Source organism: Lactuca sativa, chromosome 3, assembly GCF_002870075.4.
Source record: "Lactuca sativa cultivar Salinas chromosome 3, Lsat_Salinas_v11, whole genome shotgun sequence".
In the NCBI taxonomy this organism is placed as follows: domain Eukaryota; kingdom Viridiplantae; phylum Streptophyta; class Magnoliopsida; order Asterales; family Asteraceae; genus Lactuca; species Lactuca sativa.
In genome coordinates, this window is record NC_056625.2 from 87,805,953 (window position 1) to 87,950,131 (window position 144,179).

Sequence of the window (144,179 nt, forward strand, 5' to 3'; positions counted from 1 at the left end):
CATTAGTGCTCCACAGAAATTTGTCTATTAACTCATGTTTTATTAGAAAATTATGTGGTTGTTAGAGAAGTTCAAGAGATGACAACTCATATGGACTAGCAGAGAAAGTTGAGGTATGGTACCCACACTCTTAAATTACCAGTTTCTAACTCCAAACTTTTTCCTTCTATATTGCAAGCTCCCATCTTGGAGCTGAAGACACTTCCAGAACACCTGAAATATGCATATCTTGGAGAAAAAGAAACATTACCAGTTATCATATCCAACAAGTTGTCAAAAAAAGAAGAGTTAGAGCTTATCAGAATTTTGAAGGAGTATAAAAGTGCAATTGGGTAGACTATTGCAGACATCAAAGGGCTCAGCCCATCTCTTTGCATGCATAAAATTTTTATGGAAGAAGATTACAAGCCATCACGGGAAGCCCAACGCAGATTAAGCCCACCAATGATGGAGGTGGTTAAAAAAGAAGTTATGAAGTTATTGGATGCTGGGATGATATACCCAATATCTGACAGCAAATGGGTCGGCCCAGCTCAAGTTGTACCCAATAAGGTTGGGGTGAAAGTGGTAAAGAACAAAGAAGGAGAGTTGGTTCCAACTCGGGTTCAGAATGGATGGTGCGTTTGTATCGATTACAGAAATTTAACGCAGCCACCCGGAAAGATCATTTTCCTCTCCCATTTATAGATCAGATGCTAGAGAGGCTTGCTGGAACACAAAAGGCAAAACCGTTGCTGCTAATGCCAATGAAGTCGATCCTAACTTCTCCATGAACAACACTGCTGGAAGTAATGACTCTTCTCAAATAAATTTGATCAATAATCAGTATCAACAACTAAGTGGTCAGTTTCAACAATTAATGTCTATGATGAATGCTGTAAAGAATGGAGGTAATTCTGTTGACATGAATGGAGTTACAGATTCTAAAGACATTGGAAATTCTTCTAGCACCAATTTTGCTGGTAATACTCATTCTACATATAAAACTCCTGTTAATTGTCATTTCTTAACCACTTCAACTTCCACTTGCATCACTGATTCTAGTGCTAGTAATCATATGTGCCATGATAAGTGTTTTTTGTTTCATATCAGAAAACTTGATCGTCCTCATTCTATAACTCTTCCAAATGGACATAAAACATATGCTTTTGAAGATGGAAATACATTCATCACTGATAATGTAGTTCTAACGAATGTGTTATATGTGCCTATATTTCAATATAATCTTCTTTCTATTGGAAGGTTATGCAAAATGTTCAAATCTTCTGTTGTGTTTTCTGAACAATATTGCTTCTTATTGCAGGGCCCTTCTATGAAGAGGCCTCTGGTTCTTGGTAGATATCAATCTGGTCTTTACCTCTTCAAGTCAACATCTCAAGGAAATAATAGCATTGCTTTGTCTGTTGCTTCTGATTCAAAACATTCTAATTCCTATATGTTCTTTGTTCAGTCTCTTTGTAATGTTGTATATGTTGGGTTATGAGCATTCTAACACTCCTATGGTGTACATGCAACCATATAAACCTTGGATCTATGTTTTCATTATTATACATGCAAATATTAAATATTCCAAGGTTTCATCCTAACTAGCATATTATGAAGCACATTGTCACACCCCGAAAACCGAAGGCGGAAACATTTCCGGGCTTGACTCCACGTTGAGTATCAAATCCAATGTACATAGTAAGTAAAGTGAAACAAACATTACATTACATATTGAAAGTTTTACAATTTGTTTCAAAAGACACAGTTTATACAGTTGTGATACATAATATAGGTATAAACAAAACGAACGAGCCTTGCGCGCACACGATCCTGAACCAAGTAAGTCTTCGGGTACCTGTACTATTGTTGACCTGAGAACACAAGCAGTTTGAAAATCAGCATAACGCTGGTGAGTTCATAAGTAGTTTTGTTTTGTGAAAATGTTTATGTTTCCTTTTTGTTTCTGAAAATGTAACACACGCCAAGAAAATCCCATATTTTCTTAAAAGTTGGCTGTTGTTTCACAAAAGTAAAGTATAGTTTGATTATCCAATTCATTGTTCTATTTCCTTTATGTATCAGTGTATTCCCAGGAAAGTCCCATACTTTCCTGAATGTTAGTTTTTCAATGTGAAAGATGTATTCAATTAAACCTGGTTATGTACAAAGTTTTCCCCAGGAAGGTCCCATACCTTCTTGAATGTTGATTATCTTATGTAAAAGATGTAAAAGATGTGAAAGATGTAAACTGAATCCTGGTTATCTGTAAAATGTAGTAAGTGGTTCATTATTACTATAAGTAAATCTCTGTTATCCTAATTGTGAGTTCCATAACCATACTAAAGACTGAACTTGTGGCAATAAGTAGTCCACAACCTTGTGGCAATAAGTAGTCCACAATCTTATGACTTTCTTCACCCTTGAACCATTTCGGTTCGGCTGTAGCTAGCAGCCAGGTGTGGGGTATTCAGCCCCGTATAGATCTATACACTCAAGTCACGCTCTCTAAATCCCAGAGATTCTGGTTACGGGTGTAGTCCTCCACTCGTGTATCTCTGTGGAGTGTTCACCGAGGACGTGTCTCCAATCATACGGAATAACAAATTTACTAGTAATAATAGGATAATCCTCCATTCGCGTATCTCTGTGGAATGTTACCGAGGACAAGACAATGTACGAATTATATTGTTCATGTGTTATAATGTCATGCTTTTAACTGATAAAATGTGGAAACCATTTGTGAAATATATAAAACATAACCGTTTATAAAATCTATTTCACAAATAAATGTTTAAGTGATCTGTATGTTCTACTGGTTATCAGTTATGTATATCAGTATTAAAAGCATATGGAATGTGAAACACACACACACGAAAATAAGTTTTGAGTACAAGAAACCCCTTGTACTTTGCTTGTGTTTCCCCCTGAAAACAGTGAAAAACAGTGAAAAAGGTAGGGGTATGAACTCACCGGACTCAGAAATGTGTCGGTTTTGGATGCTAGACGTTGGTTCGGGGATTGTTTACTCGCGATGTCCCTATGTAAAATGAAATAATGTCCATATATATTTAATTAGGGGTACATTCACTAATTAAATGGAATATTACACTCCGACGAGGTTTAACACCTCAAAACGAGCGTTTGGAGTGATCCGGGTGACATCTACGGACGTATATTGGCACTAGGGACTTGGGACTTGAGTTTACTCTCCAAAAGTAAACATTTAAATGAGTTTACAACCACAAAACACACCCACACATGAGTTTACGGCCGTAAACTCATGTTGGTGTGAATTTGGGTATTTAATGGCTTGAATGGACATGGGGATTGTTGGAATGACTTACTAAAATGCCTTGGAACACTTTGAATGAATTATCATCATTTAAAAGGGAGTTTACGACCTTAAACTTGGAGTTTACGGCCGTAAACTCTACTAGGTCATAGAAAATTGATTTGAGGCACAAGGGGTAATCACATGTGATTCTAACTAATTTTCTAAGGCTTGGTATCAATTTTAGGCTTCATTTAACACATCAACATGAGTTTACGGCCCAGATGCACCCTCACTGGCCGTAAACTCCAATATAGTTAAGAAAATTTGACTTTTGATGCTTAAAACACTCATAAGTAATTCTAGGAATTTTTTCCCAAGCCTTGGTATGAATTTAGGTTACCATAAAACACATTTTTAGGAGTTTACGGCCTAGAAGCATGTTCTATGGCCATAAACTCTCTCAAACTCATGAAAAGTTAGTTTTTGATACTTAAAACAATCACATGTGATTTTAGAAATTTAAACAAGCCTTTGGAATGAATTAGGTGCTTCATTTGACAAAGATTCATGAGTTTACGGCCAAGGGTATGTTCCTAGGCCGTAAACTCCTATATATGGCATTTTTGATGTGTTTCAAACCCCAAAACTATTTTTAGATGGATCAAGAATTTACCACAAAGCTATTGGTTAAGTTACAAGGCATTTGGACATGATTTAAGGTACTAAATCCCCATTTTAGAGGAGTTTACGGCCCAAGAACCAACCTTGGCCGTAAACTCTCTTTTGTCCCTTATAATTCATGTTTAATGTGTTCCAAGCCTAGGTTTGAAAACCTTAAGGTCATATCTAAGTCTCAACTATGATTTGGAAGGGTAAATTTGGCTTAAAAACCCCATTTAATGGAGTTTACGGCCCAAGCTTGCTCCTTGGCCGTAAACTCATGTTCTTGGTCCCAAAACTCAAATAAATCATCAAATTGAAGGCTAAAGATGATGAATAACATGCTAGGGAGGTTACCTCAAGGATTTGAAGCCTTAAACTTGAGATTTGGACCTTAATTCTAGCTTGAGGAGAGAGGTTGTGAGAGTTTAATGAGAAATTGGCCAAAGGCTTCAAATGAAGTCTTAAAACACTTTATATAGTGTTCGGGAATTGGACACGACGGAATTCTACCCGATACCGACGTTAAGTGGGGCTTTTGGTCATACCCGACCACATTGTCGTGACTCGATATGGTCGATTCTATAATTATTCCGATTACTAAAGTGGGGTGTTAAAATGGTTTCTAAATGTATTAAGACTCCCGTTAAGTCATTTTAGGTTGATATAAGCTAATGACTTAAAAAAATGGCAAAATCGGAAACGAATTTGAAAACGACGTTTGGTTGATCAAATTGGATTACAAGTTGAGTTACAAGAAGTGATATAAAATTTCGGGTTGTTACACACATATACTACAAAGTTCTTGTTAGATGACATACCTTTTGATGGAACTTGATGTCTTCATGCTTTAAGAGCTTAGCCCCAATAGTGTAGAAGCCTCAAGTGGAATCACAAATCACCAAAACACCTTGGAAGAACTTAAGAGAATATGTATACTTGGATCACACTTATGAAATCGGTTATTGCCCTCTTTACTATATCCACACTAGCCACTAGCACAATTTCATGAACCATAGGACCCTTTATATAGTGTGGAGGATTAGGGTTAAACCCTAATACCCATGACCTTTCATTTCCTAGGATCCATGGGTTAAAGCTCCATGGACTATCCATGATAGCTTAGCCCAACCTAAATGAACTTGGCCCACTACATATATATCTAAGAGTCCATATTTAATTAGTTCCTTTTGATCACTTAATTAATTATAAATTAATTCTTGATCAATACTAATTAAATAATACGATTCCATATTAAATATATTAGAGCTTAAAATATATTAATATAAATCATAAATATACTATTCTCAAAAGACTAACCATATAAATTGTGTCGGTGAAGTGCAACCCAAATGGACCATGCCGAGTCGGGTCAAGTACATACCAAATATAGTTATTGACTTAGAAATTAATCCAACAGTCTTCCACTTGGATAAGTCGAAAACTATTATTGAGTATGACTTCAAAACCTAACTGGCAATCGTAGCTCTTAAAGCCACTGTCGAACTTTGACCTTGTCAACGAACTCTGACCTTTGTCAATGACTTGTCCATTAGATAAGGGATCATCTATTCCTCCATTCTAGATATCATATGGACTGAGACATGGATTATAAATCATTCTCTCTGTCTATTTTTTGTTTCCCGATTTCCGATTCATGACGACCGACTAATTGAACATATCAAATCAGTCCTGGCTTGGCCAAGCACTCATATGTGTCATCATTAAATCATCGAGGGGCCCACAGATATCGCTTTTATCCCGAAGGTAAAAAGAATGGATAAACTTCGACTCATATGGCTTGTTCTACTACTTGTTGAATCATACACAAAGGCATGTTTTATAACATCGAGTTACCAATGCGTTTTCATGCGATCAATGTATAACCAACTCATAGTAACAACTCATATCTCTAGGTTTGAAGAATATAAGATATTATCGTCTCATGATCACTCGTGATAAAGTCCATGAAGTGATTCCAATAGGAGCGGGTTGAATCCAATACTCAAAACTTATGAGCACTCCTGAGTGTTGTAGCACAACTTTGTCCACCAACTTGGACCTCTACAAGCCAACCCATGACAGTCTTGATTCATATCTACTTCCAACATATGACCGACTGTGGATGGTTTGAATAACTTAGTCATTCCGGAAGAATAACCTAGTTATTCTGGAAGTCAAAACATGCAAAATGAAACACAAGAATAAATGAATCTAATACGGTATCAAAACCTTTGAATATAAATAAAACACTTTCTATTTATCATGATACTGATTACTCATTATTCATTGTTTCGGTTTTATCAACTTTATACTTGAATTAAAACACTAGGTGTCCCATGCTCCAAGCATGTACACTATGTTTTTCTAAACAATAGCTTTGCCATACACCAAGTATGAACTCTATGTTTGTCTATGATCATTTTCTTTGTGAACTTAGATCAATTGAACATAATTTCAATGATTCTCATTTCACACTCCCAATTCCTTACTGCAAATGCAAGAATTCGAAACTCATGCCATTTACTGAAATCTGTTAGATTCTAAACTTATACGCATTGTTCCTCTTGTAATGATTGTGCACAAAGTCACAAAGACATGACAAAAAACATTACAGAGCATTCCAAAGGAGATCAACTCTTTGGAAACATCCTTCCTGCATTAAGTTTCCTAATCTTACACAGATTTATTGAACAACTTCCACCTTCCCATATTCCCATTTTGACTATCACTTCTGAACAAGAGTTGTCTCTTTTCAGAATATGTCAATATGGTCCTTCCAAAAATTAACATTATACTTCCAACAGTCCCTGAGCAACCAATCTTTGGTAAACCTTAGATTGTCATCGACAATTGCTTAATCATTTTAGTCATATCCAATTCTAGACCTTTTCCCTTCTTAATGCCCCAGTCATTTGGAAAATTTTAGAAAGGATGAATATTGTAGCACATGCAATCGATCCTATATCCAAAGCATATGGGACACGATTCATGATGTCTCACATAAAGACATGATACTAGACTAGTCCTTTTGCTACAATATTTCTATTTGCTAAGTTTTCATAATTCAAATGATGAAAAAGGATGTCGTAATCATAATCGAATTTTAGAATGCAAATAATAGACCCATATATAGAATTTCCTTATGTTGAGCGATTCCAACACAAAATTCATATATATCCTTGACTAAAGATGATTAAAACCTCAATCTAAGCATATAGATTTGAGATGAAGTATAATTTCCTCTCCCTTAATTATAGAAAAACAACTTTTCAACCCCTGCAACTCCACGAATTGAAATTTTTGTTTTCTATAATTAAAATTGCTAACTTGCAACCTTTATCATAATTATCATGGTCCAACGAACATGATGATTATTAGAAATAACACTTATGCTCCCACTAGCTTTGACATGTACTCAGAAATCAATTGGACTTCTAGAAATCAATACTTTATTGACTTTCTTACCAAAGTTCAGATTTCTGAGTCAAGATTGCCTTGATAAGACTTTATCAAAATCATACACCTTATCTTAGATAGCTCATAGGTGTGTCTAAACAATTTCAGAACTATGAAAAGGGATGCCGTAATCATAGTCTCAATTGTTTAGACCTTTTGCCATCTACTTCAAATCTACTTGGTGGAAGTGTTTCCTCACCATCATTTTCATGAATCTAAGAGAAACCTTATGACCCTTAGATTTTATGGTGTATGTGTTCTTATCCATGTGAATTGTCAAAACCATAGTCACAAGAAAAGGATAATGACATATCCAAACTCATATGGACGGAACTCAATCTTATTTTCTTGCCACTTGGCAGCTCAAGGGCCTGCCATTGTATCGAAGTTGTTATGCAACCAATTGAGAACTCTAAGAACTCATATGCAAAGCCAACTTTAACTGGAATGGGCATAGAAATAGAAATATGTCAACACGATAGGTTATAAACCTCACGTCGTGTGCTAATGTTAAACTATAGGTTTTTATTCTTGATTAGATCTTGAAATTCTTCCAGGATCTTTAAGACTCCCACTATCCTCTTGACACATAAGACTCACTTGCCAAATATTCAACAGATAGTTTGGATTCTTTATCAAGACAAACACTTCACACAATTGGTCTTAGTTGGTCTTTGTTTTATCCAAAACATCACAACTTACCAATTTCAAATGTACAAGAGTAGGATACTTTTCCTCTTACATTTGACAAGTGTTATAAACCTATCTTTAAGATATGTCACTCAAGTTACAATCTTGGAGTATGACTCTAAGAATTGTTTTGGAACGAAGTATGACTCTGTAACGACCCAAATTTCAAGTCCAAAAATTTCATTTTAATTAACTGACTCATAAAAACATTCATAAGAAAATACTGTGAAATCACATCATATCATAAAATAATGTATCATGTCTGGAAACCCAAGTCATAAAAATAGTAACATGTCAAAGTACAATCCCATAATATCCATGGTGCGGAAAACAATGAGTGTGTGTATGATGTTCCGCTAACGCGCCAACTCATTCCCCTTCGCTAAAGAGGTACCTGAAACCAAAACTGTAAATTGTAAGCACAAAGCTTAGTGAGTTCCCCCATCGTACCACATACCATACAATCACATAGCATACATATTGTCGGGCTTTTCTGGGGTGCCCGACCTACCCGATACGACCATTATGGGGTGCCGACCTACCCGTACGGCCATTCTGGGGGTGCCGAACCACCCTTGCGGCCATTCTGGGGTGCCGTCCTACCCGTGTCAAGCCATTCTGGGGTGCTGACCTACCCCTGTCAAGCCATTATGGGGTGCTGACCTACCCGTCGGTCCTAACAACCGACCCTCAGAGACTATTCCACCCCCTACTGCTACTATCACATATATCATAACACAAACATACTATCAGACATATCTGGGGTGTCTGAACTACCCTTCGGTCCTAACAACCGAACTTGGGGACTATTCCCCTCCTACTACCACTATCACATATAACATATTATGTTAGCATATAAACATATCATCACATACTGTCAGACATATATGGGATGTCTGACCTACCCTTTGGTCCTAACAACCGAACTCTACTACTATCACATATAACATATCATGCCAACATATAACATATCAGGTAGTAGTAAACCTAGATGATATCACAAAGACAATCATCTAACATACAACTCCTACTGGTGGGCCGACATTGTGGCCGTAGACCCACCGCTACTGGAAGGTAACTCACCTCGTACGAGTAGCTGCTGATAATCTGCGCGGGAAACCTTTGTCGGTTGCTGCTCCGGAAATCCTCCGGCTATAATCCCCACAAAACACTCAGTCAGAATCTGATATCTACTCTTAGGTTAAAATGACTATTTTACCCCCAACCAAGTCCAAGTCAAAGTCAACTTCCAGTTGACCCGACTCGCCGAGTTGGACCGTCAACTCGTCGAGTCCCTAGCCCTTTACCCGTTGTTGTCTACGACTCGACTCGTCGAGTTTGGCAACGACTCGACGAGTTCCTCCTCTATATGAACATTGAATGAACCTTCATCTGACTCGCCGAGTTGTATGAATAACTCGTCAAGTTCACCTTCATCTGATGAACACGTTTTGACCTTGACTCGCCGAGTCTGTTCTAGCACTCGTCGAGTCCCATGAATTCTAGGTCTATGGCTAAGTACAATACATTGGGTCACTCCTTCGGACCTTATACAACCCTTCTGACACCCAATTGAGTTCTTTTGACCCTCAACATACATGAGACTTTATGCCTTGGACTCATCGAGTCCCAAGAACGGACTCGCTGAGTCGATAACGTCCACACCCTAAATCCTCGATTTCTGATGTACAACCTTTGACCAAAAGATAGATCCAAGCCCCTAAGCTCGATCTAGCACGTAAAGTTTCGAACTTTACATGCATGCATGGGACTTTTGAGCCTAAAAGGCTCTAAAATGGCTCTTATGTTGCATGGGACCTTCCTTGGGTGCAAAAGCAACCCAAATCTGCCTTGTGACTCCTCCCAAGACTTACATCTGAAGTCTTGACCCCCAACCATGTTTGCAATCATGGTTGGCTACCTTATATGGCTTAAAAAGCCCTAAATCTTCCCCAAAAAGGGATCTAACAAACAAGCAAGCAAGGTATAGACTTTATACCTTTCAAAGACTGCAAATGATGAACCAAATTCGAATCCTTCAGTTTCCTCTTGATCCTTCTATGCTCTTCCTTTTTCCTTAAGGTCAAAACCCACAAAAATCACTCAAAAGCCTTAGATCTTGCACCAAAACACTTAAGGTTTGCTATGGAGGGTTTTTGGGAGCAATAAGGACGAGTGGTGTCTGAAAGAGATGATTAAATAGGGTGCAAACCCTCATATTAGAGTTTTGTCCAGTCAGAGCCTACTCGTCGAGTCTGGGACCCGACTCGACGAGTCCATCACTTAAATCCCACGTCCCATCCAACTTCTACTCGGCGAGTTGGTCCTTCAACTTGCCGAGTCCCAGACCAAAAATGCAAAACTCTTAAATGAAAATACATACCAAGAACCAGGTGCTACAAACTCATCTTCTTGATTTAACCATTTCAGCAATTCATGATTCCTTTTCTTAGTCATAAAAATGCACTAAGATTTCCTTAGAGGACTAATTGTGATATGATTTCTAAATCATTAAGATGATCACAAAATTTGATACTAAAGTACTCTCCCATCTTTTCAAATTTGAGAAACTTTTATCCTTCTTCCTAATTTGATTCTTCTCATTCGTTCTACCATACATCGAAATTATTCCAATGTATCATAATTACACTTAAACTTGTAAGTGTAACCATATTTACTAAACTTTAGTAAATCATGACGAATAGTCTTATAGATCTTTTGTGGTGGACTTGATCCGTGCACAAGAATGTGTACTCGATCCCTTAGTCCTTCACTTGGCTCACATATAAATGTGAACAAGGAACTAGCCTTAATTTTCCAAAGCTGAAAGTTCTCATTCATCATACTGTACAACTTGTATGATTCCAAGTTTCTATCCAACTGAAACTTGGGTGATGAGAATCTTTCTTTGTTTGGTAAATTTAGACACTACCACAAATGAAAGAATCAAATCCACTTTCCAATATTGCTATCAATGGAATCATATAAACAACAGTTTTTCACAAATGCCATTGTAAGGATACTTAGAATAAATAAAACCAAAAATTTTATTTTAAAACTTTGCGGAAAACTTATCCTTACAATGCAAAAGCATATGAAAAACTTGTTGTTATCTATTCCTAAGAAATATTACATAACTCCTAAGTAACAACTCAAAATTCTGATCACCGAACCATGCGATCGAAATCCATCTTCGCGATCAGAATCAGCATATACTTCCTTCTTCACTTTTTCTTTGATTCTTAAAACATCAATATGTGACCCAGTCACATCATGTAATAAGAATCACTGAATAGAAACTTAACAGAGTTTGATAGTGGACTTTACCTGAAGATCTTTCAGGTAAATTTGGCAGCTTCGTAACCAATGCCCCTTACCATGTACCATTGTCAATGTCCATGGAAGTTTGGGAAGTTGATCTTCTAATCAAATTTGCTTTACTAGTCCTCCTAATCATTGCTGATTTAGAAGCACCAAGCAAATAGATAAAATCATTAAGGGTCATGTCATAGTCTATTCCATAGTAGTCCCAAAGGAGCTCACTATGTGACATAGAAACTTAACAGAGTTTGATAGTGGACTTTACCTGAAGATCTTTCAGGTAAATTTGGCAGCTTCGTAACCAATGCCCCTTACCATGTACCATTGTCAATGTCCATGGAAGTTTGGGAAGTTGATCTTCTAATCAAATTTGCTTTACTAGTCCTCCTAATCATTTCTGATTTAGAAGCACCGAGCAAATAGATAAAATCATTAAGGGTCATGTCATAGTCTGTTCCATAGTAGTCCCAAAGGAGCTCACTATGTGACATAGAAAGTGATTGAACATCCAACTTTCTCAAGACTTTGACACCCAACTCTCCCGGCTTGTCAATATGTGACTTTATCTCCAAGATGTGAGCACACATACACTTTGCTTGCCAATAGGGATTGAGTGACCTTGAACTTGTGGGTTAGGGAGAATAATCGGAGGAGATGGAGGAAGTGAAGTTCCAAGAGATTTGGGAAGATCATAGATGGCTAGATGTCTGATTTAGACGTCTTTGGGGAGATATTCAAGATAGTTGATTTAAAGTCCTTAATATAACACCCAATATGAACTATTAAGGCTAGGACCCAACAAAATATTTTATAACTTGGAAGAGGGATGCCGTAATCCAATACCCTTATTCATTATTATATGGCATAGATCCCACTTATTCAAATTTGAAAGTTTTTGGTTGTTTATGTTTTGTCAATACCCTCAAGGAAAACAAGGAAAAATTTCAACCAAGAGCAATGCCAAGTGTGTTCATAGGATACCCTTTTGGGAAGAAAGTATAATCAGCCCATTTCAAACAAAAAACTTCCATGAAAATATTTTTCCATACCACTCAAGAATCATGAATAATCAGCCCATTTCCATTTTTACCCCTCAAAATCATTTTGATCTTAATGATTCTGATTTTACCCTTCAAGGTCATTTTCACTCACCTTCAACAAATTCATCATTATAAAATCAATCATCTCCTTTAATTTTATCACATTCACCATCATCTTCTTCAAACTCTTCAACTCCCTCTCCTCCTATTCTTAGAAGATCTGAAAGAGTTCCACATGCTCCTACAAAATTTCAAGATTACATATGTGGAAGTGCAATTGAAAATTATCCACATACTATCACAAATGTATTGTCTTCAAGTTCAGTTTGTTTTTCTACTCTCAATTCTGAAAGTAAAGATCTTATCAAACATATGGATGTTTTGTTTGAATTGTCTGGTTATGAAGAAGCAGTTCAACATGAAGAATGGAGAGAAGCCATGAATAAGGAGTTTGAAGCTTTGGAAGCTAACAAAACTTGGATTATTATAGATCTTCCCAGCGGGAAGAAACCAATTAATTGCAGATGGGTATATAAAATAAAATACAAAGCTAATGGAGAGGTTGAAAGATTTAAAGGACGACTAGTTGTCAAAGGTTATACGCAAAAGGTTGGTGTTGATTATACTGAAACCTTTTCACCTGTTGTCAAAATGACAACTATTCATGCTTTAATTGCTACTGTTGTTAAATATGGATGGAAAATGCATAAGTTGGATGTGAATAATGCATATTTGCATGGAGAATTATATGAAGAAATCTATATGCAATTGCCACCTGGTCTAGAAGTTTCAAATCCAAATCAAGTATGTAAATTGCAGAAATGATTATATGGATTGAAGCAGGCATCCAGACAATGGTATGCCAAATTGTCATCTTCCTTGAAAGACAAAGGATATCAACATTCCAAGAATGATTATTTTTTGTTCTACAAATCTATGGGGACTTTTATTACATATGTGGTTGTATATGTTGTTGACATCATGGTTACTGGGAATAATAATGAAGAAGTCTCTCAATTGAAATCTTTTCTTGATGAAAGATTTAAAATTAAGGATTTAGGACTCCTTAATTTCCTTTTGGCAATTGAAGTTCTTTATGTACCTTCTGGAGTAGTGTTAACACAAAGAAAGTTTGCTCAAGATCTGTTGAAAGAATTTAATTGTTCTGGAAAATCAATATGTCCCCTTCCTTTAACTGGAAAGCTTACAATTAATGAAGGTGCTTCTCTTTCATATCAAGAGAGTTACAGAAGGCTTGTTGGAAAGTTGAATTTTCTAACAAATACAAGACCAAACCTTGCATTTACAGTTCAAATTTTGAGCCAATTTATGGCTGATCCTAGAGTTCCACATATGCAGGCTGCTTTGCATACTCTACGTTATATCAATAATGATCCAGCTCAAGGATTGTTTTTTTAATAAAAACGATGATTTTACCCTGCAAGCATATTGTGATTCTGATTGGGTTGCATTCCCACATTCAAAAAGAAGTGTCATTGGTTTTTTTGTGATGCTTGGAGGAAGTCCTATCTCGTGGAAGTCAAAGAAACAAGTATTTGCTTCTTTAAGTTTAGCTGAAGCAGAATATAGAAGTATGAGACGAGTTGCAGCTGAATTAGCTTGGTTATCCAGACTCCTTCATGAACTTTCTGTTCCAAATGTTCTTCCAATACCAGTCAAATGTGATAATCAAGCTGCAATTTATATTGCTCGAAATCCAGTGTTCCAGGAGAGGACAAAATATGTAGAATTGGATTATCATTTTGTAAGGAAAAGTTGCAAGAAGGATTAATATCTTTACATCATGTTCCTACTGAACAACTTGTCGATATGTTTACAAAGAGTTTACCAAGTAAAAGTCATTACAATATTATTAGCAAGTTGGGAGTTAATCACTCTCCAACTTGAGGGAGATATTGGAATAATTACTATTTGAGGATTGTTTTTTTTTATTATTCCTAGATAGCATGAGGGTGAAAATTGTAAATAATGGAGTTAGTTAGCTGATAGTAAGTGGTAATTAGCAGCTATTATATTGTAATGTTCTAGCTTCATATTTCAATTAATGGAACATCTTTACAATTTTCTCTGATTCAAGAAAACTGGACTAAAATTGGAAGCAGTTTCAGGATTGATCGAAGAACTGTCTTTGTGATCGATTTTGGATTTTGTTAGATCCTTTGGGTATGATTTGTCATGATAATTAGGTAGATGATTATTAGGATTCACATGAGTAGTGGAAGCAGTGATAGTTGTACCACGAACATAGTACAATCCATTTGATTTTCGCAAATCGACTTTAATAACAACTAAAGAACCTTTTGAGATCTTTAGCATACTATCTCCACCTGTAAATTTGAAACCTTTGTTGTTGAAGACAATAAGTGATATAAGGTTATTTTGATATTCGGGATGTAACGAACATCCGTCAATATACGAGTAGTACCATCAAACATCTTGATACGAACGGAGCCGATTCCTTCAATTTTGCATTGTGAATTGTCAAAACCAAGAACGGACTCAGCATTGAGAATTGGTTCAAAAGTGGAAAACCAATCTCTATGTGGGCACATATGGTATGTGCAATCTGAGTCAAGGATCCATTCTTTATGAATATTGGCAACCCCGGTGATAACCGCAAGTACTTGACCGTCATAATTGTTATTGTCACGAGCATAATTAGCCGATTTGTCTTGATCTTTCTCTTTTATTTATTTTTCAACTTGTAACACTCTGAAATATCATGACCATATTTGTGACAATACCTGCAATTTTCGTCTTTGCCTTTGCCTCGAGATTTGGAATGCCCTTTCTTTCCACGAATGCCCCTGTCTTTGGAATGACCCTGAACCGATAACCCTTCAGTTTGTGAACTACTTGCCCCGTTTGAAGATACGATCTCTTTCATCTTTTGTTTTGAATACAAAGCTTCATAAACTTCATGTAAAGTAAGGGTGTCGTGACTATAAAGAATTGTATCTCTTATGTTTGAGTAAGAGCTCGGAAGAGAGCATAAGAGAATCAAACCAAGGTCTTCTTCATCATACTTAATTTCCAAAGTCGCTAAATCGGATACGATCTCTTTAAAATCAGAGATGTGGCTAAGTAAATTACCTCCCTCTTGAAGCCTATGTATAAAAAGTTTTTGCTTTAAATGCATCTTACTCGTGAGATCTTTTGACATGCATATTGACTCCAAACAACAGCCGCAGTTTTTTCATTGAGTACTTCTTGAAGAATGTTGTTGTGAAGATGTAACCGGATTTGTGTTAGGGCTTTACGATCCTTCTTTATCTCATAGGAGTCCAAGTAACTTGAGGTTTATTTCCAAAGAAATCTAATGCATCGTAGTAATCTACTTGGACCAAAAAATCTCGCATCTTCACTTGCCAAAGTGAAAAACGAGTGCCACGATCTAAAAGTGGAAGATTGTGTTTTACGGTAGCCATAAAATATAAATCTAAAAGAAAAAACGTATATGTGGCCGGTAATATGCCTTTGGGGAGGAGCAAAAGGACCGAACCGTCCCGAACTGGACCCGACCCAAAAACTGGCTTCGGCCAAAATCAAGAACCGAACCGGCCCAGCGGTTCTACCGGTTCCCGGTTCTAGTCGTGTCTTCAAATGTTGGAACCGATCCTCAAAAAATAGCATCATACGGTTCCGGTTTTTGCCGATTCTACCAGTTCCGGTTCCCGGTTTCAAAAATCCACAAAAATAACGTCCCGGTCCCGGCCCGACCGGTTCCATCGGGTTCCGGTTCCAACCGGTTCCCAGGTCCATATGCTAATCCCTATATGCCTTAATAAAAGATATGTGGGCTAATTAGTAATTATATTATTTGTGGGCCAAAGAAGAAAAAACAAATAAGATATTGATATTGGGCTCAAAAAAACATGAATGGTTCTTGAGTATTGACGATGGCTTGCCGGCTAATTCCAAGGGTTTAAGAAGAACATATTAATACGGCTTTAAAAAAATGTATACGCGGGCATGGAAAGGAACGATCTGGGCAGGAGTTGCTGAACCAAGAACGATCGAATAAGATTGTTGGTGAATCGATTATAACAGACAAAGAAGACGACGCAGGAAGAGCCACCGAGAAAAAATCGGAGCCAAGAATGAATCGTCAAAGTGGAAAAAACAACGATGAAGAAACACCATCACAAAACCCAGCAAAAGTACGATCCGGAAATCTAGATGCAGAGAACATGGTTGCAACAGCAAGGATGAACAACGATCTGCAGAAGAACTAGGTGAAGAACACGGTCCTTAACACAAGTATGTATTGATCTTCAAATGCTCTGATACCACTTGTTATAATAACGGAATTGAACACCGGATTTATAGTGGAAAACCCAAAAAACGGGAAAAACCACTTTGGAAGAACACTATATTATTCTCAAATGTTTTAAGGGATTACAATGGCTTGTGCTTTGTGTAAAACGGAAATGAAAAGGATGATTAGAACAATACAACCTAATATCCTATATATAAGAAATAATAAGAGTCCTAATAGAACTCTACTTGGAGAGAAGGAAAACGGCAACCTTATTGAACAAGGAAGCTATGACAGCTTGGCAAACTCTCTAATGACAGTTTCCGGAATGTGACACCAAACAGAACATATCTCATGCATGCTTTGATTCGGATCATATTCAACGTTAACTGTTTGATGAAATGCCTTAACGATTTTTTTTATTTTAATTTAATGCCACGTCAGCTGTATGGTATTGGTTTGTTCATAGTGGAGTGTAGTGATATTATAAAGTACTTGAAAACAAAGAAAATTTACAGAAAATAAATGGTCTCCAAAGTTTTGTTAGTTACACACCCAATTCAGAATGAGAGAAGAATGGGCGTTCACAGGCAATGGTATTGATATATTAGCTAACCTTACACTTTAAAATGTGAATCGGATTTACTTATTTTTGTACCTAGTTAATGTTCTTATGGTGGTGTCTTTGGCAGAACTTGCTTAACATTAAGTATCATGTCTTTGAAAATTTTTGATTCCCATCATTCCATCAATATATATGTGGAGGGAGAGCCCTTGTTTTAGTTTGAGGTGGCATTTTCTCATTATCTAGTGATTTAATTTACCAAAAGAGGGCTACAACCTGGGGAAAAAAATCAGTTCATGCTGAGCTCGTATGAAGAAATTATGGCGTTCAAAGTTCAAAAACCGAAGAAACTCGAGAATCGAAAACCGGACCGATTGACCAATTTTTTCAGTTTGGTTTTTTCGGTTTGATATCTTCAAATACAAGATGGATGTCACATTTTAACATTTTTGAGGTATTTAGGTGGTCAAAGTTTGACATATTTTGTGATACATAAAATCATTTCACATTACATCCATCTCATGCCATATCATGTTGAAATCAAATGAAGGGGAGATGAGCCATAAACCAGTAAGAAGTTAAATCCACATGAAGTCCTTTTCTAGTCATATTTCAAAGAGAAGTGAAATGCATACCAATAACTAAAATCGTGTATGTTTTAGTTGAACTATTTACTTGGTTATCTTGTGTAAATGTTTTAGGCTATCAAATTTGGAATTCAATAGCTAAAAAGCATGCTAAGAATGGAGTGTGAGTCAAAAATGCTCCAGAATGTTTAAAATGCATTGATATATGATCTTTTTTCTTAATATTCAAAATTTCCCATCTTTGTAAAGACACATCTCATCTATAATACCATGTGTTTGATCAAATTCTCCAATGACATATCTCACCATTAGTTTTGATTGCTCATCATAAAATCTAGAATAGAAATATATTTTGTATATTTGAATGACTTAGGTGGGGTAAGGGTTGTATAACATGATGTACGACCCAAATTATGGCCCATGTATCATATTAACCACATGTTTACCCACATGTTGTGCGAGGATAGAAATCTTATATACTGACAGTTTGACATATATTTTTTTTTAAAGTATGACATCTTTATAATAATATTTAATTTTAAAACATGCAACTTACTAAACTAATAAAAATTGAAACCAATATAAAAAGCATACCAACAAAATTTTACATAATTTCTTGTTTGGTGGATGTGTGTTTGGCATTGTCCTTGGTTTTCAGTGTTGTGTTTTTAGATGTATAGCAATCTTCATCGACTTATTTCTTTTCTACCACAAACATATGTGAAGTTTCTTAACAAAAATCCATTCAAATGAATACATATTGGCATAGGGAACATAAGAAAAGTAAAGAACACTGAAAGTACACTATATTGATCAGGGAAGAGTGTGATGATTAATAGAGCCAGAGAGAAAAATAACAAGTCTGAAGAAGACATTATTTGCTTTGACATGTTTCTTTCAATAAAAAAGGAATGGTTTGCATGTCTTAATTTATACTTGAGCTACCTTGTTCTATTGTTTTCTTTTTCACGTGCTCGAAAAGGAAATTTGGACAATGTCATATTTTTCCACCAAAATTTTCCACAAAGGTGTGTACTACACTTTGAATTGTATCTATCTCACATGACATTGATCGCTTTTTTAGAACAATAAAATTCCTTGTAACCCGAAATTTAGCAAGGCGCTAGGATTACGAAAAGACAACATGCGGTATTATATGTTATTGTTGGATTTAACAATGTGATAATATAACTTAACTTGATTATTTAGACATATTTATTTTTGTTTTCTGATAAATGCTAATAGAAATTTCACTTCGACTGTGTTTTACTTCATAATTAGTTCTGTAACTAAGACTATTATATAGATGATCCATGTGAAAACTGTGTGAATGGGTCAATGGAGATAGGACATAACATAATGGTCCTTTAAAACGCTCTAAAAAAAGAAATGCACATGGTGTGTTCATTGAAGGTGTGAATGATGGAAAACCGTAAATTAGAGAGTATAAATAGGAAGATAATTAAATAAAAACTGATGGTTTTTATTGTTCCCTGCAATCTATTTCATTTGTTAATTCCTTTTAACTCCTGAAGCGTCTAAAGCGTCATACTTACATAGACTTAAAAGATAATTAAATAAAAAAATGAAATACAACTGTATTATTATTTGTTTCTCATATTTCCGCAACTGATTAGTTTACACAAATCAATAGAATTCATCTACACATCCCATTTTGTGATCAATTCTTTCTCTTAGGGTCCTTATCTTCACATATTAGTGACAGAATTCTCGACAGATTTTTTTTGTTGGGATAAAAAGTGCAATGTAACTCAGAATACATTTATGTTTGTTTTCCAAGTAATTCTAATAAAACTTTCTTTCCAAAAGCAAACATACCTATCAAATTGATCAATGCTCCCAATTCAACAGTTCTCCATTGCAAGTTTGAATCTACTTCCTCTGTTATTTACCCAGTTGAAGGATGATAGCAATTGAATCTCATCAAACACTTTATATTTAATGATTATGACAATGATTAAAAACTCTGGAATTGCGTGTTTTCGAGACAGATCAAACACTGTATAACACAAGGCACCCAACATTTCTATACCTTCAGACCCTGTTTGGAGAAGTTCACAACATCCTCGCCATCTCAGACATTGAAGATGAGGGTTTCGAGACTAGCTTACACCATTGACAAAACCAATTCGAGATTCCAAAGAGACCATAGCACAAGGCACCCTACAGTTCTATTTTCCGACCCCTGCACCATGGACGAAGTCAATTTATCCATCCAAATTATTTGAATCCAAATGCAGAAACCACAAGCAAATCATTTGAATCCATCCAAATTGCACAAAATTTATCAACTTAAAGTCAGATTGGTGATTACACAAAAGTGTGAATCCATTTCCGTAGTATACGCAGAGTGGTTTGAAGTGGTGGTCAGGATCGTTGAAGTGGATATCAATTAAAAGCTCGGTATTGGTGTCTTTCCTCATTTTTATGTTCTATCTTCTTCCAACACTCTGTTTAGGATCGCTTGTACATGCTCCTTGCAAAAATGTTAGTCTAATGAATATTAACTGTTTGATGAAATGCCTCAATGATTTTTTTTTTTTTTCTGAATTTAATGCCACATCAGCTATATGGTATTGGTTTGTTCATAGTGTAGTGTATTGATATTATAGAGTACTTGAAAACAAAGAATATTTACAGAAAATAAATGATCTCCAAGACACCCAATACACCGATACAGAATGAGAGAAGTATGGTTTCCAGGCAAATTTTACACTTAAAATATGAACCAGACTTACCTACTTTTGTAGCTGTTTAATGTTCTTATGGTGTCTTTGGAAAAACTTGGTTAACATTAAATAGCATGTCTTTGGAAAAAGCTGATGCCCATCAATATATGTGGAGGGAGAGACCTTGTTTTATTTCTTTCCTGATTTGCAGTAACAATATTCTCAAATGACAATCACTTTGCAATTTCTTCCATGATCCATTGAGTATCCATGAAACTACTGGTGTCATTTTGGTGCTAGCTACCAATAGACATGGAAGGGAGATTCAGATGAAGAAGCTTTTTATACTTGCATTAATAAGATTACATCCAATACTCAGGTAGTCAAAGCTTGAATTTTTTGTGATTTTCATTTACTTATTTGTTCACAAACATATGTGAAGTTTCTTAACAAAAAGGCATTCATATGAATACATATTGACATGATGCATATAGGGAACATAAGAAAAGTAAAAAGAACACTGAAAGTACACTATTTCAATCAGCCCAAGAGATGTCAATTCAAAGCTGATCCTTCATTAACAGATTTGAAACTTGTTGCATTGTTGGTCTTTCATGTGGATTGGAGTTCAAACATGCTCTTGAGAGACTCAAAACCAACCTAACTTGTTTCTCAACTTGTGATGAGGGAGGAGGTATCCGACTATCTCCCACGTTTGCTGGCACCATATAATCAGCAGACAATGTTGGAAAAGATGTTATGTGATCTCCGGGATGCTTTCCCATTATCACTTCTATTGCAACAACTCCAAAGCTATACACATCACATTTCTCATTTGCCACCATCGTATAAGCAAGCTCTACATCCAAAGAAACATGAGATAAAAACAAAAAAAAAGCTATATCAACCCCACAACATTCTAACATTGAGACATATATGTGCATGTACTTATTTATATATATATATATATATATATATATATATATATATATATATATATATATATAATATATATATATATATATATATATATATATATATATATATATATATCATGAAACTTAAGAATATGTAGAGGCACAATCAAAAGAATGTGTTACCTGGTGCAATATAACCATAGGTGCCTGCAATTGCAGTCCAGTTGGATGAATCGACCTTCAAAAGCTTGGATGTGCCAAAATCAGAAATATGTGCCTCACAATTAGAATCAAGAAGGATGTTGGCTATGGATATGTCTCTATGAATTATAGGAGGTGAGCAGTCGTGATGCATATAAGCCAAACCATTAGCTACACCCTTTACAATATTTACCCTTTTCAACCAATCCAATTCTTTTGCTAAGACATCGCTTCTTAAGATTGATCCAAGGCTTCCCTTTTCAAGGTATTCATAAATCAAAAATGAGTGGCGGACATGGGAGCAATATCCATAGAGTTTCACTATGTTTCGATGCCTTATGTTTGTTAACGCTCGTATCTCATTAAGGAATCCATTATGATCAACATTCTCAGATGATGGGTGAAGTTTCTTGACAGCTACCACATTGTTAGGTTGTAGCTCGGCTTTGTACACAGTCCCATATCCTCCGGTCCCAATGCAGTATGCTTCATCGAAATCATTTGTTGCCTTCAAGATTTCAGCATACACCACTTTTCCATCAAAATTTGTAATAGAGAAGTAATCACCACTTTCTTCATCCGATGTTTTTTGTGGAGACTCTTTCTTTTGTTGTTGATAAGCAATGAGGCCATACGCGAATACACCAAGTAAAACAGCCCCAATAAGAGGGAGTGTAATTACAAGGATGAGCTTGTGATGAAAGGGATCATTTTTCTTCTTCATAATCTGACTTGGACAAAGTTTCAATCCGGTAATATTCCCACACAAATTTGGATTGCTTTCAATGGACGCATTCACAAAGTTAGCGGAAAGGGGGACTGGACCTGAGAGCTTATTGAAAGAAAGGTTGATATCAATACCACGAGGTAAATTTACAATAGTATCAGGAATAGAACCTGATAATCTATTGTGAGAAAAATCCAATTTTTGCAAACTCTGCAAACTTTGAACTTCAGCTGGTATCTCTTTTGTGAGAAAATTCTGAGATAAATCAAGGTCTGTAAGATGAACTAATTTACCAATCTCGGATGGAATTTTCTCACTGAGCTTGTTATTACTAAGATTCAAGTAGTGGGTGTGTTCCCATTGACCGATACTTGTTGGAATCGAACCATTCAATCTGTTTTTGGATAGATCGAGTACTTCAAGGAGTTCACAAAATCCAAGTTCTAGAGGTATAACACCTGAAAGATGGTTGCCTGCCAAGTACACTTCCAACATATTTTTCATCTTCCCAAACTCCTTTGGGATCTCATCAACCAAATGATTCCAAGACAAATCAAGTCTTTGTAGTTGAGTTAAATTTCCAAACTCTGGAGGAATAGAACCACTAATTTTATTGTTGTTCACCTTAAAATCAGTGAGAGATTTCAACTTCCCAAGTTCAATTGGAATGGGACCAACAAGCTCATTGTGACGTATATAAAGAAAATTTAAAGATGTCAAATCACCTAATGATGATGGAATAAAACCATTAAGCTGATTTCTGCTCACGTAAAGATGAGTGAGAGACTTCAACTTCCCAAGTTCACTAGGAATGGGACCAGATAATTTATTACCACCAAGGTTCAGCCACTGTATGTTGTTGGGGTTTGCTAGTGATGAAGGAATAGAACCACTAAGTTGATTGTCGCTCACATCAAGCTCAACAAGAGACTTCAAATTCTCAAGTTCAATAGGAATGGGACCAGTGAGTTGATTTAGGAACAAATAAAGTACATTCAAAGATGTCAAATTACCCAATGATGAAGGAATGGAACCACTAAGTTGATTGTCGCTCACATCAAGCTTATTGAGGGACTTCAAATTCCCAAGTTCAACAGGAATGGGACCAGAGAGCTGATTGGTGTGCATATAAAGGAGATTCAAAGAAGTCAAATTACCCAATGATGAAGGAATAGAGCCATTAAGTTGATTCTCATACACAGCAAGATCAGTGAGAGACTTCAAATTCCCAAGTTCAACAGGAATGGGACCAGAGAGCTGATTGGTGTGCATATAAAGGAGATTCAAAGAAGTCAAATTACCCAATGATGAAGGAATAGAGCCATTAAGTTGATTCTCATACACAGCAAGATCAGTGAGAGACTTCAAATTCCCAAGTTCAACAGGAATGGGACCAGAGAGCTGATTGGTGTGCATATAAAGGAGATTCAAAGAAGTCAAATTACCCAATGATGAAGGAATAGAGCCATTAAGTTGATTCTCATACACAGCAAGATCAGTGAGAGACTTCAAATTCCCAAGTTCAACAGGAATGGGACCAGAGAGCTGATTTTCATACAAATAAAGGACATTCAAAGATGTCAAATTACCCAATGATGAAGGAATAGAGCCACTAAGCTGATTAGTGTTCACCTCAAGATCAGTGAGAGACTTTAAATTCCCAAGTTCATCAGGAATTGGACCAGAGAGTTGATTGGTGTGCAAATAAAGGACATTCAAAGATGTCAAATTACCTAATGATGAAGGAATAGAGCCATTAATTAGTTGATTCTCACTCACATCAAGATCAGTTAGAGACTTCAAATTCCCAAGTTCAATAGGAATGGGACCAGAGATCTTGTTTGAGTATAAGTATAAGATGGTTAGCTGGTGCAGGTTTCCTATTTCAGGTGGGATTACTCCAGAAAACTTGTTCAATGAAAAATCAAGATATGCAAGCTTGGACAAAAGTTGGATTTCTGGTGGGATGGGGCCAAAGAACTTGTTCATATAGAGATCAAAATGTGTAAGATTGTGTAGCAAAGAAAATGGAAATCGATGAAGCGTACCCTTTAGTCCAGATGATGTGAGGTTCAAATTCTGAATGCTCCCATCAGCATTGCAAACTACTCCAAACCAAGAAGTGCATGGAACTAATGCACTAGAATTCAAAGGGAGAGGAATCCATGAAGAGAGTAAGGATTTTTTTGGGATTTCAAGGCTTGCTTTCCATTTAAGAAGAGCATTGGCTTCTTCCAAAGAAGCAGAAGTGAAATTTGGTATGGAGAAGAGTGTGATGATTAGTAGAGCCAGAGACAAAAATAATAAGTTTGAAGAAGACATTATTTTCTTTGACATGTTGCTTTTAATAAAAAAGAATAGTTTGCATGTCCTAATTTATACTTGAGCTACCTTTTTCTCTTGTTTTCTTTTTCACATACTTGAGAAGGCAATGTCATATTTTTCCACAAGGAGTGTGTTTTACGTTTGAAGTCGGTGTCAAAATTTTCCACAAAGCCGTGTATTAGTATTAACCAGAAAACAAAAAGACAATGTAATAATAAAACTTAACTTGATTACTTTGACACTTTGAATTGTATCTATCTGTTATGACATTAACTCATTGTAACCCAAAATTTAGCTAGGCGCTAGGATTACAAAAAAGACAACATGCGGTATTATATGTTATTGTTGGATTTAACAATGTAATAATAAAACTTAACTTGATTATTTAGACATATTTGTTTTTGTTTTCGGGTTAATACTAATAGAAGTTTCACTCAAACTGTGTTTTACTGCATAATTATTTCTGTAACTAAGACTGTTATATAGATGATCCATGTGAAAACTGTGTGAATAGCACAATGGTGATAGGGACATAAAATAACGGTCCTTTAAAAGACTAAAAAAACAAATGCACATGGTGTGTTCATTGAAGGTGTGAATGAGGGAAAACCGTAATTTAAAGAAAATAAATATGAAGATATTTATATAAAAACTGATGGTTCTTATTGTTCCCTGCAATCTATTTCATATATTAATTCCTTTTAACTCCTGAAGCGTCTAAAATTTCTCATACTCACATAGACTTAAAAATAAAAATAATTAAATTAAAAGTGAAATACAAATGTATTATTGTTTGTTTCTCATATTTCCACAACTGATTAGTTTACACAAATCATTAGAATTCATCTACACATCCCATTTCGAGGTCAATTCTTTCTCTTAGTGTCCTTAATTATCTTCACATATTAGTGACAGAATTCTCGACAGATTTTTTGTTGGGATAAAAAGTGCAATGTAACTCGATCAGAATACATCTATGTTTGTTCTCCATGTAATTCTAATAAAACTTTCTTTCCAAAAGAAAACATACCTATCAAATTGATCAATGCTCCCAATTCATCACCCAGAAGAAAGGAGGAATTAATAAGTCTTGAAAAGATAGCAACACCAAGAAAACTATAAACTTTGATATTCTACATCGTATTGTGCACATGAAGGCTCGAGATGAAAGCAAAGGAAGCACCAAAAAAACGGTTGAATTTTGCCAAAGCAACACCAGGGGCAAAATGGTCAAAAATTAAATCGAAAAGGAGAAAGCCATCTCACAGCATGTATGTACAACACCATAAAGCTACTGCCTCTGTTATTTACCCAATTCATGAACATCACCATTTCAACACCAGACCATGAAAAACAAACAGTTGCCGATTCAATCTGCAATGGCTGTGAATACCTCAACAACACCAAGACACCAAGTGCAGAAAATGTTATCCGTTGCAAGTTTGAATCTACTGCGTCTGATATTTACCCAGTTGAAGGATAGCAATTGAATCTCATCGAGCATGCAAATTCATATTGAAACCGCTGCCAAATCATTTGAATCCATCCAAATCGCAGGTAATTTATCAACTTGAAACAGATTAGTGCTTATTCTCAAAAGTGTGAATCCATTTCTATAGTAGTCGCAAAAGTGGTTGAAATGGATATCAATTAAAAGGTATGTATCGGTGTCTTTCCTCATTTTTCTATGTTATCTTCTTCCAACACTCCATTTAGTGACTGTTAATTGTTTGATGAAATGCTTAAATGATTTTTTTATTTTTGAATTTAATGCCACATCAGCTGTATGGTTTGTTGGTAGTGCTGCATTTCTATAGTAGTTGCAAAGTGCCATGTCAGCTGTATTATTATAAAAAGATGACCTATCTTTAACCCTTGACATAAATCAAGATACAGGTAAGGAAGTTGAAGGAAACTCCTTTGCAGAAAGGCCATGAACATAGGACAGTAGGATGCATATCGAACACCATGAAAATCTCACACTGAGTATGAGAGATTCCAAACAAATAGCAGTAGGATGCATCATGAATTCACTTTCCAGATGCCTATAATGCCACGTCAGCTGTATGAGACCAGATGCATACCAATAACTAAAATCATGTATGTTTTAGTTGAACTATTTAGTTAATTAGTTATCTTGTGTAAATGTTTTAGGCTGTCAAATTTGGAATTCAGTAGCTCAAAAGCATACTAGGAATGGAGTGTGATTCCAAAATGTTCCAGAATATTTAAAATGCATTGATATATGATTTTTTTTTCTTAATATTTAAAATTTTCCATCTTTGTAAAGACACATCTCATCTGTAATACCATGTGTTTGATCAAATTCTCCAATGACATATCTCACCATTAGTTTTGATTGCTCATCATAAAATCTAGAATAGAAATATATTTTGTATATTTGAATGACTTAGGTGGGCTACAGGTTGTATAATTAACATGATGTACGACCCAAATTATGGCCCATATATCATATTAATTAACCACGTGCTTACCCACATGTTGTGTGAGGATAAAATCGTATTGTAATACTGACAGATTTTTTTTTTAAAAGCATGACATCGTTATAATAATTATTCATTTTAAAACATGCAACTTACTAGATAAATAAAAATTGAAACCAATATAAAAAGCATACCAACAAAATTTTACAAAATTTCTTGTTTGGGGGATGTATGTATGGTGTTGTCCTTGGTTATCAGTGCTGTGTTTTTAGAAGTGTAGTAATCTTCATTGACTTATTTCTTTACTACCACAAACATATGTGAAGTTTCTTAACAAAAAGCCATTCAAATGAATACATATTGGCAGGGTGCATATAGGGAACTTAAGAAAAGTAAAGAACACTGAAAGTACACTATATTGATCAGGCAACAGATGTCAATTCAAAGCAGATCCTTCATTAATCGATTTGAAACTTGTTGCATTGTTGGTCTTTCAAGTGAATTGGAGTTCAAACATGCTCTTGCGAGACTCAGAACCAGCCAAACTTGTTTCTCAACTTGGGATGAGGGAGGAGGTATCCGACTGTCTTCCACATTTCCTGGCTCCAGATAATCAGAAGACAATGTTGGTAAAGATGTTATGAGATCTCCAGGATGCTTTCCCATTATAACTTCTAGTGCAACAACTCCAAAGCTATAAACATCGCATTTCTCATTTGCCACCATCGTAAAAGCAAGCTCTACATCCAAAGGAACATGAGATAAAAACAAAAAAAGCTATATCAACCCACAAGATTCTAACATAGATACATATATGTGCATATACGTATTTATATATATCATAAAAGTTAAGAAGATGTAGAACTACAATCACGAGATAGTGTTACCTGGTGCGATATAACCATAGGTGCCTGCAATTGCGGTCCAGTTGGATGAATCGAGCTTTAAAAGCTTGGATGTGCCAAAATCAGAAATATGTGCCTCACAATCAAAATCAAGAAGGATGTTGGCTATGGATATGTCTCTATGAATTATTGGAGGTGAGCAGTCGTGATGCATATAAGCCAAACCATTAGCTACACCCTTTACAATATTTACCCTTTTCAACCAATCCAATTCTTTTGCTAAGACATCGCTTCTTAAGATTGATCCAAGGCTTCCCTTTTCAAGGTATTCATAAATCAAAAATGAGTGGCGGACATGGGAGCAATATCCATAGAGTTTCACTATGTTTCGATGTCTTATGTTCGTTAATGCTCGTACCTCGTTAAGGAATCCATTATGATCAGCATTCTCAAATGATGAGTGAAGTTTCTTGACAGCTACCACATTGTTAGGTTGTAGCTCGGCTTTGTACACAGTCCCATATCCTCCGGTCCCAATGGAATATGCTTCATCAAAATTGTTCGTCGCTTTCAAGATGTCATCATACACTATTTTTCCATCAAAACTTGTGATGGAGAAATAATCACCAGTTTCTTCGTCCGATAGTTTTTGTGGAGACTTTTTCTTTTGTTGTTGATAAGCAGTTAGGCCATATGTGCATACACCAAGTAAAACAGCCCCGATAAGGGGGAGCATAATCACAAGGATAAGTTTATGAAGAAAGGGATCATTTTTCTTTTTCATAATTTGACTTGGACAAAGTTTCAATCCGGTAATATTCCCACACAAATCTGGATTGCTTTTTATGGACGCATTCACAAAGTTGGCGCAAGGAGGGACTGGACCTGAGAGCTCATTGTAAGAAAGGTTGATATCAATACCGTTAGGCAAACTTGTAAAAGCATCAGGAATGGAACCAGATAGTCTATTGTGAGAAAGATCCAATTTTTGCAAACTCTGCAAACTTTGAACTTCAGATGGTATCTCTTTCATGAGAAAATTATGAGATAAATCAAGTTCTGTAAGATGAACTAACCTACCAATCTCGGATGGAATTTTCTCGCCGAGCTTGTTATTACTAAGATTCAAGTAGTGGATTTGTGCCCATTGACCAATACTTGTTGGAATCGACCCGTTCAATCTATTTTTGGATAGATCAAGTACTTCAAGAAGTTCACAAAATCCAAGCTCTAGAGGTATAACACCCGAAAGTCGGTTGCCAGCCAAGGACAAATCCAACATACTTTTCATCTTCCCAAACTCCTTTGGGATCTCACCAGCCAAATTATTCGAAGACAGATTAAGTCTTTCTAGTTGAGTTAAATTTCCAAACTCTGGAGGAATAGAACCACTAATTTGATTGTTGTTCATCTTAAAATCAGTGAGAGACTTCAATTTCCCAAGTTCACTAGGAATGGAACCAGCAAGCTCATTGTGATGCATATAAAGGAGATTTAAAGATGTCAAATCACCAAATGATGAAGGAATAAAACCACTAAGCTGATTTCTGCTCACCGAAAGATGAGTGAGAGACTTCAACTTCCCAAGTTTACTAGGAATGGAACCAAATAATTTATTACTACCGAGGGTCAGCCATTGTATGTTGTTGAGGTTTGTTAGTGAGGAAGGAATAGAACCACTAAGTTGATTGCCGCTCACATCAAGATGAGTGAGGGATTTCAAATTCCCAAGTTCAATAGGAATGGGACCAGAGAGTTGATTTTGGTACAAATAAAGGACATTCAAAGATGTCAAATTACCCATTGATGAAGGAATAGAACCACTAAGCTGATTGTTGTAAACCACAACATGAGTGAGAGACTTCAACTTCCCAAGTTTAATAGGAATGGGACCTAAGAGTTGATTCTGGTGTAAAAAAAGGATATTCAAAGATGTCAAATCACCCATTGATGAAGGAATAGAACCACTAAACTGATTATTGCTCAAACTAAGATTTGTGAGAGACTTCAAATTCCCTAATTCAGTAGGAATGGGACCAGATAGTTGATTTTGGGACAAATAAAGGACTTTCAAAGATATCAGATCACCCAATGATGAAGGAATAGAACCACTAAGTTCATTATTGCTCACTTCAAGATTAGTTAGAGACTTCATATTCCCAAGTTCAATAGGAATGGGACCAGAGATTTTATTTTGGTTCAAATAAAGGACCTTTAATGATGTCAAATTACCGAATGATGAAGGAATTGAACCACTAAGTTGATTGTTGTACACCACAAGATCAGTAAGAGCCTTCAAATTCCCAAGTTCAATAGGAATGGGACCAGAGAGTTGATTCTGGTGCAAATAAAGGATATCCAAAGATGTCAAATTACCCATTGATGAAGGAATAGAACCACTAAGCTTATTGCTGCTCACCTCAAGATCGGTGAGAGACTTCAAATTCCCAAGTTCAATAGGAATGGGGCCTGATAGTTGATTTTCGTACAAATAAAGTAGATTTAAAGATGTCAAATCCCCAAATGATGAAGGAATAGAACCAGAAAGTTGATTGCCGCTCACCGTAAGATGAGTGAGAGACTTCAAATTTCCAAGTTCCACTGGAATGGGACCAGAGAGTTGATTTTGGTACAAATAAAGTAAATTCAAAGATGTCAAATTACCCAATGATGAAGGAATAGAACCAATAAGCTGATTGATGGCCACCTCAAGATCAGTGAGAGACTTCAAATTCCCAAGTTCAATAGGAATGGGACCAGAGAGTTGGTTTTTGTACAAATAAAGGACATTCAAAGATGTCAAATTACCCAATGATGAAGGAATAGAACCACTAAGTTGATTGGTGCTCACATCAAGATTAGTGAGAGACTTCAAATTCCCAAGTTCAATAGGAATGGGACCAGAGATATTGTTTGAGTATAAGTACAAGATGGTTAGCTGGTATAGATTTCCTATTTCAGGTGGGATTACTCCAGAAAACTTATTCAATGAAAAATCAAGATATACAAGTTTGGACAAAAGTTGGATTTCTGGAGGGATGGTGCCAAAGAGGTTGTTTAGACTGAGATCAAAATGCGTAAAATTGTGTAGCAAAGAGAATGGAAATCGTTGAAGCATACCCTTTAATCTCGATGATGTGAGGCTCAACTTCTGAATGCTCCCATCAGCATTGCAAACCACTCCAAACCAAGAAGTGCATGGAACTGATGCACTGGAATTCAAAGAGAGGGGAATCCATGAAGAGAGCAATGAGTTTTTTGGGATTTCAAGGCTTGCTTTCCATTTAAGAAGAGCATTGGTTTCCTCCAAAGAAGCAGAAGTAATTTTTGGTATGGGGAAGAGGGTGATGATTAGTAGAGCCAGAGAGAAAAATAAGAAGGTTGAAGAAGACATTATTTTTTGCCAAGTTGCTTTCAATAAGAAAAGGAATGGTTTGCATGTCATAATTTATACTTGAGCTTCCTTCCTCTAGTGTTTTCTTTTTCACATGCTCGAAAAGGAAATTTGGACAATGTCATATTTTTCCACAAGGCTTGTCTTTTAACGTGTCAAAATTTTCCACAAAGGTCTGTATTACACTTTGAATTGTATTTATCTTTCATGACATTAATCCTTTTTTTAAGAACAATAAAATTCGTTGTAACCCGAAATTTAGAAAGGTGTGCTTGGATTACAAAAAGAATCCATGCGCTATTATATGTTATTAATTGTTGGGTTTAACAATGTAATAATATAACTTAACTTGATTTAGACATTTATTTTTGTTTTCTGATAAATGCTAATTGAAATTTCACTCCAACTGTGTTTTACTGCATAATTAGTTCTGTACAGATGATCCATGTGAATACTGTATGAATGGGGTCAATGGGGATAGGGACATAACATAATGGTCCTTAAAAAGAATCTAAAAAACAAATGGACATGGTGTGTTGATTGAAGATGTGAATAAGGGAAACCGTAAATTAAAGAATATAAATATGAAGATAGTTTAATAAAAACCTAATGGTTCTTAGTTATTGCTCCCTGCATCTGTTATTTCCTTTTATTTCCATAAGTGTGTAAAACGCCTCATACATACTTGCATAGACTTAATTATGAAGATAATTAAATAAAAAGTGAAATACAAGTATGTTATGGTTTGTTTGACATTTTGTGATCGATTCTTTCTCTTAGGGTCCTTATTTTCACATATTAGTGACAGAATTCTTGACAGATTTTTTGTTGGAATAAAAAGTGCAATATAACTTAGATTACATTTGTGTTTGTTTTCCATGTAATTCTAATAAAACATTCTTTCTAAACGCAAACATACCTATCAAATTGATCAATGCTCCCAAAGGAGGAATTATGTCTTGAAAAGAAGCAACACCAAGAAAACTATAAACTTTGATGTCTCTGAACGTAAGAAAGGATTGTGCACATGAAGCTTAGAGATGAAAGCAAAGGAAGCACCAAAAAAACTGTTGAATTTTGCCAAAGCACCGCCAGGGGTAAAATGGTCAAAAGTTGAACCAAAAAGGAGAAAGTCATCTCACAGCATGTATGTAGTATGTAAAACACCATAAAGCTTCATGAAGGACATCCAAACAGCAGCAATTACACAAGTATAGAAGGGAAGCCAGCAAATTTTTATGAGCACCAAGAATTAATCTCAACATGAAATTCTCATGGATAGCAACTACAGCAGCAGAAATGAAATATTGGTGGGAATAAACAGCAAGACTTTACTCATCAGCATCACCAATTCAACACCACATCATGGAAAACAGCTACCGATTCAATCTGCAAAGGCTGTGAAAACGCAAACACCAAGATGATTTTTCATTGCATGTTTGAATCTACTGCCTCTGTTATTTACCCAGTTGAAGGATAGCAATTGAATCTCATCAAACACTTTATCTTTAATGATTATAACAATGATTAATGAATATTGACTGTTTAGGATCATTTGTACATTCTTGTTGCAAAAATATGAGTTTAATGAATATTGACTGTTTGTGAAATGCCTGAATGGTTTTTTTTTTTTAAATTTAATGCCATGTCAACTGTAAGGTTCGCTCATAGTGCTGTGTTGTGATTTCACAGAGTACTTGAAAGCAAAGAATATTTACAGAAAATAAATGGTCTTCAAACATTCTGTTAATCTGCCCCAAATAATTGTACACATCCAATACAGAATGAGAGAAGAATGGTTTCCAGGCAATGCTATTGATTATATATTAGCTAACATTACACTTTAAAATGTGAACCAGATTTACTTATTTTTGTATATTTTAATGACTTAGGTAGGATACGGGTTATAAAATGGAAATATATTTTGTATATTTTAATGACGTATCTTTTCTTAATATATTTTGTTTCCAGATTGCAGTAACAATACTCAGATGACATGATGGGTTATATAACATGTTATGGCTCATATATTATATTATCCGGGCTTGTACCCACATGTTGTACGAGAATAAAATTGTATGGTAATATTGATAGATATATATTTTTTTTGAAAGTATGCAGTCATTATAATTAATTATTCATTTTAAAATACGTAACTTACTAAATATATAAAATTTGAAAGAAATATAAAAAGTATGCCAACAAAATTTCTTCTTTGGGGGATGCGTGTATGGCGTTGTCCTTGCTTTCCAGTAGTCTGTTTTTAGAAGTATAGCAATGTTCATTGACTTATTTCTTTACTACTACAAACATATGTGAAGTTTCTTAAAAAAAAGCCATTCAAATGAATACATATTGGCAGGGTGCATATAGGGAACTTAAGAAAAGTAAAGAGCACTGAAAGTACACTATATTGATCAGGCAAGAGATGTCAATTCAAAACAGATCCTTCACTAACCGATTGGAAACTTGCTGCATTGTTGGTCTTTCAAGTGGATTGGAGTTCAAACATGCTCTCGAGAGACTCAGAACCAACCAAACTTGTTTCTCAACTTGGGATGAGGGAGGAGGTATCCGACTATCTTCCACATTTTCTGGCACCAGATAATCAGAAGACAATGTTGGTAAAGATGTTATGAGATCTCCAGGATGCTTTCCCATTATAACTTCTAGTGCAACAACTCCAAAGCTATAAACATCGCATTTCTCATTTGCCACCATCGTAAAAGCAAGCTCTACATCCAAAGGAACATGAGATAAAAACAAAAAAAGCTATATCAACCCACAAGATTCTAAAAGCAAGTTCTCCATTGCAAGTTTGAATCTACTGGCTCTGTTATTTACCCAGTTGAAGGATGATAGCAATTGAATCTCATCAAACACTTTATCTTTAATGATTATAACAATGATTAAAAACTCTGGAATTGCGTGTTTTCCAAACAGATCAAACACTGTATAACACAAGGCACCCAACATTTCTATACCTTCAGACCCCTGTTTGGAGAAGTTCACAACATCCTCGCCATCTTAGACATTGAAGATGAGGGTTTCAAGACTAGCTTACACCATTGACAAAACCAATCCGAGATTCCAAAGAGACCATATATAGCACAAGGCACCCTACAATTCTACTTTCTGACCCCTGCTTACACCATGGACGAAGTCAATTTATCCATCCAAATCATTTGAATCCAAGTGCAGAAACCACAAGCAAATCATTTGAATCCATCCAAATCGCACAAAATTTATCAACTTAAAGTCAGATTGGTGATTACACAAAAGTGTGAATCCATTTCCATAGTAGACGCAGAGTGGTTTGAAGTGGTGGTCAGGATCGTTGAAGTGGATATCAATTTAATTAAAAGGTATGTATTGGTGTCTTTCCTCATTTTTATGTTCTATCTTCTTCCAACACTCCATTTAGGATCACTTGTACATGCTCCTTGCAAAAATGTTAGTCTAATGAATATTAACTGTTTGATGAAATGCCTCAATGATTTATTTTTTAATTTTTTTTTTTCTGAATTTAATGCCACATCAGCTGTATGGTATTGGTTTGTTCATAGTGTAGTGTATTGATATTATAGAGTACTTGAAAACAAAGAATATTTACAGAAAATAAATGGTCTCCAAGACACCCAATACACCAATACAGAATGAAAGAAGAATGATTTCCAGGCAATGCTATTGAGTATTGACATATTAGCTGATTTTACACTTAAAATGTGAACCAGACTTACCTATTTTTGTAGCTGTTTAATGTTCTTATGGTGTCTTTGGAAAAACTTGGTTAACATTAAATAGCATGTCTTTGGAAAAATTTGATGCCCATCAATATATGTGGAGGGAGAGACCTTGTTTTATTTCTTTCCTGATTTGCAGTAACAATATTCTCAAATGACAATCACTTTGCAATTTCTTCCATGATCCATTGAGTATCCATGAAACTACTGGTGTCATTTTGGTGCTAGCTACCAATAGACATGGAAGGGAGATTCACATGAAGAAGCTTTTTATACTTGCATTAATAAGATTACATCCAACACTCAGGTAGTCAAAGCTTGAATTTTTTGTGATTTTCATTTACTTATTTGTTCACAAACATATGTGAAGTTTCTTAACAAAAAGCCATTCATACGAATACATATTGACATGATGCATATAGGGAACATAAGAAAAGTAAAAAGAACACTGAAAGTACACTATTTCAATCAGCCCAAAAGATGTCAATTTAAGGCTGATCCTTCATTAACAAATTTGAAACTTGTTGCATTGTTGGTCTTTCATGTGGATTGGAGTTCAAACATGCTCTTGAGAGATTCAAAACCAACCTAACTTGTTTCTCAACTTGTGATGAGGGAGGAGGTATCCGACTATCTCCCACGTTTGCTGGCACCATATAATCAGCAGACAATGTTGGAAAAGATGTTATGAGATCTCCTGGATGCTTTCCCATTATCACTTCTATTGCAACAACTCCAAAGCTATACACATCGCATTTCTCAGTAGCCACCATTGTATAAGCAAGCTCTACATTCAAACAAACATGAGACAAAAACAAAGAGCTATATCAACCCCACAAGATTCTGACATAGATACATATATGTGCATATACTTATTTATATATATCATGAAACTTAAGAATATGTAGAGGCACAATCAAAAGAATGTGTTACCTGGTGCAATATAACCATAGGTGCCTGCAATTGCAGTCCAGTTGGATGAATCGAGCTTCAAAAGCTTGGATGTGCCAAAATCAGAAATATGTGCCTCACAATCAGAATCAAGAAGGATGTTGGCTATGGATATGTCTCTATGAATTATTGGAGGCGAGCAGTCGTGATGCATATAAGCCAAACCATTAGCTACACCCTTTACAATATTTACTCTTTTCAACCAATCCAATTCTTTTGCTAAGACATCGCTTCTTAAGATTGATCCAAGGCTTCCCTTTTCAAGGTATTCATAAATCAAAAATGAGTGGCGGACATGGGAGCAATATCCATAGAGTTTCACTATGTTTCGATGCCTTATGTTCGTTAACGCTCGTACCTCATTTAGGAATCCATTATGATCAACATTCTCAGATGATGAGTGAAGTTTCTTGACAGCTACCACATTGTCAGGTTGTAGCTCGGCTTTGTACACAGTCCCATATCCTCCGGTCCCAATGCAGTATGCTTCATCGAAATCATTTGTTGCCTTCAAGATATCAACATACACTACTTTTCCATCAAAACTTGTAATGGAGAAATAATCACCACTTTGTTCATCCGATGGTTTTTGTGGAGACTTTTTCTTATGTTGTTGATAAGCAATTAGGCCATACGTGAATACACCAAGTAAAATAGCCCCGATAAGAGGGAGCATAATTACAAGGATAAGTTTATGATGAAAAGGATCATTTTTCTTTTTCATAATTTGACTTGGACAAAGTTTCACCCCTGTAATATTCCCACACAAATCTGTATTGCTTTCTATGGACGCATTCACAAAGTTGGCGCAAGGGGGGACCGGACCTGAGAGCTTATTGAACGAAAGGTTAATATCAATCCCGTTGGGCAAACTTGTAAAAGCATCAGGAATGGAACCAGATAGTCTGTTGTGAGAAAGATCCAATTTTTGCAAACTCTGCAAACTTTGAACTTCAGATGGTATCTCTTTCGTGAGAAAATTATGAGATAAATCAAGTTCCGTAAGATGAACTAATTTACCAATCTCGGATGGAATTGTCTCACTGAGCTTGTTATTACTAAGATTCAAGTAGTGGATGTGTGTCCATTGACCAATACTTCTTGGGAGTGACCCATTAAATCTATTTTTGGATAGATCGAGTACTTCAAGGAGTTCACAAAATCCAAGCTCTAGAGGTATAACACCCGAAAGTTGGTTGCCAGTCAAGTACAAATCCAACATACTTTTCATCTTCCCAAACTCCTTTGGGATCTCACCAACCAAATGATTCGAAGACAGATTAAGTCTATGTAGTCGAGTTAAATTTCCGAATTCTGGAGGAATAGAACCATTAATTTGATTGTTGTTCACTTGAAAATCAGTGAGATACTTCAACTTCCCAAGTTCACTAGGAATGGCACCAGCAAGCTCATTCTGGTACATATAAAGCCCATTTAAAGATGTCAAATCACCAAATGATGAAGGAATAAAACCACTAAGCTGATTTCTGCTCACTGAAAGATGAGTGAGAGACTTCATCTTCCCAAGTTCACTAGGAATGGGGCCAGATAATTTATTACAACTGAGGGTCAGCCATTTTACGTTGCTGAGGTTTACTAGTGATGAAGGAATAGAGCCACTAAGTTGATTGTGGCTCATATCAAGCTTATTGAGAGACTTCAAATTCCCAAGCTCAACAGGAATGAGACCAGAGAATTGATTTTCGTACAAAAAAAGGAAATTCAAAAATGTCAAATCACCAACTGATGAAGGAATAGAACCACTAAGCTGATTTTTGTACATCGCAAGATGAGTGAGAGACTTCAATTTCCCAATTTCAAGAGGAATGGTACCAGAGAGTTGATTTTCGTGCAAATAAAGGATTTTCAAAGATCTCAAATTACCCAATGATGAAGGAATAAAACCACTAAGTTGATTGATGTTTACCTCAAGATCAGTGAGGGACTTCAAATTCCCAAGCTCAATAGGAATGGGACCAGAGAGTTGATTTTGGTACAAATAAAGTACATTCAAAGATGTTAAATTACCCAATGATGAAGGAATAAAACCACTAAGCTGATTGTTGTACACCGCAAGATGAACGAGAGACTTCAATTTCCCAAGTTCAACAGGAATAGGACCAGATAGTTGATTTTCGTTCAAATAAAGGATATTCAAAGATGTCAAATTACCCAATGACGAAGGAATAGAACCACTAAGCTGATTTTCGCTCACCTCAATATTAGTGAGAGACTTCAAATTCCCAAGTTCAACAGGAATGGGACCGTAGAGTAGATTTTTGTACAAAATAAGGTCATTCAAAGATGTTAAATCACCCAATGATGAAGGAATAGAACCACTAAGCTGATTTTTGTACACCGCAAGATGAATGAGAGACTTCAAATTCCCTAGTTCATTAGGAATGGGACCAGATAGTTTATTTTGGAACAAATAAAGGAAATTCAAAGATGTTAAATTACCTAATGATGAAGGAATAGCACCACTAAGTTGATTGATGTTCACCTCAAGATCAGTGAGAGACTTCAAATTGCCAAGTTCAACAGGAATGGGGCCACATAGTTGATTTTGGAACAAATAAAGGAAATTCAAAGATGTTAAATTACCAAATGATGAAGGAATAGAACCACTAAGTTGATTGTTGTACACCGCAAGATGAGTGAGAGACTTCAAATTCCCTAGTTCATTAGGAAGAGGACCAGATAGTTGATTTTGGAACAAATAAAGGACATTCAAAGATGTCAAATTGCCCAATGATGAAGGAATCAAACCACTAAGCTGATTGGTGCTCAGCTCAAGATCAGTGAGAGACTTCAAATTCCCAAGTTCAACAGGAATGGAACCAGATAGTTGATTTTGGTACAAATTAAGTACATTCAAAGATGTCAAATTACCCAATGATGAAGGAATCGAACCACTAAGCTGATTTATGTTCACCTTAAGATCAGTGAGAGACTTCAAATTTCCAAGTTCAATAGGAATAGGACCAGAGATATTGTTTGAGTATAAGTACAAGATAGTTAGCTGGTGCAGGATTCCTATTTCAGGTGGGATTACTCCAGAAAACTTATTCAATGAAAAATCAAGATATACAAGTTTGGACAAAAGTTGGATTTCTGGTGGGATAGGGCCAAAGAAGTTGTTTAGTCTGAGATCAAAATGTGTAAGATTGTGTAGCAAAGAGAATGAAAATGGATGAAGCGTACCCTTTAATGCAGATGATGTGAGGTTCAACTTCTGAATGCTCCCATCAGCATTGCAAACTACTCCAAACCAAGAAGTGCATGGAACCGATGCACTGGAATTCAAAGGGAGGGGAATCCATGAAGAGAGCAAGGAGTTTTTTGGGATTTGAAGGCTTGCTTTCCATTTAAGTAGAGCATTGGTTTCCTCCAAAGAAGCAGAAGTGAAATTTGGTATGGGGAAGAGTGTGATGATTAGTAAAGCCAGAGAGAAAAATAAGAAGTTTGAAGAAGAAATTATTTGCTTTGCCATGTTGCTTTCAATAAAAAATAAATGGTTCTGATATCCTAATTTATACTTGAGCTACGTTGTTCACTTGTTTTCTTTTTCACTTGCTTGAAAAGGACATTTGTTCAGTGTCATATCTTTCCAGGAGGCGTGTGTTTTAACGTGTCAACATTTTCCACAAAGGTGTGTATTACATTTTGAATTGTATCTTTCTCACATGACATTGATCCTTTTGTAGAACAATAAAATTCATTGTAACCCGAAATTTAGCAAGGCGCTAGGATTACAAAAGACAACATGCGGTATTATATGTTATTGTTTGATTCAACTATGTGATAATATAACTTAGCTTGATTATTTAGACATATTTACTTTTGTTTTCTGATAAATGCCAATAGAAATTTCACTTCAACTGTGTTTTACTTCATAATTAGTTCTGTAGCCAAGACTATTACATAGATGATCCATGTGAAAACTGTGTGAACAGGACAATGGAAATAGGGACATAACATAGCGGTCCTTTGAAAGACTCTAAAAAAACAAATGCACATGGTGTGGTCATTGAAGATATGAATGAGGGAAAACCATAAATTAAAGAACATAAATATAAAGATAATTAAATAAAAACTGATGGTTCTTATTGTACCCAGCATTCATTTCATCTGTTAATTTCTCTTATATCCTGCAGAAACAACAAAAAGTTTTCATACTTGCATAGACATAAAAATGAAGATAGTTAAATAAAAAGTGAAAATACAAGTAAGTTATTGTTTGTCGCACCCCCAATCGCCACGACCAATCCTGATGACAGTGATTTTATTTTTCATTTACACCAGAAATCATCACTCACATTCCTGTAAACAATCTTTCTAACATGTCTTCCATAGATTTGTATATCAATTTTGTGCGCGTCTTCACTATTATCATCATGCCCTCCATGAACTAATGAATCATTTTTCCATATTTTTCTATATTTTTATGTAGTTCTGAACTTTCTTCATTCAGCAAATCAGAAGCAATTCTTAAAAACATAGCCAGCAGAAATTACCTGTCAAGAATCGCCAATTGAAAACCATTCACTTGCAGGCCTTTTAGAAGAGAAATTACCTGATTGTTGTATCTGTGTTCAAGCTTAAGAATCGGAGAGGTGGCTAATGGAACGTATATCAAGGAAGCAATTATATTGATTATTTTTGTAAAGTCAATATTGTAATTTTGTCCATTATCATGTCCATGATTATAGGAGAAGACTGCGTACATATTTTTAGCTTTCCCTCTGTATATATATTTTGATATCGATATCCCTGTAATGTTGAGTTCTTGATTTTCGAATCCTATCATGGTATCAGCCTAATATATCGATCCTTCCTCCCTAAAAACATCCAGTTCTTCTTCGTCCTCCATGGCTGGTCCTTCTTCCTTAAACAAAATCCTATCAGTGGCGCACTGATGTTGCCACGGTGGTCGATTAGGCGTTAGGAATGGGCTGCCGGGCGTAGCAGACTAGCAGTGGTAGGTGGAAGTAGAGGGCTGGAGAAGAGATTGGGATTTGAAGAGACGCATTCTCAGATGTAATGTACAGCTAGCGTCTGATCTTTTTTATTTTTCTCTCTTTTTTTATTTTTTAATTAGCTCTTTAAGGGTAATTTAGGGAAATCAAATACAATAACAAGGAATAACAAGGGATCGTAGAATAATGACAAGTGGCATAAGTTCATGGATATGAATATTTGTAGGAAGAAAAAGAAGGAACCAATTTAATTTCTCAAAAAAAAAAAAAAAAAATGAACGTCTGTGTTCATTGAAGGAGATATTTCCTTTATCTCCTGAAGCGTCTAAAACGTCTCTAACTTGCATAGACTTAAAAATGAAGATAATTATATAAAAAGTGAAATACAACTGAATTATTGTTTGTTTCTCATATTTCCACAACTGATTAGTTTACACAAATCTTTGGAATTTATCTGCACATCCCATTTCATGATCAATTCTTTCTCTTAGCGTCCTTTTCTTCACATATATTGGTGACAGAATTCTCGACCGATTTTTTGTTAGAATAAAAGTGTAATATAACTATGAGTAAATTTTTAGACACATTTATTTTTATTTTCCAAGTAATTTTAATAAAACTTTTCTTTTCAAAAACAAAGATATCTATCAAATTGATCAATGCTCCCAATTTGACAGCCATAAGAAAGGAGGAATTATGTCTTAAAAAAACGAAGCAACAAAAAGAAAACTATAAACTTTGATGTCTCCGTAAGAAAGAATTGTGCACATGAAGCTTTGAGATGAAAGCATGGGCAACACAAAAAACGGTTGAAATTTATTATCTAATTTCCTATTATAACTCTCCTTACACGATGAGGTGTAAGAGGTGGGTTCTTGCACAACAAAGAAACCTAAGGAGTTGCTTAGGATTCAAGTAAATAGTGGTCGCTTAGGCATTAAGCAATAAGGTTTTATATGGCAATTTGTAATCAAGTGGGATTTTAATTGTTCGCCATATATAGAATCATAGATGCATATGATCAAGTAGGATCAAATCAGAAAAGAGCAATGTTTTAAAAACCGGTTTGAACCGGCAGGTCGAACCGGTTGGACGGGGAATCGGAGAAGGGAGCGGTTCAACTATCACCGGTTTTATGTCTATTTCTGAACCGGATCGAACCGGCCGATTTTTACAAAAAACTAGTTGAACCGGTTCAATTAAACCGGTTGAACCGGTTAAATTGAATAAAAACACATGGAATCGAAACCTTTTGCATAATAAACTTTGGTAGTTTTTTCACATTTATTAAATTTTATCTGAATAAAAGCACATGATAAATGTTATAAAGTTTTTTTGTGCATTTATATTCATCTACGACTTTATTTTCTTTTTCGTGCACGTGGATTGATGTAAAACTTATGGTTATGAGTTATTTTAATTTATTTAGAATAATCTACAACTTGTTTTCATGTGTATTTTAATGTTTGAATTTGTGGACATCATATTCTTGATTTGTGTATGTAGGTATGTGTAGAAAAATACGAAAAAAGATGAAAACTATAGAAACCGGTTTACTTAGCGGTTGAACCGGAAACCGGTCACCATACTGGTTCAATTAAAAAACCGGTTTTTAAAACATCGGAAAAGAGAGTTACAGAGAGTTGATTGTTGTAAAGTTTTGAGATAGTTTCTTTGTTATGAATTATGATAATAATAATTTCTCGTTTCTTGGTGTTCTTATTTTTCTGTGTTTTACCAATTATTTACAACAATTGGTATCAGAACATATATAACATCAGAGTGATCTGCAAATCATGACGGAACCAGTGGATCCGGAATGTCCGGAACAAAGGAAAGTTTGTCCTTGTCACTCCATATGCCGATGTTGTCTGCAACGAATTACACCATATGGGTAATTCGCATGAAGGTGATCTTAAACGTACATCAAGTTTGGGATGTCGTCGATCCAGGAGCGAATGACACAAAGAAGAATAATAGCGCTATTGCAGTTCTCTTCCAAGCGATTCCCGAAGACGTTATTTTGCAAGTTGGAGCGATGAGTACAAATAAAGATATTTGGGATGCCATTAAAACTCATCACCTTGGCAAAGAAAGGGTAAGAAAAGCACGACTACAAACTCTAATCACCGAGTTTGATAACTTGAAGATGAAGTAATCCATCATTATAGATGAGTTTGCAACCCAAATGTCAGACATCTCATCAAAATCTGCATCACTCGGTGCAACCCTAAGAGAAAGCAAATTCGTCAAGAAATTCCTTACCAGTTTGCCAAGAAGGTTCATTCATATCGTTGCTTTGATTTAACAAGTTCTCGATCTCAAAACAGATCTCAAAACAGTTGGATTCGAAGACGTAGTCGGTCGTTTAAAAGCTTATGAAGAACGTATTCGTGAAGTTGAATCGGCGAGTGATCAAAGCAAATTGATATTTCACAAAACCGAAACATCATATCGAGGCTCATCAGACTCGAATCGAGGAGGAAGGGGTGGCCGAGGAGCAGGACGTTGTGGTCGCCACAATAATTCATACCAACAGCAAAATCGTTCCACAACACCTATCAACAGAGACTCCGACAAACCAAAAGGTAAGACTAAATACCGATCTACAATACAATGCTATAGATGTGATGAATTTGGTCACTTTGCGTCACAATATCGCGAACGAAAAGCAAAACAAAATGAGGCTCATATGGTCGAAGGGGAAGAACAAGACCCACATTTTGTTTATGCACAAGACTCTTTATGAAACTGTACTCCTAAATGAAGATCACGTCATACCAAGTAGATACAAATCAAAGGATAGCGACAAAGACATATGGTATCTACATAATGGAGCTAGTAAACTTATGACGAGAAACCTATCATTTTTCACGGAAAACAACAAACAAATAGGAGGAAGAGTCAAGTTCGTTGATGATTCGTTTGTCGAGATTCAAGGCAAAGGGTCTATACTTTTTGAAGGAAAAAGTGGAAAACAAAAACTACTTACGGACGTTTATTATATTCCAAAACATAAAGCGAATATACTAAGTTTGGGCCAAGCAACGGATAGTCGAAATTCACTCATATTCAAAGTGAAGAGATCACCATTTAGAATAGCGTATATTAGTAAAAAGTTATGTATTGGCGTCTATAATATTAGTAAAAAGTTATGTATTGGCGTCTATCCTCATTTGTCTACGCTATCTTCTTCCAATACCCCATTTAGGATCATTTGTACATGCTCGTTGCATAACTGTGAGTCTAATGAGTACTAACTGTTTGATGAAACGCGTGAATAATTTTTTATTTTAAATTTAATGCCACATCAGCTTTATGGTATTGGTTTGTTCATAGTGTAGTGTTGTGATTTCATAGAGTACTTGGAAAAAAAGAATATTACAGAAAATAAATGGTCTCCAAACATTTGTTACTTCTGCCCCAAAAAATTGTACACAGTCAATAGAGAATGGGAGAAGAATTGTTCCCAGACAATGCTATTGATATATTAGCTAACATTACACTTTAAAATGTGAACCAAATTTACTTATATTTGTAGCTGGTTAATGTTTTTTTGGTAATTAAAAATTTAAAACTTGCTTAACATTAAATATCATGTCTTTGGAAAAATCTATGCGGACAATATATGTGGTGGGAGAGCCCTTGTTTTATATCTTTCCAAGATTGTAGTATTTAACAATTAATATTCACAAATGACAATCAGTTTGCAATTTCTTCCATGATCTATTGAGTATCCATGAAACACTTATACTTCACAGTTTTCAAGGATTTCTTGGAGCACATACATCGTCTGTAGCAAAATAAGATTACATCTAACACTTATACTTCACAATTTTTAAGTAATTGTGTAACATAAAAAATATACACTCTGCATGAACATTAGGTTAATGGCAGGGCGAATGGCTGTCACAAGTTACCCGCTAAACCTCTTTAAACTTAGACTTTCATACAAATATTGGTAGTTGTATAATGGCCATGATAATTTGTATTATATTGGCAACTATTGATGGCGATTCTTCTAAATTTTGAAATCTATAGAGTAAGCAGTATCTCAACCTCCTTCGTTCGTTACAACAGTCTCATACAATTATATACATTGAATAAGTAAACTTCATTTCAAAGAGAATAAGCAAAGCCGGTTGCCTGTAAAAGACTATATATAAGCTAAGCTGTAGGAATGAAAAGGGACACGAAGGATCTTCATTATTTCCTAAAAAAATGTGACTACCATTTCAAATATCGAAAACTCTTTTTATGCATAATCCATATTTGTGAACTGAGAAACAATATCATGCAAACATGAGATTGCATTTATATGTGTGCTTCCAGTTGCTACGATTTACACACAACTTTTTCTTCCCTTCATATTCTGCATATCTTCAAATAGAAGATGGATGTCACAATTTTTAGGTACTTAGCTCGTCAAAGCTTGACTTATTTTTTGATACATAAAATTATTTAGCATTACATCTATGTCATGCCATATCATGTTGAAATGAAACCACTAACATTGTAACAACAGCTGCAACACAAACTTTTAAGGCCCATTCCATTTAAGTTTAGCTTAGAAATAATCTAATTAAAAAATATCTATGGCTAGCTTATATAATCCATCCATCTCAATATTTTTGTTACCTATAGTAGTTAAACTCTGTTAAAGATCATATTGATAAATTTTAATTATTTTTTCATGGCCTCGAAGATAAAAATCAAGAAATCATTCATCTTAACTTTCAGATACAATAGTGGCTAGAGGAGAATTTTAAATCCCAACCTCTGATATGTTTGCCCGTAAAATTTATATTGGCCAGATTTACCCTTATAACCTCTTATTTGTTTTGCCACATACAAAAGCTACATAACCATAGTTTTCACTATCCTTAACATAATTAACAGCCTTAAAAGTAAAAAACTTCACTCTAGGTAATTGAATATGGAGGTTCCCTTGAGAAAATGGCGACAAACTTTAAAGACCCACTCTAAAATAGAAATGTACTTCTGACTCAGGAACACAATCTTATTCTAAAGCGGGTACTGAAAGTTTGTTGCCATTATGGATTGTGGTTCTCATTATAGTAAAAGAAAATAGACAGATTTCTTATAGGAAACTAATTTTGCTTTGGTCAATAGCTTGACCTGGTTTGTAGGTGAATAATGTGGCTAAGTGGCCACATAAATAGGAGCACATGACTATCTTGTTTTTAGCTTTATTTTGTTATTCCTTTGAGCTTTAAATATCTTTGGATGTAAACGGTTTTTTTTAATGAAAGTAAAATAAGAGAAAACATTCTCCATCTCTGTAGCCTAACTGCTTTTCATGGCATGTTCTTGATCTGATCTGCAGCAGGTTGTTCCAACATTTGGTATCAGAGCTTTCTCTAGTTCATGCCAAAGTACATCCGATACGAAGACATGTCAGGTTCTAGCCAGCAAATCACGAAAGAAAATGGTGGAGTTTCATTCCAGTGTCCGATGTTGACTTCAACAAACTACACTACATGGGCTATAAAGATGGATGCTATTATGGATGCTCATGGGGTATGAGAATCCATTGAAACACCGGTCGGAGTGACTATAGATGAAAATAAGAACAAGATGGCGCGTGCATACATCCTCCAGGTGATACCAGAAGATGTTCTCTTACAAGTTGCACTAAATACAGTAGCAAAAGATGTTTGGGAGTCACTCAAAACACGATATCTTGGTGATGATCTAGTGTAGAAAGCCAGACTACATTCACTCAAATGTGAATTTGATGCCCTACGGATGAAAGATTGAGACTCCATAGATGAATTTGCAGAAAAACTAAGTGAGATGCACTCGAAGTACAGCAACCTTGGTGCCACACTTGAAGATAGTAGACTTGTGAGAAAGTTACTTGATTCAGTCCCTGAAAAGTATCTTCAACTGGTGGCATCAATCGAACAGTATTCAGACTTGGATACAATGTCATTTGAAGAGGCGATTGGAAGACTAACAGCTTACGAGGACCGACTAAGACTTAGAAGTGAGAACTCAAGCGGTGATGCAAGTCTACTACTCACTCGATCTGAAGGGCAAAACAGTCAAAAGTCAGTTGGGGCAAACTCCACTGTGGCTGGAAGAGGACGGGGATCATCTCACCATCAGAGAAGAGGCAGAAGTGGAGGTTGCGGAAGAGCAAGCACTCGAGGAAGAGGTGGTCGTGGAAGCAATCAACCACCACGTGATAACAACAACAAATAGAAGAGTAGAGATAAAAAGCACATAAAGTGCTTTAACTGTGAAACATTTGGGCACTATGTGTCACACCCCCGAACCAGACGGCGGAAACGTCCGGGGGCTGTCGTGACTCAATTGAATACCATAACATTGAATATATATGAAACAAAACAACATTCGTCACCATTCATCAACATGATACAACCAGTAGTGTTTACATGTCATACATTGTTTGAGATATTACATTTCCAAAAATTAATATTGTTTGGTTCATTCAAAAATAAACTGCAACCGTCACTGAGCATGATTTCCCTTGACTCACTGGTTTCCTGAGAATACAAGTATTTTGAAAAACGTCAACATATGAAATGTTGGTGAGTTCATAAGTAGTGTTTGAAATCGAATGTTTATATTGTTTGAAAAACACCAGAAAATCCGATATTTTCTGAAAAGAAAAGCTTTCAAAACGTTTGTGAAGATCCATAGGTATGCTTGTTTGTTTCTATACTTGCAAAAATTATTCATTTAAGATGTATGCGTTTAAAATCTGTATGTGATAAAAACCCTAGGGAAACCCGATGTTCCCCTAGTTCTTTTGAAATCCATTGAGTTGCGTTGAAACCATTACAAAAATAGTAGTATCGGTCCCAAGCGACGTTGGAAGGTTCTCGAGCATTGATTATTTACTACAAACCCGCATTACACAAATGCCCGGTTTATAGATATACCAACGATTCCCGAAGGCGTCGTCAGTACTAATCACGTTATCCAATCGCCCGGACTATGAGTAGTCCCACATCCGAAGAGAAAGAGGTCACGAAGACCCCGGTAACTCTATTAACCGGCTGGGGAAACATGTGTGCGAGGGGTCCCCGACCCGCCTCGTAAAATGTGTAGACTTTTCTAGCAACACCATGGCCCTTGGGGTCCAATGGTACAAGCCATTGAAAGTCACCCTACGTTGTGCCAAGTCGGTAAAACTCAACACTTCGTAGTAAAAAAAATGTCTTCGGGCCTTAAGATCAGGTCATTGGGCTAGCTAGGCCCAACAAACAAGATTTTACACTTTTGGGGCCCGAAGATGGTGCGTAGACGTCTGTGCACACTCGTATGTATGTGTATTACCAATCGTTATTTGTATGTATCAAAGAGTTAGTAGTTGTAGATTTCCATTGGCTCGAGACCGAGCCAATTCGTTTAGCAACGACTTGTGGTATTGTAATGAGTTGTATTTCGTTGGTAGTCGAGGTATCGTTATTTGATCAAATTGTACATAATGTATCAGCCTTGAAATATTTTTGTTTTCAGCCCCTCATTATTTGTAAAATTTACATTTTCAACCCTTTTATTTAAGTATTTCCCGGTTTGGTCCTTAAACTATTTTTCTTGACATTTTAACACCAAAAATTATTGAAATTAATATTTTCCAGCATATTTTTCAAAGAAAACAGTTTAAGTCCCTGAAAATGCAGTTTTTCTCGGTTTTAGCCCATCTTTTCGCAATTTTGACAATTTTGGCCCAAAATGGAAAATTTTTGCAACTTTGGTCCTTTTTAAATTTAAAAAGCATTTTAAACCTTTGAAAAGGGTTTGGGACACTTATAGTCCACTGTTTTACAGAAAGTTACAGTTTTGGCCCTCCAAAACAGAAAAATTCGCATAATGGGCCTTATTGGGCCGAAATTTGCATATTTAGCCCAATAGGCTTGAAATTTATGTTTTTAATCCACCAATTGAATAGAATTCCAGAAATAGCTTTATTGAAACTGTTTTGACACATTTCAACCATCAGAATCTGTAAAATGTCATTTTGGGCCCTTAATTTTGTATTTTTCACATTTTTGGCCCAAAATATGTGTTTTTAGCTTAAAGAAAATTGTTGCTAACCACTTGGCTATTTATCTAGTACCACTTATTATGTAGGAACATATTTGAAGCTAATATCATAAAACATGAGTTATATCTCGGTTTTGAGGGGTTTAATGGCTAGATCCAACATTAAAACACATATAAGCATACATATAAGCATGGAAATCATACAAGGCATACAAACACATATAGATCTACACTTTCACTTGTATTCCCCCCCCACAAAAACTCTTAAAAACAGAAAATAGGGGTATGAATCTCACCTTGAGTGGGTAGTTTCGGTTCTTGAAGAAAATTGGAAGAAATGAAGTGATTTTTGGCCCTTGCACTCCTTGATGAACTTTTCGAGATTAGGAGGGTTTCTAGGGTGCAAGATCACGGATTTTACATGGATTAGGAAGAGATTTTGATAACAAAAGAATTTAAACCATAGATCTATGAATAATCTTACCTTAGATGATGATTTACTTGCAAAATCCTCTTGGAAAGTCCCTAAATTTCGAGATCTTTGGAGAGGGGAGGGAAGGAGAGTTCTTTGAGTGTTCTAGAGAGAATTTGTGAGAGATGTTTGGTGTGTGGGTGTGTATGGCCGAGAGTGAGAGAGAGGAGAGAAGTGAGGTGATTGTGAAGTGATGCTTGCATGGGAAAAAGGAAGCATCTTGCATGGAAGTCCTTTGGTTAATAGTGAGGTGGCACACTTAAGTCAAATATCTTCCAATCCTCTTGGGCTTGGGTATTGGGCCGAAACATGGAGGAAAAAAAAAGATTTTTGGGCTTTTTGCTCCTAAGCCCAATATTAGAGTTAGCCTTAGGTATGTTTTTAGTCTAAAAGAATGTAGTAGGATTTTTATATTTTTATTGGACTAGTTTAGGTTATTCATGTATCAAGGCTTTTAATTTATTTAATTCTAGGCCCAACATGACCTATAATGTTAAAATAAATAAGTGTGGGTCCAATTAGAGCCCAATTAGGGTTCTAAGCCCATGATAGTCTAATTGGAAGCTTATTGGCCCATTTGGATCCAATAAGGAAGTTCTAGCCTAAATTAGACTTAATAAGAACTTCTAGGGTCTCCAATTGTTTGATGACTATTTGTAGTTCTTGTGTCTTGTATTGGATTAAAGTTTTTGATTCACATTAACTTGAATGTGTAGATTACATAGCTTAAAATTCACAGTTGTGACATCATCCCCCCGTTAGAGGGAATTTCGTCCCGAAATTCTGTTTGAAAGCTAGATTTGAGAATTGCTAGAATAGGTGAGGGTACTTCTGCTTCATTTGATCTTCGCGTTCCCATGTGAATTCTGGCCCACGCTTTGCGTTCCATCGAACCTTCACGATCGGGATGCGACTTTGTTTAGTACGCTTCACCTCCCTGTCCATGATTTCGATTGGTTCTTCGACGAACAGGAGATTCTCGTTGATTTCGATTTCGTCCAGAGGAATGACAAGGGTTTCATCTGATAGGCACTTTTTCAGGTTAGAAACATGAAACACGGGGTGCACACCGTTTAGCTCCGGGGGTAGTTGTAGTCTGTAGGCTACCGGACCTATTCGGGCGACGATTTCGAAAGGTCCAATGTACCGCGGGTTTAGCTTTCCTCGTTTTCCGAAACGTATAACTCCTTTCCAGGGTGAGACCTTCAACAATACTCGATCACCGACCTGGAACTCTAAGGGCTTTCGCCGTTTATCAGCGTAGCTCTTTTGCCGGTCACGTGATGCCTGTAATCGAGCTTTGATCTGGACAATCTTTTCTGTGGTCTCGCGAATGATTTCCGGTCCTGTCATTGCTCTATCCGACGTATGTGTTCCAGCTAGCTGGGTGTCACCTACTTCAGCCCAACATAACGGTGATCTACATTTACGCCCGTACAGTGCTTCGAAAGGGGCCACCTTAATGCTCGAATGATAACTATTGTTATATGAAAACTCGATCAACGGTAGGTGGGTATCCCAAGACTTTCCGAAGTCGATCACACATGCACGAAGCATATCTTCAAGCGTCTGAATGGTTCGCTCGCTTTGACCGTCTGTTTGTGGGTGATACGCGGTGCTCATATCAAGATGAGTTCCCATTGCCTTGTGGAGCGACTGCCAAAAGCGTGACGTGAACCTACTGTCCCTATCCGAGATGATGGATTTTGGCACTCCATGAAGTCTTACAATCTCTCGTAGGTACAAACGCGTCAGCCTCTCCATCTTATAGGACTCTTTGATGGGCAGGAAATGGGCAGATTTCGTCAGTCGGTCGATTATTACCCATATGGTGTCCAATCCGTCCGATGTCTTGGGCAGCTTGGTCACGAAGTCCATAGAAATCCCCTCCCGTTTCCACTCAGGGATTGCCGGTTGCTGTAACAATCCGGAAGGTTTCTGGTATTCCACTTTTACTTTGGCACACGTAAGGCACTTACTAACATAAGTTGCGATTTCCGCCTTCATGTTAGGCCACCAATAGTGCTGCTTAATGTCCAAATACATCTTGTCCGAACCAGGATGAATGGAGTATCGTGTCTTGTGGGCTTCCTTCATAACGATCTCTCTGAATCCTCCGATTTTTGGAACCCAAATGCGGTTCATGAAGTAGTATACCCCATTCTCTTTGACTTCCAGGTTCTTCTCCATTCCGCGCAATGCCTCGCTAGTTCTATTTTCCGCTTTCATAGCCTCTGCCTGGACTGATGCAATTTGAGTGGTCAGATGAGACTGAATGGTTATCGAGTGCGTTCTCGTACGTCGATTTGTGTATTCCTTTCGACTTAATGCGTCAGCTACCACATTGGCCTTGCCTGGATGGTACTTGATCTCGCATTCGTAGTCGTTTAACAATTCCACCCATCTTCGTTGTCTCATGTTCAGCTCCTTCTGATTCAAGATGTGCTGGAGGCTCTTGTGGTCCGTAAAGATGGTGCACTTTGTACCGTACAGGTAGTGCCTCCAAATTTTTAGAGCGAAGACCACAGCTCCCAGTTCTAGGTCATGGGTTGTGTAATTTACTTCGTGCGCCTTTAGTTGCCGGGACGCATACGCTATCACTTTTCCACGTTGCATGAGAACGCAACCTAAGCCTTGATTTGACGCGTCACAGTAAACTACAAAATCTTCCGTTCCTTCAGGTAGAGATAGTACAGGGGCGCTGCAAAGAGCTTGCTTCAAGGTTCGAAACGCAATCTCTTGTCGGTCTGTCCACTTGAATGGCACACTCTTTTGCGTAAGCAAGGTAAGTGGTTTTGCGATTTTCGAGAAGTTTTGGATGAATCTTCTATAGTAGCCTGCTAGGCCTAAGAACTGACGAATTTCCGTGGGAGTAGTCGGAGTTGCCCATCCTTCCACAGCTTTGACCTTAGAGGGATCCACATGAATCCCGTCTTGGCTAACTACGTGGCCTAAGAAATTCACATTCCGAAGCCAGAACTCGCACTTGGAGAGTTTGGCGTAAAGCTTTTCCGATCGCAGCGTTTCTAGGACTTGTCGAAGATGTTGGCCATGCTCCTCTTTGCTTCGAGAATAGACGAGGATGTCATCGATAAACACAATGACGAAGTTGTCCAAGAACGGTCGGCAGATTCGGTTCATCAGGTCCATAAATGCGGCGGGTGCATTTGTTAGACCGAAGGGCATTACGACGAATTCGTAATGTCCATAGCGGGTTCGGAAAGCGGTTTTAGGAATATCTTCTTCTCGGACCTTGAGTTGATGGTATCCGGACCGTAGATCTATTTTAGAAAAATAGCTAGCTCCTTGGAGCTGGTCGAATAGATCATCGATTCGTGGGAGTGGGTAGCGGTTTTTAACAGTGAGTTTATTCAACTCTCTGTAATCGATGCACATTCTGAAAGATCCGTCCTTCTTTTTGACAAAGAGCACCGGAGCTCCCCATGGCGAGTAGCTAGGTCGGATAAATCCCTTGTCCAGAAGCTCACTGAGTTGGCTGGATAATTCCTGCATTTCAGCAGGAGCCAGTCGATATGGTGATTTAGCGAGGGGAGTCGCTCCTGGAACGAGGTCGATTCGGAATTCAACCTGTCTCTCTGGGGGTATTCCTGGAAGATCTTCGGGAAACACGTCCGGATATTCACACGCTACCGGAATGTCTTGGATGCTAGTTTCTTCTTTGGTCTTGTCCACTATGTGGGCCAAGAACGCTAAATTGTTCTTTCGCAGATGTTTTTGCGCTTTGATGCACGAGATGAGGCGGAGATTCGTACTGGGTTTGTCTCCGTAAATTACTAGGGTTTCGTGATTTGGGAGACGAAGGCGAACGGCCTTCTCGTGGCACATAATCTCAGCATGGTGGGGGCTTAACCAATCCATGCCGATAATCACATCGAAACTCCTAATTGACACTGGCATCAGATCTATTCGAAAGACGTGCTGGTTAAGGGTTAGGGTACATCCAGTGTAGATTTCCCTAGTGGATTCGGTCTTCCCATTGGCCATTTCCACCGTATAGGTTTCATTTAGCTTTTGGGGTTGTTGTTTTAGTAAATGTTTAAACTTCTCGCTTACGAAACTTCGCTCCGCTCCGGTATCAAATAAGATGCATGCATAAGTGTGGTTTAGGAGAAACGTACCGGTCACAACTGCGGGATCTTGAACTGCATCACTCTGACCCATAGTCAGCATTCTTCCTGCTCCTCTGTTTCCGGAGTTGTTGTTGTTAGGGCAATCTCGACGGAAATGTCCCGTTCTTCCACACCCGAAACAGGTGTGGCTAGGCCCTGCGTTGTTGCCGCTGGCATTGGTGTTGTTGGTGTTGCGGTGATAGTTGTTGTTGTTCTGGTTGTTTCCCTGACTCTGGTTCTGAGAAGGATAAGTCCTGCAGAACTTTGCAGTGTGTCCCCTTCGGTTGCAACTGGTGCAATGGAACTCCCTACATTCTCCTTGGTGATGGAAACCGCACTTGTTGCATTTGGGATGAGTGCCGGAATAGGGTCTTGAAGTATTTGAAGTAGCTGAGGCTGGAGCATGTGATGTGACTGGTACCGGCGCAGTGACAGCGTGAACTGCCACCGTTTGCTGCTTTTTAGAGGTCTCGGGACCTTGACGCCCCTTCCTCTTGTTGTTCCATCCCTTCTTACCATCGCTCTCCTTCTTCTTCTCAGTCTCTACCGGTTTCTCGCCCTTTTTGTGGTTATGATCATAGAGCCTCTTTGCCAATCTCTTCGCGCTGTCGAACGTTTCAGGGTTAGCAGCTATCACGTTCCCCTGAATGGGGGATGTCAATCCCCAAATGAATCGTTCAATCTTCTTCCCCTCTGATGTGATCATACCCGGGCACAACAGAGATAGTTCGCTGAATCTCGATATGTAAGCATCGATGTTCCCATTCTGCACCGTGAGGTTCCATAGTTCCTGCTCCATCTTCTGTATTTCGCCTCGGGGGCAGTACTCAGCCGTCAACATCTCTTTCATCTCTGCCCAGGGAATAGAGTTGGCGACAGGGAGTGTCATAGCTTCTATGTGACCATTCCACCAAGTGAGTGCTTGGTCCACGAAAGTGCAGGCCGCGAACTTCACTTTCATCTGTTCGGGGCACTCGCATATCTCGAACACCGACTCTACCTTCTCGATCCACCGCTTTAGGGCGATCACTCCTCCGGTACCGTCGAAAGTTCGGGGTTTAGCGTTCGCAAAATCCTTGTAGGTGCACGTTTTAGTGAGTCCTTGGTTCGTCCCGTTGTTCGAACTTCCGGATCCTTGCCCGTTACCTCCTCCGTTGTTCCCTCGGTGAAGTTGTGCCATAGCCGCTGTGACCGCAGCAGACACGGCTGCCTGGAAAGCAGTGGAGTCAGCTTCCGGCGGGGTTGGTTCGGGATTTCCGCGAGTAGCTGGGCGAGGCATCTTTCTGTCATGAAACGGAAAGATGTTGAGTGTACGTGGTTTTGGTGAGGTTATGATCCTATTAACTAGGTGTAGGGTACGAACCTAAGCATTACTATCATCAAGCATATAATCATAACAACTCAACACATAACAACTATGAATATCATAGCAAAACACACAAAAGTTCATTAATATTATCCGTGTTTAGTACAAGAAAATTTGCTCGTAGGAGCATACATAAGTAACGCTAATCCGACAGCATAACGGCTCCATGAGTAGTGTAGTCACTTAAACATAGAGCCGGAGTACATAACATAGTTACTAATATCCTACTACGATAGGTCTATCCCTAACCGTGATGAGTTGCGTCAGGAGGTGGTGCCGAAGATGTGGACGCTCCCTGAAAACGAGTCACCAAGCGTTCTGCATCCTGAAGTCGAGATTCCCACCTTACCTGCCTCATGTGAAACTCCCGGAGGACGTCACGCGTCTCCTGTTCCGCACGCTCGACTCTAGTCCACAGCTGGCGTACTTGATCAGCAGTGTCCTGAGCAAGGTCGCCGGTGTCCCGTAACCGTCTCACCATGACCGGTAGGGCTCGGTCGGCCGGTCCTCCGTCCCTCAAGTCAAAGAATTCCCGTGACATGCCAAACGGGGGTCGCTGTCCCTGATGTCTGCTCCATCTCCAAAGATCCATGCCCCAAGGAGGGGTAGGTCCAGTGGGTCCCACACGATAAGCGGGTACCCTGATCGGGTAAGGGGGGTCGATGACCTCGGACTCTGCATCCGAATCACCCCCTTCGCTGTCATCGAGCTCCTCTTCGAAAGGTTCTTCGTCTTCTTCGGGTTCGGCAGGCTCGCCCTCGACTTCTGCTTCCGGTTCCCCATCTGATTCCTCTTCGGGGTCCTCCTCAGGTTCTTCTTCAGGCTCTTCCTCAGGCTCCTCCTCTAGCCACCCGTTGTTTCCCTGATTAGGGAAGTAGGGGTCTCCAGGGTGATGAAAACCAGCCATGCTGTCTGCGCGAGTACGTAATTATGCTACATTATTCCTAGGGTACTATGACTATTACACAGACTAAGCAAATATTCTCTTTTTGGGTGATATAGGGTACAATTTTTAGGTTCCCTGGCTATTCCGATCTCATCAAGACATGTGTTAGTTTTACCTTGGAGAGAATGTAGTTGATCAGGCTACATTCGCTCCTTGGTATCACTAAGGACAGTCCCGAGTTAACCGAGATACCAGCATTATGGTGTTTGATTCAGCGTTAGGTCCTTACTCCTAATGCAGGCAAGTGTATTTTATTTATTTGTTTTGTTCAGAGTTATGTTAGTCCTTCTTTTTGGTTTATAGTTGCATATCAATGTATGGCTCGACATGCTAGTTCACTATAAACAAAGCTCTGATACCAACCTGTCACACCCCCGAACCAGACGGCGGAAACGTCCGGGGGCTGTCGTGACTCAATTGAATACCATAACATTGAATATATATGAAACAAAACAACATTCGTCACCATTCATCAACATGATACAACCAGTAGTGTTTACATGTCATACATTGTTTGAGATATTACATTTCCAAAAATTAATATTGTTTGGTTCATTCAAAAATAAACTGCAACCGTCACTGAGCATGATTTCCCTTGACTCACTGGTTTCCTGAGAATACAAGTATTTTGAAAAACGTCAACATATGAAATGTTGGTGAGTTCATAAGTAGTGTTTGAAATCGAATGTTTATATTGTTTGAAAAACACCAGAAAATCCGATATTTTCTGAAAAGAAAAGCTTTCAAAACGTTTGTGAAGATCCATAGGTATGCTTGTTTGTTTCTATACTTGCAAAAATTATTCATTTAAGATGTATGCGTTTAAAATCTGTATGTGATAAAAACCCTAGGGAAACCCGATGTTCCCCTAGTTCTTTTGAAATCCATTGAGTTGCGTTGAAACCATTACAAAAATAGTAGTATCGGTCCCAAGCGACGTTGGAAGGTTCTCGAGCATTGATTATTTACTACAAACCCGCATTACACAAATGCCCGGTTTATAGATATACCAACGATTCCCGAAGGCGTCGTCAGTACTAATCACGTTATCCAATCGCCCGGACTATGAGTAGTCCCACATCCGAAGAGAAAGAGGTCACGAAGACCCCGGTAACTCTATTAACCGGCTGGGGAAACATGTGTGCGAGGGGTCCCCGACCCGCCTCGTAAAATGTGTAGACTTTTCTAGCAACACCATGGCCCTTGGGGTCCAATGGTACAAGCCATTGAAAGTCACCCTACGTTGTGCCAAGTCGGTAAAACTCAACACTTCGTAGTAAAAAAAATGTCTTCGGGCCTTAAGATCAGGTCATTGGGCTAGCTAGGCCCAACAAACAAGATTTTACACTTTTGGGGCCCGAAGATGGTGCGTAGACGTCTGTGCACACTCGTATGTATGTGTATTACCAATCGTTATTTGTATGTATCAAAGAGTTAGTAGTTGTAGATTTCCATTGGCTCGAGACCGAGCCAATTCGTTTAGCAACGACTTGTGGTATTGTAATGAGTTGTATTTCGTTGGTAGTCGAGGTATCGTTATTTGATCAAATTGTACATAATGTATCAGCCTTGAAATATTTTTGTTTTCAGCCCCTCATTATTTGTAAAATTTACATTTTCAACCCTTTTATTTAAGTATTTCCCGGTTTGGTCCTTAAACTATTTTTCTTGACATTTTAACACCAAAAATTATTGAAATTAATATTTTCCAGCATATTTTTCAAAGAAAACAGTTTAAGTCCCTGAAAATGCAGTTTTTCTCGGTTTTAGCCCATCTTTTCGCAATTTTGACAATTTTGGCCCAAAATGGAAAATTTTTGCAACTTTGGTCCTTTTTAAATTTAAAAAGCATTTTAAACCTTTGAAAAGGGTTTGGGACACTTATAGTCCACTGTTTTACAGAAAGTTACAGTTTTGGCCCTCCAAAACAGAAAAATTCGCATAATGGGCCTTATTGGGCCGAAATTTGCATATTTAGCCCAATAGGCTTGAAATTTATGTTTTTAATCCACCAATTGAATAGAATTCCAGAAATAGCTTTATTGAAACTGTTTTGACACATTTCAACCATCAGAATCTGTAAAATGTCATTTTGGGCCCTTAATTTTGTATTTTTCACATTTTTGGCCCAAAATATGTGTTTTTAGCTTAAAGAAAATTGTTGCTAACCACTTGGCTATTTATCTAGTACCACTTATTATGTAGGAACATATTTGAAGCTAATATCATAAAACATGAGTTATATCTCGGTTTTGAGGGGTTTAATGGCTAGATCCAACATTAAAACACATATAAGCATACATATAAGCATGGAAATCATACAAGGCATACAAACACATATAGATCTACACTTTCACTTGTATTCCCCCCCCACAAAAACTCTTAAAAACAGAAAATAGGGGTATGAATCTCACCTTGAGTGGGTAGTTTCGGTTCTTGAAGAAAATTGGAAGAAATGAAGTGATTTTTGGCCCTTGCACTCCTTGATGAACTTTTCGAGATTAGGAGGGTTTCTAGGGTGCAAGATCACGGATTTTACATGGATTAGGAAGAGATTTTGATAACAAAAGAATTTAAACCATAGATCTATGAATAATCTTACCTTAGATGATGATTTACTTGCAAAATCCTCTTGGAAAGTCCCTAAATTTCGAGATCTTTGGAGAGGGGAGGGAAGGAGAGTTCTTTGAGTGTTCTAGAGAGAATTTGTGAGAGATGTTTGGTGTGTGGGTGTGTATGGCCGAGAGTGAGAGAGAGGAGAGAAGTGAGGTGATTGTGAAGTGATGCTTGCATGGGAAAAAGGAAGCATCTTGCATGGAAGTCCTTTGGTTAATAGTGAGGTGGCACACTTAAGTCAAATATCTTCCAATCCTCTTGGGCTTGGGTATTGGGCCGAAACATGGAGGAAAAAAAAAGATTTTTGGGCTTTTTGCTCCTAAGCCCAATATTAGAGTTAGCCTTAGGTATGTTTTTAGTCTAAAAGAATGTAGTAGGATTTTTATATTTTTATTGGACTAGTTTAGGTTATTCATGTATCAAGGCTTTTAATTTATTTAATTCTAGGCCCAACATGACCTATAATGTTAAAATAAATAAGTGTGGGTCCAATTAGAGCCCAATTAGGGTTCTAAGCCCATGATAGTCTAATTGGAAGCTTATTGGCCCATTTGGATCCAATAAGGAAGTTCTAGCCTAAATTAGACTTAATAAGAACTTCTAGGGTCTCCAATTGTTTGATGACTATTTGTAGTTCTTGTGTCTTGTATTGGATTAAAGTTTTTGATTCACATTAACTTGAATGTGTAGATTACATAGCTTAAAATTCACAGTTGTGACACTATGCTTCTGAGTGCCCACATCCAAAATGCATGGAGGCTGATGTGAATCTCACGGAAGCCCATGAAGAAGAGTCGGCTCTACTTTTAATTGTATATGGAGACAAAAATAGAGGAGGTGGTAATGTTGAATGAAAATAAGGTATTCCTATCTACCAAAGGGAATGAAGAAGACACCTGGTACTTAGACAATGGGGCCAGCAATCACATGACAGGGTGAGAAGCTACTTTGCTGAACTGGATGAACGGGTAACGGGTCAGGTACGGTTTGGAGACGGATCCAAAGTTTAGATAAAAGGCAGAGGGACGATTTTGCTGGAATGCAAAAACAAAGAGCAACTTGTCATTGCAGAAGTATATTATATTCCAGCCTTATGTAGAAACATACTCAACCTAGGGCAGATGGCGGAGGAAGGATACAAGATCGAAATGCTACATGAGTTCTTACAGTTACACGACATCAATAATAGGCTTGTCATGAAGGTACAACGTTCAAAAAACCGCATGTACAAAATTATATTGCACACCACACAACCTGTATTCCTAATTACCAGTCTAGATGACATTGCTTGGCTATGGCATGCAAGATTGGGGCATGTGAATTTTCAAGCCATTGAATCAATGGTTGGAAAACAGATGGTACGGGGTGTACCGATGATACAACATCCCACACGGGTGTGCGAAGGTTGTCTAGTTTCTAAGCAAACTAGACATCCATTCCCAAAAGAAGCTCAATGGCGTGCAAACTACCCGTTAGAACTGTTGCATGCAGATCTTTGTGGCCCCATAACACCACACACGGTCGCAGGTAATCGGTACTTCCTTCAAATTGTCGACGACTACAGTAGGGTCATGTGTGTGTTTTGTAATATCCCATTTAAAATATAATAATTAAATAATAAACTTGGAACCCGAGAAGCAATTTGTATTATTGTTTTATGTTAATATAGTCCAAAACCAAATAATAATTAGTCGGGTGTTGGTCTCAGGAAGCCAAATGGCGATATTTGAAAATTCGGGGGATTAATGTGTAAATTTGGGACTTGTTTCGCAAAGGATTTTAGAAGTTAGGGGGTGTTTGGTATTATTGGGACTTATTATGTAAGGGTTTCAGGAGGCAGGGTTAAAAGGGTAAATTGTGGCCTTGTTTTGAAAGGAATAATACAAGGAGGGACCATAGTTGTTATTATGGGAATGAGTTTGGATGTGTCGGGTATATAAGCTACGAAACCCTAACCTTAAACCTTATGTGCAGCCGCCACCCCTTCTTCACCTCTAGCCGTCGCCACCATGGAATCCTGTGTCCGCCACCATCGGCCTTGTTCGTTCTCCGGCCACCGAGCACTATCGAACCGTCATTGTCACCGGCATCATCGAGTACCGTCGATGAGTGGAGGGTAGCCTCCAGGCATTGCTGCTTCGTCACCCACTAATAGAAACCACCATTGTCGGGCCTTGCCGCCTTGCTGCTGTCGCTGCTGTCATTTCCGACGAGAAGGGAAGCCGGGAATCGGGGTTGGACGATAGGAAGGTGGTGGTGGCAATCAGTCCCTCGGAGAGGGTGACTCCTTCTCTCTTCCTTTCGCTGTTGTGGTTTCGATGTATCCAACTGCCGTTGTTAGCCATCGTTGTGGCCGTCATCACCCGTCGTTAATCGTAACACCGTTGTTGCTCCCATTGCTAGATGGTTCCAGCAGATGGTGGCATTGCTTGTGGTCCGTGGTGTGAATGCTCATATGTGTGGGTTACTGTCGAGTAAGTTGTGAAGAACCACCATGACAGCCGGCCATGGTGGCTACCGTCGTTGCCAACTGCCACCGGGTGGGTGACTAGATCCGTTTGCAAGCAAGAAAGCATGTGCGTGTTCGTTTCTGCCGTAGTGTGTGTCGTGTGTATGTGTGATTCTGTTGGCCGGAAATGTAAGGGACCACCATGGCCGCTAGCCATGGTAGCTGCCACCATCCAACCACCGCCCGCCGCCACAAGGTTGGTCGGGTATGTGTGTATATGTTCTCGTGAGTGTGTGTGTATTTGAATATGGTGTTGTAATTTTTTAATCCATTGGAATAGTAAAGAAAATCCATCACCACCACCGTAAGGTGGTGGTTGCCGCCTCCTACAGCCACCGGCCGCCATGTCGGGTGGCGGTGTGCTTTGATTGCGTTTGGACCTCGTTTGGGGGATGTTTGGACAATGTGGGATCAATGAAACCCTAGTAAGCCCAATGGAACCCTAATGGACCCAATAAGGCCCAATGTGACCTAAAAGCCCAACCAATGGACTAATGGGCTAGTATTGGGTTAGAAAACCTTAATTAGGGTTTGGAAAACCCTAATGGCATAAAACCCTAATTTTGAGAATTTATTGGGACACACGAGATTATTTAATAACTTGAAATACTAAATAATAATCATTTGCAAATTAACCTAAGTCAATATTAGATTTAATGGATTAAGTCCTTAATGGGTTAAGTGAGAAACAGTTAACCCTAATTGTCATTTTATGTGAAACCCTAATTTGACTTGGGCTTTGTGTTGGGCCTTTTATTGGACTTTGGTAATTGGATTATTAATTGACCATCCAAGAATGATCATATAGACTAGAATATGTTGGTGGGCTTAGGGTAAGGCCCATATGAGGGTGTAGATCCAATTTGGAAAATTGGGCCATAGTTTGGGCCTTGATGATTATATGATATTGGGTCATATGTTGGGCTTTGGCCCATTACTTGACTATTGAGCCTTTAGTGTGTGAGTTGGACTTTGGGCTTGGAACCTTATTATTAATTGGGTGTTGTTTGATGTTGACAGTTCGGGAATCTGTCAACCAACAACTGGAGTTTTATCGACAGGACTTCAACAGTGCCAGGTGAGCTCTCCTCACTATATCAACAAGGTCTAAGGCCCCAAGGTCGGCCCTTTATGAATTGTAATCAGATTATTGCATGTTATGCTTACTGATTTACATCCTGGTAGTTAGGATGGTGATATGTTATGCTTTAGTGACCTGGTTGGGTCGGTATCCTGGTATATAGGATGATGATATGTTAGTGACCTGTTAGGTTGATATCCTGGTTATAGGATTGTTGCTATGCTTTGTGATCTCTTAGATCGTTTTGACTGTTATATGTATACATGCTAGTGTTATATGATATCTATGTGCACATGATCGTCCTGGTTATATGATGATGCTATGTTAGTGACCGGTTTGGTCTGTATCTCGATTATTAGGATGTTGCTTTGATTGGAGATCTATTAGATCGGTTTGACTGTTATATGAAATGAGCTAGCGTATGATATTTATGTGCACATGTTTGTTTGGTTGGGGTTGGGTTGAGGCGGTCCTGCTTGTGCTGTAGGCCAACATACCCAGGGCGGTCCGGATAAACTGAAGGCCCTGCAAAGGGATTTAGTCAGACCGAAGGCCCGGCAAGCGGTCCAGATAGACTGAAGGCCTACGAGGCGGTCCAGTCAGGTTGAAGGCTTAGTATGCATGTTGTTCTGTATTTGTTATATGATATGGTTATATTTGTATGGCGTTGGTATTTTGGGGAAACTCACTAAGCTTCGGGCTTACAGTTGTTGATTTTGTTTCAAGCACTTTTGATGATTGCGGGAAGGAGAAAGCGTCATCGTGCACCTCCTCATATTTTCATGATTGATTCTGGGGATACTCTGACGTCTGAACTATTTTGAAAACAAACTGTAATAACTTAACGGTTTTAAAATGTATTAAAAAGTTCAAATTTGGCTTGAATTTTATGGGTGTTACATGTTTATTATTAAGACAAAAGATGAAGCGTTCACGACCTTCAAGAAATTCAAGACTCAAGTTGAAAGTGAAACAAACTTCAAAGTGAAGACCTTACATACACATCAGGGAGGTGAATTCACCTTCAACAAATTTAATGATTACTGTAGTAAGGAAGGTATCAAAAGACAGTTGACGGCCCCTACTCCCGTAGAAAAACGGGGTTGTAGAACGTCGTAATCGGACAATTATTGAAGTAGCACGATCGCTATTGAAGACCATGAATGTGCCAAAGGTGTTGTGGGGTGAGGCGGTTCGTCATGCAATGTACATTTTGAATAGGGTTCAAACAAAAGGCGTGAAAAACATGACTCCATATGAAGGCTTAAAAGGAACGAAACCTACACTTGAACATATCAAGGTGTTTGGGTGTGTTGCACATGCTAAAAGACAAGCAAGCCATCTTACAAAGCTTAGTGATCGAAGTGTGCCATTGGTATATCTTGGATCAGAACCTGGAAGTAAAGCTTTTCGTTTGTTTAACCCTAAACAAAAGAAGATAGTTGTGGCCCACTTGTTTTTTTTTTACTTGCTTGAAAAGGAAATTTGGGCTAAGTCATATTTTTCAAGGCGTGTCATATAACGTGTCAAAATTTTCCACAATGGTGTGTATTACCCTTTGAATTGTATCTATCTGACATGACATTGATCCTTTTTTTTTAACAATAAAATTCGTTGTAACCCGAAATTTAGCAAGGCTCAAGGATTACAAAAGGACAACATGTGGTAAAATATATTATTGTTGGATTTAACAGTGTGTTAATATAAGTTAAGTTGATTATTTAGACGTATTTATTTATTTTTTCTGATAAATGCTAATTTATAAAAATTTAACTCAAACTGTGTTTTACTTCATGATTAGTTCTGTAACTAAGACTATTATATAGATGATCCATGTGAAAAGTGTGTGGATGGGTCAACGGAGATAGGGACATTACATAACAGTCGTTTAAAAGAATCTAAAAACAAGTGGACATGGTGTGTTCATTGAAGGTGTGAATGAGGGAAAACCGTAAATTAAAGAATATGAATATGAAGATAGTTTAATAAAAACTGATGGTTCTTATTGTTCCCTGCATCTATTTCATCTTATTTCCATAAGTGTGTAAAACGCCTCATACATACTTGCATAGACTTAATTATGAAGATAATTAAATAAAAAGTGAAATACAAGTATGTTATGGTTTGTTTGACATTTTGTGATTGATTCTTTCTCTTAGGGTCCTTATTTTCACATATTAGTGACAGAATTCTTGACAGATTTTTTGTTGGAATAAAAAGTGCAATATAACTTAGATTACATTTATGTTTGTTTTCCATGTAATTCTAATAAAACTTTCTTTCTAAACGCAAACATGCCTATCAAATTGATCAATGCTCCCAAAGGAGGAATTATGTCTTGAAAAGAAGCAACACCAAGAAAACTATGAACTTTGATGTCTCTGCATCGTAAGAAAGGATTGTGCACATGAATCTTTGAGATGAAAGCAAAGGCGGCCCAAAAAAAACGGTTGAATTTCGCCAAAGCACCACCAGGGGCAAAATGGTCAAAGGTTGAACCAAAAAGGAGAAAGTCATCTCACAGCATGTATGTAGCAGAACGAGGGAGGAATGTTGAATTTCACCAAAGCAACACCAGGGGCAAAATAGTCAAAAGTGGAATCGAAAGGGAGGACGCCATCTCACAGCATGTATGTAGTATGTACAACACCATAAGGCTTCATGAAGGACATCCAAACAGCAGCAATTTCACAAGTGTAGAAGGGAAGCCAGCAAATTTTTATGAGCACCAAGAATTAATCTCAACATGAAATTCTTGTGGATAGCAACTACGGCAGCAGAAATGAAATATTGGTGGGAATAAACAGCAAGACTTTACTCATCAGCATCACCAATTCAACACCACATCATGGAAAACAGCTACCGATTCAATCTGCAAAGGCTGTGAAAACGCAAACACCAAGATGATTTTTCATTGCATGTTTGAATCTACTGCCTCTGTTATTTACCCAGTTGAAGGATAGCAATTGAATCTCATCAAACACTTTATCTTTAATGATTATAAAAATGATTAATGAATATTGACTGTTTAGGATCATTTGTACATTCTTGTTGCAAAAATATGAGTTTAATGAATATTAACTGTTTGTGAAATGCCTGAATGGTTTTTTTTTTTTTTTTTAAATTTAATGCCATGTCAACTGTAAGGTTCGCTCATAGTGCTGTGTTGTGATTTCATAGAGTACTTGAAAGCAAAGAATATTTACAGAAAATAAATGGTCTTCAAACATTCTGTTAATCTGCCCCAAATAATTGTACACATCCAATACAGAATGAGAGAAGAATGGTTTCCAGGCAATGCTATTGATTATATATTAGCTAACATTACACTTTAAAATGTGAACCAGATTTACTTATTTTTGTATATTTTAATGACTTAGGTAGGATACGGGTTATAAAATGGAAATATATTTTGTATATTTTAATGACGTATCTTTTCTTAATACATTTTGTTTCCAGATTGCAGTAACAATACTCAGATGACATGATTGGTTATATAACATGTTATGGCTCATATATCATATTATCCGGGCTTGTACCCACATGTTGTACGAGAATAAAATTGTATGGTAATATTGATAGATATATATTTTTTTTTGAAAGTATGCAGTCATTATAATTAATTATTCATTTTAAAATACGTAACTTACTAAATAAATAAAATTTGAAAGAAATATAAAAAGTATGCCAACAAAATTTCTTCTTTGGGGGATGCGTGTATGGCGTTGTCCTTAGTTTCCAGTAGTGTGCTTTTAGAAGTATAGCAATGTTCATTGACTTATTTCTTTACTACTACAAACATATGTGAAGTTTCTTAAAAAAAAAGCCATTCAAATGAATACATATTGGCAGGGTGCGTATAGGAAACTTAAGAAAAGTAAAGAGCACTGAAATTACACTATATTGATCAGGCAAGAGATGTCACTTCAAAACAGATCCTTCATTAACCGATTGGAAACTTGCTGCATTGTTGGTCTTTCAAGTGGATTGGAGTTCAAACATGCTCTTGCGAGACTCAGAACCAGCCAAACTTGTTTCTCAACTTGGGATGAGGGAGGAGGTATCCGACTATCTTCCACATTTTCTGGCACCAGATAATCAGAAGCCAATGTTGGTAAAGATGTTATGAGATCTCCAGGATGCTTTCCCATTATAACTTCTAGTGCAACAACTCCAAAGCTATAAACATCGCATTTCTCATTTACCACCATCGTAAAAGCAAGCTCTACATCCAAAGGAACATGAGATAAAAACCAAAAAAGCTATATCAACCCACAAGATTCTAACATAGATACATATATGTGCATATACTTATTTGTATATATATATATATATATATATATATATATATATATATATATATATATATATATATATATATATATATATATATATATATATCATAAAAGTTAAGAAGATGTAGAACTACAATCACGAGATAGTGTTACCTGGTGCGATATAACCATAGGTGCCTGCAATTGCGGTCCAGTTGGATGAATCGAGCTTTAAAAGCTTGGATGTGCCAAAATCAGAAATATGTGCCTCACACTTAGAATCAAGAAGGATGTTGGCTATGGATATGTCTCTATGAATTATTGGAGGTGAGCAGTCGTGATGCATATAAGCCAAACCATTAGCTACACCCTTTACAATGTTTACCCGTTTAAACCAATCCAATTCTTTTGATAAGACATCACTTCTTAAGATTGATCCAAGGCTTCCATTTTCAAGGTATTCATAAATCAAAAATGAGTGACGAACATGGGAGCAATATCCATAGAGTTTCACTATGTTTCGATGCCTTATGTTTGTTAACGCTCGTACCTCGTTAAGGAATCCATTATGGTCAACATTCTCAGACCCTGAGTGGAGTTTCTTGACAGCTACCACATTGTTAGGTTGTAGCTCGGCTTTGTACACAGTCCCATATCCTCCGGTCCCAATGGAGTATGCTTCATCAAAATTATTCGTTGCTTCCAAGATGTCATCATACACTACTGCTCCATCAAAACTTATTATGGAGAAATAATCACCACTTTCTTCGTCTGATGGTTTTTGTGGAGAATTTTTCTTTTGATGTTGATAAGCAATGAAGCCATACATGAATACACCAAGTAAAACAGCCCCAATAAGAGAGAGCATAATTACAAGGATAAGCTTATGATGATATGGATCATTTTTCTTCTTCATAATCTGACTTGGACAAAGTTTCACTCCCGTGATATTCCCACACAAATCTGGATTGCTTCCTATGGATGCATTCACAAAATTAGTGGAAAGGGGGACTATACCAGAAAGCTCATTGTAAGAAAGGTTGATATCAATCCCGCGAGGCAAATTTGTAAAAACATCAGGAATGGAACCAGATAGTCTATTGTGAGAAAGATTCAATTTTTGCAAACTTTGCAAACTTTGAACTTCAGATGGTATCTCTTTCATGAGAAAATTATGAGATAAATCAAGTTCCGTAAGATGAACTAATTTACCAATCTCGGATGGAATTTTCTCACTGAGCATGTTATTACTAAGATTCAAGTAGTGGATTTGTGCCCATTGACCAATACTTGTTGGAATCGACCCGTTCAATCTATTTTTGGATAGATCGAGTACTTCAAGAAGTTCACAAAATCCAAGCTCTAGAGGTATAACACCTGAAAGTCGGTTGCCAGCCAAGGACAAATCCAACATACTTTTCATCTTCCCAAACTCCTTTGGGATCTCACCAACCAAATTATTCGAAGACAGATCAAGTCTTTGTAGTTGAGTTAAATTTCCAAACTCTGGCGGAATAGAACCACTAATTTTATTGTTGTTCACCTTAAAATCAGTGAGAGACTTCAACTTCCCAAGTTCACTAGGAATGGGGCCAACAAGCTCATTCTCATGCATATAAAGTTGATTTAAAGATGTCAAATCACCAAATGATGAAGGAATAAAGCCACTAAGATGATTTGTTCTCAACGAAAGATGAGTGAGATACTTCAACTTCCCAATTTCACTAAGAATGGGACCTGATAATTTATTAAAACTGAGGATTAGCCACTGTAGGTTGCTGAGGTTTACTAGTGATGAAGGAATAGAACCATTAAATTGATTTTTGCACACCACAAGATGAGTGAGAGACATCAAATTCCCAAGTTCAGTAGGAATGGGACCAGAGAGTTGATTTTGGAACAAATTAAGGATATTCAAAGATGTCAAATCACCCAATGATGATGGAACAGAACCACTAAGTTGATTGTCACTCACATCAAGATTAGTGAGAGACTTCAAATTCCCAAGTTCAATGGGAATGAGACCAGAGAGATGATTTCCATACAAAGAAAGAACATTCAAAGATGTCAAATTACCCAATGATGAAGGAATAGAACCACTAATTTGATTGTTGTTCACCTTAAAATCAGTGAGAGACTTAAAATTCCCAAGTTCAATGGGAATGGGACCAGAGATATTGTTTGAGTGTAAGTACAAGATGGTTAGTTGGTGCATGTTTCCTATTTCAGGTGGGATTACTCCAGAGAATGTATTTTCTGAAAAATCAAGATATACAAGTTTGGACAAAAGATGGATTTCTGGTGGGATGGGGCCAAAGAAGTTGTTTACGCTGAGATCAAAATGCATAAGATTTTGTAGCAAAGAGAATGGAAATCGATGAAGTGTACCATTTAGTCCGGATGATGTGAGGTTCAACTTCTGAATGCTCCCATCAGAATTGCAAACTACTCCAAACCAAGAAGTGCATGGAACCGATGCACTGGAATTCAAAGCGAGGGAAATCCATGAAGAGAGCAAGGAGTTTTTTGGGATTTCAAGGCTTGCTTTCCATTTAAGAAGAGCATTGGCTTCCTCCAAAGAAGCAGATGCGAAATTTGGTATGGTGGAGAGTGTGATGATTAGTAGAGCCAGAGAGAAAAATAACAAGTATGAAGAAGACATTATTTGCTTTGCCATGTTGCTTTTAATAAAAAAGAATGGTTTGCATGTCCTAATTTATACTTGAGCTACCTTTTTCTCTTGTTTTCTTTTTCAAATAGTCGAAAAGGAAATTTAGGTAATGTCATATTTTTCCACAAGTAGTGTTTTTTAATGTGTCAATGTTTTCCACAACTGTGTGTATTACACTTTGAATTGTATCTGTCTGTCATGATATCAATCCTTTTTTTAGAACAATATAATTCGTTGTAACCCGAAATTTAGCAAAACACTAGGAATACAAAAAGACAACAAGCAGTATTATATGTTATTGTTGGATTTAACAACGTAATAATATAACTTAACTTGATTATTTAGACTTTTTTTTTTGTGATAAATACTAATTTATAGAAATTTCACTCAAACTGTGTTTTACTGCATAATTAGTTCTGTAACTGAGACTATTATAGAGATGATCCATGTGAAAAGTGTGTGAATGGGGTCAACGGAGATAGGGACATAACATAATGGTCCTTTAAAAGAATCTAAAATACAAATGCACATGGTGTGTTCATTGAAGGTGTGAATGATGGAAAACCGTAAATTAAAGAATATAAATAGGAAGATACTTAAATAAAAACTGATGATTCTTATTGTTCCCTGCCATCAATTTCATCTGTTAATTCGCTTTTCTGTGAAGCATCTAAAACGTCTCACACTTACGGACTTAAGATGAAGATAATTAAATAAAAAATGAAATACAACTGTATTATTATTTGTTTCTCATATTTCCGCAACTGATTAGTTGACACAAATCATTAGAATTCATCTACACATCCCACGTGATCAATTCTTTCTCTTAGGGTCCTTATCTTCACATATTAGTGACAGAATACTCGACGGATTTTTTGTTGGGATAAAAAGTGCAATGTAACTCAGAATACATTTATGTTTGTTTTCCAAATAATTCTAATAAAACTTTCTTTCCAAAAGAAAACACACCTATCAAAATGATCAATGCTCCAAATTCAGCAGCCAGAAGAAAGGAGGAATTAATAAGTCTTGAAAAGAAAACAACACTAAAAAAACGGTTGAATTTTACCAAAGCAACACCAAGGGCAAAATGGTCAAAAATTGAATCGGAAAAGAGAAAGCCATCTCACAGCATGTATGTAGTAGCACCAACCAAAAACTTTGAATTTTACCAAAGCAATGCAAGTGACAAAATAGTCAAAAGTTGAATCGAAAGGGAGGAAGTCATCTCACAGCATGTATGTACAACACCATAAAGCTACTGCCTCTGTTATTTACCCAATTCATCAACACCATAAAGCGCCAGACCCCCCTCCCCTGAGAATGCAGTCAGGAAGAAAGAGGATCAATTACAGCAGTTTTCTATTGCAGGTTTGAATCTACTGCCTCTGTTATTTACCCAGTTGAAGGATAGCAATTGAATCTCATCATACACTATATCTTTAATGATTATGACAATGATTAAAAACTCTGGAATTGCGTGTTTTCCAAACAGATCAAACACTGTATAACACAAGGCACCCAACATTTCTATACCTTCAGACCCCTGTTTGGAGAAGTTCACAACATCCTCGCCTTCTCAGACATTGAAGATGGGGGTTTCAAGACTAGCTTACACCATTGACAAAACCAATTCGAGATTCCAAAGAGACCATAGCACAAGGCACCCTACAATTCTACTTTCGGACCCCTGCTTACACCATGGACGAAGTCAATTTATCCATCCAAATCATTTGAATCCAAGTGCAGAAACCACAAACAAATCATTTGAATCCATCCAAATTGCACAAAATTTATCAACTTAAAGTCAGATTGGTGATTACACAAAAGTGTGAATCCATTTCCATAGTAGACGCAGAGTGGTTTGAAGTGGTGGTCAGGATCGTTGAAGTGGATATCAATTAATTAAAAGGTATGTATTGGTGTCTTTCCTCATTTTTCTGTTCTATCTTCTTCCAACATTCCGTTTAGGATCGCTTGTACATGTTCCTGGCAAAAATGTTAGTCTAATAAATATCAACTGTTTGATGAAATGCCTCAATGTTTTTTTTTTTAATTTTTTTTTCTGAATTTAATGCCACATCAGCTGTATGGTATTGGTTTGTTCATAGTGTAGTGTATTGATATTATAGAGTACTTGAAAACAAAGAATATTTACAGAAAATAAATGATCTCCAAGACACCCAATACACCAATACAGAATGAGAGAAGTATGATTTCCAGGCAATGCTATTGACATATTAGCTAATTTTACACTTAAAATGTGAACCAGACTTACCTATTTTTGTAGCTGTTTAATGTTCTTATGGTGTCTTTGGAAAAACTTGGTTAACATTAAATAGCATGTCTTTGGAAAAAGCTGATGCCCATCAATATATGTGGAGGGAGAGACCTTGTTTTATTTCTTTCCTGATTTGCAGTAACAATATTCTCAAATGACAATCACTTTGCAATTTCTTCCATGTGTAGTAGCCCGGAATTTCAAATATTGATATAAGTATGATTTTGGGGGTGTTTTAAGAGGGGACTCGGCGAGTTGGAGCCTAGACTCGCCGAGTAGGATCGCAGACTTGGTCGCGGGTTCGCGACCGGACTCGACGAGTCCGATATGGACTCGGCGAGTCTACGCTGTTTAGCGAAAACCCTAACCGTTCAGGTTTGGGTCGTATATAACGCACTATATGCCGTCATTGCCCGTCTTTTAGTCGACTGAGAAGAACCTAAGCGGCTGTGGGCATCTAGGGCAAGATTGAAGGCCATTGGTGACTTGAAGAAATTGTGGTGCAAGGAGGAGAAGAGTCTTGGCTAAAGGAACTGCAAGGGATTCGAGTTCTAAGGTTTGGGGACACAGAGAGTGTGTTATTCAGGTAATATTTCGGATCATTTCTGTTATATTGATGTGTGCATGGATCTAGGGTTTATGGAACCCATTTGGTGATTAGATGGATTATTACTTTGTTAACCAAACGAATATAACCCTGTATTAGGACCTTTAGAGGTCCAGAAGGTCCCATGCTTGTGTATTTCGGAACCATAACTATCCCAGGATGCAGTTGAGCGGTTGCATGGCATGGACTCGCCGAGTCGATGAACAGACTCGGCGAGTAGCTTGAAGATTAACTGGGACTCGTCGAGTTGTTCTTCAGACTCGGCGAGTTGAGTCGGGGTGGCCCCGCGATTCTTCCAGGAGGAACTCGTCGAGTAAAAAGGGGATAATCGACGTGTAGAAAGGGAATCTTAAGGAATCGGTGAGTCAAGGGCGAGTGGACTCAGAGTCGTTGAACTCGGCGAGTCTTGGGGTGACTCGGCGAGTTAGGTCGTGGGTTAAGTGAAGTTCTGAGTATGGGGACTCGGCGAGTAGGGTCAGTCAGGGGTTGACTTTGACCTTGTCTTTGACCAAGGATTGACCAGTGGTTCCAGGGGTATTTTGGTAATTGTTGTTTATTGTTTGAGTTCAGTGCATTGGTGACTGTCCAGAGAGGAGATCGTATCAGTGATCGGAGCAGCTTGAGCTATCTGTTCAGTCGGCAGTTTCGAGGTGAGTTATCCTCACTATATCGCTAGGGTTTATGGCACTAAGGCCGACCCTTTTATCGGATGGAAATCCGAGTAGTTGTCATTACATGTTATGGGCCGGAAGGCGTTGCTATGTGGACCGGAAGGTCATGGCCTGGAAAAGCGTATGTATGCATTTAGTATGTTGACTGGTTATAGGGTAATGTTATGATAGTGACCGGCTAGACCGGTATCTTGTTAGAGTAATGCTATGATATGTGATCTGTTGATCGATTGTTGTCTATGAACTGCTATATGATTGCTTGTTATGATTATATGTGCATTTTATGCTTATGGGCCGGAAGGCAATATGTTATGGGCCGGAAGGCGATTATGTTGTGTGATGGACCGGAAGGTCGGCGTGGGTAGGACCGGAAGGTTTACCCAGCAGGGACGGAAGTCCCCTGAGACACATGGACCGGAAGGTCAGGGCCTGGAAAGGCGTATATGTGGTTGGTATTCTGGGGGTATCTCACTAAGCTTTCGGGCTTACAGTTGTGGTTTTATGTTTCAGGTTCTCAAGAGTCTGTGGCAAGGCAAAGGCGTGATCGTACCATTCCTCGCGTTGGTGTTTTATGATATGAACCTGGGAAATTACTCTGTTTAATGATGTATTGAAAACCTTTTTGTAACAATGTTAATAAAATGGGTGATTTTGAAAAATTTTAATTGTTTTGAAATTTTGGATGTTACACCATGATCCATTGAGTATCCATGAAACTACTAGTGTCATTTTGGTGCTAGCTACCAATAAACATGGAATGGAGATTCAGATGAAGAAGCTTTTTATACTTGCATTAATTAATAAGATTACATCTAACACACAGGTAGTCAAAGCTTGACTTTTTTTGATGGTGTTGTCCTTGATTTCCAGTAGACAGTTTTAAAAGCATAGTAATTTTCATTTACTTATTTGTTCACAAACATATGTGAAGTTTCTTAACAAAAAGCCATTCATATGAATACATATTGACATGATGCATATAGGGAACATAAGAAAAGTAAAAAGAACACTGAAAGTACACTATTTCAATCAGCCCAAGAGATGTCAATTCAAAGCTGATCCTTCATTAACAGATTTGAAACTTGTTGCATTGTTGGTCTTTCATGTGGATTGGAGTTCAAACATGCTCTTGAGAGACTCAAAACCAACTTCACTTGTTTCTCAACTTATGATGAGGGAGGAGGTATCCGACTATCTCCCACGGTTGCTGGCACCAGATAATCAGCAGACAATGTTGGAAAAGATGTTATGAGATCTCCGGGATGCTTTCCCATTATCACTTCTATTGCAACAACTCCAAAGCTATAAACATCGCATTTCTCATTTGCCACCATCGTATAAGCAAGCTCTACATCCAAAGAAACATGAGATAAAAACAAAAAAAGTTATATCAACCCCACAACATTCTAACATTGAGTCATATATGTGCATATACTTATTTATATTTATCATGAAACTTAAGAATATGTAGAGGTACAATCACGAGATAGTGTTACCTGGTGCGATATAACCATAGGTGCCTGCAATTGCGGTCCAGTTGGATGAATCGAGTTTCAAAAGCTTGGATGTGCCAAAATCAGAAATATGTGCCTCACAATCAGAATCAAGAAGGATGTTGGCAATAGAAATGTCTCTATGAATTATAGGAGGTGAGCAGTCGTGATGCATATAAGCCAAACCATTAGCTAAGCCCTTTACAATATTTACTCTTTTCAACCAATCCAATTCTTTTGCTAAGACATCGCTTCTTAAGATTGATCCAAGGCTTCCATTTTCAAGGTATTCATAAATCAAAAATGAGTGGCTAACATGGGAGCAATATCCATATAGTTTCACTATGTTTCGATGCCTTATGTTCGTTAATGCTCGTACCTCATTAAGGAATCCATTATGGTCAACATTCTCAGATGATGAGTGAAGTTTCTTGACAGCTACCGCATTGTCAGGTTGTAGCTCGGCTTTGTACACAGTCCCATATCCTCCGGTCCCAATGCAGTATGCTTCATCGAAATCATTTGTTGCCTTCAAGATTTCAGCATACACTACTTTTCCATGGAAACTTGTAATAGAGAAATAATTGCCACTTTCCTTGTCCGTTGGTTTTTGTGGAGACTTTTTCTTTTGTTGTTGATAAGAAATGAGGCAATACATGAATACACCAAGTAAAACAGCCCCGATAAGAGGAAGCGTAATTACAAGGATGAGCTTGTGATGAAAGGGATCATTTTTCTTCTTCATAATCTGACTTGGACAAAGTTTCAATCCCGTAATATTCCCACACAAATTTGGATTGCTTTCTATGGACGCATTCACAAAGTTAGCTGAAAGGGGGACTGGACCTGAGAGCTTATTGAAAGAAAGGTTGATATCAATACCACGAGGCAAATTTACAAAAGCATCAGGAATAGAACCAGACAGTCTATTGTGAGAAAAATCCAAATTTTGCAAACTCTGCAAACTTTGAACTTCAGCTGGTATCTCTTTTGTGAGAAAATTCTGAGATAAATCAAGGTCTGTAAGATGAACTAATTTACCAATCTCGGATGGAATTTTCTCACTGAGCTTGTTATTACTAAGATTCAAGTAGTGGATGTGTTCCCATTGACCGATACTTGTTGGAATCGACCCATTCAATCTGTTTTTGGATAGATCGAGTACTTCAAGGAGTTCACAAAATCCAAGCTCTAGAGGTATAACACCTGAAAGATGGTTGCCTGCCAAGTACACTTCCAACATATTTTTCATCTTCCCAAACTCCTTTGGGATCTCATCAACCAAATGATTCGAAGACAAATCAAGTCTTTGTAGTTGAGTTAAATTGCCAAACTCTGATGGAATAGAACCACTAATTTTATTGTTGTTCACCTTAAAATCAGTGAGGGACTTCAACTTCCCAAGTTCACTAGGAATAGGACCAACAAGCTCATTGTGATGTATATAAAGAAAATTTAAAAATGTCAAATCACCAAATGATGATGGAATAAAACCATTATTCTGATTTCTGCTCACCGAAAGATGAGTGAGAGACTTCAACTTCCCAAGTTCACTAGGAATGGGACCAGATAATTTATTACCACCAAGGTTCAGCCACTGTATGTTGCTGAGGTTTGCTAGTGATGAAGGAATAGAACCACTAAGTTGATTGTCGCCCACATTAAGCTTATTAAGGGACTTCAAATTCCCAAGTTCAACAGGAATGGGACCAGAGAGTTGATTGGTGTGCAAATAAAGGAGATTCAAAGATGTCAAATTACCCAATGATGAAGGAATAGAGCCATTAAGTTGATTCTCATTCACAGCAAGATCAGTGAGAGACTTCGAATTCCCAAGGTCAACAGGAATGGGACCAGAGAGCTGATTGGTGTGCAAATAAAGGAGATTCAAAGATGTCAAATTACCCAATGATGAAGGAATAGAGCCATTAAGTTGATTCTCATTCACAGCAAGATCAGTGAGAGACTTCGAATTCCCAAGGTCAACAGGAATGGGACCAGAGAGCTGATTGGTGTGCAAATAAAGGACATTCAAAGATGTCAAATTACCCAATGATGAAGGAATAGAGCCATTAAGTTGATTCTCATTCACAGCAAGATCAGTGAGAGACTTCGAATTCCCAAGGTCAACAGGAATGGGACCAGAGAGCTGATTGGTGTGCAAATAAAGGAGATTCAAAGATGTCAAATTACCCAATGATGAAGGAATTGAACCACTAAGTTGATTGTTACTCAGACCAAGATTAGTGAGAGACTTCAAATTCCCAAGTTCAAAAGGAATGGGACCAGAGAGTTGATTGGTGTGCAAATAAAGGAGATTCAAAGATGTCAAATTACCCAATGATGAAGGAATAGAGCCATTAAGTTGATTCTCATTCACAGCAAGATCAGTGAGAGACTTCGAATTCCCAAGGTCAACAGGAATGGGACCAGAGAGCTGATTGGTGTGCAAATAAAGGAGATTCAAAGATGTCAAATTACCCAATGATGAAGGAATAGAACCAGTAAGTTGATTGGAGCTCAGACCAAGCTTAGTGAGAGACTTAAAATTCCCAAGTTCAATAGGAATGGAACCAGATAATTTATTCACACCTAGGTACAGAATCTGTAGGTTACTCAGCTTTGCTAGAGATAAAGGAATAGAACCACTAAGTTGATTGTGGCTCATGAAAAGTTCACTGAGATACTTCAAATTGCCCAAGGATGAAGGAATTGAACCAGATATATTGTTTGAATATAGGTACAAGATGGTTAGCTGGTGCAGGGTTCCTATTTCAGGTGGGATTACTCCAGAAAAATTATTCTCAGAAAAATCAAGATGGATAAGTTTGGACAAAAGTTGGATTTCTGATGGGATGGGGCCATAGAAGTTGTTCAGACTGAGATTAAAATGCGTAAGATTGTGTAGCAAAGAGAATGAAAATTGATGAAGCGTACCCTTTAATCCAGATGATGTGAGGTTCAACTTCTGAGTGCTCCCATCAGCATTGCATACTACTCCAAACCAAGAAGTGCATGGAACCGATGCACTGGAATTCAAAGGGAGGGGAATCCATGAAGATAGTAAGGAGTTTTTTGGGATTTGAAGGCTTGATTTCCATTTAAGAAGAGCATTGGCTTCCTCCAAAGAAGCAGATGCGAAATTTGGTATGGTGTAGAGTGTGATGATTAGTAGAGCCAGAAAGAAAAATAACAAGTTTGAAGAAGACATTATTTGCTTTGCCATGTTGCTTTTAGTAAAAAAGAATGGTTTGCATGTCCTAATTTATACTTGAGCTACCTTTTTCTCTTGTTTTCTTTTTCACGTACTCGAAAAGAAAATTTGTCCTATGTCATATTTTTCCACAAGGAGTGTCTTTTACGTTAGAAGTCGGTGTCAAATTTTTCCACAAAGGAGTGTTTTACACTTTGAATTGTATCTATCTGTCATAACATTACTCATTTATTCTTATAACAAAAAAATTCGTGGTAACCCAAAATTTAGCAAGGAGCTAGGATTTCGAAAAGACAACATGCGGTATTATATGTTATTGTAGAATTTAACAATGTAACACTACAAGAAAATTTCGATTTAACTACGGAAAAATTTCGTAGCAAAATGATGTAATTCCGTAGCTAAACCTAAATAACTACGAAAGTTGCTACGGAATTTGCCAATGAGATTCCATAGTAAGATTTCTTGTAGCAAAATGTTTAACTACAAAATTATAGTTTCGTAGCAATTTTGCTATGGCCGTTGCTACGATGTCTATCCGTAGCATTTCAACTACAACACACTTCCATCACAATTCCGTAACAATGAGTTCTATAGCAAATTCTGTATCTATTTTGTTCCGTAGCTAATTCTGTAGCCATTTGGTCCGTAGCAAATTCCGTAGTCATTTTGTCCGTAGCAAATTCCGTAGCCATTTTGTCCGTAGCAAATTCCGTAGCCATTTGGTCCATAGCAAATTCCGTAGCTAATTGTTCCGTAGCAAATTCCGTAGCCATTTGGTCCATAGCAAATTCCATAACTAATTGTTCCGTAGCAAATTTTGTAGCTATTCGTTCCGTAACAAATTCCATAACCATTCATTCCGTAGCAAATTCTGTAACAACTTTTTTGTAGTCAATTCCATAACAATCATTCAATACCATTTTTTCTATAAAATTCGGTTATTTAATTTGACTTATTATATCAATTTACAAAAATACAATTAATATAAAACCAAAAATAACAAAGTATTTCTATAGAAACTAAAAGAAATATCCAATACATCAAAAGATACATATTTCAAAATTAAAAGTCGCTAAAAATTTAACGTAAAACATTATTCGATACATAATATTCTATCATTGTTTAATAAAAGTTTTGACTTGCCCACTCAATGTGTTAATGACATTCATTGCTTGTGCTAAGTTGTTCAAACTTTGCTTGAACATCCACATTTTTCTGCTGAAACTCCACATTTTTTTTTCTGAGCATCCTCATATTTTTGCTGAAGATCCTCATATTTTTGTTGAATATCCTCATATTGTTCGCGTTGTGTCTCAACTAACTTTTTCAAATTCTCAATCTTGACTTTTGTCTCAGCATTACTATCCTCGTATTGTTCGCGATGCATTTAAGAAGATCCTTTACTAAAAATATCAATCAAATGAATATCTAAAAATTTTAAAGCACACAAAAAAGAAAATGAATATTATTTTTTAACTTTTAATGCTTTTGTTATTCGATCAATCTTGTAAATTTGCATACCTTTGCAAGATTCCCTAAAGATGCTAGTGGGAGGAAATATGCAGGATAGAGAGGTGTAGTGAGATCAAAGATGTTGCATATCACATTAAAACATAGGGGAAAAAATTAATTTAATTTTTTTTAAAAAAAAACTGGTATTAAGTGGATAACAGAAAAAATCCATTAGTCACCTTCCAGCACTTCCAATGAAGTCTGCATACATGCGCCATTATTTTGGATCATCATCAAAAAGATTCCCAAATCTTCCACCTGTGAAAGGCAAATCCATCATGGTTAATGCACAAATTTGGTGTTTTTGTATCCATTTATGAGATTTTGAAGAAAACCTACTAATAAAAAAATGTCCAATGGCACCAATTCCATCTTTTGACACCCATCTACATGTTTTTAGTAAAAATGTTAGAGTTATATAATCATATCTTTAACCCTAAAAAGAAATTCTTGCAATTATACTATTATAGTAGTATCAAGTTATATAGAAAATCACCTGATGGCAGCAGCAAAAGCTGCAGCTGTGGTTCCAGAAGAATAGTCTAAACCAACTACCTGTATTATATAAATTCACAGAATTTTATAAAAAGAACGATAATCAAAGAACATTATAATCTATAATTCTATATTCTATCCTTTACAAAATCTATGATTCAGCCTTAAGTACTAGACAATGACATAGAACAAAAAGATCATGATAATTACAAAAGAATAAAAAGAGATGACTGAAATGAAAAACAAAGGGAATAAGAAGTAGAGGAAATTAGATTAGGGAATCAAAATGTTTGTTTGCTAATAAAAAGAATTAGAAAAAAGGTAGCAAGTTAGATTGATACCCAATCAGAAGTACTGGCTTGATTTAGATTGACATGCCTTTAGAAGACTTGAAGTGACCAATGTGTGACAAATCCATCCAGTGACATTGGTTGGAAACTGTAACAACATGTATTCCAAGTAATCATCTTAAACAGATCCTGATTTTGAAAAAAAAAACAATTAGAGAAGAAAAATATTAGAGATACCATATGAGGTGAAAATGAAAAAGGAATAAACCAGGGAAGCTAGCAGGAAGAACAAAATATTTAACTATATTAGGAAGCCATGACAATTCTTTTGAAGAATATCCATTAGATTTGGTGTCATCTTCAAGAAATGTTGTTAGGTGAAACTTGTTATCTAGTATATACCTGACAAAAGGAATTTGAACATCATATTAGGTTGGAATCTACAATGTAGAGTGATTGTTTTACCCTTTTTAAAAGTTTAAGCATACTACTTTTTAAAAAATTCAAATTTAAAAAAATATATTGCATACATAAAGACTATTTGAGTATGATAAATGACCGTTTTACCCTTCACCAACTTAGCACATTATAACATAGTTCAAAGGAATGTTAGGAAGGGAAAAGGGGTGTCTAGATAGTATACACAAAATGAGGCCATTACTCAAATGATTTTAAACAAGAGTGTTAATACACAAAAAAGATATAGGACCAAAAATTCAAAATTATCTATAAAATATTTTGAATTTTATCTAAAATAAAGTTAGAAAAACAATAAAAATTAGAACCCTAATGGAATGATTTCTATGGTTGCACAAAAACTGCAATTAAAATTACTACCAATCAATAGGTTTGTTGGTATAAAAGTGTATGCATGTTTGTTTTTTGGTAAGAAAGACCTTTCCTGTAGTACTCCCAATCAATCGGTTCTGGCTCCTACATTATCCAACAAGAAAAATCATTAATTGATATATTATGAATGCTGATTATAAAGATATTTCATATAATTGAGATGCCAACAGTAGAATTTTATCCGTTGTCATCACTTCATTTGGTGACCTAGGTGTTTAAAATGTGGGAACCAATCAGAAGCCTCGTCAAATGTTGAAGACTTTTATGGAGTGGAGTTAAATGTCAAGGGTTTAAAGAGTTTGGATGAAAGTTTACATGACTATCTTTCTGTTGAAGAGCTTCAAGGGGACAATCAGTACTTTTGTAAGAACATTCTTTATAATCTTGTAACCAAACAAATCTCAATTACCATATTGACCTCTTATATGCTTTTTCATAGACTACAACAAAGAAAAAGATAACCTCTGCATTTTGTTTCCCTGGACATGTTGACATGGGAGAATTGATATATGATTTATCAGCAATTTTGATTCACAAGGGTGTAGCTGTAAATAGTGGCCACTATGTAGCCCATATTAAAGATCAAGACACAGGGGTATGGTGGGAATTTGATGATGAAATTGTCTCGGACATGGGTCAACACCCTTTTGGTGATAAACCTCACCCACCTGGACAATCTTGCCCCTCTGAACCTAATACTCTGGTAAATGAAAAAGTGACAACGAATATGTGAATGAGGTGATCATCTTTCTGGAGACACTTCTTTCCACTGCACAACAGATATTACATCTTAGAAACAATTGTTAACTTTTTAGTTGGTTGTGAAAAGGTTCAGTTTGAATGTTGTGATGGGGATTGATCTAGATATAAAATTATTGGAATCATTTGCTGAAAACCAAGCTTCTCTTGTATCTGAAGAAGAAGCTACTAATCGGCTTTGGATTACAGAAAAGTAGGGATCATTTCAGAGAAACTAAAGGATCCTTCTGAGCGACTGTTTGGAACTTTTGGATCAAGAGGCTACAAGCAAAATCCAAAGAAAAAATCCCTAGACTCTTTAATTAAGAGGCTCAAGGATGTCAACTAACACCCTGTGTCTACTCTACTTGCTTCAAGATTCCCAGATATCTTTCTCTTTCCCTTATTTCATATAGTTTACTTTTTTTTGGAACTTTAGCTTTTTTTTATCAGTTGCTTGAACACACCTGATTCTTGTTCTGTATGCAATGGAGAAAAATTCCTAGGCTTTTAACACACTTCTCATTGGAGAAAAATTCTTGGGTGTTTTGAGTATTAGGTTTAGTCAATGGATAAGAAGAAAAAACATTGACTCTCCATGTGATGTTGATACTGGGCCAACAACTTCAATCAGGTGTGAACATGATCAACTTATGCTTGAACAACATGCCAGGTTTAGGTCAAGGCCTCAGTTTCAATTCAAACAACATTTGGTAAAATGATCAAAGAAGGTGCACTTCAGAGGCACGAAAAGGAAATTGAAAAGTCCAAATTAAATAAAAAGTCAACTAAACTAGGTTTGGGAAAACGAGAAGCAAAATATACAATTGAAGCTACGTTCTGAGAAATCTGTCTATACACTTGACACTCTGAATTTTCGAAAATTTTATACATACAGATGAATTGGAGAGAGAAGCGGAAACGAACTTCTCAGCGATGATCAAATTCTTCGAGAATTTAACGTGTTAAAGAGAAAAATCGAGAAAAATAAACAAATGAGGAATGAAGAAAGAAGAATGTTACCGGGTAGGGATGAAGACGATCGAGAAAAATCGACCGGTTGACGGAGCAGCGGCGAACGAACAAAGCAAATCAGACGATGATGAAGACGATCGAGATAAACAGTTTGGGGAATGAGGAATGAGATCGGCGATCGAAAATATGAGTAAATTACAGTTATGGTCCCTGTGGTTATCACTTTGTTATAAAATGGAAACCGTTTTTTGTAAAAGAATGAAAAATACACCATTTTTTCTACATGTTTGAGTTGTTATCAGAAGCTTGTTAAGTGGTGATCACTTTTTTCTTGATTTCCTCTTTTTCCCTGTTGCCTATATAAACTCTGGCTTAATCTTGGATTCCTTTCGGTTCATCCACTCATTTGGTTGACTGTCTCTTGTGGCTTAATCTGTGTCTATTCATTTTGTTTGATTGTATTTTTTAAATCTATCATTTTTCCTTTTCTACTTCTCAACTCTCAAACGAAGCAAGAAAATGGATCCAAATCCAGAAAAAGAAAATTTTGCGAATTCTCTATTTTGTTTTTTTTGATATGTAGATGAAGACTTTTGTTTTTTTTTCATATGTATATGAGGACTTTTGTTTAATTTTCATATGTATATGAAGACTTTGTTTTTTTCATATCTATATGAAGACTTTTGTTTAATTTTCAAGAGAATTCTCTATTGTATTGTTTTTGTTGACACTAATCTGTATCTGTAGGAGATTCTCGTTGTTTTTTGTATCAGTAATCCGATTTATATGATCTATGTAGTTGATATCCTCACCAAGAATGTTGTAATCAATGATGTTTTCCAAGAAATTTATGTTCTATAATCTATTCTTGAAAATAATCCGTATGCGTAGATTTATTTCATTTATTATTTGTTTGATTAACATACATTCTTTATCAAGTATTTTCTCATGGTTATCAGAAGAATATGGGAAAGCTCAGCAACTAGCTGAGGCAATTGCTTCAGGTGAAAAACTTGATAGGAAAGTATATCGGATTCGTAATAAAGAAGTACGTATATAACACCACACATTCCATCTGTTACAAATACGGAACTCAAGTTTTCATTCTCATTCTAAAAATTCTATTTACAGCTTGTCAAATTCATTGACTAAGATTTCGAAGGGATGAAGGACATTCACATAATCTCAAAATCCAATCTTCTGAATCATTCATTTCTGGACTTGGTGGGTACTGTTGATGAAGTTAAACTTACTGAAGAACTCATCCTAGAGAATGTTCTAAAGGTAATTAAACTCCCTTGATTTTGCAAAAAAAAAAAAAAAAAAAAAAAAAAAAAAAAAAAAAAAAAAAAACTTTCGTCTTTCTGACCAATGTTTCCATTAACCGTAGTTTGTGCTATCCAGTAATTCTGATGCCACAAGCAATTTGTATGGACCACATCAAAATCCACCTCCACAAGTTGAGAAATATATACTATACTGGACATAAAACAAGAAGGGCATTTTGGTCATTACTTGTCTGAAGCCTTCTTTTCTCTGAATCTGTTTATATATAGGTTCTTTTCCTGGTGTTTGGGAATGGGAGAGAGTAGTGAATATATTTGGTCCACGTGAAAATGTTAACAAGGCTAAGTTGTTAATTTAGTCAGTAATGTGATGTAATTATTTATTTTTTAAATCTAAATGATGAAATACTTTTCAAAAGCTATGGGATAACATTCCATGTGTTGCTTTTTGTCATAGTTACTCTGATAGATTTTTTTTCATTCTCTACTTTATTTATAAGAACCCATCCCAATTATCCATATAATACTCATTTTCCATATTTTTTGTTGTTTCAGAGTCAAGATGTGAAAGAAGCTATTCAAAAAGTTGTTGCAACATACAATTGCAAAATTGTTGAAGGTGTTCCTCCGGAGTTGGAATGTGAGATTCCATTCCTTGAGGTGTTTGGTTGGTAAACGAATGGAGTTGAATTCAATTCCATTCTCCTTACAAACTCTTCTAACCTAACACGTGACACATTTCAATTTCTTCAAATTCCAATTCCTTTGACCGATTCCATTCCTTTGACCGATTCCATTCCTTTTACGGATTCCATTCCTTTGACCGATCATCAAGTCGTTCATACATCCAATTTCTATTTCTATTGCTCATTTTATTATATCTGCACACAAATATCAAAAACTAGTCGTAATCGGAGAGTAATAAAAGATTAGGAAACAAACTTACTAACCTTATTGCTTGAAATGAAAATATTAATCTAGGAAAATAACATAGTAGATTTTCATTAAACAAGTATTTAAATCCATATCCTCGTCAAGATAGAACAACCTACTCTAAAAAAAGTGTGTAATATAGCACCATACTTTCATTTTTTTCTATTAAACTTGAAAATTATTAAATTGCCCTTTTGTTGTCACCAGATGAGGTGCAGATGGTTAAGTTAGCTGATAAAGAAAGAGAAAACCTAGAGGTTATAACTTATAACATGCTTTCTAGATTATATGCTTATTCACCAACTTTAATTACTAATAATTACTAATAAGTTCATTTCTTTGTCTCTTTTTCATATTTCCAACTCTACCCTTGTTGTCAAATTACTAAATAGTTCTCAAAGTAACAGCAAACATATTCAACAAGGGAGAGAGTTATACTTTGTAACTATTGAACTTGAAAAAAAATGGTATGCTTGTCTAGAGGAGCTCTATGGAATGGAATCATTATCAGCAAATATCTACAACCTTGGTATTCTCTTATTTGAGGTGACAAGGCTATTCTCTTTCATTCTTATATACTCTTATTATCATAGCAATATTTGTTACTTGCATTAAAAACCATTTTAAAAGGTTCTGTTTCAAAGCTACTTTCTTTAATAGTTGACATGTGTTTAAGTATTTCATAATGTAGCTTCAGTGAAACGAAGACGTTTATGATCTTATACTAATTTACCCTTTTACCCTCCAGTTACTCTCCTCATTTGCATCATTAGAGATGCATTCTGCATCAATGTCATATTTACAATACCAGATCCTTCCACCCTTCATCTCAAAATCCACAAGAATCTGCCTTCTGTCTTTGGCTCCTTCATCCTCACCCTTCATCTCGCCCAACAACCAGGTATTCTCTCTCTCTCTCTCTCTCTCTCTCTCTCTCTCTCTCTCTCTCTCTCACACACACACACACACACACACATCATTTTATCAAATCTTTCAAAAACTTTTTAATCTATAACATTTAAATCTGTATCAGGGAAATCCTACAATCTGAGTTATTAAATGGAACCAAAGAATTCTACTCCAAGAACACTTATTCTCAAAAAAATGATGAGTTTATGGGAACATAGTCAAGCATAACAAATTAGAGAGTATGAGAAGTAAAAACATAGTCAAACATAACAAACTAATGACATTTAGCATATCAGATTGCAACAGTTGCAGGGGGGTCTCATTATGGAGACATCAATGAATCAAAGGCAGCAAAAAAAAATCACACACCTGAGTAACAATGAAAATATTTATTACTAACAATGAAAACCTTGTGAGGATCTCAACAGTTGCGCAGGGGGGTTTGCCTTTTGTTATTAGCTGACTGGTTCACCTGATGAACGAATTGATGAATTTGATTTGGAGTTGACTTTTTGGAGTCAAATATGGTTCGACTGATTTTGGCTGTTCGCAGCAGGGACGTTAAATGCCTTGGGGATGATCGGGTCAAAATTGAGTTCGCATCTATGATCAGGGGTTGTTGTTGTTTTGCTTTGCTACTGCTGTGTGGTTTGTTCATTCGCATCTAGTAACAAATTCGCATATGGTCCTTACAGTTTCAGTGTTTTGGCAGTTACTACCCACTTTCGCAATAGGAGTAAAGTTTTGTGAAATATGCAGAATTTTCTATTCGAATCCCTACAGTTTATGCAAAGTGGCAAATTACAGAATATTATAATATTTATAATGTAGAAATTATTTTATAATTAAATTTTCAAAACAATTAAAAATAATATCTTATTTTTGTTGTTGAGTTTTCAAAGATAATTGTGTATTTTTAATATATTTTTTTCAATAATCTTATATATTTTGCTATGGAAACATATTTCGTAACTACTTGACTACGGAATTTTCCGTAGCCAAATACCTATGAATTTTGATTTCGTAGCTATTTTGCAAATTCACCTTTTTGTAACAAGTTCCATAATAGATTAGCTACAAAAATTTATTTTGTAGCAAATTTTCCTAGCAAAATAGCTACGGATCTCAATTCCATAGCTAACTAGCTACGCATTTTTATTTCATAGCCAATTATGTAGCCAACTAGCTACACACATGAATTTTGTAACAAGTTTCATAGAGAACTAGCTACAACCAAAAAATTTGTAGCATTATTTGTAGTAAACTAGCTACGGATTTTAATTCCGTAGCAAGTATTCAAGATTTAGCTACGGAATGCAATTCCGTAGCCATTTCCGTAGCAAATTAGTTACAACCAACCATTTTGTAGCATATTCTGTAGTAAAATAACTATACATTTAGATTCTGTAACAATTTTACGTAGCTACTGAAGATTTAGCTACATAATGCAATTTCGTAACCATTTATGTAGCAAAATAGCTACGACAAGTCGTTTCGTAGCATATTCCGTAGTAAAATAGCAACGGATTTTGATTCCATAGTAACTTTCTGTAGCTATTTATGATTTTTCTTGTAGTGTAATAATAAAACTTAACTTGATTATTTAGACATATTTATTTTCGTTTTCTGATTAATGCTGATAGAAGTTTCACTCAAACTGTGTTTTAGTTGATAATCAGTTCTATAAATGAGTATTATCAAAACTGTATGAAGGGGTCAATGGAGATAGGGACATAAGGGTCCTTTGAAAGAATCTAAAAAACAAATGGACATGGGTGTTCCTTGAACGTGTGAATGAGGGAAAAGAATATAAATATGAAGATAATAAAATAAAAACTAATGGTTCTTATTGTTCCCTGCAATCTATTTCATCTGTTAATTGACTTGCATCCTTTTATCTCCTGAAGTGTCTAAAACGTCTCATATACTTACATAGACTTAAAAATGAAGATAATTAAATAAAAAGTGAAATACAACTGTATTATTTTTTGTTTCTCATATTTCCACAGCTGATTAGTTTACACAAATCCTTAGAATTCATCTACACATCACATTTCGTGATCAATTCTTTCTCTTAGTGACAGAATTCTCGACCAAATTTTTGTTAAATAAAAAGTGCAATATAACTTCGATTAAATTGAGACATATTTATTTATTGTTTTCCAAGCAATTTTAATAAAACTTTCATTCCAAAAGCAAATATACCTATCAAATTGATCAATGCTCCCAAAGGAGGAATTAAGTCTTGAAACGAAGCAACAGCAAGAAAACTATCAACTTTGATATGAAAGAATTGTGCACATGAAGCTTGCTTTGAGATGAAAGCAAGGGCAGCACACTAAAAAACGGTTGAATTTCGCCAAAGCAACACCAGGGGCAAAATGGTCAAAAATTAAATCGAAAAGGAGAAAGCCATCTCACAGAACGTACCACCAGAAATGTTGAATTTCAACAAAGAAACACCAGAGGCAAAATAGTCAAAAGCTGAATCGAAAGGGAGGAATCATTTGTACATGTGAGTCTAATGAATATCAACTGTTTGAAGAAATGCCTGTATGAATTTTTTTTTTTTTTGAATTTAATGCCAATCAGCTGTATGGTATTGGTTTCTTCATAAGTGCAGTGTTGTGATTTCATAGTAGTTGAAAACAAAGAATAATTTACAGAACATAAATGGTCTCCAAACATTTGTTACTTCTGCCTTTGTTACTTCTGCCCCAAAAAAATTGATTACCAATGGCAGTGGAAGCCACAAGTTGCCCTTTAAGCACAGAGTGTATACAAGTATTGGTAGTTGTATATTGCATTATCCACAAATAGATCCAAACCTAGCACATTGCATTAGTGGCCATGATAATATGTTGTATAGTGGAAACCAGTGTTTTAAAAACCGGTTCGAACCGAACCGGCCGGTTGAACCGGAGGTGAGGGCGGTTTGATTTGGACCGGTTTTATAATGATTTCCTAACCGTATTGAACCGACCGGTTTTGGTAAAGCACCGGTTCAACCGGCTGAATTGAACCGGAATGGACCAGTTCAAACCGAACATTCTTGGATTTTTGTGTTTGTTTTGGACTTTTTTGTTTGATTTTTAACTTCTATAATGATTGTTTTTATATGTTGCATTCTATTTACGTTTGTAATACTAAAAAGATGACAAGTTTTGTAATCAATGTATGCAGGATAATTAAAAACATATAAAAATATAGAACCGGTTTGACCATCCGGTTGAACTAGTTAAACCGGTTGAACCGAAAAACGTCACCCGACCAGTTCAATTAAAAAACCGGTTTTTAAAACATTGGTGGAAACCATAGTGTTGATGGCGAGACTTTAGTAAAGTTTTTTCAAAAAATCAAATAAAGGTAAAACAACATATTCTAAGACCTAATAATAATAATAATACCCACATTTTAAGGTGTCACATGAAGCAACAAAACACCCACAACTTACAAAAGCATAAAACACAATCTCCACTCTTTCAAAAACCAATTACGCTTTTTGTACACAACTAATCAAATATTAAATCTACTTGTATTTTTCAGTACTTGTGTTTCCGAAAGCCTTATTATTAGGTCTGCATGGCATGATACTTCTCCAGTTCCTTATCAAGTTCATCAACCGACTTGTCACCCCCCGCCGCCTTCCTCCCTCTCCCCCGCGCACGACCACCACCGCCCCTACCACGACCACCGCCACCGCCACGCTTGTTTACAACACCACCACCACGGCTACTCTTTATGCCACCACGGGTTCTCCGACTACAACACAAAAAAAAAAACAGAGATTAACTACTACACAAACAATTGTATGATTAAAACCTACTTCCATTTTATTTGTAGTATTTATTGTTTTCCAATTAAGAAATCACACCATAAAATATCTACCCAATTGGATGACATTGCTATAATTGTGTAAGATTTTTCAAAATACAATGCTCTAATAGAAATAAATAAAAAACAATAAACCCTACCCAGATGTACGATTAAATGCACCGCCTCCTCTTCCACGAGCCACTCCAGGCCTGCAATGCAAGTGTACCCAATTTTACAAAACAGGAATTCAATAAAGAAAGCAAAGGACAAAAAAGTAATTTCACATAAGAAAGGCAACTTACATCATGACAACTGTCCGCTGTCCATTCACTCCTCCAACCAGATTGACACGTGGCGAAAGAGGAGCATCCGACTTTGACCCAACAATCTCAATCTTCATTGGCTTCCCATCCAGCTGTACATTGTTGTAACGTTTAAACGCTTGAAATGCATCATTTCTTCTTGCAAATATCACTTCAGCTGTTCCCTAAAACAAAAATAACAAAAACATTTTTTTAAAAAAAACAAACTATATACTTTTTTTAATTAAAGAATTTGATACACTTTAGTTACACTTACATTTGGACGACCACTTTTGTCATAATGAATAGCATATCTATTCAGCTCTCCAATCTCAGAAAACAGTTCCTGTGGTGGGGCCCAAATCAATTGTTAAACTTAAAGAAAATATTAAAAAAAGAAACAAATTGGCAATAGTTGATAGTTGTGTTACCCTTATATCTTCATTGGTGACTCCAATGTCTAAATTGGAGACATATAATTTTGCAGCATTATCCAATCCAGGTAGACCTGCTGCTTTGAGGCTGTCTTCCAACAAGTCACGCTGCCATGGCAAAGGCTTGGGTCTGCGAAAAGACTGATGCGGGCATGCCACGTGTCAGCATATTATAATACAAAAAAAGTTTCACCTTTCTTCATGACCTATAATCAATTATCATGATTCATGGTGGTATCTACAACTAATCCGAATCATTTTTTTTAAATAAAGATTGGATCTTGAGATTTCATTATTATAAAATGACAACCTATCTTTAACACTTGACATAAAAAGAGATCTTGAGATTTTGGGGAGTTGAAGACTAAACCCACTCCACTCCTTAAAACATGTGAGATAATGTACAGGAGAAAGCACCAGTCCTGTAGTTCAGTGAAGGAATCTCCTTTGCAGAAACACCATGAACTTAGGATAGTAGGATGCATCTTTGAACGCCATGAAAATCTCACTATGAGTATGAGAGATTCCAAATATAGCAGTAGGATGCATCATCAACTCCCTTTCCAAACATCCACAAAATTAAAGTAATCATGATTAATTAGTAATGATCAATGATCAGTGAAGCCCCTTATCATCAAGTAATTCTTGTAAGATCCAGAGAACAATCCATGAACATCATTAGGTGATAATTTCTTGGAAGGTGAATGGTTATGCCAAAATGAACTTCTCCATGAACATTATACACTGTGTCATATATAGTACCCCTTACACTTTGAAATTTGAAAAAGAGAGATGTAATGAGTAGTTCCTCAAGTTTGTGATTGAAATCAGAGTCTGAATCAAATGCATAAGGATAAGATATCCATAATTGTGGAGCTTGCCTTGGCAATGGTGTGAGCTGATGGCGGAGCAGAGTTCACCCTGAGGGGGCCTTTGCGAGGTGGCCCTGTGGCTGTGGGTCTTCCTTGTCCACGCCCCCGGCGGGCCCCACCTCGCCCTCTACCTCTCTCAGTATTGCGCCTGCTTTTAATCATATCATCAAGAGACATATCCAATGATGCCATTATAAACTAGGCTTTGCAACCTTGCTTTTAGTCTTCAGAAATAGAAAATTCCTGTCAAAATGGAAAAGGACAAGTCAACCACCATATTCTGTTTTCAATCATATCATGAGACCTAGGTCTAATAATATGAGAATGAGTACGATCCTTGATCTGACGTTTGAACTATCAATATACAGAGATTTCATTAAAAAAAAACCTATGTATCGAAATTCTGAATGTTTAATATGCTAATTATCATTCCACTACTGTTCGTATGATAAGATCTGGTAATAATATAAGACCGATCTCCGATTCCCAGGCTTACATGGGCAAAGAACTAATCCATATCCAAGGTTAATTAAAAAAGACGACGTTCGTCATAACACGTATGACGAATAGCTAATACTTATAAAAACAACGATAAATAACAGATCACAATCAGATGTGTAAAATTTAATGTGTATTCTGATATGCGTATATGGTTCTATACGTATAAATAAATCAATACGTAAAAGAAATTTACCTGAATCACAATAGATATGAATAGATCTTTGAATTTAGGGTACGAACTGCGACAAAGAACCGATTGCCGAAAACGTACGCAGACAAGGAGAGAGGTTAGAGGAAGAAAAGGATGATGAAATTGAAGATGTTGAAGAAAGGGGCATATAGATCTTAGATCGATCGTGAAGAGAAATTGGAGAGATCTGTTTGGGGAATAGAAATATAGAATTAGGGTTTGATTTGTACTTTGATTTCGATTGGCGAAAAGATGTTCTGAATCATGACGAAGAAGATAAGGGTAATAGTGAATAACGCGTTTGGGCCTCTATTGGGCCACAATAAATAGCTTTCTTAAGCCTATTTTATTTCCAATTTTTGAGAACATTATCATATAAGTTTTCCGATCTTTATTATTCGTTCTCTATAATTAAATAATTATTGAAAATGATTTACGTTTAGATTACTGGAGGACCTTTATAAATATTTACTCTGTATCTTAATAATAACATAGATGGTTATTAAATTATGCGTTAAATCATAAAGAAACGATTCGAGAGCTTCTATCTTTGTCTAGTGAACCATGCTACATTATACTAATTCAAGTCACAAATTTTGTTGATATAAGCCAAGTGAACAAATAAAGTAAATGAGTATGGGAAATTGGGACTACATGGAATGGATGGGTATGTATATTGCATTGATATAGTGTTTATCAACCAAACAGCATTTATGATGGTAAAATTCTCCGACATTAAACAAATTGTGAAACATTTGATTGTGTTATGTCTTATGCCACATGTGAATTGTGATATATTATCGCCTAAATACAAAATTAACATGGCTCAAAATAACCACCCCATGCGCATATCATTTGTTAGTATGAATTTATTAGAGGTGAGCAAAAAACCGATAAAAACTTAAAATGAGAAACTAAAACCGAAACGATAATCAAAGTTGCGGTTTTAGTTATGCAAAAGTGAGTCAAATATGGTATTATCAACAAATTGTGATAAGTATTAATGGATAAACAATTAATCTTGAATTATATTTGTAATGGGAAAGAAGGTATGTAAGTGAGAACAACCCAAAACAAAAATGTCACATTTCATAGACTAATAAACAATGAAAATCTAACATAAAATTAAAATGTATATAATAGTTCCGCCCTTGCAAGTTGCAACAAAATCATCACCACATGTTGAATCAGTCGTCTTTCTCCAAATCTTTTAATATAAGACGAAATATGAATTGATATTTGTAAACTCTTTCTTTTTCTCTTTCTTGCTAAAACGCCTTAATTAATAATTTAAAGATTCTCACAATTATTGGGATCATCTAGAGGGAGTCTTTTGGCCCAATAGATCAAAAAAACGTAATCAATAATCATGAACATGTTATGGAAATTCTAGATCGTGTATTAACTCTTATTACATAACGTAAGCCCTATAGCAATTTGGCCGGCATTTCGAATCATTTAGAAGCTTTTCAAGATTCATTTTGTTCTTGTTTTTAAACAATATCTATGTAACCATGAGGGATTTTCGATGATTCGTATCAATGGACCATTTCAACGTCAAAGCTATAACTAACTTGTTTTACTTTGTAATCTTCTCACTTTTTGTTCTATCTATATACTTGTCACTTTATATAATGCTCATTATATATAGTCGTTCACAACCATACACAACCAAACATCCAAGAAAATATGAACTCTCACTCAAATTTCATGTTCTACATTTCACTGGTTTTTCTCTTTGTATACAAAGCCATGGGGAGCGAACCTATTGATACCACCTTAGGGTTTGTATCACAACCACTCGGTCGTTCCAATTTCCGTATACAAAAGCCATATGATCTTCCAGTTGACCAACGATACAGCTTTATCAAAGGAGTCCACAAGCTTTGGGTATTCAAGACAGATAAACCTCATTCAAGGAAAAGCAAAACCAACCCACGTACTGAAATTCGCATTCAAGTAAAGATATTGCCATCCATGTTGCTTTTTTTAATTCCTATTAAAGGCCAAGTTAACTAACATAAAGTTTTATCTTATTTTGAAGGGTTATGATTACTCTTCGGGTGTTTGGCAATTCGAAGCATATGGATATGTGCCTAGTGGCACTACCGGGGTGAGCGTAATGCAAGTTTTTGGGTCAAAACCCCCGTATGCTACAACCACAATGCTTACAGTATATAATAATAATCTTTACTATTACAGAAGAAATGTTATTCTTTCTAATCTATACAACAAGTGGTTTCGTTTAAATGTTATACATGATGTGGAAGGCAACAGTGTTAAAATCTATATAAATGGGGTTCTTAGACTTGAAGATCGACCTGGACGTAGTGGACCCAACGTACATCATTATTTCAAGTGTGGAGTCTACTCGCAAAATGATGGCTCCTCCTATATGGAATCCCGTTGGAAGGATATTAAAATCTTCAGACTAAGTGATTAATCTTTGGATTTTGTATGTTAAAATTTCAACATACGATGATAAATTTATGGTATTCTTGAATCTTCATGTTCATGTCTTTCAGTTGATTTCCACTTGCCGCCATGTTTTATAATACTTTCCTATTTTATTCACTACTTTTTTTAACAGCAAAAAACTTATATTATAAAACTAGTAATGAGCCTATGAAAAAAATACAAGGCCTAAAAAAGCAATAGTTGAATCCTTAATCCAATCTATTCATTTAACATTATTCTTATCGTACTTTAGTAGAAAATCAAAAGAACGATTGTGACAAAAGATTATCAAAAAGAGTAACATTTGTATGTTTCTAAGGTAGGGATGTCAACGGAGCAAACAGGGCGGGGAGCGCATCTCCCGCCCCCGCCCCCGCCCCCAAAATTTTCCCGTTCCCCCGCCTCCACCTTCGCCCTCGCCCCCGGATTGTTCAGTCTTCCTACTCCTGCGCCCGACCCCCCCCCCCCCCCGGATTGTTCAGTCTTCCTACTCCTACCCCCAACCCCGAATCCGCTTTATTACCCCCACCCCCGCCCCTGTTACCCCGCCCCCGATTGATTTTGGACTACTTTTTTTAGGTAAAAAATAATTATTTATAGTAGAATTTTACATTTTAAAAATAAAAAAGTTATGGCATTTTAAAAAATTATACTAAAAACTTAAAAACATGTTTTTTGATGAACTTTGGAAGTTCAAAATCATGTTATTATTTATTATATTTATATAATTAATATATTTAAATATATGTGTAATTTATTAACGGGGTCCTCATGGGGGTTTCGGGACGGAATTGCTTACCCCCGCCCCTGCCCCCAAAATTGAAACGGGGGTTAACCTTGCCCCCGCCACCGATTTTTGAAAAAAAAAATCCCCCAAACGAGACGGGGCCCCTGTGACATCCCCATTTTTACGGTCAGAAAAGACCGATTTTATTTATGCTTTGTAAAAATCAGAGTACTTCTTTTCATAAAAATGTTGCGGAATTTGTCCCCAGAAAAACACGATAAATGCGTTATTAAAACATTTTCGAAGAAACGTATTTTATTCATTTAAAACATTTGGGATGTCATTGTCAATACAGAAACATAAGCATAAACAGAACTTACATTCATTTACACTAGTGATCTACATCTCTTTTAAATCTCTCAGTGCAAAGTAGCTTCGTATCGACACCTATGATACAAATAAGCTGGAGTGGGTCAGGTTGGGAAACCTGGTGAGTACATAGGGTTTTCAACCCACAATAATACAATTATTATGCTTAACAATCAAACAATCAACCCAATTACACATCCCCATTATCTTCTTTACTCTTAAGGATCTACCCTAAGAATCAGTTATTCCTCGTTCATTCATTCCTAAGGAATCGGCAATAAATCCATCGTTGTCACAGTTTACACAACGAGCACTAAGTCTACATAGTCGCCAGGGTTTAGGCATCAAGTCTGCATGATCACCAAGGTTTAGGCATCAAGTCTGCATGATCACCAAGGTTTAGGCATCAAGTATGCATGATCACCAAGGTTTAGGCATCAAGTGTGCATGATCACCAAGGTTTAGGCACCAAGTCTGCATGGTCACCAAGGTTTAGAGTACACCGGGTGAACGCATCACTCACAACACCACAGGTTGCGAGCCTGCTAGTGTTCCACTGGAATGTCTAGAATAGCTCGTGGTTGTCATCCATACTCTGCTGAATGACGGGGCCATCGTTTGGGAAAAGGCTTCTCACACCGTCCACCTCTCACCATCACCTCGTGGTTTATAACACCTCTCAACTTATCATCCAACTCATATTCAATCTATTACATCTACCCATGTTTTACCCCAACATTATCGTAGATATAAAATACATATACAGTTTAAATCATTTAAAACATGTATAAAATCGTTCATCCAGCATAGACAGCAAGTATTCAAATATTATGCACACATAGCACGTAATTTATATAAAATACTTCATATCTATGTGTAAGCTGAAAGAGACCATGCACTCACCTGGTAAGGTGGTGAGTCGGCACTCGGACAACACTTCGTTTCTCTTAAAACAATTATCCCTTGAGGAAACCTAGTATCATTACCACTAGAGTTTAGTCTAACGTTTGACGAGACTAATTAATAGTCTAGCTATTATTACTATTATATAAGCATTAAACAATACTTATATAACCCATAGTAATAGCCTAAATACTCCTTATAAGGTCCTAATAACATTACTATATTGAAACATAAGCTATGCTAAAGATATGGTAGGTATAGCTCACTTACAGCGGGTTTCCTTGGAAACCGGGCTCTACCGGAGCAGAGTTTCTGAGCCGAAGGCTCTTCCTTTGGAGCCGTCAGGCGCTCCGGGGCTTTCGCCTCGTGCCTCTATTTATAGGCCTCCAGGGGCGTCACCACGTCGTGGTGCCTCTCACCACGTCGTGGTGCCTCTCACCACGTCGTGGTGTTGCGTAGGCTCCAAGGTTTCGCCTGGTGCTGACACGTGGCGACGCACACAGGCTGGAAATCAGCCGATTTTCAAAAATTCATAACTTTCGCATACGAAATCCGTTTTCGACGTTCTTTATATCCACACGTAGGTAAAAATAAGATCTACAACTCTCATTTAGACTCTATCGGCTAATTCTCGACCGATCTTAAATTTAAGAGAAGGAGGAGATTATACTGTTAAATGTCCGCGAAAAAATCATAACTTCTACATACGAACTCCGTTTTTGTCTATGTTTTTACCATTGAGATCCTATTAATGAGATCTTCAACTCTCATTAAGGTTGCGTAAGGCAAAAACCACTCGAACTAAAATTCGAGTTTCGGGTTGTACACTGCTAAGTCGAATCTTAGAAAAATCATAACTTCCTCATACGAAGTCAGATTTGGGCGTTCTTTTTACGGATGTTCTTGGTTTAATGTATATTACAATTTTGGTTTAGATCACTAAGGCTAAAAAGTCCTCCATCGTAAATTCATTATTTATGTTTCTCGGTGTCGTGCTGGTTTTGCCGTAAAATTTCGACGGACCAAAACTTCTTCGTTATAACTCGGATTTCGTCGCTCTTTATATGTACGGAACCCTTGAGACGTATTATACAACTTGTTTAAGATTATTTATTCTAAGTTGTAACATCCGGATTCCAAGGTATATTATTTTATTGTTTTATTTTGGAGTTTGTGGAGAAACTCGGCGAGTTGGTGCTTAGACTCGCCGAGTAGGGTCGCGGATTATCATCCAGGTTCACGAATGGACTCGGCGAGTACACGCTGTTTAATGAAACCCTAATTTCCCTGGTTTTAGAGCCTATTTAAGGGCACTCATAGCCTCCCATTGCGACTACCAGTCCTTTGAGAGAAACCCTAAGTGAGCTAAATCATTTGTGAGGAAGGAAAGGCCATATTTGATCTTTCTATCATTGGTTTAGCAAGAAGAAGGTGATCAAGATCAAGAGAAGGCTGAAGGAGGTGCTATTTGGAGGAATTCTGAGCTTAGGAGTGCTTATTTGAGGTATAATCTCAATCCATCTTCTGTTTTGGTGATTGTTTATAGAGTTAGGGTTTTCTAGACCCTTTTGGTAGATGGTTTTGTTGAGTATATGGTTCCTCTTCGTATTATGGTCTTGGATCTGGATCCATAGAGGTCCAGAGACCTTTCTCCTTTAAGCTTTATGAGGATTGTTGGTGAACATGAACTTAGGATGCCATATTAGAGGTCATTTCTTCAAATAGAGCCTTAGAGCCTTTGCATGGGCATCAAGATTCAAACTTTACGTGATTATTGGGACTAGAAAGGATAGATCTATTGAGTAGAGCATCAGATATGACCTCAGGAAGCCATTTGAAGTTGAGCATGGATTGGACTCGCCAAGTCCATGAACAGACTCGACGAGTCGAGTCGAGTGACCCGAGACTGTGAGTCTAAAGAGTGAACCGCCGAGTTAAGTGAGTAACTCGATGAGTCATAAGAGAATCAGAGGAGTAGAGTTCACAACTAGACTCGCCGAGTCATTGAGACAACTCGACGAGTCTAGTCAAGGTTGACCGTTGACTTTTAGGGTTTTGGTCAATAATTGTACTTTTGGATCAGGAAGGGGTAAAATGGTCTTTTACCCTTCTGTGGAATTGTAGAAAGGGGTGTAGTCTAGCCTTGAGAGCCGTTAATGATTGAAATAATTAATTTATGTGATTAGGCGGGGCTAGGTCGTTGTTTCGAGGTTCAGAGATACCGAGTTGTGACTTTCTGAGACATTCCCGAGGTGAGTCTTCTCATTATTCATTACCTAGTGCGGTAACCCTGAGCAGACTGGAGGGTCTTATATGTTATGTGCTATTTGTGTATATGTGTTTGTGATATATGTATGCTGTGTGATATAGACCGGACCGGAGGGTCCAATGATATAGACCGGGTCGGAGGGTCCAACGAGACAGACTGGGTCGTAAGGCCCAACGATACGGAACTGGAGGGTTCCGCTGAGTCACATCGACTAGAGGGTCATATTGTAGCCTTGAGTGTTGTATGTGATGTATGTGGTATTTTGGGAAACTTACTAAGCATTTATGCTTACCGTGTTGTGTGAAATGTGTTTCAGGTACCAGCGAGAATCGCAGGAAGGCGCCAGCTTGATTGTACACATTGTTGGAGTATTTTGATGAGATTCTGGGGAGATGTTTTTGGATACTTATATTTTGAGATGGATGTTTATGATTTGAGATACATTTTGATTTTTATTATTAATTACGAAATTTGAAAAAAAAAATTAAAAAAACTTGGTGTTACAAGTTGGTATCAGAGCCTTGGTTTGAGGGATTCGGATTCACCTTCGGATGTATTTGAACTCAAACTGAGGATTTGAGAAAATTTTTATAAAACAAACAAATTTTCTAGAAGTAAAGAAATATGAAAGAGATGGAAAGAAGCAGTGTGTACAATCAGCAAGCGCCTGAACGGTGATTTCCCAAAATACCCTTACGTTTTATACTATGAGATATTATGTGATGAGTTATACATGCTTGAGTAGGCTAGGTAATCATGATAGGACTAGAGTGGCCTGATTTGTGATGCCTTAGCCTAGGAGATTCCTGCTACTAAGAGAATACTTGTGAGTGAGTAGGTAGCAGTAAGGAGCTTATGAGGGCTGATTAGGGTATAGCCTGTATGTGGTATGCTTGTGATTTGGAATTCTGGGAAGAAGACTGGGAGTGAGTACTGCTACGATGTGGAAGGTAGTATAGGGCCCGTACTACTGGAAGCATCGGATTGGTAATCAGTCCGAGTAAGATTCCTTAGGAAACCAAAGAATCAAGTAGGGTGAATGATCGATTATGAGTGATCTCGATTGAGTCACTAATTGTTTTGTATTTTATTTCAGAGACAACATGATGGTTACGAGATGACGGGATGGGGACAGTGGTACTAGTGGTATCAGTGATGAGGAGATTCGGAGGATCTTTCAGGAGGAGGTAGCTACGGCTATTCAGGAGGAGATTCCCGAGATGTTTGGGTCTATTAAAACCACATTGATTGAGACGTTTGATGAGCGTTATGCTGCTTTAACTGATGCTGCTGTTGCCGCAGCCACTGCAGTTGTTGCTGCTGCGAGACCCCAAGGTGGTGATTCGTTGTTGTACCGAGAGTTCAGCAACACGAAACCACCAGATTTCGATGGTACGCAGGATCCGATCGCTGTGATGAGGTGAATTTCAGAAATCGAGGGATGTTTCTATACGTGTTTGTGTCCGGAGCACTTGAGGGTTCGGTTCGCGTTGAACCAACTTTGCTTAGGGGCGAAGGATTGGTGGAAGTTTGTGACGGTGGACTTTTTGATGGCAGAGCTGACTACAGTAACCTGGGAGAGGTTTACTGCAATGTTCCGTGATGAGTATGTTCCCCCGGTTGAGAGGGAACGTCTAGCCTAGGAGTTTCTAACACTCAAGCAGAAGACTGAGTCGGTGACAGTGATTACGAGGATGTTCCATGAGCGGGCGTTGTTTTGCCCTGAGCAGGTGTCTACCGAGCAGGCTCGTATGAGCCGTTATCTGAGCATACTGAGAAGGGATATCCGTGAGTTTGTGGTGAACTCAACTTACCGGACATTTGCCGAGCTCCAAGCAAATGCCCGGAAGAGGGAGATCGAGCTAGAGACCCAGGCGATGGAGGAGGCTGAGTCTCAGAGGGGTGATCGGTGACCGACACAGTCGCAACCGGCCGCCAAGCGGGCGAAGCCCGCTGATTCGAGGTCTGGTGGTCCGAAGGGCCGCACTTGTGGGAAGTGCGGCAAGATCCATGATGGGGTGTGCAGGACGGGGGTGTGTTACAAGTGTGGTAAGGAAGGTCACTATGCGAGGGATTGCCCTAAGGGGTTCTCGGTTTGCTTTCATTGCAACCAGACCGGCCATCGGAAGGCCGAGTGACCCCAGCTTCAGAGACCAGAGTTGGGATCTGCACCTGCTGCTAGAGTTACTGAGGCCCGGCCTGCGAAGGCCGAAGCACTGAAGGCTAGCAGGAGAGCCTTCCAGTTGACTGCGGAGGAGGTCCGTGCAGCGCCTGACATCGTGGCTGGTATGTATTCTTTCATTTATTTATGCTGAGATTATGTTATTGTGCTTATTTTATGATATGTGTAGGTTCTTTTCTTGTAAGTTTTGTACCTGCCTTGGTGTTGTTTGACTCGAGTGCGAGTTGGTCCTTTGTATCTTTAGCTTTTTGTCAGCATATCAGTATTCAGAGAGAGGCGTTGAGTCGACCTCTACGAGTTTCCATAGCAGATGAGCGAGCGGTGTATGCTACTGATGTGATCCGTGGGTGTGTACTTGAGATCTTCGGGGTGAAGTTTTCGATAGACTTGATTCCGATTGCTATGGGGGATGTCTGTGTCATTTTAGGCATGGACTGGTTGAGTAGATTCGAGGCAGTTATCGACTGCGAGCGACAGTTGGTGACCATTCGGAACCCTAGTGGGGGAAAGATTACAGTGTATGGTGAGGGTACGCGATCAGGGTCGGCATTTTGTTCAGCCGCTACAGCAAGACAGAGTCTACAGCAGGGTTGTTAGGGATTTGTAGCGTATGTGATGGACACGAGGATTGATTCAGAGAGACCGAGGTCAGTTGATGAGGTCCTGATAGTGCGTGAGTTCCCGGATGTATTTCCGGAGGAGTTGTCGGGTGTGCCTCCCGAGAGGCAGGTAGATTTCAGTATCGATTTGGTTCCGGGGGCTGCGCCTATCGCCAAGGCGCCCTATCGCCTTGCGCCTCTAGAGATGCAGGAGTTATCCTCGCAGCTTCAGGAGTTGCTGGGGAAGGGGTTTATTCGGCCGAGTAGTTCGCCGTGGGGAGCGCCTATCCTTTTTGTCAAGAAAAAGGATGGTCCACACCGGATGTGCATTGATTACCAGGAGTTGAACAAGTTGACGCTCAAGAACCGTTACCCGTTGCCGATGATCGACGATTTGTTCGATCAGTTGCAGGGAGCATCTTGGTTCTCCAAGATCGATTTATGGTCTGGATATCATCAGGTGAGGGTGCGAGATGAGGATATCCAGAAAACAGCTTTCAGGACTCGTTACGGGCATTACAAGTTCGTGTTGATGCCTTTCGGGATCACCAATGCACCGGCGGTATTCATGGACCTCATGAACCGGGTGTGCAGGCCGATGTTGGATCGTTCGGTGATCGTGTTTATCGATGACATCCTGGTGTATTCTAGATCCCGAGAGCAGTACGATGAGCATTTTAGGGAGATCCTCGGAGTTTTGAGATCGGAGAGGCTTTATGCCAAATTCTCCAAGTGTGATTTCTGGTTACGAGAAGTCCAGTTCCTAGGGCATCTCGTTAACCAGAAAGGGATATTGGTCGATCTGGCCAAAATTAAGGCGGTGATGAGTTGGGGGGTGCCGAGGTCACCTACAGAGATCAGGAGTTTCCTAGGATTGGCAGGCTATTATCGGAGATTTACCAAAGATTTCTCCAAGATCGTCGTGCCACTCACCAAGTTGACCCGGAAGGGTGTTGCTTTTTCATGGGGCCCAGAGCAGCAGGCCTCCTTCGAGACACTTCGCCAGAGACTATGCAAAGCGCCGGTGTTAGCCCTTCCGGAAGGAATGGAGGATTTCGTGGTGTTTTGTGACACGTCGATATCAGGGTTGGGAGCGGTGCTTATGCAGAGGGGGCATGTGATAACATACGCATCGAGGCAGCTGAAGCCTCACGAGACGAGGTATCCCACCCACGATCTAGAGTTGGGGCAGTAGTGTTCGCCCTCAAGATCTGGCGTCACTATCTGTATGGTGTCCGGTGTACCATATACACGGATCACAAGAGCCTGAAGTACTTAATGGATCAGCCCAACCTGAATATGCGACAGAGGAGATGGCTGGATGTGGTAAAGGATTATGGTTGCGAGATCCTATACCATCCGGGTAAGGCTAGTGTGGTAGCCGATGCCTTGAGCCATAGCGCAGAGTGCGTCCCAATTCGAGACATCTGCATGAGATTGACAGTGATGACTCCGGTGTTGGACACCATTCGAGGGGCCCAGGCGGAGGCCGTGAGACCAGAAAAACCGAATAGGGAGCGAGTTATCGGGCAGGTATCGGAGTTCGTTACTGATAGCCGGGGGCTTATGATATTTCAGGGTCGGATTTGGGTACCGTTTGTGGGCGGGACGCATACCATTCTAATGGAAGAAGCACATCGATCAAAGTTCTCAATCCATCCCGGGGCCACTAAGATGTATTTGGACCTGAAGAGGGAGTATTGGTGGCCCTGTATGAAGAAGGACGTCACGTGGTTCATTTAGAGGTGCCTCACTTGTCGTAGGGTTAAGGCCGAGCACCAGAGACCGCATGGTAAGCTGCAGCCGTTGGAGGTTCCCGAGTGGAAGTAGGAACAAATTACTATGGATTTTATCACCAAATTGCCGAAGACTGTGAGGGGCATCGATACAATTTGGGTGATTGTAGACAGATTATCGAAGAGCGCTCATTTCCTTGCTATCAGTGAGAGCTTTTCCGAAGAGAGGTTAGCAGAGATGTACGTGAGGGAGGTGGTATCGTGGCATGGAGTGTCGATATCGATTGTCTCCGATCGAGATGTGCGTTTCACTTCCAGATTCTGGAAGAAATTTCATGAGGAGTTGGGTACGAGGCAGCATTTTAGTACTGCACACCACCCACAGACTGACGGGCAGAGCGAGCGGACGATTCAGACGCTCGAGGACATGCTCCGAGCATATGTGTTGGATTTCGGTGGGATTTGGGACACGTATTTACCCATGGCAGAGTTTTCCTACAACAACAGCCATCATTCGAGCATTGGTATGCCACCCTTTGAGATGTTGTATGGGAGGAGGTGTCGGACCCCCATTTGCTGGGGAGAGGTGGGGCAATGTGTAATGGGTAGTACAGAGATCGTGCTTCAGACGTCAAAGCAGATACAACAGGTCAGACAAAGGTTGTTGACCGCTCAGAGTCGCTAGAAGAGTTATGCGGACAGGCGCTGGTCCGAGCTCGAGTTTCAGGTCGGCGACTTCATGCTCCTGAAGGTCTCTCCTTGGAAAGGAGTGATCCGATTCAGGAAGAGGGGCAAGCTGGGCCCCCGATATATTGGTCCTTTCAGGGTGATCGCGCGGGTAGGCTAGGTAGCCTACCGCTTAGAGCTGCCTGCAGAGTTGAGTCAGATTCACGATACCTTCCACATGTCCCAGTTGAGGAAGTGTATCGCTGATGAGTCGACAGTGGTTCCATTAGAAGATATCCAGGTAGATACGGGTCTGAATTATATTGAGAATCCGATTGCGATTAGAGATCGGAGGTTAAAGGTTCTGAGGAACAAGGAAATGCCTCTGGTGCAGGTCCAGTGGCAGCATCGGAAAGGGTCAGAGCCGACTTGGGAGCCGGAGCGTGAGATGCGTGAGCAGCATCCAGAGTTGTTTGTCGAGTGAGACTTCGAGGGCGAAGTCTGATTCTAGAGGGGAGAATTGTAACATTCGGATTCCCAGGTATATTATTTTATTGTTTTATTTTGGAGTTTGTGGAGGAACACGGCGAGTTGGAGCTTAGACTCGCCGAGTAGGGTCGCGGATTATCATCCGGGTTCATGAGTGGACTCGGTGAGTCCACGCTGTTTAATGAAACCCTAATTTCCCGGGTTTTGGAGCCTATTTAAGGGCACTCATAGCCTCCCATTGCGGCTACCGGTCCCATGAGAGAAACCCTAAGTGAGCTAAATCGTTTGTGAGGAAGGAGAGGCCATATTTGATCTTTTTATCATTGGTTTAGCAAGAAGAAGGTGATCAAGATCAAGAGAAGGCTGAAGGAGGTGCTATTTGGAGGAATTTTGAGCTTAGGAGTGCTTATTTGAGGTATAATCTCGATCCATCTTCTGTTTTGGTGATTTTTTTATAGAGTTAGGGTTTTCTAGACCCTTTTGGTAGATGGTTTTGTTGAGTATATTGTTCCTCTTCGTATTATGGTCTTGGATCTGGATCCATAGAGGTCCAGAGACCTTTCTCCTTTGAGCTTTATGAGGATTGTTGGTTAAATATGAACTTAGGATGCCATATTAGAGGTCATTTCTTCAAATAGAGCCTTGGAGCCTTTGCATGGGCATCAAGATTCGAACTTTACATGATTATTGGGACTAGAAAGGATAGATCTATTGAGTAGCGCATTAGATCTGACCTCAGGAAGCCATTTGAAGTTGAGCATGGATTGGACTCGCCGAGTCCATGAACAGACTCGACGAGTCGAGTCGAGTGACCCCGAGACTGTGAGTCTAGAGAGTGACCCGCCGAGTTAAGTGAGTGACTCGATGAGTCATAAGAGAATCAGAGGAGTAGAGTTCACGACTAGACTCGCCGAGTCATTGAGACAACTCGACGAGTCTGGTCAAGGTTGACCGTTGACTTCGTTGACTTTTAGGGTTTTGGTCAACAGTTGTACTTTTGGATCAGGAAGGGGTAAAATGGTCTTTTGCCCTTCTGTGGAATTGTAGAAAGGGGTGTAGTCTAGCCTTGAGAGCCGTTAATGATTGAAATAATTACTTTATGTGATTATGTAACACCGTAAAAATTTAAACAATTTTTCACTTTTTGAAAACCATAAAATATCAATCACATTCATTTTCAAAACATTGTATCAATACAAACCCCAAGATCAAAAACATATAAACTCCAATATGCGTGTGTACGAATAATGTCGGCGCCTTCCCGCGATCATCACTGATACTTGAAACACATAACACATAACACTGTAAGCATAATTGCTTAGTGAGTTCCCCAAAATACCACTCTAACACATAATTGCCACTCGAGGCTATACTCTGTCGACCCTCTGGTCAATATGTCTCAGTGGGGCCCTCCAGCCCCAAATCTTTGTGGGCCCTCTGGCCCTAACTCTATGAACCCGAAGGTCCTTACTCTGTAACTCTGAATCATGCATATCACAAATCGCAATAAATCACAACACATAAATAACATGCAAATACATTAACACATAACTCTAAAGTACTCTGTCACATAACTTTGTTACCACACTAGGTAAAGTATAGTGAGAAGACTCACCTCAGATGTCTCGGTAATTCTCTGACTCGATAGAAATATGGCCTAGCCTCCGCCTAATCACATAAAGTAAATACTCTCATAAATATAACTCTCGAGAACTCAACCCTCTCTTGGCTCAAAGACCCCATTGTTGACCAAACCCTAAACGTCAACAAAAGTCAACGATCAAACTTTGACCCAACTCGTCGAGTGCACTTTGGCGACTCGACAAGTATACCCATGTCCACTAACTCTTCATTCTCGCTTGGGTTGTCGAGTCCCTCCCCTTGCTCTACGAGTCACACCTAGCATGAATCGCAAGGCCATCCCGACTCAACTCGCCGAGTCCCAAGAGCAACTCGGCGAGTTCTGCCTTGAACTCCAGTCCTCTAATCCCCCTCCGACTCACTGAGTTATACCCCCAACTCGGCAAGTCTACTCGCTAAGTGATTTACGTGAAACCCCAAGCCTACTCGCCGAGTCTGATCCTTGGACTCGGCGAGTTCATGCCATGCACAAACTCTATTGACCTCCTGAGGTCAGATCTGTGCCCCTAATCCATAGATCTGGCCTTCCCAGACATGAAAGTCACGTAAAGTTCGAAACTTGATGCTCATATATCAATTAAATGGCATCAATTGGTAATTTAGCCCCAAAAATGACATCCTAAGACCATGGACCCCAAAATGACTCATAAAGCTCCAAGGGTTAAGGTCTCTGGACCTCTTTGAGTCTAGATCCAAAGCACAAACTCGATAAGAGACCAATTGCTCCACATAACCCTCCTCCAAAGGGTTAGAAAACCCTAACTCTATAGAATCAACACCAAAACTGAAGAAGGTCCGAATAAATACCTCAATATTGAAGCCTATGAACTCTGAAGTCACTGAAATCGCACCTCCTTCAGCCTCCTCTTGCCTTGGTTACCTTCTACTTGAAATTACACCAACAAATGATCAACAATGGCCTCTCTTTTCCTCACAAACGATCTAGATATCTTAGGGTCTCTCTCTAGGGTTTGGTAGCCACAAATGACGGCCTTAAGGGCCTTTAAATAGGTCCCAAACCCTGGAAATTAGGGTTTCATTAAACAACGTGGACTCGCCGAGTCCGGTCGTGAACCCGGATGAACATCCGCGACCCTACTCGGCGAGTCTATGCACCAACTCGCCGAGTTCCTCTACAAACTCCAAATATAAATGAATAAAATAATATACCTGGGAATCCGGATGTTACAGATTAGGCGGGGCTAGGTCGTTGTTTCTGTTGGATTAGTGTCTAAGTCCATAACTATTTTGGTATGTACTTGACCCGATTATGAGCATGGTCCTTTTGGGTTGCCTTCACCATAGCAATATGTAGGATGATTTAAGGAGAGAAAGGTTTAAATATGATTTATTAATATATTATGAGAATAATATATTAAAGGAGAAATCATATTGTTTAATTAATATTAGTCAAGAATTAATTAAGAATTAATTTTGTGGCTAAAAGAGATTAATTAAACTTAGGGGACTGAACTGCAATTATTGGATAATTGAGTTATTGGGCTAAGGAATGCTAAAGGAACAAGGGGTGAACGAAATTATGATGAAAGCCCATCATATTTTCGTTCATGGCCTTATCCAGAAGGTTCCATGGGCTGCTTAGAGTTTAAGCTGTCCATTAGGGTTTTGACTGAAACCCTAGCAGCCCACACAAGTATATAAAGGACCCCTTAGGCTCCAAAAACGTAGACAACAGATTCTCTAGGGGTTCTAGTCGTTTTTGGGCAGCCTCTCTTCTTCTCCTCTTCATCCAATTTGTATATGGTGTTTGTGACTCCATTAGAGGTGCAGCACTTGAGGCACTAAGCTTTTGAAGCCAATCTAAGCAAGCAATTGATTGTTATTGCTATATAACAATCAAAGGTAATTCTATAAACCCTAATTCAGTTTATAATATGTTAGATCTAAGTTTATTAGTCTTGGATTCAAAGCATATACAATAGAGAAACCTAGATCCAAGCATTAGGGTTTGTATGAGCACATAGGATTGTTCTTATGCATAAAACCCATCAGTGGTATCAGAGCCTTGATTGGTTTCAGTTGTATGTGATGCTATGTTGAATTATTTACTGAAAAAACGATTTTTGGCCTCTACTCGACCTGACTCGGCGAGTCAGTGGATGAACTCGGCGAGTCAGCCTGACTCGGCGAGTCCAGGGGTCAGACAGAGGGAATTTCGGGATTTAACTGCTGTTTTGACTTGGATTTAATGCCTAATTCATTTTTTGATGTTAAAATCCAATTTTTATCTTAAATTAGTGATTATCCTTGCCAAAACAATAGATAATTTCAAATCTTTTAAATATTGGTTGTTTATATGATAAATATGGATTATTTCAAATTATTTGGTAATTATCTAGTGACTAAAATAAGATTAGGTCAAATATAGATAATTATAAAATTAATTGTTTAATTTGAATTATTTGTTGTTTGATCCCAAATGTTTTGAAATGTTTCAAAAACTTGCCCTCAAGTTTTGGAATTTAAAAGTTGATTAAAAGTTTAATTTTGAAATGTTGAATTCTAAAACCCTAGTAATTTGAAAAGTTCAAATCTCACCCTTATAGTTTTATTAATTAATTAAAGTGTATAATTAAAAGCGATTTAATAAACCCATAAAGTTTTGGTTTGCATTTAATTAAATTAAAAGTATAATTTACTAAATTGAACCACCTAGTATTTTAAAAGTGTAAAATACACCCTATACTATGTATAACATTAAAAGTCTAATATTATATATGTCAGTCTTACCGTTAGTAGGCCTCATTCACGAAGTTGGTCTATAAGGGGTGTTTAAGGAAATTGTCTATAAAATGGTGATTGAATGGGTATCCACTCTTACCCACCGCACTCTTGACTAGTGGAGGGTCGTTAGCTGAACGGGTAGGATAGGACATAAACCTTCCATTATAAGTATAATGAAGTATAAAGTAACTAAATGCTTTTTCAAATTCCCAAATCATAGTTACTTTAGGCAAAATGTGAAATTGTATGCTAACCCATGGAACTACACTTCGTACCCTTGTCAAACATTAGTGGAGCGTGTGTGGTTAACCGGCACACTAATTTGGGGATGACATTGGTGGTGAAGGGTGGCTCGATGCTTATCATAGATCAATGGAGCGTGTGTGGCACATTGATTAGGTGATAGTAGCATTGGGTGCACCACGTGATTCGTATGGTTATTCACACCTTGTTTGTGATCCTCGGCATCCCAGTCACAAATAGTAGGGCATAATCGAGATTTAACATGCCATTGAAAAGTTCAATGAATCTCAAAAGATCTAGGAGTTTCAATTCATTTAAAACTTAAACTTCTTTTTTGTTTTTCATGGTGGAAATTGGTAAATCGTCATTTACCTACCTTCAAATATTCTGCAACTAGATTATGGCATCCCTCTTCTAGGTTGTAGAGTATTGTGTTGGATCCTAGCTTGATGTTTCATTTGGGTGTTACATTAAGAATTCTAATCAACTTAACTTGAATTTTCTCTCGTTTTGTAGATGTCTGAATCTTACAATGGTCTTCCCAAATCCTTTGGAACAAGCTTTCCAAATGAAGATGACGTTCCGAGATACGATCAAGGAAATGAGAGTCATGCTTCACTTCCTCCACCTCCTCCAATTGTTCTCCTTGACCCACAAGTTCAAAGGCTTGAAAATTTCAAGCTCACTCAAGCCCTTTTGGCGAGTAAACATGAAGATGGGAAACCTGTGTGTGCACACGTCTTAGAGATGAAGTCACACATTGATAGGTTAAGCATGTTGGGTGTCGAGATTTCAAGAGAGTTGGCTATTGATTGGGTTCTTCAGTCACTTCCTGAATCATATAGTGAGTTCGTTAGAGAGTACTATATGATGGACCACGACGTGACCCTAATTGATCTCACCTATTTGCTTATAGTTGCTGAATCAGCAATGATTTGGCGTGCTGGTCAAGCAAATTTGTCTAGTGAATCAAACTCCCAAACTTCAATGGACACTGGCAACATTGGAAGTCCAGAAAGAACTAAGTCTGTGATTGTCCGATGTGCTGTGCCAAAGGAGTCCATTTGCTTTTATTGCCAAGAGAAAGGGCATTGGAGATGAAGCTGCCCAAACTACCTGAGAGATCTAAGAGATGGGAGAGTCAAGACGTATGGCTCTACTTCAGGTAAAATCCATTGTCTAACTCTTTTGAGTTCCTATTCTAGATTCTTAATACATGATGTGATAAGATTACATTTTGATGTTTTGTAGGATTGAAGAAAAGAGAGGAAGCTTGAGAAAAGAAGTGAGCTGAATCTAATCATGAAGAAATGGATTTCGATCGCATTACTTGAAGAATGGATTCTTGAGCTACTACTTGGAGTTAGAATAGATTGTTAAGAAATATGTAATAACATAGTTTTTTCAATTGAATTGCATTGTAAGGACAAATTTTTTCCGCAATAAAATGAATTTTGATTATTTATCCTTGCGATGGCATATATGAAAAATTGATGTTTGAATGTTTCTATTATTAGCAAAATGGATTTGATTCTTAATTATGTTATTTGTGGAAATGTAAAAAGTTTACCAAATAGGGAGAGTTTCTCATCGCCCAAGTTTCAATTGGACAGAAACTTGGAATCATGCAATGTGTATTGTATGATGAATGAAAAACTTTCACATTTGGGAAATTTAGATTAATTCTTTGACAAAGTGTCAATTGAAGGACTAGGAGATCAAGTACACTAGGTTGTACGTTGATCAAGTCCACCACAAGAGTGACAAAGATATTCGTCATGATTTACTAAAGTTTAGTAAATATGATTATACTTATAAGATTAAGTGTAATTCTGAGTTGATTGAAAGAGTTTCAATGAATAGTAGAACGAATAAAGAAGAATCAAGTAGGCAGAAAGATAAAAGTTTCTCTACTCTAAGAAGAAGGGAGAGTACCTTTTATTGTGTTTTATGATAAGTCTTAATGATTAAGAACCATGTCTCAATTGATCCTCTAAGTGAGTCTTAGTGCAATTGCATGTCTAAGAAGAGGAATCGAGAATTATAGAAATGGTTAAATCAAGAAGTCAATCATACTTCGTTCCAATATCAAGTCTTAGAGTCAAGACTGTGACTTGAGTGAAAAAAGTCTTTAGTAAGTTTATAACACTTAACAAATGTGGAATTTGAAAAAGTTTTCTTATTCTTGCACATTAGAAATCGGTAAGTTGTGATATCTTGGATAAGACAAAGACCAACTAGGACCAATTTGTTAAGTGTTTTGTCTTGATAAATGCTTCGCTAACTCTTGAATATTTGTTTGTCAATAAATGTTTCTTGACAAGAGAATCTTATATGTCAAGGAGTCAGTGGGAGTTTTAATGTTTTTGAAAAGGTTTCGAAAACAAATCAAGAATAAACCTTGTCGATCATCACTAGCACACGACTAGAGGTTTACAACCTATCGTGCTGACATTATTTTGTTTATGTGCCATTCCAATTGAATTAATTGTGTATGTGAGTTCTATGAGTTCTCATTTGAATGCATACTAAAGCCTTAGTCGATGGAAAGTACATTGATATGTAAGGACAAGTTACTAAGCTACTTGGAAGACATGGTGGGCACTCGTGTTACCATAGGGCAAGAAATCAAGATTAAGAAAGTTCAGTCCATATGAGTTTGGATTTGTCACAAACCTTGGTTTTGGCAAATTCACATGGATAGGAACTCATACACCATAAAATATAAGTGTCATAAGATTCCCTCCTTCATGAAAATGACTGTGAGGAAATGTTTTCACTAAGAAAGGTTTTAAGAAGATAGCGATTGTGAAAATTGTATTCTCAAATTCAATTATGGTTACGACATCCCTTTCCATAGTTCGAATTGTGAGATTTGGCAATTAGTTTGAATATTTGGAACTTAGTAACATAAGTTCTAGATTGTTTAAACACACATATGAGCTATCTAAGGCAAAGGTGTATAAGTTTAAGAAGCTTAGATAAAGGCTTATCGAATCATCTGGTATTAGAAATATGAATTTCAGAAATTCAATAGGCATTGTTTTTCCTGGAAGCTCATTTGTTTTCTGAATACATGTCAAAGCTAGTGGGAGCATAAGTGTTATGCTTATATGATAATAATCATCATGATAGTGGAAGCATAAGTGTTATGATTGTATGATTATTATGGCGAGTATTGCAAGTTAGCAATATTAATTATAGAAAAACAAAGATTCAATTTGCAAAGTTGCATGCGTTGAAAAATTGTTTTTTTATAATTAAGGGAGAGAATATTATACTTCGTTTCAAAATCTAAAGCTTAGATTGAGAAATTTTAATATTTTCAGTCAAAGGATACATTGTGTGTTCTTAAAATTCGATTATGATTATGGCATCCCTCTTCATAGTTCGAATTGTGAGAACATGACACATAAAATATTATGGCAAAAGATTGGTAAAGTATCATATCTTTATGTAAGACATTATGCATCGTGTCCCATACGCTTCGGGTATAGGATCGATTGCAAATGCTATAATATTTTACCATTCTAATTTTTTCCAAATGTCTAGCGCATTAAGAGGGAAAAATGACTAGAATTGGTTTTGACTAGAATAATTAAACAACTATCAAAGGACGATCCAAAGTTCGCTGAGGATTGGTCGCTTGTGAGTAGTTGGAAGTATGGTATTGGATGGACCATATCGACATTATTATGAATAGATAAGATTCTATTGAGAATGAGGTGTCATATGGAAAATGTGGAAATGTTTCCATATTGGGAGTTGGATATTGAGAGTCTATGCCTAGATTAGAAACTTTTATGCAAGAAGGATGTTCAAATGAATGTACTTTGAATGTGAGACTTCACGTCTATGGAACTGTCTTGTAACAATTTCCGATAGAGTACTTCGTAATTTCATTAGCTAAGTCTTGGTGACTTTTGTGTTATGACTTTACGAAAGGATCATTGCATAGGATGTTAGAATCTAGCATATTCTAATAGTAGCAAAGAACCTTGCGTTCTTACATTAATGATAAGGATTGGGAATTGTGAAATAAGCATCATTGGAAAAGTTTTTTTTTTTATTTTTTATCTATTTCACAAAGTAAGGACCACAGGAAACATAGTGTGCATGCTTTATGCATGGGACAACTATTGTTGTAATTTGAGTAATAAGTTGATTTTCTGAAATAGTAAACGATAATAATGAGTAATCAATATGGTGGTTAAATAGAAGTGTTTTATTTACTCTCACAAGTTTGAGGCCATATAGGATTAAGTATTATTGTTATGTTTCAATTTGCATGTTTTGACTTCCAGAATAACTAGGTTATTCAAACATCCACAGTCGGTCATACGTTGGGAGTAGGTATGAATAAAGACTGTCATGAATCTGTCTGTAGATTGTCTGAAGTGTTTAGACATTGCACAAGTTTGCTGCAAAGTTCATGAGTGCTTTGATAAGATTAGAGTATTGGATTAAACCCACGCTCACTTGGATCACTTCATGGTTTTATCACGAGTGATTAGTGAGACGATAATATTATACATTCTTGAAACCGAGACATGTGAGTTGTTATTTGTTGGTCGGTTGCGCATTGATAATAAGTAAACGCACCAGTAACTTGGTGTTATAAAACTTATTGTTGTGTGTGATTCAATCAGTGAATGCAAGCAAGCATATGAGTCGAGTTTATCCATTCCTTTTACCCAAAGTGGGATAAAAGTGATATATGTGGGCCTCTCGATGATTTAGTGATGACACCTAAGCGCTTGGCCAAGCCAGGACTAAGTTGATGTGTTCAACTATAGTCTATTATCAGTCGTCATAAATTGGAAGTCGGGAAACAGTATAGAGAGAATGATTAAAATTCATGTCTTATGTCTATACGATATCTTGAGAATGGAGGAATATATAATCCCTTATCTAGAGGACACGCTATCTGATAAGATCAGAGTTGACAGCGACTTTTGAAAGCTACGATTGTTGATCATGTTCTGAAGTCATACGGAAAATAGTTATTAGACTTATCCAAGTGGGAGACTGTTGGATTAGTGTCTAAGTCCATAACTATTTTGGTATGTACTTGACCCGATTATGAGCATGGTCCTTTTGGGTTGCCTTCACGATAGCAATATGTAGGATGATTTAAGGAGAGAAAGGTTTAAATATGATTTATTAATATATTATGAGAATAATATATTAAAGGAGAAATCATATTGTTTAATTAATATTAGTCAAGAATTAATTAAGAATTAATTTTGTGGCTAAAAGAGATTAATTAAACTTAGGGGACTGGACTGCAATTATTGGATAATTGAGTTATTGGGCTAAGGAATGCTAAAGGAACAAGGGGTGAACGAAATTATGATGAAAGCCCATCATATTTTCGTTCATGGCCTTATCCAGAAGGTTCCATGGGCTGCTTAGAGTTTAAGCTGTCCATTAGGGTTTTGACTGAAACCCTAGCAGCCCACACAAGTATATAAAGGACCCCTTAGGCTCCAAAAACGTGGACAACAGATTCTCTAGGGTTTCTAGTCGTTTTTGGGCAGCCTCTCTTCTTCTCCTCTTCATCCAAGTTGTATATGGTGTTTGTGACTCCATTAGAGGTGCAGCACTTGAGGCACTAAGCTTTTGAAGCCAATCAAGCAAGCAATTGATTGTTATTGCTATATAACAATCAAAGGTAATTCTATAAACCCTAATTCAGTTTATAATATGTTAGATATAAGTTTATTAGTCTTGGATTCAAAGCATGTATAATAGAGAAACCTAGATCCAAGCATTAAGGTTTGTATGAGCACATAGGATTGTTCTTATGCATAAAACCCATCAGTTTCGAGGTTCAGAGATACCGAGTTATGACTTTCTGAGACATTCCTGAGGTGAGTCTTCTCATTATACATTACCTAGTGTGGTAACCCTGAGCAGACCGGAGGGTCTTATATGTTATGTGCTATTTGTGTATATGTGTTTGTGATATATGTATGTTGTGTGATATAGACCGGACCGGAGGGTCCAATAATATAGACCGGGCTGGAGGGTCCAACGAGACAGACCGGGTCGGAGGGGCCAATGTTACGGAACTAGAGGGTTCCGCTGAGACACATCGACCGGAGGGTCATATTGTATCCTTGAGTGGCGTATGTGTTGTATGTGGTATTTTGGGGAACTCACTAAGCGTTTATGCTTACCGTGTTGTGTGAAATGTGTTTCAGGTGCCAGCGAGGATCGCGAGAAGGCGCCAGCTTGATTGTACACATTGTTGGAGTATTTTGATGAGATTCTGGGGAGATGTTTTTGGATACTTATATTTTGAGATGGATGTTTATGATTTGAGATACATTTTGATTTTTATTATGAATTACGAAATTTGAAAAAAATTTTTGAAAAAACTCGGTGTTACATAAATAACATTGTGTCGAAAAGTCATTTTCGACCCCTATTATCTCTAAATTGACTAGCCCGGATCTACGGGCGTTACAATTATCTCCCCCTTAGGATGATTACGTCCTGGAATCATCAACGAAACAGGGCTCACATGATTACTCCATATGTTATCTCTTCATCCTAAGCAATAACCGTAACTTCAATGTTTCTTCGAACGAATATCTAACTCTAAGACTTCCTGATTGCAGGCGGTGCTCGATCTTTCACTTGCTCCCTATCTCATGTTAGACTCCAAATTATGAGCTTCAAGTCACGACCTCGATCCTTAATGGAGACTCCTTCTTCTTAACAAACTTAAGATAAGTATATTTGATTACTACAATAGGCCAATGTGTCACGTTCTAATGACCTCTCATCGTATGTTGCAACGCTCAGACTCAGGTCTCTTAGAGTCAAATTCCAGAACAGACTGTACCTTCCTTTATGTTCTAATGTGATACAATCACATTTCAATATGTAGCATTTCTAGCTACCAACTTCTTTTAACATTCATTGCGATACTTCTACTGATCGCCTTGGTTAGCTTTCATTTCAATCTTCTGGTTTAAGTCAGATGCTACATCGAACTTGGTTCTCTGAACCACGTATCATACTCATCGTAGTCGGAATCAATTTGATATGACCACTAGGGTCGAAATAACAATCATCTTCTTAGTCATTACCGAAACGATGGTAACGACATGCTTGAATAAATAGGAATCAATTATTGGCTTCTTGGTAACCTTGTGACTTTCACTTATCCAAGCGTGAGTCCTGTGCTTCCGGTAGTATATGCATCTACTACCTTTCACACCTACTCATACTCGTCCCAAGTATTGTCTCGCAGTCCCCAAGTCCTAAAATCACAAAACAATTTAACACATACGAGTGTGTCCAAATAATCGTAAAAATTTCCCTAGACTCTACTAGGACTTCTTCCACGCGTATCTTCAATCATCAATTCTGCTTCAACTCGGTTGGTGATGGAAATTCAAGATGATAGTAAAACTTTAGGAAATACACCAACCTTTCTATCATCCCGCCAATCAAATGTGTACATTCAGATGTATCGTACTACTCTAGACGTACTGCTATTTTATCAGACATATTCTAAAGGCAAGATACCTCTCTTATGATATCTTCCGATAGGTATCATTCACTATCGTAAGCCATCTCATTTCATATGTTTTCTTAGTCTATCATGGTTCGTATCACTTCCTGAACTTCTGCCCTTGTAATAGGTTCGGGTGCAGGCGCAACGGCCGATGCATGACCCATCACATTCTTAGGCTCAGGTCGTCATCTTCCTTGGATATTTCCTAGTCTGTCTTCACCATGACATTTTGTACAACCTAGCAGATGTTCGGTATACCGAGGCGAGAATTTTAAGATAGGAAAGATTTCATTTACGATAGACGTATAGATCTCCTTGTCTTACCGAAAATTTATATGCCAGTTCTAATATCATAATCAAACGTTTAGAAATCTGAACACATAAAATTTCTAGATCCGGTCGGCAACAGACCATAGATCCGAACAAATAATAGCATATAAGGCATCTTTATAGCTATAACATAAAACATTTAGCACATAAAACATTTTAGACATCTTTCCTAAAATAAACTAGTGCTTGTGTCTAACATGTAGCAGACACTCATCTCACAATCATCGCTTAGCATTCTAAGTTTAAGTCTAGAAATTTCCAACAAATTCCTAGTTCACTTAAACTAATGCTCTGATACCAACCGTGAGATCCCCATTTTTACGGCCAGAAAAGACCGATTTTGTTTATGTTTTGTAAAAGTCAGAGTACTTCTTTTCATAAAAATGTTGCAGAATTTGTCCCCAGAAAAACATGATAAATACGTTATTAAAACATTTTCAAAGAAACGTATTTTATTCATTTAAAACGTTTGGGATGTCATTGTCAATACAGAAACATAAGCATAAACAGAACTTACATTCATTTACACTAGTGATCTACATCTCTTTTAAATCTCTCAGTGCAAAGTAGTTTCGTATCGACACCTATGATACAAATAAGTTGGAGTGGGTCAGGTTGGGAAACCTGGTGAGTACATAGGGTTTTCAACCCATAATAATATAATTATTATGTTTAACAATCAAACAATCAACCCAATTACCCATCCCCATTATCTTCCTTACTCTTAAGGATCTACCCTAAGAATCGGTTATTCCTCATTCATTCATTCCTAAGGAATCGGCAATAAATCCATCGTTGCCACGGTTTACACAACGGACACTAAGTCTACATAGTCGCCAGGGTTTAGGCATCAAGTCTGCATGATCACCAAGGTTTAGGCATCAAGTCTGCATGATCACCAAGGTTTAGGCATCAAGTATGCATGATCACCAAGGTTTAGGCATCAAGTGTGCATGATCACCAAGGTTTAGGCACCAAGTCTACATGGTCACCAAGGTTTAGAGTACACCGGGTGAACACATCGTTCACAACACCTACAGGTTGCGAGCCTGCTAGTGTTCCACTGGACTGTCTAGAATAGCCCGTGGTTGTCATCCATACTCTGCTGAATGAAGGGGCCATCGTTTGGGAAAAGGCTTCTCACATCGTCCACCTCGTGGTCTATAACACCTCTCAACTCATCATCCAACTCATATTCAATCTATTACATCTACCCATGTTTTACCCCAACATTATCGTAGATATAAAATACATATACATTTTAAATCATTTAAAACATGTATAAAATCGTTCATCCAGCATAGACAACAATTATTCAGATAATATGCACACATAGCACATAATTTATATAAAATACTTCATATCTATGTGTAAGCTGAAAGGGACCATGCACTTACCTGGTAAGGTGGTGAGTCGGCACTCGGACAACACTTTGTTTCTCTTAAAACAATTATCCCTTGACGAAACCTAGTATCATTACCACTAGAGTTTAGTCTAACGTTTGACGAGACTAATTAATAGTCTAGATATTATTACTATTATATAAGCATTAAACAATACTTATATAACCCATAGTAATAGCCCAAATACTCCTTATAAGGTCCTAATAACATTACTATATTGAAACATAAGCTATGCTAAAGATATGGTAGGTATAGCACACTTACAACGGGTTTCCAAGGAAACCAGGCTCTGCCGGAGTAGAGTTTCTGAGCCGAAGTCTCTTCCTTTCGGAGCCATCAGGCGCTCCGGGGCTTCCGCCTCGTGCTAGGGGGTTCCCTAGGCTTTTTTTAGGGGGGGGGGGGGGTTTAGGGCTTAGAGAGATGTTCTAGAGAGAGAAAGAAGTGGGGAAAGGTGTTAGAAAAAGAGGCAGCCTCGAGCCTCTATTTATAGGACTCCAGGGGCATCACCACGTCGTGGTGCCTCTCACCACGTCGTTGTGTTGCGTAGGCTCCAAGGTTTCGGCTGGTGCTGACACGTGGCGACGCACACAGGGTGGAAATCAGCCGATTTTCAAAAATTCATAGCTTTCGCATACGAAATCCGTTTTCGACGTTCTTTATATCCGTGCGTAGGTAAAAATAAGATCTACAACTCTCATTTAGACTCTGTTGGCTAATTCTCGACCGATCTTAAATTTAATAGCAGGAGGAGATTATACTGTTAAATATCCGCGTAAAATTCATAACTTCTACATACGGACTCCGTTTTCGTCTATGTTTTTACCGTTGAGATCCTATTAATGAGATCTTCAACTCTCATTAAGGTTGCATAAGCCAAAAACCGCTCGAACTAAAACTCGAGTTTCGGGCTGTACACTGCTAAGCCGAATCATAGAAAAACCATAATTTCCTCATACCAAGTCAGATTTTGGCGTTCTTTTTATGGATGTTCTTGGTTTAATGTATACTACAATTTTGGTTTAGATCACTAAGGCTAAAAAGTCCTCCATCGTAAATTCACTATTTACGTCTCCCGGTGCCGTGCCGATTTTGCCGTAAAATTTCGACGGACCATAACTTCTTCGTTATAACTCGGATTTCGGCGCTCTTTATATGTACAAAACCCTTGAGACGTATTCTACAACTTGGTTAAGATTATTTATTTTAAATAATCTTTTATTGACTAGTCCGGATCTACGGACGTTACACCCCCACGGGACTTTTTGACATCCCTATTCTAAGGATGCCTACTGGAAAATCAAAAGGATGTTTCCTTAATTCTAGGTAGCCGTATTTTAAAAGAATTTGGATAGTAGCTACCAGATGAATGAGTAGTGGCGAGTGTAGAACAGAAAACAATATGGTTCCTTATTAGTGGCAAATCTAAAAAAAAATCATGTAGTTCCCTAGCTAACTGAAATCGATAAAAATAAAAGTGTCAACGATGCTTGTGAAGAACCTGGTCATATACGTATAAACAACTCTTTCAGTCGTACTCTTACAAATATTTTTCTAGAATTTTTTTGCAGACCATATGTGTTCACAATTCACATTCTCACAGTTTATAAAAACATAGTTAAAGAGACAATATCAAAACGAGAGACTAAACTTGTTAAAGAAAGAAATATACATACAACAAAACCTCAAAGACGAGATGAGCCGTGGGCGATGGAGAGTGAGAGTTATTGACATTTTCCGGCTTCAATTATAACGCGAAGATCCGAGATGAGCACATGGGGTTAGTGATTTTTTAATTTTTACTTTAAGGTTTCTTGATCTATTTTTTGACTTTTTTTATGGTTTATAAAAGTTAATAGTGAGCATGACTTATGGGCTTCTTTTTTATCAGTGTAGTTTCTTTGTTTTTATAATTACAATAAACAATAAAAAAATTATATTTATTATTTTAATTGTAAATCTGCTGCTAACAATTTACAGATTTTCCTCGGTTTAAAACATTTTTGGACTGTTTTAGTCATAGGAAACACCCTAAACTCTCAATATATTTAGTAAGTTATTAAACAAAAAAACGTAAGGTGGTTCCATATAGGAAACACCCTAAACATTTTTGGACTGTTTTAAATGAGTGTGCTTTGATAATTTGAATATGTGAAATAATAATTATGGTTACACGTCAATGTTTACTGAAAATTAATGGTGCGGACCAAATTTGCGATTTGTCAAACAAATCCGACAACTTACAGATCCACATTAGAGGCTTGGGTGGCTTCGATGGCTTTTTTCTATTCTACAAGAATTTATTAGATATACCATTAAATTCAGAAGTAGACAAGATCCTATTTTGCTTTGTCAACGTTCCATCTACCCTTTGCATAATTGCATAATAACTTTAGCTATCAAATGATTGAAATTTTTGTCGACCACATACTAAGTAAGTAATTTAATTAGTCAGAATTTTTTATATTGTGAAATCAAGTAACTTAAACTAACATTACTCAGTTTCACTTTTAATCAATTTTCCTTGTAAAAATAGCTAGGGAGAATAAAAAAAAAAAGGAAAGAAAAAAGTTGCCAAGTATAAATTAGGGGGGGCACAAATCATCAATTTTCAAAAAATAACATGGCAAAGCAAATAATATCTTCTTCAAACTTGTTATCTTTCTCTCTAGCTCTACTAATCATAATGCTCTCCCCCATACCAAATCTTGCTTCTACTTCTTTGGAGGAAGCCAATGGTCTTCTTAAATGGAAAGCAAACCTTGAAATCCCAAACAACTCCTTGCTTTCTTCATGGATTCCCCTCCCTTTAAATTCCGATGCATCAATTCCATGCACTTCATGGTTTGGAGTAGTTTGCAATGCTGATGGGAGCATTCAGAGGTTGAACCTCGGTTCATGTGGTTTAAAAGGTACACTCCACCAGTTTTCATTCTCTTTGCTACACAATCTTACACATCTTGATCTCAGTGTAAACAACTTCACCGGACCCATCCCATTAGAAATCCAACTCCTCTCCAAACTTGTTTATCTTAATATTTCATTGAATAACTTTTGTGGAGTAATCCCACGTGAAATAGCAAATATTCGCCAGCTAACCGACTTGGACCTTTCAAAAAACAATCTAACTGGTTCCATTCCACAAGAAATAGGAACCATGGTGTCACTTAAGGGCATAAGCCTCGCTTTAAACCATCTATCTGGCTTAATTCCTTCATCATTGGGTGATCTAACATCGTTGAATATCCTTTATTTGTTTTATAATAAACTCTCTGGTCACATTCCCAATGAACTTGGGAATTTGAAGTCTCTCACTGATCTTGAGTTGAGCCTAAATCAACTTAGTGGTTCTATTCCTTCATCACTAGCAAACCTCATCAACCTACAACGTCTGTTCCTCGGTGCTAATTCTTTTTCAGGTTCAATTCCACAAGGACTCGGAAGGTTAGATTTGATTAAGCTAGAATTGGATGACAATCAGTTGTCTGGCAATTTGCCTGATGATCTGTGCCATGGGGGGATGCTTCAAAAATTGACAGTATCAGGTAATCAACTCACTGGTCCTATTCCAAGAGGTTTATTGAATTGTCCTAGCTTAATAAGAGTTCGTTTTGATCATAATCAATTAAGTGGAAATATATCGAATAGCTTTGGGTTCTATCCAAGCTTAGCTTACCTTGATATCAGTCACAATCGTTTTCATGGGGAGCTTTCTCAAAACTGGAGTAAATGTAAGAATTTAACAGTCTTAAATATGGGATACAACAACATCAGTGGTTACATACCTCGGGAGTTTGGAAGTTCAACTCAACTACAAAAGCTTAATCTTTCTTCAAATCATTTTATTGGTGAGATCCCAAAGGAGTTGGGGAAGATGACAAGTATGTTGTATTTGTCTTTGGCTGATAACCATCTTTCAGGTATTATACCTCCAGAGCTTGGATCACTGCATGATCTCCTTGCTATCGATCTGTCCTCAAATAGATTAAATGGCTCGATACCAAGAAGTGTTGGTAATTGGACACACATCTACAACTTGAATCTTAGAAACAACAAGCTCATTCATAAAATTCCATCTGAGATTGGTAAATTAGTTCAGCTTACAGAACTTGATTTATCTCAGAATTTGCTCAAGGAAGAGATACCATCTGAAGTACAAAGTTTGCAAAGTTTGCAAAAATTGAATCTATCACACAATAGACTGTCTGGTTCTATTCCTGATTCTATTAAAAGTTTGCCTCGTGGGACTGATATCGACTTGTCTTACAATGAGCTCATAGGTCCAGTTCCCACTAACACTAACTTTGTGAATGTGTCCATAGAAGGCAATCTACATTTGTGTGGAAATTTTACAGGACTAAAATTTTGTGCAAGTCAAATCTCGAAGAAGAAAAATGATCCTTTTCATCATCAACTCATCCTTGTAATTATGCTCCCTCTTATCGGGGCAATTTTACTTGGTTTTTTCATGTGTGGCCTCATTGCTTATCGAAAACGAAAGAGACATTCTCCACAGAAACCATTGGACAAAGAAGGTGGTGATTATTTCTCCATAACAAGCTTTGATGGAGGAGTAGCGTATGATGACATCTTGAAAGCAACAAATGATTTTGATGAAGCATACTCTATTGGAACCGGAGGATATGGGACTGTGTACAAAGCCGAGCTACAACCTAACAATGTGCTAGCCGTCAAAAAACTTCACTCATCATCTGAGAATGTTGATCATAATGGATTCCTTAACGAGATACGAGCATTAACGAACATAAGGCATCGAAACATAGTAAAACTCTATGGATATTGCTCACATGTTCGCTACTCATTTTTGATTTATGAATACCTTGAAAATGGAAGCCTTGGATCAATCTTAAGAAGTGATGTCTTAGCAAAAGAATTGGATTGGTTGAAAAGGGTAAATATTGTAAAGGGTGTAGCTAATGGTTTGGCTTATATGCATCATGACTGCTCACCTCCTATAATTCATAGAGACATTTCAATTTCCAACGTCCTTCTCGATTCTGATTATGAGGCACATATTTCTGATTTTGGCACATCCAAGCTTTTAAAGCTAGACTCATCAAACTGGACCGCAATTGCAGGCACCTATGGTTATATCGCGCCAGGTAACCTAATCTTTTGATTGCAGTTCTGCATCTTCTTTAGTTTCATGATATATATAAAGTTGTATATGTGCATATATGTATTTATGTTAGAATCTTGTGGGATTGATATAATCTTTTTTTTTTATGTTTCTTTGGATATAGAGCTTGCTTATACGATGGTGGCAACCGAGAAATGTGATGTGTTTAGCTTTGGCATTGTTGCACTAGAAGTGATCATGGGAAAGCATCCCGGTGAACTACCAACATTGTCTTCTGATTATCTGGTTTTGGAAAATGTGGGAGATAGTCGGATTCCACTTCCCTTGCCACAAGCTGAGAAACAAGTTAAGTTGGTGTTGAGTCTCTCAAGAGCATGTTTGAACTCCAATCCAAACGGAAGACCAACTATGCGCCAAGTTTCAAATCTATTGATGAAGGATCTGCTTTAAATTGACATTTGTTGTCTGATCGATATAGTGTACTTTTAATGTTCTTTACTTTTATCAAGTTCCCTATATGCATCATGTCAATATATATGTATTCATTTGAATGCCTTTTTGTTAAGAAACTTTAGGTATGTTTGTAATAGGTAAACAGATAAGTCAATGAGATTGCTATACTTCTAAAACTCACTACCGGAAACCAAGGGCAAGGTCATACACAAATCTCCCAAACAAGAAATTATGTAAAATTTGTTGTTATACTTATATCTGTTTGCATTGGGAAATTTTGTGAGACACTTGACATTTATTATAAATGAGAGGTGTCATTACAACGATGGCAAAATATTAAATATTAAGAAAAAAATTCAAATATTAAAGCAATTTAAACGTACAGCCTGGAAATTTTTTGACTACCCACTCCATGTCTCCGGTCCTAGCATGCATTTGACCTATTGAGTTCCAATTAACATTTACACTTGTATTATAACTAATTAAATCCTTCGAACAAAACATACATGATTTCACACTACAAGAATATTGACCATTAGTGGCGACGGGCGTCGCCGCTAAAGGTCCCGAATGTCACCGCTAATACCTATAGCGGTGACCCGTTGCCACTAATGGGTCGGCGCTGTTGGTTCGTCACTAATGCTCCAATTGTCGCCGCTAATGTTTACCGTCGCACTAATGCCCTGTCGCCGATGATACTATCCGTCACCACTAAAAGTGTCGCCGCTAATTGTAGGTTTCTCTTTTCTTAGTTTTTTGAAAACGTTCATTCCATATACAAAACAAATGTTATAAAATTATAAAAAAATGTTATAAAAAATATAAAAATGTTATAAAAACATATAGCCAAAAACACATACATACATACATACTCAAATACATAAATAATACACATACAAAAACACATACATACATATATAATACATATACAAAAACACATATACATACATGATACACATACGAATACACAAATACATACATAATGCACATACAAAAACACACACACACATACAAGATATACATACAAATACACATACATATACAAAACATACATTCTTCATACAAAAATTAAAATAAACATATATAGAACATGTGGTGGTGTGTAATCCAGTGGAGAAGAGTGGTGGTGGACTGGTGGCGCTTGAAATAAGACCACTTTTCTGGCCAATTTTCGGCAGACAACAACAAATTCCGGCAGATCTTTAGCAATTACAGCAAAGGACCGAAACAATCCGACACCACCAACGAGTATGTCACATAGGGAGAAGATAAAGAATAAGAAAAACAGAAAAGGAGTTGTCGGCGTTGTGAAGAGAAAAGAGTCACAGAAGAAGAAAGAATGAGTTGAAGGGGGTTATATCTGCGAAGAGAATTAGCGGCGACGGCTTTTAGCGGCTATAGATAAAGTATTAGCGGCGACATATCGAGTATTATCGGTGACACCTTTGGCAGTGCCAGTGATGAGGTTGTGCAATCTGTACACATGCATAGGGCCTTCATCTTTTAGGGGCCCAAAAAAAAATTAATACTAATATACTATATCAGTTTTGGCCCAAAGTAAAGTCAATGTAAAATAGACAAATAGTCCACTAATGGGTCATGTAAGGCAATAGGCGACATGAGCAATGTGATAAAACCAATTCGTAAATTGTTATTCACTAATTCTCCTTCTGCTCTAAGCCTCTATTCCTTTAAGCGACACAACGGGTCAGCAACGACAACAACATCAAAGGAGATCGACAACTCAGCCTCAGCGAGACAGACAAACAACAACGACATCAGCATTCAAGGGCAACAGTCGGTTTTAATCTATATTGTGTAATCACTAATTGTTGACAATCACTCAGGTAAACGATTATATCAAATTTAATTTTACAATCTACAATTTATCAATTAGACAATTAAACAATTATCATTATCAGTTACAATATATTGACAAATTTAGTTTTTATCAGTTTTAATGTTTTATCAATTATCATTATCAGGTTTCCTTGAAATCTTGATTCTTGATTCTTGAATAGTTGAAATCTTGAATGTTGAATCATGAATGAATGTTGTCAGTGTTGGAATCCTAAATTAACTGAAAAACTTAAAATTGGAATGTTCTTCCCAAAATACCCCTTGGTCATATAATTGATTCAATCATTCTATGATTCGCGAATACTTGAAATTAAATTTTGAAATCTTGAATGTTGAATCATGAATGAATGTTGTTATTGTTGGAATCCTAAACTAACTCAAAAACTGAAAATTGGAATGTTCTTCCTAAAATACCCATTGGTCATATTATTGATTCAATCATTCAATGATTCTTGAATACTTGAAATCTTAAATGTTGAAATCTTGAATGTTGAATCATGAATGAATGTTGTCATGTTTATTGCTAGAAAGTTTATCGTCATTTTAAAAAATATCAATTTATGTAATTTTATTCACTCTTAGGAAGGAACTCGACGAGTTGGATGCCCCAAACTCGTCGAGTAGGAAATGGATTTGGACGCGGGTTTTAAAGTCTACTCGACGAGTTGGAAGCCTCAAATCGACAAGTAGGACTGCCAGAGTAAACCCTAATTTCAGGGTTTTGCACCCTATTTAAACACATTAATCCCTAAAGACTGGCCTCATGTACAACGTCCAAGTCCCAAAACCCTAGCCATGAAACCCTACAGCCTTGTGTGAGCTTGTGAGACCTTTTTGAGAGAAAACTTGTGCTTTTGAAGCTTGTTGAAGAAGACGAAGCTAGAGGACTCAATAAGAAGAGAGTAGATCCATAAACTTCACTCCACTTGCAACATTTTTGGGTAAGCAAGTCTCAAACTTTCTCAATGATTTCTTAGATCTCTTCATTTCAGTTTTTATGGGGTTTTTGGTCCAAGAATGTTAGCTTTTTGGAAATGGACGACCCGAGTGGGTATTCTTCCAGATCTAGGACCTTAGAGGGTTATCATGGCATAAAGGTGCAAACTTTATGGCCATTGAAGCCCCATGCAAGCTTTAGGATGACATTTTTCGCCTTTTAAGCCCCAAAAGGTCATGCATGGAGATAAAGGCAGAAACTTTACGTGTTCAAATGATGTCTAGGGTCTAGATCTCATTTTTTATGCCTTAGTTCGAAGTACATATGGCTTTAGGATCAAGATCTACATCTTGAAGAATTAGGGTTTGAGCTAAACCCAATAAAGAAAGCTATTAACTGGTAAAGTTGGAAACTTTACCTTTAAAATGACCTTTTCAATGTGTAGAAGTGTGGAGTCCAGATTTGAAGGTTAGGAGCTTAATCTATTAAGATGGCTCAACAGACTGAAGAACTCGTCGAGTCCATAGAGGAACTCAACGAGTTGGGTTGAAATGTCCCGATTTTGTAAAGGGAAAACTTGACGAGTAGAATGGGAAAGTCCTGATATTATGGATAGGAGGAACTCGACGAGTTGTGAAAGAACTCGACGAGTTGGATCAAGAGTTCAAAGTTCTCGGATCTATGGAACTCGACGAGTTGATGGGTCAACTCGGCGAGTTGAGTCAACCCAGAATGTTGACTTTGACCAGATTGTTAACGTTAACAAGGGGTAAAATGGTCATTTTACCCTAAGAAGGATTATTGGATTTTGACTAAGAGTTAATATGTTAATGATAGTCGAGGAGTCGTTGGAGCGGCGGTTAGAGATTCCTCACCGCAAGATTTCAGACAGCTTTGCCAGGTGAGTTTCCTTTAGTAGGAACGGGTCGAAGGCACCAATGTCGACCCATGTAGAGTATGTATGATGATTAGTAGCTAATTGTGGGCAGGGACCGTATCTTATACTTGTTATGATTAGTAGCTAAGTGTGAGCAAGGCCCGTATCTTAGACTTGTTATGATTAGTAGCTAAGTATGGGCAGCGCCGATATCTTAGTATTATCTGAGTATGATTATGAATTGGTAGATTATGGTGTACGTGTTGTCTGCATGATACTTGTATGTATGTTTAGATAGTGGGGTGTGGGCGGGGGCCTGTACCACCTAGCCAGCTGAGTGTGGGCGAGGCCCATATCTCCTGGATAGCTGAGTGTAGGCGAGGCCCGTATCTCATAGGTAGCTGAGTGTGGGCGAGGCCCGTATCTCCTAGTTACATGTTATATGTTATGTGTATGGTATGTGGTAGTTTGGGGATACTCACTAAGCTTCGTGCTTACAGTGTTCAACTTTGGTTTCAGGTACTTCCGATAGCAAAGGGAAGAGCTTGGGATGACTGCATTGCACACACCATAGTGTTTAGCATGGGAGGATTTACTCTGATATTTTGATATGTGATTTTGATACAGTGTTTTGACATGATGTTTTGAGATATTACCACTTATCTTTTTATGAGTTGATTGGATTACTATGGTTTTATTATAAATATAAACGAAATATTTGGACCGTATTTTTGGGATGTTTCTGTTGGATTAGTGTCTAAGTCCATAACTGTTTTGGTATGTACTTGACCCGATTATGAGCATGGTCCTTTTGGGTTGCCTTCACCATAGCAATATGTAGGATGATTTAAGGAGAGAAAGGTTTAAATATGATTTATTAATATATTATGAGAATAATATATTAAAGGAGAAATCATATTGTTTAATTAATATTAGTCAAGAATTAATTGTTAATTAATTTTGTGGCTAAAAGAGATTAATTAAACTTAGGGGACTGAAGTTGTAATTATAAGATAATTATAATTGGGCTATGGATCACCTAATAATATATAGGTTGGACGAATTCTATGGGAAGCCCATTAGAAATCGTCCAAGGGATATGTTTAAGGAGTCCATGGGCTGCTTAGGGCCTAAGCAGTCAAATTAGGGTTTCCTAGTTGTAAACCCTAATAGCCTACATGTATATAAAGGGCCCCTATGCCCCAAAAACGTGAACAAGTCTTCCATTAGGGTTTCCAGCCGTTTTTGGTGCCTCCCTTTCTTCTCCTCTTCATCCAAGTTGCATATGGTGTTTGTGACTCCATTAGAGGTACTACACTTGTGGTACTTGCTTTCAAGAGCTAAGGAAATTCAAGGAACTAGTTGTTATTGCTATATAACAACAAAAGGTATGTATTCTAGCTTTATATATGAATTTCGAAAATTATAGTAGCATGCCAGGTTTCTTTTTGTGTTCATAAAGCTGTATATCTAATAGTGAAAACATAGATCCAATACTAGGGTTGCATGCACACATAGGATTGTTTGTATTAAACACATCAGTGGTATCAGAGCCATTGGTTTTTGTTTTCAATTAGCTTTTATTCAAATTTATGAACTTGACATATTAGGGTTTATGGCTAATGAACCCTAAAGGCTAGGTATTTTTCGCAATTAGGGTTGCTAAACCCTAGATGGCGATTTTTGCTAGGGTTTCCCAAATCCTTTCCTTAGCCTCCAAGATTTTGAAATCTAGGGTTTTCCAACCCTTGGATTTCGAAATTACCTCCTTCCCCAAGGTTAGATCCTAAATTTTAGGGATTTGGATAATCCCATATCTTGTAATTATCTTTTAATTGTTAAATATGGTAATTAAAGATCTTGAATTATCCCATCCCTTATTTTCGAGATTTAGAGAGGGATTCAAGGGATTTGGATATCTTAGATGTATAATTGGTAATTATCCTCATGATCTAGATAATCCCTTGTGATTTAATAATTTAAATTAATTGTTTAATTTATGGTAATTATTAAATCAACAGTTTTAATATTTAAAATTTTAATTTAAATGTCTCAAATTCAAAATTTTAAGTGAGATTAAAACCTAATTGTTTTGAAGAGTTTCAAAACTTGCCCTCAAGTTTTGGAATTTAAATTGTTGATTAAAAGTTAATTTTGAAAGTCTAAAATCCAAAACCCTAATTTTGAAAAGTTCAAATTAAACCCTTATGGTTTTATTAAGTTAATTAAGTGTATAATTAAAAGAGATTTAATAAATCCATAATGATTTTGGTTAATTAAAAGTATAATTTAAACCACCTAGTATTTTAAAAGTGTAAAATACACCCTTATACTATATATAACATTAAAAGTTTAATATTATATATATATAAAAAAAAAAAAAAAAATTCAGTCTTACCGTTAGTAGGCCTCATTCACGAAACTAGTCTATAAGGGGTGTTTAAGGAAATTGCCTATAAAATGGCGATTGAATGGGTATCCACTCTTACCCACCGCACTCTTGACTAGTGGAGGGTCGTTAGCCGAACGGGTAGGATAGGACAGAAACCTTCCATTATAAGTATAATGAAGTACAAAGTAACTAAATGTTTTTTTTCAAATTCCCAAATCATAGTTACTTTAGGCAAAAGGTGAAATTGTATGCTAACCCATGGAATTACACTTCGTACCCTTGTCAAACGTTAGTGGAGCGTGTGTGGTTAACCGGCACACTAATTTGGGGATGACATTGGTAGCGAAGGGTGACTCGATGTTTGTCATAGATCAATGGAGCGTGTGTGGCTAACCGGCACATTGATTAGGTGATAGTAACATTGGGTGCACCACGTGATTCGCATGGTTATTCACACCTTGTTTGTGATCCTCGGCATCCCAGTCACAAATAGTAGGGCATAATCGAGATTAAACATGCCATTGAAGAGTTCAATGAGTCTCAAAAGATCTAGGAGTTTCAATTCATTTAAAACTTAAACTTCTTTTTCGTTTTTCATGGTGGAAATTGGTAAATCGTCATTTACCTACCTTCAAATATTCTGCAACTAGATTACGGCATCCCTCTTCTAGGTTGTAGAGTATTGTGTTGGATCCTAGCTTGATGTTTCTTTTGGGTGTTGCATCAAGAATTCTAATCAACTTAACTTGAATTTTCTCCCGTTTTGTAGATGTCTGAATCTTACAATAGTCTTCCCAAATCCTTTGGAACAAGCTTTCCAAATGAAGATGACGTTCCGAGATACGATCAAGGAAATGAGAGTCATGCTTCACTTCCTCCACCTCCTCCAATTATTCTCCCTGACCCACAAGTTCAAAGGCTTGAAAAGTTCAAGCTTACTCAAGCCCTTTTGGCAAGTAAACACGAAGATGGGAAACCTATGTGTGCGCACGTCTTAGAGATGAAGTCATACATTGATAGGTTAAACATGTTGGGTGTCGAGATTTCAAGTGGGTTGGATATTGACTGGGTTCTTCAGTCACTTCCTGAATCATATAGTGAGTTCGTTAGAGAGTAATATATGATTGACCACGACGTGACCCTAATTGATCTCACCTACTTGCTTATAGCTGCTGAATCAACAATGATTTGGCGTGCTGGTCAAGCAAATTTGTCTAGTGAATCAAACTCCCAAACTTCAATGGATACTGGCAACATTGGAAGTCCAGAAAGAACTAAGTCTGTGATTGTCCAATGTGTTGTGCCAAAGGAATCTATTTGCTTTTATTGCCAAGAGAAGGGGCATTGGAAACGAAGCTGCCCTAATTATCTGAGAGATCTAAGAGATGGGAGAGTCAAGACGTATGACTCTGCTTCAGGTAAAATCCATTAACTAACTCTTTTAAGTTCCTATTCTAGATTCTTAATACATGATGTGATAAGATTACATTTTGATGTTTTGTAGGATCGAAGAAAAGAGAGGAAGCTTGAAAAAAGAAGTGAGCTGAATCTGATCATGAAGAAATGGATTTCGATCGCATTACTTGAAGAATGGATTCTTGAGCTACTACTTGGAGTTAGAATAGATTGTTAAGAAATATGTAATAACATAGTTTTTCAATTGAGTTGAATTGTAAGGACAAAATTTTTTCCGCAATAAAATGAATTTTGACTTTATCTTATTTATTTATCCTTGCAATGGCATGTATGAAAGAATTGATGTTTGAATGTTTCTATTATTAGCAATAATGGATTTGATTCTTAATTGTGTTATTTGTGGAAATGTCAAAATTTTACCAAATAGGGAGAGTTTCTCATCACCCAAGTTTCAATTGGAAAGAAACTTGGAATCATGCAATGTGCATTGTATGATGAATGAAAAACTTTCACATTTGGGAACCTTAGACTAATTCTTTGGCAAAGTGTCAATTGAAGGACTAGGAGATCGAGTACACTAGGTCGTACGTTGATCAAGTCTACCACAAGAGTGACAAAGATATTCGTCATGATTTACTAAAGTTTAGTAAATATGGTTATACTTATAAGATTAAGTATAATTCTAAGTTGATTGAAAGAGTTTCAATGAATAGTAGAACGAATAAAGAAGAATCAAGTAGGCAGAAAGATAAAAGTTTCTCTATTCTAAGAAGAAGGGAGAGTACCTTTTATTGTGTTTTATGATAAGTCTTTATGATTAAGAACCATGTCTCAATTGATCCTCTAAGTGAGTCTTAGTGCGGTTGCATGTCTAAGAAGAGGAATTGAGAATTGTAGAAATGGTTAAATCAAAGAGTCAATCATACTTCGTTCCAATATCAAGTCTTAGAGTCAAGATTGTGACATTGAGTGAAAAGTCTTAAGTAGGTTTATAACACTCATCAAATGTGGAATTTGGAAAAGTTTTCTTATTCTTGCACATTTGAAATTGGTAAGTTGTGCTGTCTTGGATAAGACAAAGACCAACTAGGACCAATTATGTGAAGTGTTTTGTCTTGATAAATGCTTCACTAACTATTGAATATTTGTTTGTCAAGAAATGTTTCTTGACAAGAGAATCTTATATGTCAAGAAGTCAGTGGGAGTCTTAATGGTCTTGAAAAGGTTTCAAGAACAAATCAAGAATAAACCTTATCGATCATCACTAGCACACGACTTGAGGTTTACAACCTATCGTGCTGACATTGTTTTGTTTCTGTGCCATTCCAATTGAGTTAATTGTGTATATGAGTTCTATGAGCTCTCATTTGAATACACACTAAAGCCTTAGTCGATGGAAAGTAAATTGATATGTAAGGACAAGTTACTAAACTACTTGGAAGGCATGGTGGGCACTCGTGTTACCATAGGGCAAGAAATCAAGATTATGAAAGTTCAGTCCATATGAGTTTGGATTTGTCGCAAACCTTGTTTTTGGAAAATTCACATGGATAGGAACTCATACACCATAAAATCTAAGTGTCATAAGATTCCCTCCTTCATGAAAATGACTGTGAGGAAATGCTTTCACTAAGAGAGATTTTAAGAAGATAGCAATTGTGAAAATTGTATTCTCAAATTCGATTATGGTTACGGCATCCCTTTCCATAGTTCGAATTGTGAGATTTGGCAATTAGTTTCAACATTTGGAACTTAGTAACATAAGTTATGAATTGTTTAAACACACATATGAGCTATCTAAGGAAAAAGTGTATAAGGTTAAGAAGCTTAGATAAAGGCTTATCGAAGCATCTGGTATTAGAAATATGAATTTCAGAGATTCAATAGGCATTGTTTTCTGAAAGTTCATTTGTTTTCTGAATACATGTCAAAGCTAGTGGGAGCATAAATGTTATGCTTATATGATAATCATCATGATAGTGGGAGCATAAGTGTTATGCTTGTATGATTGTTATGGCGAGTATTGCAAGTTAGCAATATTAATTATAGAAAAACAAAGATTCCATTTGCAAAGTTGCATGGGTTGAAAAGTTGTTTTGCTATAATTAAGGGAGAGAATATTATACTTCGTTTCAAAATCTAAAGCTTAGATTAAGAAATTTTAATATCTTCAGTCAAAGGATACATTGTGTGTTCTCAAATTTCGATTATGATTACGGCATCCCTCTTCATAGTTCGAATTGTGAGAACATGACACATAAAATATTATGGCAAAAGATTGGTAAAGTATCATATCTTTATGTAAGACATTATGCATCGTGTCCCATACGCTTCGGGTATAGGATCGATTGTAAATGCTATAGTATTTTACCATTCTAAAATTTTCCAAATGTCTAGCGCATTAAGAGGGAAAAAGGAATAGAATTGGTTTTGACTGAAAGAATTTAACAACTATCAAAGGATGATCCAAAGTTCGCTGAGGATTGATCGCTTGTAAGTAGTTGAAAGTATGGTATTGGATGGACCATATCGACATTATTACGAATAGATAAGATTCTATTAAGAATGAGTTGTCATATGGCAAATGTGGAAATGTTTCCATATTGGGAGTTGGATATTGAGAGTCTATGCCTAGATTAGAAACTTTTATGCAAGAAGGATGTTCAAAGGAATGTACTTTGAATGTGAGACTTCACATCTATGGAATTGTCTTGTAACAATTTCTAAGAAATCACTTTGTAATTTCATTAGCCAAGTCTTGGTGACTTTTGTGCTATGACTTTACGAAAGGATCGTTGCGTAAAATGTTAGAATCTAGCATATTCTAGTAGTGGCAAGAACCTTGTGTTCCTACACTAATAATTAGGATTAAGGAATTGTGAAATGAGCATCATTGGAAAAGTTTTCAGGTGATCTATTTCACAAAGCATAGACCATAGGAAACAAAGTGTGCATGTTTAGAGCATGGGACAGTTGTTGGTATAATTCAAGTAATTAGTTGATTATCCGAAACATTAAATGATAAATAATGAGTAATCAATATGGTGGATAAATATAAGGGTTTTATTTACTCTCACAAGTTTGGGGCCATATAGGATTAAGTATTGTTGTCATGTTTAAATTTGCATGTTTTGACTTCCAGAATAACTAGGTTATTCAAACATCCACAGTTGGTCATACGTTGGGAGTAGGTATGAATAAAGACTGTCATGAATCTGTCTGTAGATTGTCTGAAGTGTTTAGACATGGCACAAGTTTGCTGCAGAGTTCGTGAGTGCTTTGATAAGATTAAAGTATTGGATTAAACCCACCCTCACTTGGATCACTTCACGGTTTTATCATGAGTGATTAGTGAGACGATAATATTGTATATTCTTGAAACCGAGACGTGTGAGTTGTTATTTGCTGGTCGGTTGCACATTGATAATAAGTAAACGCACCAGTAACTTGGTGTTATAAAACTTATTGTTGTGTGTGATTCGATCAGTAAATGCAAGCAAGCATTTGAGTCGAAGTTTATCCATTCCTTTTATCCAAAGTGGGATAAAAGCAATATCTGTGGGCCTCTCGATGATTTAGTGATGACATCTAAGCGCTTGGCCAAGCCGGGACTAAGTTGATGTGTTCAATTGTAGTCTGTTATCAGTCGTCATGAATCGGAAGTCGGGAAAAAGTATAGAGAGAATGATTGAAATTCATGTCTTTTGTCTATACGATATCTTGAGAATGGAGGAATATATAATCCCTTATCTAGAGGACACGCTATCTGATAAGATCAGAGTTGACAGCGACTTTTGAAAGCTACGATTGCTGATCAGGTTTTGAAGTCATACGGAAAATAGTTATTAGACTTATCCAAGTGGGAGACTGTTGGATTAGTGTCTAAGTCCATAACTGTTTTGGTATGTACTTGACCCGATTATGAGCATGGTCCTTTTGGGTTGCCTTCACCATAGCAATATGTAGGATGATTTAAGGAGAGAAAGGTTTAAATATGATTTATTAATATATTATGAGAATAATATATTAAAGGAGAAATCATATTGTTTAATTAATATTAGTCAAGAATTAATTGTTAATTAATTTTGTGGCTAAAAGAGATTAATTAAACTTAGGGGACTGAAGTTGTAATTATAAGATAATTATAATTGGGCTATGGATCACCTAATAATATATAGGTTGGACGAATTCTATGGGAAGCCCATTAGAAATCGTCCAAGGGATATGTTTAAGGAGTCCATGGGCTGCTTAGGGCCTAAGCAGTCAAATTAGGGTTTCCTAGTTGTAAACCCTAATAGCCTACATGTATATAAAGGGCCCCTATGCCCCAAAAACGTGAACAAGTCTTCCATTAGGGTTTCCAGCCGTTTTTGGTGCCTCCCTTTCTTCTCCTCTTCATCCAAGTTGCATATGGTGTTTGTGACTCCATTAGAGGTACTACACTTGTGGTACTTGCTTTCAAGAGCTAAGGAAATTCAAGGAACTAGTTGTTATTGCTATATAACAACAAAAGGTATGTATTCTAGCTTTATATATGAATTTCGAAAATTATAGTAGCATGCCAGGTTTCTTTTTGTGTTCATAAAGCTGTATATCTAATAGTGAAAACATAGATCCAATACTAGGGTTGCATGCACACATAGGATTGTTTGTATTAAACACATCAGTTTCAATATCGGAGGTAGGGTTTGTTTAGCATACATGGTATATTGTTTGGAAATCCCACTTTAAACACCCCACTAATCCAACCTAGACATTATTCCCATATATAGATTAATCAGTATAATGATTTGGAATCACTGATAATTATTATTTATAGGTTCATAATAATGACTATGAACATAAATATAAGTTACTCTTGAAATAAAATAAGTGCAACTTAACTTACAATAATTTTAGAGAAAATCAGGAGAATGCATAGACAGGACTGCGAAACCGAAAGCTTTTATTTGCCAGACACCTAGACCCCTCAGAAGCTTTCTAAATATCCAAAGGAATTCCAAAAATTCAAACTCTAGAAAGAGTGGTATCGCAGAGAGAAAGAGATTGGAAATTGGTGTGAAAATGAAGAAAAATTTAGACTCCGAAACCGCGCCTACGAGCCTTACTGGTCCTCGTGCCTTTCGTTACGTGTCGCCGTCGTACTCGTCAACCTCACTTCCTTTTAGAAACATCCATATGTCCTTTTTTGTGGTGCCACATGTCTCATTCTCGTGGTTCCATGTCACCTTGTCTTCGATGGAGATTCGGTTGCCGACGATGCCATGTGGCGCCCTCTCGTGGTACGACGTCATCACTTCTACCGGTTATTTTTTGCATACAATCTCTATTTTTGATTTTCTTTATATCACCAGAATCATATCTACGAGATCTACAACTTTCCTTTAGATCCCAATAGCTAATTTTCACTCTAACAAAAAATCATTTTTTATAGAGGCTAGGCTATTAAAATCGCTGCTAAAATCATAACTCCTAAATACGGACTTTGTTCATGATGTTCTCTGTATCAATGGAATCCTATTCATGAGATCTTTAATTCTCGTTTACATTGTTTAGGCTAACAATCAACCAATCTCAAATTTGATTTATGTGCCCCACACTACTATACTGTGTCGTACCAAAACTTTGAAAAATCATAACTTCATCATACGAAGTCAGATTTAGACATTCTACCTATGCACGCTTTCGCTTTTACGACCAATACGACTTTCATTTAGATTGCCTTGGATAATAAGCAACCTATATTTGATTCGTATTTTATGACGCACTTTGTCGGTTAGGGTTGTGAACACGAAACTTCGGAAGATCATAACTTCTTTATATGTACGAATCCTTGTCACATATACAATAACTTTGGTTAAGACTATTTATCCTAAATAATATTCTATCAAAATGTCGTTTTATCACTTATTATATCTTAATTGTGTAGCCCGAATCTGCAGGCGTTACACTAAAGTCCACTGCTTGCATTTTTCTTGGCTACGCTTCCAACCATTAAGGATATATTTTCTTTGATCCACATACACAAAAGACTTATGTCTCGCTTCACGTGGTTTTCTATGAAACAAAATTCCATCCTATGATGACTTTACCATCTCTAGCTATTATCACAACTATCCCTCCTTTACCTCAAAACCCCACGTCGACTCCTATCCCTTCTGTAGAACCAAATTCACCTACATAACCTATATCACCTACCTCCCCACCTATCATATTTTCTCCTATTATTCCTGCTCCTTCACATCCAATGACTACCCGAAACTATGATAACACTCGACGACCTAAAGCTTTTCCTAATCATCTTCTTTATCAAGCCAACACTACAAAAAAATTCTATCGAACCGGCTACCTTTTTTCAAGCTCAAAAAGTACCTGAATGGTGGTATTTCATGCGTAGTGAAATATATGTACTTCATCATACCATACTTGGGATTTAGTTCTAAAACCTCCAAATGCAAATATAGTTGGGTATAAGTAGGTTTATCGAATTAAATGCAACCCAAATGGATCTATAAGTCGTTACAAGGCACAATTGGTTGCAAATTGATTCCACCAAACCGAAGAAATTGATTATACATAAACTTTTAGTCTGGTAGTAAAACCAACAACAATTCGCCTTGTCTTATTTGTTGCATTTTCCCATGGATGGGAATATTAGTCAGGTTGAATGACACCTTCTTAAATGGAGATTCGGCTGAATCCGTCAACATGTCTCAACCGCAAGGCTTTATTGATTCTCTACCTCCAGACCATGTGTGATTACTCAAGAAGTTTCTTAGTGGAACTAAGCAAGCTCCTCGATCCTGGTTCGCTAAACTCTCAAGCACTCTCATCGCCTTTGGTTTTCGACAATGCACCTTCTACACCTCTTTATTTGTGTGTCATTCTTCAACATCACTTACGTACGTTTTAGTATATGTTAATTACATTATTATTACTTGAAGCTCGCATGCTGCTATTTCAATGTTAATCCAACAACTTCATGCTCGTTTTTCTCTAAAAGATCTTGGACAGTTGAATTATTTTTTGGGTGTTGAGGCTACATATAATGAAACGTCTATGCAACTAACTCAACAATGTTATATTCATGATTTACTATATCGTATTGGAATGACTAATTGCAAACCAATCTCTTCACTTGTATTCTATACAAGACAACTCTCTCGATTCAGTGGTGTTCCTATGACTGATTTTCTCTTATATCGTAATATTATAGGCTATACAATATGCATTAATATCCCCTGCAGTTCGAGCGGTAGGAACACTCTGAATGCTCAAACTGTCTCTAAAATCCACAGAAAAAAAAAGTGAAGTAGGAAGCCCTTTAGTAAAAATATCATAATACTGAAGAGTAAAAGTGATGTGAAGGACACGAACTTGACCAGTGGCAACCTTATCGTGGGCGAAATGAATGTCAATTTCAATGTGTTTTGTCTTTTGATGTTGAAAATGATTGGTTGAGAGATAAACAACACTAATATTATCGCAATAAACAATAGTAGCTTTTAGAATGCGGGTATGGAGCTCACAAAGGAGATTTCGCATCCAGCACGTCTCAACAACCACATTAGCAACACCACAGTATTCTGCTTCGACACTAGATCTCGAAACGGTTCGTTGATGTTGGGAGGACCACGTGACTAGTATATCTCCGAGGGCAACACAATAATCACTTGTAGATCGGCGTGTAGATGGAAAACTGCCCCATTTGGCGTCTGAGTAAGCAACAAGGCCAGTAGTAGAAGAGTGGTGAAACCAGAGACCAAGATCTAAAGTATCACGTATGTAATGCAAGATGCGTTTTAGAGCTGGAAGATGAGGTTCACGTGGGTCATGCATGTATAAGCAGATATGTTGTGCAACGAATGAAATATCTGGTCAAGTGAAGGTCAGATACTACAGGCCACCAGCAAGACTACAATGCAAAGTAGGATCTGCAATGGGAGAATCAAATGCATCAAGTTTAGATTGTGTGTCAGCTGGATTTCGACACGAATTGCAGTTTAACATATTTTCTCTTTCAAGAACTTCTAAGGCATATTTGTGATGAGACAGGAATAAGGCCTCTTTATTTGATGTTCCCTTAATACCCAAAAAAATAAAATAGGGAGCCCAGATGGTTTTTGGCGCCGCTGCTGCTGGTAAGTTGTTCGGTGACCTGGGAATAGCCCATGGTGGTGGTGCAGGCCAGCCGTACGGGCTCTATGGGTAGTAGAGAGAAGTCCACTGGTTGGTTGGAGCTGGAGGGTAGCGACAGCCAGAAGGGGCTGAGAACGGCGACTCTTGGAGGCGTCAGTTGGGCGACGATTGGAAGAAGATCAGTTGTGTTGTGGACGCCGGTTTTCATCCTTGTTATCATTATGATTGTTGTTGTTGTTGCTATTGGTGAGGATCACATATAGAGAAGATCCATGATCATAGTGATTGGGAGATAAGGTTGGAGGGCGATTGATGCGGAATTCTTCGGAGACAAGGGTGGAACGAGCCTCAAGAAAGGTAAGGAACGATTCCTTGTGATGAATGAGCATGGAAATATTCTCGAACTTGGGTGAGAGACGATTGAGCATTTAGGTAATGAGGGGTTTCTCGGGGACCGAGGAATCTATATTTGCAAGTAAATCCGAGATAGCCTTCAGCTTTTGACAATACTCATTTATGGTGCGGTCACCTTGAACCTGAGAACGAAGCTCATTATCGAGTTCAATGGAACAAGAATGTTTGTTGTCCCGAAACAGAACTTCAATAGGGTTCCAAACAGAAGTGGCAGTGGCATTTGGTTTAATTATCATGGTGGGGAGAGATTAAGTCATGGTGTCGTACAACCAAGATTTGATTAGGTTGTCCAGATTATCCCATTCAGTGTCTATGGCATCTTTGGGTTTGCTGGTACCATCCAGGTAACCATGAACATCATAAGCTCTATAGTGGGTAAGGAAAAGTTATCTCTAAGAATCATAATTAACTCATTAAGGTCGAGCAATAAAGGGACGTAAGATTTGATACAAGTGCATGTAAAGGGTTTAGTTTTATCAGCCATGGCAGATGAAAGAATAAGAAGAAGACAGATGGAGGAAGGTTGCACATAGGAGAAAAACTAATAGAGGGGTAGGTCCGGCTAGGGTTACTAGGATTAGTTGGTGTGGTATACCATGTTTGGAATACTTTTCCCTTTGCGTAAATCAATAAACACCAAATAATATATACAAATACATATGGGCTTTTGAGAGAATCTATTGGACTAACTAATAGACTAATTGGTGGTTGTCGAGGCCAACAAAATTAGTAACCCAAAATATTTTAGACTAAAATAGTGTATAGTGGTAAAGGGGTCGAATCCACGGGGATTGGCTCAATTTGTTACTCAATGAAAATCTCTTTGTAAAAATGCTTGTTAAATAACAATAAAAATAAAAATGGGGGTTTTGGTCTTTTGAAATACTTGAAATAAACTAAAACTAAACTAAGATTTAAATAGATAATTTCAACAAAAACAAGAGTTTGATGTAAAATCAATAAGAGAAAGATGGTTGACTTGAGGTTTCCTCACTTTGACTTTTGATGAACATATCATTAGAATCCAATGGTGCAATACTAGATTTAAACCCTTAATTTGGCTAAAGTAATCCAAGGAGCTTGAGATTACCTAGACTTTTCTTAGTTGTTGAAATGGTTAGAGAAGCTCATAACAATTTCCTTAGTCAAACTCACTAATTCCAATAAGCATGTAATTAGTAAAAGTCAACTAGAATTAAGAATTAAAAAGTCACCAAATCCAAGAGGAGTTAAAAGCTTCCACTACCATGTTGGAGAAAATGTTTTTATGATTGTGTGAAGTAAAACTAACACAAAAATCACTTGTTGCTTGCTAATTTGAAGATCCTTTACTTAATCAAGAAATTAGCCAACTAATCACCACAAACACATTTAAACTCATGAATAAAAACATACAAGCAAGGATAAGATGTTAAAACACAAAACATTTTCATACAGATTCAAACACAAATTCATGGATTCTTCAATATTCAACAAAAGTTCAAAGGATTCAACAATAGTCAACCAAGATTTGTTTAGCCAAGCATGGCTAAACTTAAGAAAACAAAGTTAGTGAAGATTGTACCAAACATTTAGCAAGAATTAAGAGATGAAATGGTGAAGTTCTTGAGGGTTCTTGGCCTTCAAAATGCTCCAAAACTCCAGAGAGAATGCCTCCAAATCGGATGTAAAAGATAAGGTTGAATAGGCACACCAACCTTCTCAATATAGAGCTCCAAATGAAATCCCGAAATTACCCCTGCAGGAACCCACGCGGGTCGCGTAACTATGATGGAGTTTTTGGGATTCTTCAAGTTTTGGGCCCCCACAACTATTCAATTGGCCCAGGTCGAGTCTAATCAACTTCTAGCCCATTTTTCTTCAATATTTCATAAATTTGAGCCCAAATTGCCTCTCTAAATCACTCGAAGCTTCCACAAACTCTCGATCATCGATCTCCGCATACTTGAAGATTCTCCCGTGCCTTGAAAATGTAAGGTTCAAATCTTCCAAGCCTTCAAGCAATTGACAAGCCCACACCATGAATCACCTCCATAGTCATCAAGCACGAAATCCCCATCGCCATTCTAGTCCAATCGCCTCCCAAAAATCCCTTCCGCTAGTTTCCACAAAAATTTGCAATAATGCTCAAGAAACTAGAAATTACCCGGAATTGTCATAAAATAACAAAAAGGAAAATATGCATGGAAATTAACTAAAATACGAATGAAATGTGCTAAAATAAACTATAAAAAGAAGTAAATAAAATGAAGCTATCACTAATCATACTAAAATGTCATACATGCTATACAATATACATTTATATACACTTCATCTCCAAGGTTCCATTGATTTATGATTTATTAATCATCAAACATCATCAATTTTATTATTCTTAGTTTTTTTATGGATTTTATATCAAAATCCATTGTTTTTATTCAAGTAGTGTTTTTTTAATTCAATGGAAGATTAAATCATTTGGGTTACTTCCGAGAATGTTTTGGATGATGTGATGAACATATTTTGATTATTATTTGTATTCCAAGTAATTTAATCATTGATCCGTTTCTAAAGTTTTGAGGTTTATTTACAAGAATTGGATTTGGGTTTCGTTATCGTGCTTGGTATTGTCATTAAGATAGTGTATTTTCAATTCACTAATCATTCTGAGTGCAAGTAGTTTAGGAACTAATATAATCGGTTGAGTCTACATACATTATTCCAACTTGTAATATTAGACATTTAACATTGTAATATGTAATCATCAGACACAATATTGTCGAACCACTCATTTGTTTCTAATCCAAATAAGCATAAGGAGTAAGTCAATTAGTTGGAATAACATCTTACATACGAATGAGCTTTAGAACCGGACCGGTTCGAAACCGGTTTTCCTATATTATAAGAACCGGGAACCGGACCGCCGGTTCCGGTCCCGGTTTTTTGGTTATTTTTCAAACTAGAACCGGTTGAAATATTATAGATTATATGTTATCTTCCGGAGCCAGTAAATGATTCAATATTTAACCAAATTATGACTTTTTACATTCTAAATTGAAGTACAAACACTAAATTACATGATGAAAAAAGAATCAAGTAATTCCCTGACTTCATATGAGTGAGTTATGCACATTGTAAAAGCGGGACAGATTCCAAAAAAAAAATGTTGAAACAGAAAATACGCAACATTGATATGCTGTCTTCCGGGGTCTATAATTGATTCAGTATCTAACCAAAATATGTGTTCTTGCAGTCTTGTAACGACCGAAAAATCCAACCAATTTAAATTTTTCAAAAACAACCCGATTCCATTAAATCATTACAAAAAGGTTTTCAATACAAATCATTTAGTGTATTCCCAGAATCACATTACTACAAAAACATGAGGAGCGGTACGATCACGCCTTCGCCTTGCCACGGTCTCCTGAAGTACCTGAAAAACATAAAACCACAACTGTAAGCCCGAAAGCTTAGTGAGATATCCCCAAAATACCAACCACATATACCATACACGCATAACATGCCATACATATCCGATCACAAAACAACCATGCACTTCGGGTCTACTGTGTGACTGGTCCGCCGCACCGGCCAACAGTCCACCTGATCCACCCTCCAAGTCTATCCATATACCTCGAGTCTGCAGTGTGATTGGTCCGCCCGCACCGGGCCTTCAATCCACCTGGTCCACTCTCTGAGTCTACAGTATGACTGGTCCGCCCGTACCAGGCCTTCAGTCGGCCTGGTCCACTCTCCGAGTCTACAGTCTGACTGGTCCGCCCGCACCGGGCCTTCAGTCAGTCTGGTCCACTCTCCGAGCCTCGGTATGTCTGGTCCACCCTCTTGGGGCCTACAGCCTATCCGGACCGCTCGTTGGGCCTTTGGGACAACCGGTCCGCCCTGGGTATCTTGGCCTACAGCACAAAGCAGGACTCGCCTCAACCCAACTCCAGTCCAAACAACCATGTGCACATAAACATACAGGCATATAACAAGTAACAGTCAATAAGCCGATCAAGCAGATCACATAACATATCATCCTCCTAACCAGGAATACCGACCTAACCGGTCACTAGCATAGCATCACCCTACAGAACAGGATACCGACCTCACCCAGGTCTCTAACATATACCATTCTAACTACCAGGATGCAAACATATCAAGCAGTAACATAACAACAAATACCCGGATCTCAATCCGATAAAGGGTCGGCCTTGGTGCCGTAGACCCTGTTGATATAGTGAGGATAACTCACCTCGAAACTGTCGGCTGAAAGGATAAGATCCCGCTGCTCCAAACTCCGACACGAACTCCTCCACTGAACACCAAAACACTCAACTCAATAAATACCCTTAATTACCAAGATACCCCTGGAAGACAACTGGTCAACCCTTGGACAAGGTCAAAGTCAACCCCTGACTGACTCTACTCGCCGAGTCAACCCGATTACTCGCCGAGTCCCCATGCTCAGAACTTCCCTCAATCTGCGACCTAACTCGCCGAGTCACCCCGAGACTCGCCGAGTCCAACAACTCTGAGTCCACTCGCACACAACTCACCGAGTCATCCCTTAACTCACCGATTCTCGACCCATCCAGAAAATATTGGGACTCTTCGACAAGACTGCCGAGTCCAAGAACAGACTCGCCGAGTCTAAGGCTATCTTCAACCTACTCGCCGAGTTGTTCTTACAACTCGCCGAGTTCCAGGCCATCTACATCCAACTCGCCGAGTTGTTCTTCCAACTCGTCGAGTTCCAGCTCATCTTCAAG

General features: G+C 37.4%; 8 protein-coding genes, 2 long non-coding RNA genes and 1 other non-coding gene across 30 annotated transcripts; 4 read left to right on the top strand and 7 right to left on the bottom strand.

The window, feature by feature from the left end:
- Window positions 1–20,933: 20,933 nt before the first annotated feature.
- LOC111906172 (probable leucine-rich repeat receptor-like protein kinase At1g35710) lies at window positions 20,934–24,882 on the bottom strand. The gene is made up of 2 exons (XM_023901902.3): window positions 21,651–24,882; window positions 20,934–21,409 (listed from the first exon to the last, which is right to left on the bottom strand). Exons 1-2 carry the CDS (start codon window positions 24,730–24,732, stop codon window positions 21,111–21,113), a joined length of 3,381 nt encoding a protein of 1,126 aa, XP_023757670.2. The 5' UTR covers window positions 24,733–24,882; the 3' UTR covers window positions 20,934–21,110.
- A 2,536-nt stretch (window positions 24,883–27,418) lies between these two features.
- LOC111906173 (probable leucine-rich repeat receptor-like protein kinase At1g35710) lies at window positions 27,419–31,407 on the bottom strand. Its single transcript, XM_023901903.3, has 2 exons — window positions 28,052–31,407; window positions 27,419–27,904 (listed from the first exon to the last, which is right to left on the bottom strand). Exons 1-2 carry the CDS (start codon window positions 31,401–31,403, stop codon window positions 27,606–27,608), a joined length of 3,651 nt encoding a protein of 1,216 aa, XP_023757671.2. The 5' UTR covers window positions 31,404–31,407; the 3' UTR covers window positions 27,419–27,605.
- Window positions 31,408–35,457: 4,050 nt separating this feature from the next.
- Window positions 35,458–40,959, bottom strand: LOC111906176 (probable leucine-rich repeat receptor-like protein kinase At1g35710). Of its 2 annotated transcripts, none has more exons than XM_052769323.1 (4): window positions 40,825–40,959; window positions 40,347–40,614; window positions 36,080–40,248; window positions 35,458–35,933 (listed from the first exon to the last, which is right to left on the bottom strand). In XM_052769323.1, exons 3-4 carry the CDS (start codon window positions 39,588–39,590, stop codon window positions 35,635–35,637), a joined length of 3,810 nt encoding a protein of 1,269 aa, XP_052625283.1. In that variant the 5' UTR covers window positions 39,591–40,248; window positions 40,347–40,614; window positions 40,825–40,959; the 3' UTR covers window positions 35,458–35,634. The 2 variants fall into 2 exon arrangements, with proteins under 2 accessions (XP_052625283.1, XP_023757672.1); XM_023901904.3 differs by lacking the exon at window positions 40,825–40,959 and adding an exon at window positions 40,674–40,768.
- Window positions 40,960–66,118: 25,159 nt separating this feature from the next.
- Window positions 66,119–69,212, bottom strand: LOC111906178 (probable leucine-rich repeat receptor-like protein kinase At1g35710). The gene is made up of 2 exons (XM_023901905.3): window positions 66,685–69,212; window positions 66,119–66,461 (listed from the first exon to the last, which is right to left on the bottom strand). Exons 1-2 carry the CDS (start codon window positions 69,185–69,187, stop codon window positions 66,163–66,165), a joined length of 2,802 nt encoding a protein of 933 aa, XP_023757673.2. The 5' UTR covers window positions 69,188–69,212; the 3' UTR covers window positions 66,119–66,162.
- A 911-nt stretch (window positions 69,213–70,123) lies between these two features.
- Window positions 70,124–73,738, top strand: LOC111906179 (uncharacterized). Of its 2 annotated transcripts, XR_008230892.1 has the most exons (5): window positions 70,133–70,552; window positions 70,677–71,093; window positions 71,651–72,048; window positions 72,640–72,719; window positions 73,251–73,738. It is a non-coding gene; the product is annotated as an uncharacterized LOC111906179 (long non-coding RNA). The 2 variants fall into 2 exon arrangements; XR_008230891.1 differs by having other exon boundaries at window positions 70,124–70,552; window positions 70,677–72,048.
- LOC111906180 (probable leucine-rich repeat receptor-like protein kinase At1g35710) lies at window positions 73,738–77,453 on the bottom strand. Its single transcript, XM_052769324.1, has 2 exons — window positions 74,237–77,453; window positions 73,738–74,088 (listed from the first exon to the last, which is right to left on the bottom strand). Exons 1-2 carry the CDS (start codon window positions 77,442–77,444, stop codon window positions 73,907–73,909), a joined length of 3,390 nt encoding a protein of 1,129 aa, XP_052625284.1. The 5' UTR covers window positions 77,445–77,453; the 3' UTR covers window positions 73,738–73,906.
- A 982-nt stretch (window positions 77,454–78,435) lies between these two features.
- LOC111918626 (uncharacterized) lies at window positions 78,436–82,616 on the bottom strand. Of its 17 annotated transcripts, none has more exons than XR_008230900.1 (9): window positions 82,358–82,615; window positions 81,059–81,365; window positions 80,644–80,680; window positions 80,050–80,149; window positions 79,799–79,936; window positions 79,459–79,517; window positions 79,302–79,348; window positions 78,972–79,220; window positions 78,436–78,853 (listed from the first exon to the last, which is right to left on the bottom strand). It is a non-coding gene; the product is annotated as an uncharacterized LOC111918626 (transcript). The 17 variants fall into 17 exon arrangements; XR_008230901.1 differs by having other exon boundaries at window positions 80,585–80,680; XR_008230895.1 differs by having other exon boundaries at window positions 80,050–80,680; window positions 82,358–82,616.
- Window positions 82,617–82,818: 202 nt separating this feature from the next.
- Window positions 82,819–85,808, top strand: LOC111906185 (uncharacterized). 2 transcript variants are annotated; one of them, XR_002855129.3, is made up of 4 exons: window positions 82,819–83,357; window positions 83,441–83,593; window positions 83,700–85,074; window positions 85,277–85,808. It is a non-coding gene; the product is annotated as an uncharacterized LOC111906185 (long non-coding RNA). The 2 variants fall into 2 exon arrangements; XR_006189298.2 differs by having other exon boundaries at window positions 83,441–85,074.
- Window positions 85,809–88,798: 2,990 nt separating this feature from the next.
- On the bottom strand, window positions 88,799–91,814 carry LOC111906182 (THO complex subunit 4D). The gene is made up of 7 exons (XM_023901909.3): window positions 91,556–91,814; window positions 90,871–91,104; window positions 89,987–90,130; window positions 89,833–89,901; window positions 89,556–89,740; window positions 89,412–89,462; window positions 88,799–89,199 (listed from the first exon to the last, which is right to left on the bottom strand). The coding sequence occupies exons 2-7, from the start codon at window positions 91,051–91,053 to the stop codon at window positions 89,010–89,012; spliced, it is 822 nt and encodes a 273-aa protein (XP_023757677.1). The 5' UTR covers window positions 91,054–91,104; window positions 91,556–91,814; the 3' UTR covers window positions 88,799–89,009.
- Window positions 91,815–93,230: 1,416 nt separating this feature from the next.
- Window positions 93,231–94,126, top strand: LOC111906199 (citrate-binding protein). The gene is made up of 2 exons (XM_023901926.2): window positions 93,231–93,511; window positions 93,597–94,126. The coding sequence occupies exons 1-2, from the start codon at window positions 93,242–93,244 to the stop codon at window positions 93,993–93,995; spliced, it is 669 nt and encodes a 222-aa protein (XP_023757694.1). The 5' UTR covers window positions 93,231–93,241; the 3' UTR covers window positions 93,996–94,126.
- Window positions 94,127–120,345: 26,219 nt separating this feature from the next.
- Window positions 120,346–123,652, top strand: LOC111906186 (MDIS1-interacting receptor like kinase 2). The gene is made up of 2 exons (XM_023901910.3): window positions 120,346–122,962; window positions 123,104–123,652. The coding sequence occupies exons 1-2, from the start codon at window positions 120,463–120,465 to the stop codon at window positions 123,388–123,390; spliced, it is 2,787 nt and encodes a 928-aa protein (XP_023757678.1). The 5' UTR covers window positions 120,346–120,462; the 3' UTR covers window positions 123,391–123,652.
- Window positions 123,653–144,179: the final 20,527 nt, after the last annotated feature.

What these genes read in the sequence shown, in the direction of transcription:
- LOC111906172 (XM_023901902.3), bottom strand. Translation starts at nt 24,732, where the DNA reads ATGTCAAAGAAAATAATGTCTTCTTCAAACTTATTATTTTTGTCTCTG. An exon ending in CTATGGTTATATTGCACCAG is followed by an intron (nt 21,410 to 21,650) that starts GTAACACATTCT and finishes CTTTGGATGTAG; the next exon opens with AGCTTGCTTATACGATGGTG.
- LOC111906173 (XM_023901903.3), bottom strand. Translation starts at nt 31,403, where the DNA reads ATGTCTTCTTCAACCTTCTTATTTTTCTCTCTGGCTCTACTAATCATC. An exon ending in CTATGGTTATATCGCACCAG is followed by an intron (nt 27,905 to 28,051) that starts GTAACACTATCT and finishes CTTTGGATGTAG; the next exon opens with AGCTTGCTTTTACGATGGTG.
- LOC111906176 (XM_052769323.1), bottom strand. Translation starts at nt 39,590, where the DNA reads ATGGCAAAGCAAATAATTTCTTCTTCAAACTTCTTATTTTTCTCTCTG. An exon ending in CTATGGTTATATTGCACCAG is followed by an intron (nt 35,934 to 36,079) that starts GTAACACATTCT and finishes GTTTGAATGTAG; the next exon opens with AGCTTGCTTATACAATGGTG.
- LOC111906178 (XM_023901905.3), bottom strand. Translation starts at nt 69,187, where the DNA reads ATGGCAAAGCAAATAATGTCTTCTTCATACTTGTTATTTTTCTCTCTG. An exon ending in CTATGGTTATATCGCACCAG is followed by an intron (nt 66,462 to 66,684) that starts GTAACACTATCT and finishes CTTTGGATGTAG; the next exon opens with AGCTTGCTTTTACGATGGTG.
- LOC111906180 (XM_052769324.1), bottom strand. Translation starts at nt 77,444, where the DNA reads ATGTCTTCTTCAAACTTGTTATTTTTCTTTCTGGCTCTACTAATCATC. An exon ending in CTATGGTTATATCGCACCAG is followed by an intron (nt 74,089 to 74,236) that starts GTAACACTATCT and finishes CTTTGGATGTAG; the next exon opens with AGCTTGCTTATACGATGGTG.
- LOC111906182 (XM_023901909.3), bottom strand. Translation starts at nt 91,053, where the DNA reads ATGGCATCATTGGATATGTCTCTTGATGATATGATTAAAAGCAGGCGC. An exon ending in ACAAAAGTGGTCGTCCAAAT is followed by an intron (nt 89,741 to 89,832) that starts GTAAGTGTAACT and finishes TTTTTGTTTTAG; the next exon opens with GGAACAGCTGAAGTGATATT. An exon ending in CAGCGGACAGTTGTCATGAT is followed by an intron (nt 89,463 to 89,555) that starts GTAAGTTGCCTT and finishes CTTGCATTGCAG; the next exon opens with GCCTGGAGTGGCTCGTGGAA.
- LOC111906199 (XM_023901926.2), top strand. Translation starts at nt 93,242, where the DNA reads ATGAACTCTCACTCAAATTTCATGTTCTACATTTCACTGGTTTTTCTC. An exon ending in GTACTGAAATTCGCATTCAA is followed by an intron (nt 93,512 to 93,596) that starts GTAAAGATATTG and finishes CTTATTTTGAAG; the next exon opens with GGTTATGATTACTCTTCGGG.
- LOC111906186 (XM_023901910.3), top strand. Translation starts at nt 120,463, where the DNA reads ATGGCAAAGCAAATAATATCTTCTTCAAACTTGTTATCTTTCTCTCTA. An exon ending in CTATGGTTATATCGCGCCAG is followed by an intron (nt 122,963 to 123,103) that starts GTAACCTAATCT and finishes CTTTGGATATAG; the next exon opens with AGCTTGCTTATACGATGGTG.